We start from the raw sequence: 117,963 nt of genomic DNA, 5'->3' as shown, positions 1-117,963 counted from the left end.
CCATGCTGCCTGCTGGGGCACACCCTCCACTGACCTCTGACCCCAGAGGCCTCGAGTAACTGGACTGTTCAGTCAATCTTCTCTAGGGAAAAAAAAAAGGAATAAGATACAGTGGGAAGCATTTAGTCTAAACCTAAGGAAGAACTTCCTGACCCTAACAATGAATGGAAAGGAGAGTTGTGGCTCTACTCTGATTGCGAGACTTGTGGGTTAAAGGTGGGAGGGGAAAGCAAGAAAAGGGGGCTACGCTCCCCACTCCTTGGCCCTACCAAGTGGGAGAAACGGAGAAGGAAGAAGAGGGTTAGGAGGGAAGTCTACCCCTCTAGACTGTAAGCCCATTGTGAGAAGGGAATGTGTCTGTTTGTTGTTATACTGTACTCTCCCAAGTGGTTAGTACAGTGCTCTGCACACAGTAAACGCTCAACGGATAACGATTGAATGAATGAATGAATGAATGAATGAAGTGGGAGTCCCCAAGCCTACACTCTCATTCATTCATTCATTCATTCAATCGTATTTATTGAGCGCTTACTGTGTGCAAAGCACTGTACTAAGCGCTTGGGAAGTACAAGGTGGCAACATATAGAGACGGTCCCTACCCAACAGCGGGCTCACAGTCTAGAAGGGGGAGACAGACAACAAAACAAAACAAAACGTATTAACAAAGTAAAATAAGTAGAATAAACATGTGCAAGTAAAATAGAGTAATAAACATGTACAAATATATATACAGGTGCTGTGGGGAGGGGAAGGAGGGGGAGAGGAAGGAGGGGGCTCAGACGATGGAGAAGTGGAGAGACAGAGGAAAGGAAGGAGAAATGGAGGGACAGAGGAAAGGACAGAGCTCTCCAGAATGCCCCACTCCCTCCCTCAGTCCCAGGGTCCTGGCCTGATCTCCTGACCCTCCCCCCAAGAAGACTGAGACCTTGTACCATTTAAAAATTGTCACTACCCAAAAATGAGCAAAAATTTGGGAAGCACTCATTTAAAAATGCATCCATTATCTCTCCTTGTCTACATCTCTTTTTCTCTGTATCTCCATCTCTTCCTGCTTTTTCACAAACGGTGTCCACATGGAAAACCTCCTATTGCTTTCTGGAGCTTGTTAGGCTGACTTTGAGGAACTCTGCCCTAAATTTTATTTGTGTTTATTCACTTTGCAGGCAATACCTGAGCCCCCTGTTGGGTAGGGACCGTCTCTATATGTCAATCAATCAATCAATCAATCGTATTTATTGAGTGCTTACTGTGTGCAGAGCACTGTACTAAGCACTTGGGAAGTACAAGTTGGCAACATATAGAGACGGTCCCTACCCAACAGTGGGCTCACAGCTAGAAGGGGGAGACAGAGAACAAAACAAAACATATTAACATATTAACAAACATATTAACATGTCACCAACTTGTACTTCCCAAGCGCTTAGTACAGTGCTCTGCACACAGTGAGCGCTTAATAAATACAATTGAATGAATGAATGAATGAATGAATGAATGATTGAACACACCCAGCCCCGACCATACCAGGAAAGGGGATAGGGCAGCCCCTAGCAGATGCAATAAATGCTAAACTGTAAGCTCATTATGGGCAGGGATTGTGTCTGCTAATTCTGTTGCATTGGGCTGTCCCAAGCCCTTACTACAGTGCTCTTTAATCAATCAATCAATCAATCGTATATTTTGAGCACTTACTGTGTGCAGAGCACTGTACTAAGCGCTTGGGAAGTACAAGTTGGCAACATATATAGCTCTCTTCCTCCCTTCAAGGCCCTACTGAGAGCTCACCTCCTCCAGGAGGCCTTCCCAGACTGAGCCCCTTCCTTCCTCTCCCCCTCGTCCCCCCTCCACCCCCCCATCTTACCTCCTTGCCTTCCCCACAGCACCTGTATATATGTATATATGTTTGTACATATTTATTACTCTATTTATTTATTTATTTTACTTGTACATATCTATTCTATTTTGTAGTATGTTTGGTTTTGTCTCCCCCTTTTAGACTGTGAGCCCACTGTTGGGTAGGGACTGTCCCTATATGTTGCCAACTTGTACTTCCCAAGCGCTTAGTACAGTGGTCTGCACACAGTAAGCGCTCAATAAATACGATTGATGATGATGATGATGATGATAGAGACAGTACCTACCCACATAGTACACTCTCAATAAATACCATTGGTTGACCATTGATTGATTGAGGAGGACACACCTAAGCTAGTCTTGGTGTGACAACAAGCCGAGAATCAATATAAGACACCACCCAGGAGTGGGGGGCCGGGGCTCTTGTCCTATCCCTAGACCTATAGCTCCCCAGGCTCCCTACCTCACTGGCCCCCTAGCTATTTGCTCTTATTTTAAGCCAGCACCAGTCAGACGTCTCTCCTGCCTCCTCAACTGGTCCTCTGGGCACCCTGTGCCAGGGAGGAACTCAGCAGGATATTTGAGGAAGGCGGTTTTGTGTGCCTGGATATTTGTGTTTACTCTTGGCAAGGGCAGCTAATCCAACCAGCTCTGGCCCCGCCACCTGTCTGGGAACCCAACTCCTCTGCCCGCTCTCTGTGGCTGCCACACTGGGGGCCGGAGGCGAGAGGGAGAAGGGGGGGCATTTACCACCAACTGACTTTGTGGTCTGAGCCTCGGTCGTCCCAACTGTAATATGGGGAGAAAAATCCGACACTCTTCCTGGCCTCCCGTCACTGCTGGTGAGACGCATGGGGTAGCAGATGTGGGAGTTTGTTCTTGGGAAGAAAGGTGCCTTGAAAATCCAGGCGGAAATGACAATTGCTGTGGTTACTATATTACTATGCTATGTTACTATTATATTACTATACTACAGTTACTATGTTACTATATTATTACAAGAGCCCTGGAGATGGAGATCATCCTCAAAAATCTCCAGTGGCTACCAATCAACCTACGCATTAGGCAAAAACTCCGCACCCTAGGCTTCAAGGCTGTCCATCACCTCGCCCCCTCCTACCTCACCTCCCTTCTCTCCTTCTCCAGCCCAGCCCGCACCCTCCGCTCCTCTGCCGCTCATCTCCTCACTGTGCCTCGTTCTCACCTGTCCCACCGTCGACCCCCGGCCCACGTCATCCCCCTGGCCTAGAATGCCCTCCCTCCACACATCCGCCAAGCTTGCTCTCTTCCTCCCTTCAAAGCCCTACTGAGAGCTCACCTCCTCCAGGAGGCCTTCCCAGACTGAGCCCCCTCCTTCCTCTCCCTCTCCTCCCCCTCCCATCCCCCCACCTTACCTCCTTCCCCTCCCCACAGCACCTGTATATATTCATATATGTTTGTACGTATCTATTACTCTATTTCATTTGCACATATCTATTCTATTTATTTTACTTTGTTAATATGCTTTGTTTTGTACTCTGTCTCCCCCTTCTAGACTGTGAGCCCACTGTTGGTAGGGACCGTCTCAATATGTTGCCAATTTGTACTTCCCAAGCTCTTAGTACAGTGCTCTGCACACAGTAAGCGCTCAATAAATACGATTGAATGAATGAATGAATGGAGATCTGACAAAATGCCTGTCCACAGCATGTTAAACCAATTTATAGCCGGTGGGGCTATCCCCAAATTCATCCCATCCACGATAGACCCCCAAACTCTTCACAGCACCCACAGCCACAGACGCATTTCACCCCCTTCTTTGCTCCCCGTGGCCCCCAAAAACTGACCACAAAGGACTCCCTCTAACCAAGGGTGAGCATAAAGGGCAGTTGCCTCCAGTTAGCCTGGCTCACTAGCAGCGTGGCTCAGTGGAAAAGAATACGGGCTTTGGAGTCAGAGGTCATGGGTTCAAATCCCGGCTCCGCCAATTGTCAGCTGTGGGACTTTGGGCAAGTCACTTCACTTCTCTGGGCCCCTGTTACCTCATCTGTAAAATAGGGATGAAGACCGTGAGCCCCACGTGTAACCTCCCCAGCACTTAGAACAGTGCTTTGCACATAGTAAGCGCTTAATAAATACCATCATTATTATTATTATTATCTCTCTTTAGGGGTGGGGGGCTGTTTCCCCCTAAAGGAAAGCAGCACGATACACTGGAAAAAGCTCTAGACTGTAATTTCCTCTCTAGGCCATAAGGTCCTTGTGGGCAGGGATCTTGCTGACCACTTCTATTGTATTGTACTCTCTCAAGTGCTTAGTACAGTGCTCTGCCCACAGTAAATACTCAATAAAAGACTTTTAGACTGTGAGCTCACTGTTGGGTAGGGACTGTCTCTATATGTTACCAATTTGTACTTCCCAAGCGCTTAGTACAGTGCTCTGCACATAGTAAGCGCTCAATAAATACGATTGATGATAATAAAAGCAATTCAATTTTTGTGGTATTTAAGTGCTTACTCTGTGTCAGGCACTGTACTAAGTACTGGGGCAGATACTAGAGAATCGGGTTGTACACGGTCTGTATCTGTCATGGGGCTCACAGTCTTAATCTCCATTTTTGTAGATGAGGTAACTGAGGCACAGAGAAGTTAGTTGACTTGCCCAAGGTCACACAGCAGACAAGTGGCAGGGAAGGGATTAGAACCCAGACCTTCTGACTGCCAGGCCTCTTCTCTATCCAGTAGACCTTGCTGATTCATTTACTGATTGAGTCAGTATCTTGGCTTCTAATTCTGGCTCTGCTCTTGGGCAAGTCACTTTAATCTCTCTGGGCCTCAGTTTCCTCACTTCTAAAATGGGGATTAAATATCTGCTCCTTACTCCCACTTAGACTGTAAACTCTGGTTGTGGGACAGGGACTGCGTTTCATCCCAGCTCCGCCTCTTGTCTGCTGTGTGATCTTGGGCAAGTCACTTCACTTATCTGGGCCTCAGTTACCTCATCTGTAAAATGGGGTTTGAGACTGTGAGCCCCATACTGGACAGGGATCGGGTCCAATCCGATTTACTTGTATCTACCCCAGAGGTTAGTAATAATAATAATAGTAATAATGGCATTTATTAAGCGCTTACTATGTGCAAAGCCTGTCCTAATAATAATAATAATAATGATGGTATTTGTTAAGCGCTTACTATGTGCAAAGCACTGTTCTAAGCGCTGGGGGGGAACAAGACGATTAAGTTGTCCCACGTGGGGCTCACAACTTCATCCCCATTTTACAGATGAAGGAACTGAGGCTCTGAGAAGTTAAGTGACTTGCCCAAGGTCACGCAGCAGACATGTGGCAGAGTTGGGATTCGAACCCATGACCTCTGACTCCAAAGCCCGTGTTCTTGCCACTGAGCTACGCTGCTGGGGAGGTTACAAGATGATCAGGTTGTCCCACGGGGGGCTCACAGTCTTAATCCCCATTTTCCAGATGAGGTAACTGAGGCGCAGAGAAGTTAAGTGACTTGCTCAAAGTCACACAGCGGAGCCAGAATTTGAACCCACGACCTCTGACTCCAAAGCCCGTGCTCTTTCTACAGTGCCTGGCACATAGTAAGTGCTCAACAAATACCAAAATTATTATTCTTATTATTTTCTGGTTGGATTGTACAGTATTCGGCGCATAGTAAGGGTTTAATAAATACCGCAATTATTATTATGTTTATCCCTCTCAGGGGCTTTAGGGGTGACTTCTGTGTTCCAGATTGCTCTGCTTTCCCTATTTTTGGCGTCTAAAGGAGTTCCCTGCCCCTTCCATCCTCACCAAGTGGCTGAGTGTAGGTGGGGGAGAGGGGCATTAGGGTTAGCGGGGAGGGTAGGAGAGAGGGGTATTAGGGTCAGGAGGACAGGCAGGTGGGGAGTGTTAGAGTTGGGGGATGCTAGAGTTAGGAGGGGTGGGCAAGGGAGGGAGGGTGTGTTAAAGTTAGGGGGTGGGACAGGTGGAGGGGAGGCATTTCCTAACTGCTGAAGCTGTAGGACCTTGGGTTCTCTGTGGCAGCAGCCCCGTCCCCTGTCTGATAGTGATGATGATGATAATAATAATAATTGTATTTGTTAAGCACTTACTATGTGCCAGGCACTGTACTAAGTAAGCCCTGGGGCGAATACAAGAAAATCGGGTTGGACACAGTCCCTGTCCCACATAGGGCTCGTTACAGTGGTCATTTTACAGATTTTTAAAGATTTAAAGGACCTTGGGTTCTCTGTGGCAGCAGCCCCATCCCCTGTCTGATAGTGATGATGATGATAATAATGATAATTGTATTTGTTAAGCACTTACTATGTGCCAGGCACTGTACTAAGTAAGCGCTGGGGTGAATACAAGCAAATCGGGTTGGACACAGTCCCTGTCCCACATGGGGCTCCTTACAGCGGTCATTTTACAGATTTTTAAAGATTTAAAGGACCTTGGGTTCTCTGTGGCAGCAGCCCCATCCCCTGTCTGATAGTGATGATGATGATAATAATAATTGTATTTGTTAAGCACTTACTATGTGCCAGGCACTGTACTAAGTAAGCGCTGGGGCGAATACAAGCAAATCAGGTTGGACACAGTCCCTGTCCCACATGGGGCTCCTTACAGTGGTCATTTTACAGATTTTTACAGATTTTTAACCTCATCATTTTACAGATGAGGTAATGGAGGCACGGAGAAGCAACAACAACAAGAGCAGTAACAACAACCACCCCCGGGCTGCCCCATTTCAGAGGTACTCTGCAGGTCTTTGCAGTGGGAAAACTGGGTTTGAACGATGGGGATGGGAGTTAGGGGGGCTCTAAAGGAGGGTAGGGATAGGGGCACAGGGCTGCCTGAGTGGTGGTGCTCTGATCCTTTGGGTTTCTTCCTTTAATAATAATAACGACAACAATAATAATAATGGTGTTTGTTAAGCGCTTACTATGTGCCAAGCACTGTCCTAAGCGCTGGGGTAGACACGAATTCATCAGGTTGTCCCATGTGGAGCTCCCACTCCACCACTTGTCAGCTGTGTGACCTTGGGCAAGCCACTTAACTTCTCTGTGCCTCAGTTACCTCATCTGTAAAACGGGGATTAAGACTGTGAGCCCCCCGTGGGGCAACCTGATCACCTTATATCCCCCCCAGCGCTTAGGACAGTGCTTTGCACATAGTAAGCGCTTAACAAATACAGTTATTATTATTATTATTATTATTATTATTCATCCCCATTTTACAGATGAGGGAACGGAGGCACAGAGCAGTGAATCAATCAATCAATCAATCGTATTTATTGAGCGCTTACTGTGTGCAGAGCACTGTACCAAGCGCTTGGGAAGTACAAGTTGGCAACATATAGAGACAGTCCCTACCCAACAGTGGGCTCACAGTCTAAAAGGGGGAGACAGAGAACAAAACCAAACATACTAACAAAATAAAATAAATAGAATAGATATTTGCCCAAGGTCACACAGCAGACAAGGGGCAGAGCTAAGATTAGAACCCACGTCCTCCGACCCCCATGCCCCTGCTCTTGCACAGAGCCACCGCCTCTCCTCCTTCACCCTCCGGACTTCTTGCCTCAGTTTCTCTGACTCGGAGATGGAGGAGGGAGGGAAGTGGGGACTATAAGCCATTGTGGGCAGGGATTCTCTCTCTTTGGTGCTGTATTGTACTTTCCAAGTGCTTAGTAGAAGAGAAGCAGCGTGGCTCAGTGGCAAGAGCCTGGGCTTTGGAGTCAGAGGTCAGGGGTTCAAATCCCGGCCCCGTCAGCTGTGTGACTTTGGGCAAGTCACTTAATTTCTCTGTGCCTCAGTCCCCTCATCTGTAAAATGGGGATGAAGACTATGAGCCCCCCTTGGGACAACCTGTTCGCCTTGTAAGCGCCCCAGCACTTAGAACAGTGCTTTGCACATAGTAAGTGCTTAACAAATACTGTCATTATTATTATAGTACAGTGCTCTGCACACAGTAGTTGCTCAATAAATATGGTTGACTGAATGGGGAGAACTCTGCTCCGCAGTGCAGAATAATAATAATGATAATAATGGTATTTGTTAAGCACTTACTACGTGCTAAGCTCTGGGGTAGATACAAGGTAGTCTAGTTGTCCCACGTGAGGCTCCCAGTCTTCATCCCCATTTTCCAGATGAGGTAACTGAGGCCCAGAGAAGTGAAGTGACTTGCTCCAGGTCACACAGCAGACACGTGGTGGAGTGAAATTAGAACCCAGTACCTTCTGGGTTCTAAGGTTCAGAGAAGCAGCATGGCTCAGTGGAAAGAGCCCGGGCTCTGGAGTCAGAGGTCATGGGTTCGAATCCCGGCTCTGTCACTTGTCAGCTGTGTGACTTTGGGCAAGTCACTTAACTTCTCTGGGCTTCAGTTCCCTCAACTGTAAAATGGGGATAAAGACTATGAGCCCCCCGTGGGACAACCTGATCACCTTGTAACCTCCCCAGCGCTTAGAACAGTGCTTTGCACATAGTAAGTGCTTAATAAATGCTATCATTATTATTATTATTATTCTGACTCTCAGGCCCGGGCTCTGTCCGCTAGGCCTTGACCCTGGAGGGGAGGGGAGGTGGGGACAAGGGCCGTGAAGGGGTCGGAGGTGGCAGGATGTGCGGTATAAGGCGGGATGCATGATAAGCGCTTAGTACAGTGCTCTGCAAACAGTAAGCTCGCAGTAAATACGATTGAAAGAATGAATAAATAATAATAATGATGGTGTTTGTTAAGTGCTTACTATGTGCCAAGCACTGTTCTAAGCACTGGGTTAGATGCAAGGTAATCAGGTTGTCCCACATGGGGCTCACAGAACAGTGCTTTGCACATAGTAAGCACTTAACAAATACCATTGTTATTATTATTATTAATTAAGCAGTGTGGCTCAGCGGAAAGAGCCCGGGCTTGGGAGTCAGAGGTCGCTGGTTCTAATCTCGCCTCCACCGCTTGTCAGTTGTGTGACTTTGGGCAAGTCATTTAATTTCTCTGTGCCTCAGTGACCTCATCTGTAAAATGGGGATCAATCAATCGATCAATCAATCGTATTTATTGAACGCGTACCGTGTGCACAGCACTGTACTAAGCGCTTGGGAAGTACAAGTTGGCAACATATAGAGACAATCTTTACCCAACAGTGGGCTCACAGTCTAAAAGGGGGAGACAGAGAACAAAACCAAACATACTAACAAAATAAAATAAATAGAATAGATAGGTACAAGTAAAATAAATAAATAAATAGAGTAATAAATATGTACAAACATATATACATATATGCAGGTGCTGTGGGGAAGAGAAGGAGGTAAGATGGGGGGGATGGAGAGGGGGACGAGGGGGAGAGGAAGGAAGGGGCTCAGTCTAGGAAGGCCTCCTGGAGGAGGTGAGCTCTCAGTAGGGCCTTGAAGGGAGGAAGAGAGCTAGCTTGGCGGATGGGCAGAGGGAGGGCATTCCAGGCCAGGGGGAGGACGTGGGCCGGGGGTCGATGGCGGGACAGGCGAGAACGAGGTACGGTGAGGAGATTAGTGGCGGAGGAGCGGAGGGTGCGGGCTGGGCTGGAGAAGGAGAGAAGGGAGGTGAGGTAGGAGGGGGCGAGGTGATGGACAGCCTTGAAGTCCAGGGTGAGGAGTTTCTCACAGGGGATGAAGCCTGTGAGCCCCCCGTGGGACAACCTGATCACCTTGTCTCTCCCCCAGCGCTTAGAACAGTGCTTGGCTCATAGTAAGTGCTTAACAAATATTCATTCATTGAATCATATTTATTGAGTGCTCACTGTGTGCAGAGCACTGTACTAAGCGCTTGGGAAGTACAAGTCATCAACATATAGAGACGGTCCCTACCCAACAACGGGCTCACAGTCTAGAAGAGGGGCTCACAGTCTAACAAATACCATTATTATGATTATAATAATAATAATTATTATTCAGTGCTTAGAACAGTGCTTTGCACATAGTAAGTGCTTAATAATAATGATGATAATAATAATCATGGTTGGCTCAATGGAAAGAGCACGGTCTTGGGAGTCAAAGGTCATGGGTTCAAATCCCGCCTCCACCAATTGTCAGCTGTGTGACTTTGGGCAAGTCACTTAACTTCCCTGTGCCTCAGTTCCCTCATCTGTAAAATGGGGATGAAGACTGTGAGCCCCCCGTGGGACAACGTGATCACCTTGTATCCTCCCCAGCACTTAGAACAGTGCTTTGCACGTAGTAAGTGCTTAACAAATGCCATCATTGTTAAGTGTGACCTTGGGCAAATCACTTAACTTCTCTGAGCCTCAGTTACCTCATCTGTAAAATGGGGATTAAGACGGTGAGCCCCACGTGGGACCTCTGGATCACCGTGTATCCCCCCACAGAACTTAGAACAGTGCTTGGCACATAGTAAGCACTTAACAAATGCCAACATTATTATTATTATTATTATTATTTGTTAAGCGCTTACTATGTACCAGGCACTGTACTAAGCACTGGGGTGGATACAATAATAATAATAATAATAATAATAATAATAATAGCATTTGTTAAGCGCTTTCTATGTGCAAAGCACTGTTCTAAGCGCTGGGGGGATACAATTCATTCAATCATATTTATTGAGCACTTACTGTGTGCAGAGCACTGTACTAAGCACTTGGGAAGTACAAGTTGGCAACATATAGTTGATCACCAGTAGTTGATCACATATACAATGTGATCAAATTGTCCCACGTGGGACTCACAGTCTTCATCCCCATTTTTACAGATGAGGTAACCGAGGCTCAGAGAAGTTAAGTGACTTGCCCAAGGTCACACAGCAGGACATGTGGCAGAGGCGGGATTCGAACCCATGACCTCTGACTCCAAATAATAATAATAATAATAATAATAGCATTTATTAAGCGCTTACTATGTGCAAAGCACAGCTCTAAGCGCTGGGGAGGTTACAAGGTGATGAGGTTGTCCCACGGGGGGCTCGCAGTCTTAATCCCCATTTTCCAGATGAGGGAACTGAGGCCCAGAGAAGTGAAGTGACTTGCCCAAAGTCACAGAGCGGACAAGCGGCGGAGCCGGGATTCGACCCCATGACCTCTGACTCCAAAGCCCGGGCTCTTTCCACTGAGCCACGCTGCTACAAGCCAACTGGGCTTCACAAATACTATTGTCATTGCGAATCCCCATTTTGCAGATGAGGTAACTGAGGCACAGAGAAGCGAAGCGACTTGCATCCGCCAAGTTAACTCTCTTCCTCCCTTCAAGGCCCTATTGAGAGCTCACCTCCTCCAGGAGGCCTTCCCAGACTGAGCCCCCTCCTTCCTCTCCCCCTCCTCCCCCTCTCCATCCCTCCCGCCTTACCTCTTTCCCTTCCCCACAGCACCTGTATACATGTATATATGTTTGTGCGGATTTATTACTCTATATTTTGCTTGTCCATATCTATTCTATCGATTTTATTTTGTCAATATGTTTTGTTTTGTTGTCTGTCTCCCCCTTCTAGACTGTGAGCCCACTGTTGGGTAGGGACCGTCTCTATCTGTTGCCAACTTGGACTTCCCAAGCGCTTAGTCCAGTGTTCTGCACAGAGTAAGCGCTCAATAAATACTATTGATTGATTGATTGATTGATTGATTGATTGATTGTCCCAAGTCGGGATAAGGCGGGCCACTTGGTTCCCAGGGGGCGGGGTGGGAGGCGGAGAAAGAGCGGCCTCCCGCCCCGTGCCCTGCCCTGCCCTGCCCTTCTTCCCTTCCCTTCCCGGGCTTGCCCAGTGGCCAGCGGTAGCCCGGGAGAGGTCGGGCCGGGCAGCCGGCGGGAGGAGGCTCCATGGGTTGGGGCGGCGGCGCCCGGTCGCTGTTGGTGCGCCACTTGCAGCCCACCCTGACCTACTGGAGCGTGTTCTTCAGCTTCGGGCTGTGCGTGGCCTTCCTGGGGCCCACCCTCTTCGACCTGCGCTGCCAGACCCACAGCTCCCTGCCTCAGCTCACCTGGGTCTTCTTCGCCCAGCAGTTCTGCCTCCTGCTGGGCAGCACCTTGGGGGGGGTCTTCAAGAGGACGTGAGTCTCCCCTCTGCCCTCCATCCCTCCCTCTGTCCACCTCCTCCCTCCCCGTGGCCCCCTGCCTCTTCTTCCCCCTGTATCCCCCTGCCTCCTCCCTCCCTGTCTCTTCCCTCCTTCCCTCCATCCCCCTGCCTCCTTCTTCTCTGGGGCCCCCTGCCTCTTCTTCGCTCTGTATCCCCTCCCTCCTTCCCTCCACCCCCCTGCCTCCTTCTTCCCTGTGCCCCCCGGCCTCCCCTTCGGTCCCCTGCCTCTTCCTTCCTTCCCTAGGTCTCCCTGCCTCTTCCTCCCGCTGTGTCCCCCTGCCTCTTCCTCCGCCTGTGCCCCCCGCCTCCTCCCTCCCTGTGTCCCCTTCCTCCTCCTCCCCGTGTGCCCCTGCTTCCTCTCTGTATCCCCCTGCCTCCTCCTCCCCCTGTGTCCCCCTGGATGCCTCTGTGTCCCCCTGGCTCTCCCTGTGTCCTTCTGCCTCCCCCCCTGTGTCCCCCTGGCTCCCCCTGTGTCCCCCTGCCTTCCCCTGTGTCCCCCTGCATCCCCCTCTCTGCCTCCCCCTGTGTCCCCCTGCCTCCTCCCTCCCTGTGTCCCCTTCCTCCTCCTCCCCGTGTGCCCCTGCTTCCCCTCTGTATCCCCCTTCCTCCTCCTCCCCCTGTGTCCCCCTGGCTGCCTCTGTGTCCCCCTGCCTCCCCCTGTGTCCTTCTGCCTCCCACCCTGTGTCACCCTGGCTCCCCCTCTTTCTTCCTGGCTCCCCCTGTGTCCCCCTGCCTTCCCCTGTGTCCCCCTGCGTCCCCCTCTCTGCCTCCCTCTGTGTCCCCCTGCCTCCTCCCTCCCTGTGTCCCCTTCCTCCTCCTCCCTGTGTGCCCCTGCTTCCCCTCTGTATCCCCCTGCCTCCTCCTCCCCCCTGTGTCACCCTGGCTGCCTCTGTGTCCCCCTGGCTCCCCCTGTGTCCTTCTGCCTCCCCCCCCCGTGTCCCCCTGCCTCCCCCTGTGTCCCCCTGCCTCCCCCTGTGTCCCCCTGCCTCCCCCTGTGTCCCCCTGCATCCCCCGTGTCCCCCTGCCTCCTCCCTCCCTGTGTCCCCTTCCTCCTCCTCCCCGTGTGCCCCTGCTTCCCCTCTGTATCCCCCTGCCTCCTCCTCCCCCTGTGTCACCCTGGCTGCCTCTGTGTCCCCCTGGCTCCCTCTGTGTTCCCCTGCCTCCCCCTCTGTCCCACCACTTCTCCCTCCATCCCCCTACCCCTCCCCACCCCCTCCATCTCCTAGCCCCCCCACCTCTGTCTCCTTGCCACCCCCCTCTTCTGACCCCACCTGTTCCTCTGTCTCCTTCTCCCCCTTTGCCACCTTGCCCTCTGACCCCCTCGGGCCCCCATCTGCCCCCCTGCATTATCTTCCAGATCCTTCTCCCTTCTGATCACCTTTCCAGGCCCCTCTCCCTTTGCTCTGTCTCTTCTCCCCATTCACCTCCCCTGCCCTGCTGGTGTGGGGTTGGGTGGGGGAGCACAGCTTGCCCCTACAGTCCCGATACCTGACATCTTTGCCCATCAGTTGCCCCTCAGATACTGTAACTGAAGGGGGTGGGACAGCTCACATGGCATATTGGGTAGCGCAAGGGCCTGGGAGTAAGAAGGTTCTAATCCCAGCCCCACCACTTGTCTGCTAGGTGACCTTGGGCGTCACTTTACTTCTCTGTGCCTCAATTACTTCATTCGCACAACAGAGATTGAGACTGTGAGCCCCATGTGGGACAGGGACTGTGTCCAATCTGATTTGCTGGTGTCTGCCCCAGCGCTTAGTATGGTGTCTGGCACATAGTAAGCACTTAAATACAACAGTTATTATTATTGCTCCCTTTCCCTCTCTCCCTGTCCTCTCCCCCCTCAATCCATAATAATAATAATAATGGCATTTATTAAGCGCTTACTGTGTGCAAAGCACTGTTCTAAGCACTGGGGAGGTTACAAGGTGATCAGGTTGTCCCATGGGAGGCTCACAGTCTTAATCCCCATTTTACAGATGAGGTAACTGAGGCAGATGAGGTAACTGAGGCACAGAGAAGTTAAGTGACTTGCCCAAAGTCACACAGCTGACAATTGGTGGAGCCGGGATTAGAACCCATGACCTCTGACTCCAAAACCCGTACTCTTTCCATTGAGCCACGCTGCTCCTCTATACCATCAATCAATCAGTGGTATATATTGAGCACTTACTGTGTGCAGAGCACTGTACTAACATTCAGTGTAACAGAGTTGGGAGACAATTTCCCTGCCCATAATGAGCTTACAGTCTAGAGGGGGAGAGAGATGTTGGGTAGGATAGGGACCGTCTCTATGTGTTGCCAACTTGGACTTTTCAAGCACTTAGTCCAGTGCTCTGCACACAGTAAGCGCTCAATAAATACGATTGAATGAATGAATGAACTTCTCTGTGCTTCAATTCCCCCTCCTCCCCCCTCCATACCCCCGCCTTACCTCCTTCCCTTCCCCACAGCACCTGTATATATGTTTGTACGTATTTATTACTCTTTATTTTACTTGTATGTATTCTATTTATTTATTTTATTTTGTTAATATGTTTTGTTTTGTTGTCTGTCTCCCTCTTCTAGACTGTGAGCCCACTGTTAGGTAGGGACCGTCTCTATATGTTGCCAGCTTGTACTTCCCAAGTGCTTAGTACAGTGCTCTGCACACAGTAAACGCTCAATAAATATGATTGATTGATTGAATGAATGAATGTTAATATAAATAAGTACATTGGGAACACTTTCCCTGCCCATAATGAGCTTGCAGTCTAGAGGGGGAGAGAGACGTTACTATAAATACATCTGTTCCCAAGTGCTGAGGGGTGAATATCAAGTGTTTAAAGGGTACAGTTCCAAGTGCATAGGCGATGCTGCCGTCCCCCTCTCTGCCTCCTGTCCCCTCATCCTCTCCCTCCTCCCTCTCCTCTCTCCTCCTCCTACTGAAACTCCCTCCAGAAACTTCCCTCTCCAAACTGAAGCTTAGGCAACTCCCAAGGTGACTCCTGGTTTATGTATTTTCCCTAACTCACCAAGTGAACATGGGCTCCCATCCCCCCACTTCACCCCTGCCCCCCAACCTCCCAGGGAATATGGTTAAAACTACAGTTCACCCATTTGAAGGAAAGTGGGGGCCAAGGGAGGGTCATCGTCGTCATCATCAATCGTATTTATTGAGCGCTTACTGTGTGCAGAGCACTGTACTAAGCGCTTGGGAAGTACAAGTTGGCAACTTATAGAGACGGTCCCTACCCAACAGTGGGCTCACAGTCTAAAAATTGGGTCCTAAATTGGGCCATGCCCCTTCTCCCACTATCCCTCTCTCCCCACTAGAACCTAGGTGGTGTCATGCCAGGTAAAGGTGAAAGCATCAGCCGCTCTTAGTACAGTGCCGGTTACATAGTGAGCACTTAACAAATACCATTTTTAAAAAAGCGCCTGCATGCTCCCCCTCTCTTCTTTTTCTGTTTCCTTTCCTCTCTCCCCCTTCCCCCAACCAACTCCACACACACTGAGACGCATGGCGTAGTGTGAGCTTGAGAATCAAAAGGTCATGGGTTCTCATCCTGATTCTCTCACTTGTCTGCTGTGTGGCCTTGGGAATATCAGTTCACTTCTCTGTGCCTCAGTTACCTCAACTGTAAAATGGGGATTAAGATTGTGAGCCCTGTGCAGGACAGGGACTGTGTCTAACCCAATTTGCTTGTAAGCACCCCAATGTTTAGTTCAGTGCCTGGCATATAGTGCCTAACAAATACTATTATAATTATTATTATTATTAATAAATCCAAGGTTAGGTCAGGGACTAGATCAGTCAAGCTGATCAGTCAACCTCCCCCAGGGTTGCTGTTCACAGAAGCTGCTGGGAATTTCCTCTCCTACCCAGGTGCCCCTCTTCTGACCTAAGTCTAAACACCCTGGGAAAATCTGGACCACCTAGAATGGCATCTTGACCTATGCTGGTGGGGAAACCACTCTAACTAGGACCCAGGTAATATGGGGACACCAGCTAACCCTGTCCTTACTGGACAGAAAGTACTATTCTTTCAGTGGAACTCTGGATCCTGAGTCTCCCAACTACTTCATAGGTATGTTGACATTTCTTCATCTTAGGGAGGGAGCCACAGGTGAGGTAGCTTATCTGAACCCTCATTTGGGTGGCATGTACCATCTCTGGGATGGCACCTTTCTCTCTGTGACCTCATTTGTCCTTCCAGAGAGGTACGGAGGGGCAGATGGAGCAAGTAAGCCCCAGAGAAATTAGGTGACTTGCTCACAAGCATCCAGAGTTTCAGGGTTAGAGACAGTTACAGGCACGTTGGAGGCAGGTTAAACATGGGTTAGAGACAAGGTAGAGACAGGTTTAGGTTCATTCAGTCATATTTACTGAGCGCTTACTGTGTGCAGAGCACTTAGGGACAGGTTAGGTCAGCTCCATTCATTAGACTACAGTGCTTCCTCCCTTTCCACCTTCCTGTCCACTGCTTCTTTGAAGGAGGGGCTCCCAAGGGGGCCACTGGATCCTCACAGCTTTGTCCTTGGAAAAATGCCCTGGGCCATTTGCTCTCCCATCTCCGGCAAGGAGCTGAAGGGACGTCAGAGGGGTGTAAGAAAACCTTTGCAGTCCGTGTAGTCACATGTGCATGTGTGTATCAGGGCATCTGTGCCCTGCTATTAGAAGATAAGCACTCCCTATCCCCGTCCCCAAAAGAAGCTCTGAAGCCACAGACACGTAATTAACACCACACTTCGGTGAAAATGAAGTGTAGACTGACTTGTAGCCGGAGTTGACTTGTCTCTGGATCGGTGCCCGGCCGAGGTGGCTCGTTTGCCCACGCCTGCTTGAGCACACATACGTGTGTGTTCTTGAAAGCCTCTTCTGTTCTTTCTGAAGTTCCTGACCTGAAGTCATCTGGGTTTCTGCCCCCTGGCATTCTCCTCCATTCTTGGCTCTGGCTGTCCCCCCACCCCCCCACTCCGGATCCTCACAACCTGCCTCAGACCTTGGTCCTGGTAACTACTGGGTCTCCCCTGCCTCCTCAGGGTTCATCCTACCCACCAGGGATACAGGTTAGCCCTGGTGGAAGACACATTCTTTGCTCTGTGAGTTGTAACGGGGAAGGCTAGGAGGTTAGGTCTTTATGCACGTCACCTACCTCCCTCTCCCCACACCAATCTTTGACTCTAAATTTGGGTTCCTTCCAGGTAGAGCGGGGTTAAAGTTCAAATGAGGGCTTCTTGGCTCCTCATGAACCAGGCTGTTAGCCTTTCCCCTCAGCCCCAAAGCAGGTGCCCACTTCTTTTGAGTTCAAGAGGTCACAGCTGATCTCCACTTCCATTTAAGCCCGGCCAGAGATGGGGGCAGGTGAAAGTGCAGTAGAAATGGTTGAGGTGGAGCATAGTGAGTGACTTCCCAGCCGTCAGGTCTGTGACAGAGTGGTTGTGGGCTTGATGCCTGAGAGCCCGTGGCAGTCTGCTTGGTGAAGTTCACTGTCTCAGTCCTTCCGGTCCTGACCTTCCAGGTTCTAGGTTTTCTCAGACCCAGGAAGGTTATTTTGGAAGTAGGTTTGTTTTTGTTTTTTTCATTCCAGGACCTTGTGAGCAAACTTATCACTCCCAGGATCAGGATGTCAGCCCTGAGAGTTCTGTGTTATCTTTGTTCTGTTGTTGCTGGCCGGCAGCTGCCCCATGGTCCAGCAGAGCCTGTAGGATTCTTTCCAGTTTCTGTTTCTTCCTCTCCTTTTGCCCTCTCCGTGACCTTGCTTCTAGCTCTCTGGGTTAGATGACACTTCGCTGCCACCTGTCTCCTCACATCCACCCTCCCACCTAACAGGTAAGATCCCCACCCTATCCCCTGGGCCCAGTTTGTAAAATCCCAACCCACCCGGACCCTCCTTCTTCCTCCTACCTCTGGCAGCCTCCCTACAGCACTGGGTATTTCTCCAGACTCAAAGCATCTGTTCTGAGCCCTGTTTGCTGTTTTTGTTTTGTTTTTATGATATTTGTTAAATGCTTACTATGTGCCAGGCACTGTACTAAGCACTAGGGTAGATATAAGTTAAACATTCATTCGTTCAGTCATATTGAGTGCTTACTGTGTGTAGAGCACTGTACTAAGCTCTTAAAAAGTACAATTCAGCAACAAAGAGAGACAATCCCTGCTCACAGCGTAGAAGCGGGAAGGTTGGACACAATCCCTGTCCCACAAAGGGCTCGTGGTCTTAACCCTCATGCTACATATGAGGTAACTGAGGCACAAAGAAGTTAAGTGACTTGCCCAAGATCACACACAGCAGACAATTGGCAGAGTCAGAATTAGAACTCCGGTCCTTCCGACTCTCATGCCTGTGCTCTGTCCCCTAAGCCACACTGCTGTTCCTTGCCCATAGCTTCTCACCCCCTTAGGGCCCCTCTACCCCCAGTGCACCTGCCTTGGCCCTCAGCTCCCCTGTAAGCTCATTGTGGGCAGGGAACGTGCTATGTTGTACTCTCCCAAGCACTTAGTACAGTGCTCTGCACATAATAAACACTCAATAAATATGATTGATCAAGCTGTTGGGTAGGCTAGCATTCCCTGGGGTTAATTGGGAGTGACGGGGCATGGTCTGCCTGCTGGGAGTCGGACTGGCATCTATTCTTGGCACCCCCCCCCACCCCACCACTCAGGACGGATGGTGATCTTGGCCCCTCCCCAGGCCCAGGCTGACAGGGGCTTGAGGATGCCAACGTAGACCTTCCGGCTTTCCTTGGACCTGACTCAACCACTTGCTCAGGAGATAATAGGCCAGAATGGGAGAAAACCAAGGGCATCTGGGTCATATCGTGGACAGGATGTGGGCCCCCACGTTAGGGCCAGGCCACGGCAGGGGGAGGAGGAAGATGAAGTCTGATCGGGTGGTTCGGCTGGCTGCTTGGGTTAGTCCAACAGCCTGGTGGAGTGCATGAGTCTTCCGGGACCTCCTGCATTCAACCCAACTTGCCCTCTGTTGTCCGTCCCCCCCCCCCCCCGACCCCCGACCCCCCGACCCCCGACCCCCGACCCCATAGGCCACCCTCTTGGTGCAATTGTCCCAGCCCATCTGGAGCCCCATTTACCTTGGATTAGGTAGGAGGGGCTCCCTCTCCCTGTCTCCCCGGGCCTGGAATGCCCTCCCTCTGCCCATCCGCCAAGCTAGCTCTCTTCCTCCCTTCAAGGCCCTACTGAGAGCTCACCTCCTCCAGGAGGCCTTCCCAGACTGAGCCCCTTCCTTCCTCTCCCCCTCGTCCCCCTCTCCATCCCCCCATCTTACCTCCTTCCCTTCCCCACAGCACCTGTATATATGTATATATGTTTGTACATATTTATTACTCTATTTTACTTGTACATATCTATTCTATTTTATTTTGTTAGTATGTTTGGTTTTGTTCTCTGTCTCCCCCTTTTAGACTGTGAGCCCACTGTTGGGTAGGGGCTGTCTCTATATGTTGCCAACTTGTACTTCCCAAGCGCTTAGTACAGTGCTCTGCACACAGTAAGCGCTCAATAAATACAATTGATTGATTGATTGGATCTAAAGCACAGAGAGGTTGGGTGACTTATCAGAAGTCACCCAGCAGATGTACAAAGCAGATAGTTCTTCTCTGCCCCCTCTCCTCAGAGCTGGGATCCCTGGTATGACTCCCCGGGGGCAGACCTGTCATCTTCCCCCTCATCTAGTCCAGCTGACCCGATCTGGAGATTCTGGGCCCCTGCAGCTCCCTGCTTCTCAAGGGTCAAAGTGGGCAACATTTAACGCCACCCTTTCTTTTTTTATGGTATTTCTTAAGGGCTTATTATGAGTCAGACACTGTGCTAAATGTTGCGTAGATTACAAATTAATCAGGTTGAACACAGGCACTGTGCTAAATGCTGGGTAGATTACAAGTTAATCAGGTTGAATACAGCCTCTGTCCCACATGGGGCTCACAGTCTTAATCCCCATTTTACAAATGAGGTAACTGAGGCACAGAGAAGTGAAGTGACTTGCCCAAGGTCACACAGCAGACAAGAGCCAGAGTTGGGACTAGAACTCAGGTCCTATGACTCCTAGGCCTGTGCTCTATCCACTAGTGCACACTGCTTTCCCTGGGTAGACTGGGTGGTGAATGGTAGTCAGGAGAAGACATTTCCAGATCCAGCATGTCTCGATTCCCGGGACCCAGGCTGGCCTCTCGGTCCAGGTTCCCCATATTTCTTCCCCCACCCTTGCCCCCCGAGGCCGAGGGTCTGGCCCTCCACTTCCAGCTGCCCTCTTCCTGGGCTCTTCTTAGCCCCTTCTGAATCTCTGCCTATCTCTCTTCATCTTGCCACCCACCCAAGAGAGGCCGTGGCTCAGGGGAGAAGCGAGAATCCCATCAGTGGAATCCTGCAACTTCTCCCAAGTCAGCACAGGCTCTGGAATTCAGCCAGAATCATCCTCATGGGGGAATGGGAAGGCCCCAGTGCCCCCAACCTTCCGCCTCCACCCCTCCACGCCCCGTGGCCCGGTTGGGAATGGTGCTGCCGGTGGGAGATGAGAAGCGAGCCGGAGGCTGGGAGCGGAGGAGGAGCCCGCTCCCACAGGAGCCTCCTGCTCTGTTACTGATTCCCACACTTGGCTCGGCCGGCTCCCTCACTGTCTGGTCTCCATTTCCTTCCTGCCAAAAGGACTTTGGCACCGAAGGCCTCAGCCTCTGCCAGCTGGAGTCTGCTTGTCTCATCCGGTGGGAATGGGCGGGTGGGTGGGAGAGAACGGACACAGGCAAGCCGACTAGGCTCTGGGGGGCTTGAGGGGGTGGGGAAGGTAGTCCTTAGGGACTCCTCAGGGTCCGGGCTGCCCCCAGCTTTGGGCTGCCTTCTTCCCTACAGGGTCCAGGGGGCTGGGGCAGCTTCTGGAGGAACCAGTCCAGTGTCCTTGTTTCTAATTCACCTAAGAGCGGAGCAGGTTCATGGCTGGCGGACATTGCAAGGAAGACGTTCAAGGAAGACGTTCCGGTCCGTTAGGTGGTAGCCTCTGGGCTGGGCTGCTTAGGACATCTCTCCTCTGTAAACCCAGGAAAGGTTCTCAGCCGCTTGGAGGAATGCGTTGCCATCCTGCCTGGAGGCAGGGGGATGGACACTCCAGCGCTTAGTACCGTGCCTGGCACATAGTAAGCGCTTAACAAATACCACAATTATTATTATTATGAAATGTCCTGTTGGAGTCCTTCCAGGTGGGGCTATTCTAAATGCTGTTGAGGCATCCTATTCCTGAAGTTCTGCAGAGGGAGGCAGTAGACTCCTTGTGGGTAGGGAACATACCTGCCAACTCTGTTTTTTATATTCTCCCAAGTGCTTAGTACAGTGCTTTGAAAATAGTAAGCGCTCAATAAACACCACGGATGATGATGAAGAGAAGACAACCAGTTTAAACATTGTCCATTTCTCCTACATGAGAGGGGAATTGGATACTCCATAGGGTGAAATCAGTCAGTGATATTTGAGTGCTTACTGTGTACAGAGCACTGTACCAAGTGCTTGGGAGAGTACAATACAACTGAGTTTGAAGACGTGTTCCCTGCCTACAGGGAGCTTACAGTCTAGAGATTGGCCCAGGCTTCTGGGCGATAGGTCAGGAGTTCCTGCTCCCAAAGTCCTTTCCTGCCCTTAGTCTGAACTTGCTTTCTCTAGCTCTTTAAGAATGGTCCAGGAAAGCCCAGATGCCCCTCTCCGGGCCCAAGGGTAGTAGATGCACCTTTTTTTCATGGTTAATCATTTACTATTTGCCAGGCACTGTACTAAACACTAGAGTAGATAATAATAATAATAATGATAATAATGATGGTATTTGTTAAGCGCTTACTATGTGCAAAGTACTGTTCTAAGCGCTGGGGAGGTTACAAGATGATCAGGTTGTCCCACGGGGGGCTCACAGTCTTCACCCCCCATTTTACAGATGAGGTAACTGAGGCTCAGAGAAGTGAAGTGACTTGCCCAAAGTCACATAGCTGACAATTGGCAGAGCCGGAATTTGAACCCATGACCTCTGACTCCCAAGCCTGTGCTCTTTCCACTGAGCCCCGCTGCTTCTCAGATCCAAGCTAATCAGGTTGGACACAGTCCATGTCCCACGTGGGGCTCCCAGTCTTCATCCCCGTTTTACAGATGAGGTAACTGAGGCACAGGGAAGTGAAGTGACTTGTCCAAGATCACACAGCAGACAAGTGTCAGAGCCAGGACTAGAACCCAGATCCTTCTGACTCACCTGCACATGCTCCATCCACTAGTTCAGGCTGCTTGGTACAGCTTAACATAAGTTACCTAAGGGGAGTTTTAGGAAATCTAGTGACGCATTTCGACTGAGCGAGCTCTGATTTCCACTCCCACCACTCCAGGGTCCTTGGTTTCCCCTCCACGCACCATTTCCAAACTCCAGGAGCCAACGCCACTGGGTCCGGAAAGCTAAGATATTCTGACCATAGAGGTTTCCTGTGCTGATCCCGGGCAGCGGGCAGCGTGGCCTAATGAATAGGGCTCGGGAGTCAGAAAGACCTGGGTTCTTGTCTGCTGCGTGACCTTGGACAAGTCACTTCACGTCTCTGTGCCTCAGTTAACTCATCTGTAAATTGGGAATTAAGATTGCGAGCCCCGTGTGGGATGTGGGCTGTGTCCAACCTGATTAGTTTGTATCTACCACAGTGCTTAGTACAATGTCTGGCACACAGTAGGTGCTTACCAAATACTATTAAAAAAAAAAAAGTGCCGAACAGCTGCAAATTGGTCTGGTCAATATCAATCAATGGCATTTATTGAGTGCTTACTGTGCGAAGGGCTCAGTGGAAACAGCACAGGCTTGGGAGTCAGAGGTCATGGGTTCAAATCCCGACTCCACCACTTGTCAGCTGTGAGACCTTGGGCAAGCCACTTAACTTCCCTGTGCCTCAGTTACCTCATCTGTAAAATGGGGATTAAGACGGTGAGCCTCACGTGGGACAACCTGATCACCTTGTATCCCCCCCAGTGCTTAGAACAGCACTTTGTGCATAGTAAGCGCTTAACAAATACCGTTATTATTATTATTATTATTACTAAGCACTTGGGGAAAGTGCAATACAATGGAGTTGGTAAATGTTCTCCCTGTACACAAGGATCTTATAATCTACAGGGGGAGATGGACGTTAAAATAGATTATAGATAGGGGAAATCGGATGTAAGAATATTTACAAAGGTATCGTGGGGCTCAGATGAGTATCACAGTGCTGAAGAACCACACAACCAAGTTCATAGTTGACTCAGGGAAGGGTGGATAGGGGAAATATAGTGTTTAGTCTGGGAAGACCTCTTGGAGGAGGTGTGGGTTTTTAATTCTTTTTTTAAGGAGGGTTTTGAAGGTGGGGAAAGTTGAGGATTGTATGATACGAAGGGGTAAGGAGTTGAGGCCAGCGGGAGGACGTGGGTAAGAAGGTTGGTGGTAGGATAGCTGAAATGGAGGTTCAGAAAGTAGGTTGGTGTTAGAGGAGCGGAGTGAGTGGACTGAGTTGGAGTAAGAGACCAGCAAGGTTAGGTTGGAGGGAGAGAACTGATTGAGTGCCTCAAAGTCGATGGCAACAAGTTTGTGTTTGATGCAGAGATGGATGGGCAATGATCGGAGGTTTTTTGAGAAGCAGGGAGAGATGAACTGAATGCTTTTTTTTTTTTTCTGAAAAGTGATCCAGGCAGCAGAATGAAGTATGGACTGGAGTGGGGAGAGACAGGATGCAGGGAGGTCAGCTAGGAGGCTAACGCAGTAGTCAAGGCGGGAAATGAGTGCTTGGATCAGCAGGGTGGCCGTTTGGAGAGGAAAGGGCGGATTCTAGAGATGTTGTCAAGGTAGAACTGACAGGATTTCATGACAGATTGGTCTTCCTACCCAGAATCCATCTTGTCCCAGCCTACTGGGGAATTCCCTCATTCAGATGACAAAATAACAAACTAGAACACCAAACCAGTTTTGTGATTAAAATATTTAATCTGGCAGTGGAGGAAAGACAGGACAGCTGGAGAGCAGAAGCAAAGGGACTTGAATCATACTAAGCTGGTTCTGACTCTAGAGGGAACCTCATCATCATCATCATAATTGTGGTATTTAAGTGCTTACTCTGTGCCAGGCATTGTACTAAGCACTGGGGTGGATAGAAGCAAATCAGGTTGGACACGGTCCCTGTCCCACATGGGGCTCACAGTCTTAATCCCCATTTTACAGATGAGGGAACTGAGGCACGGAGAAGTGAAGTGATTTGCCTCAGGTCACACAGCAGACATGTGTCAGAGCCAGGACTAGAACTCAAGTCCTACTAACTCCTTGGCCCATGCTATATCCACTAGGCCACACTGCTTCTCCCCACTCCCTCCCCTAACTCCCCTTGGGCTTAGAAAGTATTGTCCAGCCCCTCTCCAACTAAAAATCCAAGAAGACTTTTCCATCTCCAGTCACACCAATCCTTCCCAGGAGTCCCAGGACAAGGGAGCAGGGATGATCCGACCCACTTTACAGAGGGGAAAACTGACAGAGTGGTTACGCTACTTGCTCAAATAACAAGGGCAGAATCGGGACCTGAACCCAGGATACCTGTCTTTCATTCATTCATTCATTGGGAAGCAGCGTGGCTCAGTGGAAAAGAGCACGGGCTTTGGAGTCAGAGGTCATGGGTTCAAATCCCAGCTCTGCCAATTGTCAGCTGTGTGACTTTGGGCAAGTCACTTAACTTCTCTGTGCCTCAGTGACCTCATCTGTAAAATGGGGATGAAGACTGTGAGCTCCATGTGGGACAACCTGATCACCTTGTAACCTCCCCGGTGCTTAGAACAGTGCTTTGCACATAGTAAGCGCTTAATAAATGCCACCGTTTTTATTATTATTATTCATTCATTCAATCGTATTTATTGAGCGCTTACTGTGTGCAGAGCACTGTACTAAGCACTTGGGAAGTACAAGTCGGCAACATATAGAGACAGTCCCTACCCAACAACGGGCTCACAGTCTAGAAGGGGGAGACAGACAACAAAACAAAACATGTGGACAGGTGTCAAGTCACCAGAATAAATAAAAATAAAGCTAGATACACATCATTAACAAAATAAATAGAATAGTAAATGTGTACAAGTGCAGCCCAGTGCTCTCCATTAGACTCGCCTACCTCCTTTCAATATCACTTCTCTTCTATGTAGTTGAGCTTTTGAAACAGACATTGAATGAATGGCATTTTAAAAATGGGATTTATTTTAATTAGGTCATGCTCTACTGTTGAATGTAACTGGAACTGATGCTAGGATACAGAATTCCTAATCTGTTCCAAAGTGCCACACTAACACAGAAGCAATGTAGTCCAGTGGAGAGATTAGGAATTGGGAGCTCCTTGTGGGACAGGGACTGTCTCTGACCTGCTTATCTTGTTTCTACCCTTGCACTTAATATAGTGCTTGCACATAGTTTGCATTTAACAAATAACACAGTTATTATTATTATTATCATTGTCATTATTATCTGGGTTCTAATCTTGGCTCTGCCACTCACCTGACCATGAGCAAGTCCCTTAACTTCTGTGCCTCAGTTTCCCCATCTGTAAAATGGGGATTAGAAGGAGAGAAGCAGGGCAGAAGATGAAGTTCACTTTTGCCCAGCGCTCAAAATGTACTTTCTCTGGGCTGTGCTAGAGCTTCTTTGTGTGCTGGAAGAAGTCAGGGTCAATCAATCTTAACAAATACTACAATTATTATTATTTGCTATCATTGCAAGTGACTAAAGACCACCACCATTGACCCAACGTAACAACTTGACTTCCACAGGGCCCTCCTGTCTCTGATCTTGTTTGGCCGCTCAACTTCTCCATGAATCGGGGTACAGGGTCATCCTTCCCCTTTTTATAGACACTGGAGCGCAGAAAGATGAAGCAATTAAATTATAATATAATAATATTTTTTTTTACTAAGCCCTCATTCATGCACCTTACACCCACTCTCCCTGGCTTTGTACTCGTCCCCTCTCCCCTATTTAAGTGCTTACTATGAGCCAGGCACCATACTAAGCTCTGGGGTAGATACAAGCTAAACAGGTTGGACCCAATCCATGTCCCACATGGGGCTCACAGTCTTAATCCCCATTTCACAGATGTGGGAACTGAGGCACAGAGAAATTAAGAGACTTGCCCAAAGTCACACAGTGGACATGTGGCAGAGCCGGGATTAGAGCCCATGTCCTCTGACGCCCGGACCCGTGCTCTATCCACTAAACCACAGTGCTTCTTTAGTGTGGTGGCAGACACTAGCCGTCTAAATGAGGAACTCCCAATGCCTTGGTGATAGCGCTGCAGGGCACAAAGCCTTCCCAGTTGGAAAACTTTCTACTCTTTCCAAGATGGCTTTAGTATATGTGTTGCTCTAAGAGATGAGATCAGAGTCTTAGCATCGCACAGTGTAGCAGTGGGAATGATGCGCTCATCTCATGGAAATCATCTGGCACCAAATTTGGTGTGGTGTCATTCCCTTGAGCTGGAATGTCTACAGCAGGAAAATCTGAAGGTTTTCAGCCAGTCATTGAAAAGTTACTCATGTCTCCCAGAATCAGGATGGTCCCAGCTAAACCATAACCCCCTTTCCTCCACCCCTGACCAAGCTGTCCTAGGCTTCTGCTCACAGCAGATACCCAGGCTTCTGGATCTGGGCTTAGAACCCACAAGCTGGTTGAACGTGTCTGCTCAGTCGCCTTGACAACAAATTCCAGGATCCAAGAGGGGCACAACCTCCCCTTTCTCTTGGCCCTTGCAGTTGTCATAATCACCAAGAAGATGAGGGGGAGCGGAGAGTCGTTCAGAAGGAATATATTTGAGACAAGGTGTCCCTGGTTTCCTCATTTGTGGTCAGCATAATTGCAAGTGACCAAAGACCTCTGACCCAAATGCAACAGCTTGACTTCCACAGGGCCCTCCTGTCTCTGGTCTCATTTGTCCGCTCAATCTCTCCATGAATCAGGGAGGGGACAGGGTCATCTTTCCCCTTTTCCTCACCCTGGGCTTCAAGGCTCTCCATCACCTCGCCCCCTCCTACCTCACCTCCCTTCTCTCCTTCTACTGCCCAGCCCGCAACCTCCGCTCCTCCACCGCTAATCTCCTCACTGTACCTCGTTCTCGCCTGTCCCGCCATCGACCCCCGGCCCACGTCATCCCCCAGGCCTGGAATGCCATCCCTCTGCCCCTCTGCCAAGCTAGCTCTCTTCCTCCCTTCAAGGCCCTGCTGAGAGCTCACCTCCTCCAGGAGGCCTTCCCAGACTGAGCCCCTTCCCTCCTCTCCCCCTCGTCCCCCTCTCCATCCCCCATCTTACCTCCTTCCCTTCCCCACAGCACCTGTATATATGTATATATGGTTGTACATATTTATTACTCTATTTATTTATTTATTTATTTATTTTACTTGTACATTTCTATCCTATTTATTTTATTTTGTTGGTATGTTTGGTTCTGTTCTCTGTCTCCCCCTTTTGGACTGTGAGCCCACTGTTGGGTAGGGACTGTCTCTATGTGTTGCCAATTTGTACTTCCCAAGCACTTAGTACAGTGCTCTGCACATAGTAAGTGCTCAATAAATACGATTGATTGATTGATTGATTGATTTTAAAGACACTGGAGCACAGAAAGATGAAGCAATTTACTCCAGGTTACCCAGCACATCAGGGATGGATCCCAGCTCCCAGGGGGACCCCCACCGGGGGGGCTTGTTTTCTGGGAGGGACCCGGTGGGGTTGGGGTCGATCGGCTAGGTCCCGGGGCCCCTCCTGATGACCGGCCGGTCCTTTCCCCTCGCAGGCTGGCCCAGTCCCTGTGGGCTCTCTTCACCTCATCCCTGGCCATCTCCCTGGTCTTTGCTGTCATCCCCTTTTGCTTCAATGTGGTGGTCCTGGCCATTGTCATGGCGATGGCCGGCCTGGCCATGGGCTGCATTGACACCATCTCCAACATGCAGCTGGTTAAGATCTACCAGAAGGACTCTGCCATCTTCCTCCAGGTGAGCTCTCCATGGACACGCTGTCTGCCTTTCGGTCATCTCCTCTTTGTCCCTCATTTTCCTTCTCCCATTCCATTCTGCGTCACCTTGCACTTGGATTTCCCACTCTTTTTTCAGCCCCACAGCACTTTTGTACTTATCTGTAATTTATTTATGTATATTCAAGTCCATCTCCCCATCTAGACTCTAAGCTCACTGCGGGCAGGGCACGTGTCTACCAACTCTGATTATATTGTACTCTCCCAAACGCTTAGTTCAGTGGTCTGCACACTGTAAGCGCGCAATAAATATGATTGACCTCTGTCCCACCTGCCCTTCTCCATCCTACCTGTTTTCAATCATTCGTATTTATTGAGTTTTCACCATGTGTAGAGCACTGTACTAAGCTTAGGAGATTGTGATAGAACTGGTAGACAGGTTCCCTGCCCCCAAGGAGCTTACAGTCTAGAGGGATATCCAATTTAAAGAGAAGCAGCATGGCTTAATGGAAAGAGCATGAGCCTGGGTTCTTATCCCAGCTCTGCCAATTGCTTGCCGTGTGACTTCGGGCAAGTAACTTATGTTCTCCGTGCCTCGTTTCTCCTCCCTACTTAGACTGTGAGCCCCGTGTGGGATCTAATTAACTTGAATTTACCCCAGCACTTAGAACAGTGTTTGACAAACAGTAAGCACTTAACAAATCCCGGAAAAAACAAAGAAACCCAAGAACACAAACAGACACATGGGCACCCCTTGCTCTGGCCCATAAGTGTTTGAGAGGAGCTGGAATGATGGCAGTCAGAATGGGATGAATCTGGGAAGGATCCTTGGAGGAGGTGGGTTTTAGGATCATTTTGGAGAACAGAAGGGACCTGGTTTTGGAGCATTCTTTGGGCAAGGAAGTGGCTTGTTGGGTGGCCCAGAGGCAGGAGAATCCAGTAATTGACTGGATTGGTTCATTTAAGCAGAGGCGAAGTGCCTGCAACGACCGCAGATGGAGGTCTTTGTGTACCATAGGGATGAAGTGTGGGGTTGGGGAAGGGACTATGTTGACAGACCCCAGTCTTGGGGTGGGCCCCCATTCCCTGAGAGAGGAAATCTGGGCTGGGTAGCTTCAGTGCTCTGGGTGGGTGGGGGGAAGTCAAGAACTTAACTCCTTCCCTTCCCCTACCCACCCCCTCCAGGTTCTCCATTTCTTCGTGGGATTTGGGGCCCTGCTGAGCCCCCTGATCGCCGACCCCTTCCTCTCTGAGTCCAACTGCACCCAGGCTAATGGTACGGCCAACGCCAGCCTCCTCCACCAGCCCCATAATCTGTCCCACCTGGAAATGTCCTCCGAGGGGCTGGTGGTCACCCGCCTGTCCTACGCCTTCTGGATCATGGCCCTGATCAACGTGAGTGTTCAGTCCGGCCCGGCCGGGGGGCTGGGGAGGGCGAGGCGGGAGGAGCGACGTGGGGAGGGGATGGGTCAGTGAAAAGACCGATCAGGAGGAGCAGCATGGCCTAGGAGAAATAATAATAATAATAATAATAATGTTGGTATTTGTTAAGCACTTACTATGTGCAAAGCACTGCTCTAAGCGCTGGGGGGGGAACACAAGGAGATGAGGTTATCCCATGTGGGGCTCACGGTCTTAATCCCCATTTTACAGATGAGGGAACTGAGGCACAGAGAAGTGAAGTGACTTGCCCAAGGTCACACAGCAGACATATGGGGGAGGCGGGATTCAAACCCATGACCTCTGACTCCCAAGCCCGCGCTCTTTCCACTGAGCCACGCTGCTTCTCTAGAAAGAAAAGTCACCTGGATTTAGAGGACCTGGTTTCTAATGGATGAGAAGCAGCGTGGCTCAAGGGAAAGAGCAGGGACTTGGGAGTCAGAGGTCATGGGTTCAAATCCCAGCTCTGCCAGTTGTCATCTGTGTGACTTAACTTCTCTATGCCTCAGTTATCTCATCTGTAAAATGGGGAGTAAGACTGGGAGCCCCGTGTGGGACAACCTGATCACCTTGTATCCTCCTGAGTGCTTAGAACAGTGCTTTGCACATAGTAAGCGCTTAACAAATGCCATTATTATTATTAATCCCAGCTCCGCCACTTGTCTGCTGTGTGATGTTGGACAAGTCACTCACTTCTCTGTGCCTTCAGTTCCCTCATCTGTAAAATGCAGATCCCAAATCCCTGTAAAATGGGGATTCAATATCTGTTCTCCCTCCCCCTTACAGTGAGCTCTGTATGCTCGGGCTGATTATCTTGTCCCCATCCCGGCACTTTGTACGGTGCTTGCCAAATTCCGCTTTGCTTACCAGCAAGACGTTAGGGTTGGGAGAGGAGGAAGCATAGTGTACCCCAATGCTTAGCTCTCTTATGAGCTCCTGCATGGGGGAGAACCCAGGCAGGGTCCCTGGAAGTCACAGAGATGAAGAAAGAGCTCCAGGCTGAGACCCAGGAAGAAAGCTCAGCGCTTAGAACAGTGCTTGGCACATAGTAAGCGCTCAACAAAAACCATTATTATAATAAAGACTAAAGGATTGGGGGTTATTCGGTCTGGAGGAGAAGCAGCATGCTGTAGTAGAGCATGGGAGTCATCAGGTCATGGGTTCTAATCCTGGCAACGCCACTTATCTGCTGTGTGACTTTGGGCAAGTCCATTAACTTCTCTGAGCCTGTTACTTCATCTGTAAAATGGGGATTGAGACTGTGAGCCCCACGTGGCACAGGGACTATGTCCAACCCGATTTGCTTGTACCCACTCCAGTGCTTAGTACAGTTCTGATGGTATTTAAGCGCTTACTATATGCCAAGCACTATTATTATTAAGGAGAGAAGGCTGGGAAAAGCAGAAAAAGGCTTACATCTCAGGAGAGTTGTGGTTTAAGCACAAGGAAGAACTCAGTGACCATCAGTGCTCTTAGCATGGTGGCCGAGATAAAGGTGTGGACTCAAATTCTCCGGGAGAGGCCGGGAGGAGGACGAAGTGACCTCTGGGGACGAGCCCCGTGACTCCAAAAGCAGGAAAGCTGGGTTGCTGTTTCTGTCATCTGAGGGTAGGTCGGGGCTGCGTTACCACATGTCTGCTGTGTGACCTTGGGCAAGTCACTTAACTTCTCGGAGCTTCAGTTCCCTCATCTGTAAAACGGGGAGTAACACTGTGAGCCCCACGTGGGACAACCTGATCACCTTGTATCCCCCCCCCCCCCAGTGCTTAGAACAGTACTTTGCACATAGTAAGCGCTTAACAAATGCCATCATTATTATTATTATTATTGCCCCTCAAATTCCCTCCCCTGTGCCACTATCCTGACGTCCTGAAGGTGGAGAGAAGCTGGTGCTCCCTGCCAGTTGGACCAGATCCAAATTTGAGGAATATCAGCTACAAGGGGCAAGTTCAGAGGGCTCCCCCAGATCACCAGACCAAGGGGTGCCACTATTTTTAGGACAGGGCTGACCACCATATTTGACCTGCTCCACTCTTTCCAGGGCTGGAAATAATAATAATAACAATTTGGGTATTTAAGCGCTTACTATGTGCAAAGCACTGTTCTAAGTGCTGGGGAGGATACACGATGATCAGGTTGTCCCATGTGGGGCTCACAATTTTCACCATTTTACAGATGAGGTAACTGAGGCGCAGAGAAGTTAAGTGACTTGCCCAAAGTCACACAGCTGACAAGAGGCGGAGCCAGGATTTGAACCCATGACTTCTGACTCCCAAGCCCGTGCTCTTTCCACTGAGCCACACTGCTTCTCTAGGGAACCATAAGATGGGCTTTCTCTTGCTCCCTGCTCCGGAGCCCAGGGGGGATGAGCAGAGGGTCCCCCTCGTCTCCCCTCTGCCCAGCAGATAGCCTGGCAGGGACTCTGGAGCCAGGGTGGGTGCCAATCTCCTGGCATCACCCCTCTGCCACAGCCCGGGCAGCAGTGGCCCTGGCTCATGGGGCCTTTGCCATCGCTGCTGCTGCAACAACAGAATCAATCAATCAGTGGTATTTATTGAGCGCTTACTGTGGACAGAGTACTGTACCAAGCGCTTGGGTGAGTACAGTATAAGAGTTGGTAGACATGTTCTCTGCCCACATTGAGCTTTCAGTTTAGAGGGGGAGCCAGACATTAAAATAAATAAATTGCGGATATAAAATAAAAAAATAATAATAATGGTATTTATTAAGCACTTACTATGTGTAAAGCACTGTTCTAAGCGCTGGGAAGCGTTTCAAATTGAAGTCTGCAGGGCTAGTCCTGTATATACGTATATATGTTTGTACATATTTATTACTCTATTTATCTATTTATTTTACTTGTACAGATCTATTCTATTTATTTTATTTTGTTAGTATGTTTGGTTTTGTTCTCTGTCTCCCCCTTTTAGACTGTGAGCCCACTATTGGGTAGGGACTGTCTCTATATGTTGCCAACTTGTACTTCCCAAGCGCTTAGTACAGTGCTCTGCACACAGTAAGTGCTCAATAAATACGATTGATGATGATGGGAAGGTTACAAGGCGATCAGGTTGTCCCTCGGGGGGCTCACAGTCTTAATCCCCATTTAACAGATGAGGTGACTGAGGCCCAGAGAAGTTGCCCAAAGACACACAGCTGACAATTGGTGGAGCAGAGATTTGAACCCATGACCTACGACTCCAAAGCCCGGGCTCTTCCCGCTGAGCCACGCTGCCTCTCTAGGATATGTACCTAAGGGCTGTAGGGCTGAGGGAGGGGTGAATTAGAGGGACAAATCCAAGGGTGAGGGTGAATCAGGAGGAAGTGGGAGAAGAGGAAATGAGGGCTTATCCAGGGAAGGCCTCTTGGAGGAGAGGTGCCTTCAATATGGCTTTGAAAGTGGGGAGAGTAATTACCTGTCAGGTATGAAGAGGGAGGGTGTGGCACAGCAATAGAAGGCTCCTTCCCTCACCCTTTCCTTCCTCTCTGTCCCACTCCCTCTGTCACCTCCTCCCTCCAACCTCCTCTCTTCATCATCAATCGTATTTATTGAGCGCTTACTGTGTGCAGAGCACTGTACTAAGCGCTTGGGAAGTACAAGTTGGCAACATATAGAGACAGGCCCTACCCAACAGTGGGCTCATCCCCCCATTCCATTTTCACAGTTCCTCTGGGAAGAAACCTCTCTTGCAGTAGTGGTAGAAAGCCCTACTGAGCTTTCTACTGTGTAGAAAGCTTCAAAGTCCTACTGAGAGCTCACCTCCTCCAGGAGGCCTTCCCAGACTGAGCCCCCTCCTTCCTCTCCCCCTCCCCATCCCTCCCGCCCTACCTCCTTCCCCTCCCCACAGCACCTGTATATATGTTTGTACAGATTTATTACCCTATTTATTTTACTTGTACATATTTACTATTCTATTTATTTTATTCTATTAATATATTTTGTTTTGTTGTCCGTCTCCCCCTTCTAGACTGTGAGCCCGTTGTTGAGTAGGGACTGTCTCTATATGTTGCCAACTTGTACTTCCCGAGCGCTTAGTACAGTGCTCTGCACACCGTAAGTGCTCAATAAATACGATTGAATGAATGAATGAAAGTATGAATCAAGCACTTACTGTGTGCAGAAGGCTATTCCAAGTGCTGAGAGATAATATACAGGTGGGAATTAAACATCGTCCCTGTCATTCATTCATTCAGTTGTATTTATTGAGCACTTACTATGTGCACAGCACTGTACTAAGCGCTTGGGAAGTACAAGTTGGCAACATATAGAGACGGTCCCTACCCAACAGTGGGCTCACAGGCTAGAAGGGGGAGACAGAGAACAAAACAAAACATATTAACAGAATAAAATAAGTAGAATAAATATGTACAAGTAAAATAAATAGAGTAATAAATACGTACAAACATATACATATATACAGGTGCTGTGGGGAAGGGAAGGAGGTGAGGCGGGGGGGATAGAGAGGGGGAGGAGGGGGAGAGGAAGGCGGGGGCTCAGTCTGGGAAGGCTGTCTTCCCTGTCCCTCAGGAAAGCTAATAAGGTAAGAGTATGAGTGAGCTGTGTGACCTTGGGCAAGCCACTTAACTTCTCTGTGCCTGTTACCTCATCTATAAAATGGGGATTAAGACTGTGAGCCCCACATGGGACAACCTAATCACCTTGTATCCCCCCCAGGGCTTTAGAACAGTGTTTCACACATAGTAAGCACTTAGCAAATACCATCATTATTATTATTATGAGTGGGGAGAGGGGGCTGGAGACAGATACGTCAGGAATAATGAACCATGAAAACCCAACAGATGAATGCACAAAATAAACACAAAATGAGTGGGGTGCCGTGGCTAGAAGAGCAGAATTTCCAGCTCCTCGCGGCTCAGAGTTCAGGACACCTCCCCCAGCCACCTGTCTTCCCAGGGTTTTGTGGACGTCTCATGCTGCGGGTGCATATGGGAGCAGCTTTTCTCTCCGGCCCTACGGACACGGAGCACGCTAGGAACAGGGACCTTGGGTGCAAGAGGGAAGGCGGCAGTTGCCACAGATCCGAGAGCATGTGGGAGCAATTTTAACTCCCAGCCCGGTGGGCACGGAGCATCTCGAGAAGCAGTGTGGCCTGATGGATAAAGATAATAATAATAATGGCATTTATTAAGCGCTTACTATGTGCAAAGCACTGTTCTAAGCGCTGGGGAGGTTACAAGGTGATCAGGTTGTCCCACGTGGGGCTCATAGCCTTAATCCCCATTTTACAGATGAGGTAACTGAGGCCCAGAGAAGTGAAGTGACTTGCCCGAAGTCACACAGCAGACATGTGGCGGAGCCGGGATTCGAACCCACGACCTCTGACTCCAAAGCCCCGGCTCTTTCCACTGAGCCACGCTGCTTCTCAAGATGGGCCTGGGAGTCAGGACTTGGGTTCTAATCCCGACTCCTTCACTTGTCTGCTGTGACCTGGCGCGTCAATTCACTTCTCTGTGCCTCAGTTACCTCATCTGTGAAATGGGGATTGAGACTGGGAGCCCCGTGTGGAACAGGGACTGTGTCCAACCTGATTATCCCATATCTACCCCAGCACTTATTACAGTGCCTGGCACATAGTAAGTGCTTAACAAATACCACAATTATTATTATTATTTTGGGGGCAGGGAATCTTGATGTTGGAGAAAGGATGCTTCCAAAGTCTTGTTCCAGTCCTGCCAGTTCTGGTAGAAAGTGCTGGGGCAACCCCAGTGCAATCAGATCAGACACAATCCCTGTTCCTCAGGGGGCTCAGTCTTAAATCACTGTAGACACCACCAACATCCTTCCTGTGTCTTGAACCAACAATCTTGGCATTATCCCTGACGCATCTCTCTTTTTCAGCCCTCAGATCAATCAATCAATCAATCAATTGTATTTATTGAGCACTTACTGTGTGCAGAGCACTGTACTAAGTGCTTGGGAAGTACAAATTGGCAACATATAGAGACAGTCCCTACCCAACAGTGGGCTCACAGTCTAAAAGGGGGAGACAGAGAACAAAACCAAACATACTAACAAAATAAAATAAATAGAATAGATATATACAAGTAAAATAAATAAATAGAGTAATAAATATGTACAAACATATACATATATACAGGTGCTGTGGGGAAGGGAAGGAGGTAAAATGGGGGGGATGGAGAGGGGGACGAGGGGGAGAGGAAGGAAAGGGCTCAGTCTGGGAAGGCCTCCTGGAGGAGGTGAGCTCTCAGTAGGGCCTTGAAGGGAGGAAGAGAGCTAGCTTGGCGGATGGGCAGAGGGAGGGCATTCCAGGCCCGGGGGATGACGTGGGCCGGGGGTCGACGGCGGGACAGGCGAGAATGAGGTACGGTGAGGAGATTAGCGGCAGAGGAGCGGAGGGTGTGGGCTGGGCTGGAGAAGGAGAGAAGGGAGGTGAGGTAGGAGAGGGAGAGGTGATAGACAGCCTTGAAGCCCAGGGTGAGGAGTTTCTGCCTGATGCGCAGATTGATTGGTAGCCATTGGAGATTTTTGAGGAGGGGAGTAACATGCCCAGAGCGTTTCTGGACAAAGACAATCCGGGCAGCAGCATGAAGTATGGATTGAAGTGGGGAGAGACACAAGGATGGGAGGTCAGAGAGAAGGCTGATGCAGTAGTCCAGACGGGATAGGATGAGAGCTTGAACGAGCAGGGTAGCGGTATGGATGGAGAGGAAAGGGTGAATCTTGACAATGTTGCGGAGTTGAGACCGGCAGGTTTTGGTGACGGCTTGGATGTGAGGGGTGAATGAGAGAGCGGAGTCGAGGATGACACCAAGTTTGCGGGCTTGTGAGACGGGAAGGATGGTAGTGCCGTCAACGGAGATGGGAAAGTCAGGGAGAGGGCAGGGTTTGGGAGGGAAGACAAGGAGTTCAGTCTTGGATAGTCAATCACTAAACTCTGTCAATTCTACCTCCAAAATTCTCTCCTTCTTCTCCATCCAAACTGCTACCACATCGGTTTAAGTACTTGTCATGTCCCATCTTCACTACTACCTTAGTCTTCTCGGTGACCTCCCTGCTTCCAGCCTCTCCCCTCTCCAGTCCACACTTCCCTGCCGTTCTGATCACCTTCCTAAAGAACTGTTCTGCACACTTCTCCCCTCTCCTCAAGTGCCTCCAAATGGCTGCCCATCCATCTCCGCCTCAAGCAGAAACACCTTACCATTGGCCTCAATCAGCTGTTATCAGATCTCCCCCTTATCTAACCTCACCATTCTCCCAGCCCTCACGATTTGCTCCTCTAATACCATCCTACTCCCTGTCCCTCATTCTCACCTCACCCGCCCGTGACATTGCTCAACATACTCCCTCTTCCTACACATCCCGCAGAGCGGCACTCTCCCCATCTTCAAATAATAATAATAATAATAATAATGGCATTTATTAAGCGCTTACTATGTGCAAAGCACTGTTCTAAGCGCTGGGGAGGTTACAAGGTGATCAGGTTGTCCCACGTGGGGCTCACAGTCTTAGTCCCCATTTTACAGATGAGGTAACTGAGGCACAGAGAAGTTAAGTGACTTGCCCAAAGTCACACAGCTGACAATTGGCGGAGCCGGGGTTTGAACCCATGACCTCTGACTCCAAAGCCCGGGCTCTTTTCCACTGAGCCACGCTGCTTCTCTGTAGACAAAGGCCTACTGAAATCCTCCAGGAAGCCTTCCAAGATTTAACCTTCATTCCCCCATCTATTTTCCCATTCTACTGTCTCCCTCCCATGCACTTGGTCCCACCCATCCACCCCCACCCCTACAGAGCTTCCGTACAAATCCTTAGACTCGGTTCTTTCCCTCATCTGTAGTTTATTGCCTGTTTCCCCCATTAAACTGTAAGCTCCTTGATGGCAGGGATCATGCCTACCAATGCCCCAGAGCACTTATGTACATATCTTAGAGAAGCAGCATGGCTCAGTGGAAACAGCACGGGCTTTGGAGACAGAGATCATGGGTTCAAATTCCAACTCCGCCAATTGTCAGCTGTGTGACTTTGGGCAAGTCACTTCATTTCTCTGTGCTTCAGTTACCTCATCTGTAAAATGGGGATTAAGACTGTGAGCCCCCCGTGGGACAACCTGATCACCTTGTAACCTCCCCAGGGCTTAGAACAGTGCTTTGCACATAGTAAGCGCTTAATAAATGCCATTATTATTATTATCTTTAATTTTATTCATTGGTACTGATGTCTGTCTCCCCCACTCTAGACTGTGAGCTCACTGTGGGCAGGGAATGTCACTGTTTACTGTTGCATTGCACTTTCTCAAGCACTTAGTATAGTGCTCTGCACACAGGAAGCACCCAATAAATACGATTGAATGAATGAATGAGTGACATAGTCCCTGAATGAATTGTATTGTATTCTCTCAAAGTGCTTTGTGTCAGCCAATCAGTTGTATTTATCAAGTGCTTACTGTGTGCTGTATGCTAAGTACTTAGTACTAAGTGCTTGGGAGAGTACAGTATAACAGACTTGGTAGACACATTTCCTGCCCATAAGTGTCCAGCACATAGTACTGTGCCTGGCACCTAGTGGCACACAGGTGGCACACAAGCACAAGTGCTCTGCACACAGTAAGCGCTCAATAAATATGATTGAAGTGTTTTAGACTGTGAGCCCACTGTTGGGTAGGGACTGTCTCTATATGTTGCCAATTTGTACTTCCCAAGCGCTTAGTACAGTGCTGTGCACATAGCGCTCAATAAATACGATTGATGATGATGATGATGAAGTGCTTAGCAATACCATAATTATTAATTATTATTAATGAGCTGACAGTCTAGAGCTTAGTGCTGTGCCCTGCATAAAGTAAGCACTCCATAAATACCATTGTTGCTTAACGGGCATTTAATTCCCATTTTCCCTATGAGAAAATTGAGACAGAGAGAAGCTAAGTGACTTGCCTAAGGTCACACAGCAAGCAAGTGGCAGAACCGGGATTAAAACCCAGGACCTTCTGACTAGTAGACAATCCACTAGTCTATGCTGCTTCTCCCAGGTCCATTCTCTATCCACTAGTCCATGCTGCTTCTCAGCTTCGTCAGAAAGCTTTGTCTGATGTCCAAGAATCAGATAGCTTCCCACCTTCTGTTTCCAAAAGCCTAAACACCCACTGAAGACCAGGGAGGAGGAGGGTTTGGGCGGAGGGGATTTGTTAAATTCTTACTATGTGCCAAGCGCTAGGGTGGATAAAGTAAAAGCGGATGAGACCCAGTCCCTGTCCCACATTAGATGCTCAATCTAAGAGGGAGAAAAGTTGTTGAATCCTCATTTGACAGATGAAGCAACTGAGACACAGAGACATGGTGAATTGCCTGAGGTTGTAGAGCTGGCATGTGGCAGGGCTGGATTTAGAACCCAGGTCCTCTGACTCCCAAGACTACTCTTTCCGCTAGACCAGTCAGTCAATCGTAGTTATTAAGCGCTTACTGTGTGCAGAGCATTGTACTCAGCACTTGGGAGAGTACAGTGCAAGTGCTTAGTACGGTGCTCTGCACACAGTAAGCGCTCAATAAATACGATTGATGATTGATGATACAATCTAACAGAGTTGGTAGACACGTTCCCAGCCCTCAATGAGCTCCTAGGCCTGCGGGGATCCAGATCGTATATCCATTTACACAGGACACACGCTGTGGCACATGAAATAAAATTTCAGTTACTGAGTGGGACGGTAAGAGTGAGAATAATAATAATAATAATGACATTTAAGTGCTTACTTTGTGCAAAGCATTGTTCTAAGCGCTGGGGAGGATACAAGGTGATCAGGTTTGTCCCACGTGGGGCTCACAGTCTTAATCCCCGTTTTACAGATGAGGTAATTGAGGCACAGAGAAGTGAAGTGACTTGCCCAAAGTCACCCAGCTAAGTGGCGGAGCCGGGATTAGAACCCATGACCTCTGACTCCTAAGCCCATGCTCTTTCCACTGAACCACACTGCTTCCCTAGTGCTTCCCTAGTGGAAAGAGCAGAGGACCTGGATTCTTATTCAGGCTTTGCCACTTGTCTGTTGTGTGACCTTGGACAAGTCACTTAACTTCCCTGTGCCTCAGTTCCCTCAGAGGATTAAGACTATGAGCCTTATATGAGACAGGGGCAATGCCCAATGTGATTATCTTGTATCTACCCCAGTGCTTAATAAGCAGTGTGGCCTAGTGGATAGAGCACGGGTCTGGAAGTTGGAAGGATCTGGGTTCTAATCCTGCCTTCACCACTTGTCTGCTGTGTGACCTCGGGCACATCACGTAACTTCTCTGTGCCTGTTACCTCATCTGTAAAATGGGGATACGACTGTGAGCCCAATGTGGGACAGGGACTGAGTCCAACCTGATCGGCTTGTATCTACCTCCGCACTTAGAACGGTATTGATACATAGTAAGAGTTTAACAAATACCATCATCATCATTATTATTATTATAGTAAGTGCATAAAAAGAGAATGCAGATAATAGTGATTTTAAATAAGGATCTTTCCTTAGGGTTGGGACATGGGTATGTGATAAAGTTCTCCTCTTCCTCATAGAGCTGCGAACCTTCCTTTCCTTGGACCTGGTTGTTGGGGGAGTTGTTTCTAAGGCCTGGTGGGGTCTCTCTGGGAGGCTGGAGGTCAGGAGCTCTTTTGGGCTAAGCCACCCAGGCCCAAGGAAATGCTACCCATTCTTCCAACCTCTGTAGTTGCCCTTTTCAGATGAATCAGGCCACGGTGTTTATTGAGTACTTACTGTGGGCAGAACACTGTACTAAGCACCTAGAAGAGTTCGATAGTTTGGATGAAAATGCAGGCCTAGAGATTAAGTGTCAGCGGAAATTTGGTCTGAAGTAACATCATCCTATCCCGACTGGATTACTGCATCAGCCTCCTCTCTGATCTCCCATCCTCTTGTCTCTCCCCACTTCAGTCTATACTTCACTCTGCTGCCCAGATCATCATTGTGCAGAAATGCTCTGGGCAGGTTACTTGCCTCCTCAAAAATCTCCAGTGGCTGCCTGTCAGCCTACGCATCAAGCAAAAACTCCTCACTCTCGGCTTCAAGGCTGTCCATCCCCTCGCCCCCTCCTACCTCACCTCCCTTCTCTCCTTCTCCAGCCCAGCCCGCACCCTCCGTTCCTCTGCCACTAACCTCCTCATTGTACCTCGTTCTCGCCTGTCTTGCCGTCGACCCCCAGCCTACGTCCTTCCCCTGGCCTGGAATGCCCTCCCCCAACACATCTGCCAAGCTAGCTCTCTTCCTCCCTTCAAATCTCTACTGAGAGCTCACCTCCTCCAGAAGGCCTTCCCAGACTGAGCCCCCCTTTTCCTCTCCTCCTCCCCATCCCCCCTGCCCTACCTCCTTCCCCTCCCCACAGCACTTGTATATATATTTGTACAGATTGATTACTCTATTTTACTTGTACATATTTACTATTCTATTTATTTTGTTAATGGTGTGCATATAGCTTTAATTCTATTTGTTCTGACGATTTTGACACCTGTCTACATGTTTTGTTCTATTGTCTGACTCCCCCTTCTAGACTGTGAGCCCGTTGTTGGGTATGGACCGTCTCTATATGTTGCTGACCTGTATTTCCCAAGTGCTTAGTACAGTGCTCTGCAAACAGTAAGCGCTCAATAAATACGATTGAATGAATGAATGAACATGGAGCATCATGGTAATAAAGGTTAGGTTACTACTAAGCAGAGTGAAGTATAGACTGAAGTGGGGAGAGACAAGAGGATGGGAGATCAGAGAGGAGGCTGATACAGTAATCAAGTAGGTAATAAGGTTAGCGCTTACTTTGTGGCAAGCACCGTTTTAAGTGCTAAGAAAGATACAATGCAATGTGGACAGAGAATGTCACTGTTTATTATCATATTGTACTTTCCCAAGCGCTTCATACAGGGCTCTGCATACAGTAAGTGCTCAAAAAGTACAAATGAATGAATGAATGACACAGCCGCTGTCCCACATGGGGCTCGCAGTCAAAGGGGGTGGGAGAACGGGGATTGAATTCCCATTTCACACATGACGCCAAGAGAAGTGAAATAACTTGCCCAAGTTCAGCCGATATCCCAGCTTTGCCACTGGCCTTAGAACCCAGATCCTCCAACTCCCAGGCCCAGGCTTCTTCCCTGAGGCCATGCTGCTTCTCTTGGGCTGAAGAACGGCTACGGGTTGAGGTTCAATTCAATTCGATCATATTTATTGAGCGCTTACTATGTGCAGAGCGCTTGGGAAGTACAATTCAGTGACAAAGGGAGACAGTCCCTGCCCAGAGCAGCATCACAGTCTAGAAGAGGTTGGCTGCGAGGCCGGGGCCGGGAGCTCTCAGGACAGGCTCCCCTGGGGCGCCGCGGCCCTGCCTGACCAGGAGGCTGGGGAGATGACCCTCCCCTCCCCTCCACGAGTGGCAGGGATCCTCCGGGTGAGAGCCAGGGAGGTGTCCACCACTGGCCACGTTTGCACAGCTGTGGGCCCAGCCTGTCACCCCATGTGCTGCTGCAGGCCCAGGGCCCCCTTCCCCATCCTGGCCCATCCTCGGCCCACTAGCTGGCCCGCTTTAGTAGCCCGACCTTCAGCCCCGCCAGCCACTTGGCCCGCTTCCGTGAGCCTGTCCGGGGGGCCGGCGGGGACCAAGGGACCGGGTGCTCTCCCATTGTTATCGGAACAATGGGGTTCTCACCGGAGCAGCCAGGGATGGGGGAGAAGGGAAGAGGAGGGGAACGGAAGAGGACTAAAGGCTGCCGGACCAGAGCTTACACTGTCTTTCCAAGCGGGCCAAGGCAGGGAGGTTATGCTCACTGGAGGATTTCCGGGCTTTCTCCACCAGAACTGGTGGCAAAATAAACAGTCCGTCCGTGGCCGTCCCTCCCACCGTGGCCTCAGTTCCCTCACCTGCAAAATGGGGATTTGGACTGTGAGCCCCGTGTGGGACAGGGATTGGGTCCAATCTGATTAGCTTATATCTACCCTAGTACTGTGTACAATGCCTGGCACATTCATTCATTCATTCAATCATATTTATTGAGCGCTTACTGTGTGCAGAGCACTGTACTAAGCACTTGGGAAGTACAAGTTGGCAACATATAGAGACGGTCCCTACCCAACAGCGGGCTCACAGTCTAGAAGGGGGAGACAGACAACAAAACAAAACATATTAACAAAATAAAATAAATAGAATACAAGTAAAATAGAGTAATAAATATGTACAAACATATATGCATATATACAGGTGCTGTGGGGAGGGGAAGGAGGTAAGGTGGGGGGATGGGGAGGGGGAGGAGACATTGTAAGTATTAACAAATGTCATTAAAAAATAAAGTCTGATCTAACTTCCACCTGGATCCCTGGGTCCTCTTAGTGGTCTCTGGTCTCTCCAAGGCTAAAGAGAGTTATTCATGAACAAGAGTAAATGATCTTATTAATAATAATAACTGTGGTATTTGTTAAGCACTTACTATATGCCAAGCACTGTTCTAAGTGCTGGGGTAGATGCAAGATAATCAGGTTGGACACAGTCCCTGTCCCACATGGGGCTCACAGTCCTAATCCCCATTTCACAGATGAGGGAACTAAGGCCCAGAGAAGTTTAGTGACTTGCCCAAGGTCACACAGCAGACATGTGGTGGAGTTGGGATTAGAGCCCCAGTCCTTCTGACTCTAATATCACCCTGCCACTTTAATGCTAACATTTCTATCTGTACCATTTCACAGAGTTCAATAAATAATAAATTATTAATTATTAATTTATTAATGAATAAATAAATTAATATGATTGAATGAATGAAGGGCATTAACACTCCTTTCTGGAAACCATCCAATAGCATTTAGAACCATGGAATCCCCAAACTGGATGGGGTTCCTGGAGGTCATCAGGTCCAACCCCCTGCCTGCGGGAAGGTGAATGCTTAGACCATCCCGATTCACCCTGTTATAAAACTCTCCCAGAGTGGGGACTCCTCAAACCTCGCTCCGTCTCCTGTTTCAGTACCTTCCTCCACCTCATTCTTGACAAGGAGTTGGCCTTGTTCATTCATTCAATTGTATTTATGGAGCTCTTACTGTGTGCAGAGCACTGTACTAAGCGCTTGGGAAGTACAAGTTGGCAACATATAGAGATGGTCCCTACCCAACAAGGGGCTCACAGTCTAGAAGGGGGAGATGGACAACAAAGCAAGTAGACAGGTGTCAAAACCATCAGAATAAATAGAATTATAGTTATATGCACATCATTAACAAAATAAATAGAATAGTAAATATGTACAAGTAAAATAGAGTGATAAGTCTGTAAAAACATATATACAGGTGCTGTGGGGAGGGGAAGGAGGTAGGGCGGAGGGATGGGGAGGAGGAGAGGAAAAGGGCTCGGTCTGGGAAGGCCTCTTGGAGGAGGTGAGCTCTCAGTAGGGCTTTGAAGGGAGGAAGAGAGCTAGCTTGGAGGATGTGCGGAGGGAGGGCATTCCAGGCCAGGGGGAGGATGTGGGCCGGGAGTCGATGGCGGGACAGGCGAGAACGAGGTGCAGTGAGGAGGTTAGCGGCAGGGGAGCGGAGGGTGCGGGCTGGGCTGGAGAAGGAGAGAAGGGAGGTGAGGTAGGAGCAGGTGAGGTGATGGCAAGATTTGAAGCCAAGAGTGAGGAGTTTTTGCTTGATGTGTAGGTTGACAGGCAGCCACTGGAGATTTTTGAGGAGGGGAGTGACATGCCCAGAGCGTTTCTGCACAAAGATGATCTGGGCAGCAGCGTGAAGTATAGCCTGAAGTGGGGAGAGACAGGAGGATGGGAGATCAGAGAGGAGGCTGATGCAGTAATCCATATCTCTTGCGTCAAGAAGCCGGGTGGCCTAATGGAAAGAGCATGGGCCTGAGAGTCAGATGACATGGGTTCTAATCCCGACTCTGCCGCCGTGTGACCTTGGGCAAGGTGCCTTTCATCCCGCTCTCTCTGCCCTCGGTGGTTAACTTGGGCTGGGGGTGAAAGTTTTAAAGGCAGGCAGGGATCGAGTGTACAGCACTATTGTACACTCAATCAATACCTTCAATTGCATGCATTTATTGAGCACTTACTATGTGCAGAACACTGTCCTAAATGCTTGGGAGAGCACAATAGAGCAGAATTGCAGAAACGTCCCCTGCCTACAACGAGCTTGTGGTCTGGAGGGGGAGACAGACATTGAGTGCCTGTAAGCACCCAATAAATACCACTGATTGATCCCTGTTCTGAGCGTGCATCCCTTCTTTCCCCGCCAGTTGCCCGTGCCCTTTGCAGTCCTGCTCCTGCTGTACAAGGAGAGGTTGGTTCCCTGCTGTTGGTGGAGAAGCCCCCGGCTCCTGGCCGCGGACGAGCTGGCTCTGGAGACGCAGCCAGCCGAGAAGGACAGCGGATCTTCCCTGCCTCCCAAAGCCCCTCTGGACCAAGGTGAGGTGTCGGGGATGGATATGGAGGGGGCACCTGCCGGCTGCTGGGCTGACCCTAACTGAGGCCGTTGTCCTGCAGCATGGATCAGTGGAAATCAATCAATCAATCGTATTTATTGAGCACTTACTGTGAGCAGAGCACTGTACTAAGCGCTTGGGAAGTACAAGTTGGCAACATATAGAGACGGTCCCTACCCAACAGTGGGCTCACAGTCTAGAAGGGGGAGAGAGACAACAAAACAAAACATATGGACGGGTGTCAAGTCATCAGAAGAAATAGAAATAAAGCTAGATGCACATCATGAACAAAATAAATAGAATAGTAAATATGTACAAGTAAAATCAATAGAGTAATAGAGTAAGACAACGGGCTTGGGAGTCAGAGGTCATGGGTTCTAATCCCTGCTCGGCCATTTGTCAGCTGTGTGACTTTGGGCAAGTCATTTCACTTCTCTGTGCCTCAGTTCCCTCATCTGTAAAATGGAGATTAAGACTGTGAGCCCCACGTGGGACAACCTGATCACCATGTATCCCCCCCAGTGCTTAGAACAGTGCTTGGCACATAGTTGGCGCTTAACAAATCCCATCGTTATTATTGTTCCCATTTAAACAGTCCTCTGATCCCACGCTGCCCGGTGTGGGTAACAATAATAATAATAATAATGGCATTTATTGAGCGCTTACTACGTGCAAAGCACTGTCCTAAGCGCTGAGGAGTGATCAGGTTGTCCTTTACAGATGGGGTAACCGAGGCCCAGAGAAGTGAAGTGACTTGCCCCAAGTCACACAGCTAAGTGAGAAGCCAGGATTTGAGCCCATGACGTCTGACTCCAAAGTCCAGGCTCTTTCCACTGAGCCACACTGCTTCTCTAAGCAAGTATAAGTGAGGCTGGTAGCAGGAGTGAAATGGGATTGCAGGTCAGAGAGGAGTTTTACCGCCTGGGCTGGGGATTGGGGAGCAGGGGCTGGGGGTCACTGGCTCTGAGCTCCTTGCCCCTCTCTTGGAAGGGATGGAGAAACCTTACTAGAAGTCAGGGTGCCTTCTCCTGACCATTAGATCGTGAGCTCATAGCTTAACCGTATCTTAACACCGGGAAGCGGCGTGGCCTAGTTTCAGTCTCTCAGTCTGTCTCTCCCCCTTAGTCTCTGTCTCCCACAGTCTCTGTCAGCCTCTCAGTCTCTGTCTTTCATATTCTGCCTCAGTTTCTCTCATAGTCTTTCAGTCTCTGTCTCTCCCTCTGCCTCTCAGTTTTACAGTCTCTCAGTCTCTGTCTCTCAGTTTCTCCATCTCTTTCTCATTTCTCTCTGTCTTAGTTTCTTTCAAGTCTCTCAGCATCTCACTCTCAATCTGTCTCTCAGTGTCTCTGTCTCTGTCTCTCACAGTTTCTCTCTGTCTCTGTCAGTTTTTCTCATAGTGTCTCTCACAGTCTCTCTGTTCCCTCTCAGTCTCTGTCTCTCACAGACTCACAGTCTCTCAGTCTCAGTCTTATCTCTTATCCTCTCAGTCTCTCTGTCTCACAGTGTCTCTCTGTCTTTCCTTTATCCCCTCACGCCTCTCTGTCTTAGTCTCTCATTTCTCTCTGTCTCTCTGTCATTCACTCTTAGTCTCTCATAGTCTCTCATCACCATCTCTCTCTGTCCCTCAGTCTCTCACTGTCTCACAGTTTCTCTCAATCTCTGTGTCTCTCTTATCCTCTCACAGTGTCTGTGTCTCTCAGTCTCTCCTTTATCTTCTTGCAGTCTCTCTGTCAGTCTCTCATCTCTCTCACAGTCTTTTTCATCCTCTCACAGTCCCTCAGTCTCTCATAGTCTCTCATCACCATCTCTCTCCCAGTCCCTCAGAGCCCGTTGTTGGTTAGGGACCGTCTCTGTTGCTGACTTGTACTTCCCAAGCGCTTAGTACAGTGCTCTGCACACAGTAAGCGCTCAATAAATACGATTGAATGAATGAATGAAAGAGCACAGGCCTGATACTCAGAGGACCTGGGTTGTAACTAACTGTGGTATTTGTTAAGCGCTTACTATGTGCCAGACACTGTACTAAGCGACCTAGTGGAAAGAGCACAGGCCTGATACTCAGAGGACCTGGGTTGTAACTAACTGTGGTATTTGTTAAATGGTTACTATGTGCCAGACACTGTACTAAGCTCTGGGGTAAGTACAAGCAAATAATTATAATAATAATGGTATTTGTTAAGCACTTAACTCTGTGCCAGGCACTGTACTAAGCGCTGGCAAGCAAATTGGGTTGGACACAGTCCCTGTCCCAGGTGGGGCTCATTCATTCAATCGTATTTATTGAGCGCTTACTGCGTGCAGAGCACTGTACTAAGCGCTTGGGAAGTACAAGTTGGCAACATATAGAGACGGTCCCTACCCAACAGTGGGCTCACAGAGTCTCAATCCCCATTTTACAGCTATGAGGTAACTGAGGCACAGAGAAGTGAAGTGATTTGCCCAAAGTCACACGACTTTCAAGTGGCGGAGCCAGGATTAGAACCCACGACCTCTGACTCCCAAGCCCGGGCTCTTGCCACTGAGCCACGCTGCTTCTCTAATCGGGTTGGACACAATCCCAGTCCCACATGGGGTTCACGGTCTTAATCCCCATTACACAGATGAAGTTACTGAGGCACCGAGAAGTGAAATGACTCACCCAAGGTCACACAGCAGACAAGTGGCAGAGCTGGGATTAGAACCCAGGCCCTCCTGACTCCCGGGCCAGTGCTCCCTCCGCTAGGCCACACCACTTCTCTAATCCCTTCTTCACCGCTTCCCTGCTGTGTGACCTTGGACAAGCCACTCACCTTCTCTGTGCCTCAGCTTTCTCATCTGCAAAATGGGGATTGAATACCTGACCTCCCTCATCATCATCACCATCATCAATCGTATTTATTGAGCGCTTACTGTGTGCAGAGCACTGTACTAAGCGCTTGGGAAGTACAAATTGGCAACAAATAGAGACGGTCCCTACCCAACGGTGGGCTCACAGTCTAAAAGACTCCCTCCCACTTAGACTGTGAGCCCCGTGTGGCTCTTGTGTCTACCCTAGTGCTTAGTACAGTGCTTGGCACGTATTAAGCACTTAAATATCATGATGATGATGACGATGATGATGATTAATAACCTCTCTGCACTTCCACTCTGCAGGGAGGAGAGATTGACTTGTGTCCCCCTCCTCCACTCTGCAGGGAGACGAAAATGGGGATCCAGATCTAGGGCTGGGGGATGCTCAGGGTGGGTTTAGTCCGTTCAGCAAGGGAGAGATGCCCAGCCTCCCTCCTGCCGAGGGGAGAGTCGGGGAGCCACCTGGAAGTAGGGAGTCCCACCCCGGCGTACTCTGTCCCGCTCCTCCAGGGCACGACGACCTGTTCAGCTGTTGCCAAAGCCAAAACTTCAAAGGGGCCCCGTATTCCTACTTCGCCATCCACATCGCCGGAGCCTTGGTCCTGTTCATGACGGACGGGATCACGGTGAGTAGGCTGAGGGCGGCAAGGGGCTCCGGGGAATTGGAAGGTCCCTTTCCCTTGAACCCGAACGGTTACAGACACGTGGCTTTGGGTCTGCTTCGGCTTCTTGCCCCACAACACTTTGGACCGTGAGGGGGGTCTGGTCGGCCCCTCTCGGTGTATGGTGAAAGGAAAGGTCTTGGCCTTCTCCGCCCAATCAATCAATTGTATTTATTGAGCGCTTACTGTGTGCAGAGCACTGTACTAAGCGCTTGGGAAGTACAAGCTGGCAACATATAGAGACAGTCCCTACCCAGGAGTGGGCTAACAGTCTAGAAGGGGGAGACAGAGAACAAAACCAAACATACTAACAAAATAAAATAAATAGAATAGATAGGTACAAGTAAAATAGAGTAATAAATATGTACTAACATATATACATATATACAGGTGCTGTGGGGAAGGGAAGGAGGTAAGATGGGGGGAATGGAGAAGGGGATGAGGGGGAGAGGAAGGAAGGGGCTCAGTCTGGGAGCTCTAGTAGAGGGAGCCCTGGCACCGGCCTATGGAAGCAGCGTGGCCTAGTGGATAGAGCACGGACCTGGGAGTAAGAAGGACCCGGGTTCTAATCCCAACTCCGTCGCTTGTGTGCTGTGTGACCTTGGGCAAGTCACTTCACTTCTCTGGGCACCAGTTACCTCATCTGTAGAGATTAAGACTGTGAGCCCCATGCGGAGTAGGGACTGTGTCCAACCTGATTAGCTTGTATCTACCCCAGTGCTTAGAACAGTGCTTGACCTATAGTAAGCACTTAACAAATACTATTATTATTATTATTATTATTTTATTATTATTATTATTTACTCTGCCCCTGCAGGGCTCTGAGGTCCTGCCCCATTTCCCTCTCAACAATGGTCCCCAGAACCTTAAACTCCCCCTGTAGACTTGTAAACTCCTTGTGGGCAGGAAATGTATCAACTAACCTATCTATTCCCTCAAGTGTTTAGTATAGTGCTCGGCAATCAATCATATTTGTTGAGCGCTTACTGTGTGCAGAGCACTGTACTAAGCGCTTGGGAAGTACAAGTTGGCAACATATAGAGACGGTCCCTACCCAACAGTGGGCTCACAGTCTAAAAGGGGGAGACAGAGAACAAAACCAAACATACTAACAAAATAAAATAAATAGAATAGATAGGTACAAGTAAAATAAATAAATAGAGTAATAAATATGTACAAACATATATACAGGTGCTGTGGGGAAGGGAAGGAGGTAAGATGCGGGGGATGGAGAAGGGGACGAGGGGGAGAGGAAGGAAGGGGCTCAGTCTGGGAAGGCCTCGGCACACAGTAAGTGCTCAATAAATAGGATTGATTGGTTGAGGATTCCTCATCTGACAGTGGAGGTGCAAAGTGAAAGGAAGGGACATGTCCCCCTCTTCTTCCCTTCCTCCCTGCCCGCCTTCAGCCAGCGTATCCTGGCGTGTGTCCACAGGGCGAGTACTCTGGGTTTGTGTACAGCTATGCCGTGGAAGAGCCACTCTCTGTGGGACACAAGGTGGCTGGTTACCTCCCCAGCCTCTTCTGGGGCTTCATCACCCTAGGACGTCTCCTCTCCATCCCCATCTCCTACAGGCTGAAGCCAGCGACCATGGTCCTCATCAACGTGGTGAGTAGCCCCTCCTCCCCCAACATTTCCGGCACCCAGGGGATCAGGGATGAGTTCAGGTATTTCACTGGGCATGGAATGCATCCATGATGTGATCCCAGCTCTGCCACTTGTCTGCTGGGTGACCTTGGGCAAGACACTTCACGTCTCTGGTCCTCAGTTACCTCATTCATTCATTCAATCGTATTTATTGAGCGCTTACTGTGTGCAGAGCACTGGACTAAGCACTTGGGAAGTACAAGTTGGCAACATATAGAGACGGTCCCTACCCAACAGCGGGCTCCCAGTCTAGAAGGGGGAGACAGACAACAAAACGAGACATATTAACAAAATAAAATAAATAGAATAAATGTGTACAAGTAAAATAAATAAGTAAATAGAATAATAAATATGTACAAACATATATACATGTATACAGGTGCTGTGGGGAGGGGAAGGAGGTAAGGCAGGGGGGATGGGTTGGGGGAGAGGAAGGAGGGGGCTCAGTCTGGGAATTTTTCTCCAAAACCGTTCAGTCGCTGTCTCCCCACTCCTCCAGAACCTCCAGTCATTCATTCATTCATTCAATCGTATTTATTGAGCGCTTACTGTGTGCAGAGCACTGTACTAAGCGCTTGGGAAGTACAAGTTGGCAACAGATAGAGACGGCCCCTACCCAACAGTGGGCTCACGGTTGTTGACGCTCATCTGTAAAATAGGGATTGAGACTATGAGCCCCATGTGGGACAGGGACTGTGTCCAACCCGATTTGTTTGTATCCACCCCAGCTCTTAGTACAGTGCTTGGCACGTAGTAAGCGCTTAACAAATACCATTTTTATTATTATAATTATTACAACCAAAAAGACTGGGGTGGGAGAGAACTGAAGAAAAAGGGGTAGGTCAAAGGCAGCAGCAAACCTTCCTGAGGAGGCGGGGAGCAGGTAGCCCGTTGTGTGGCTTCAGTTCATGCTGACTTTCAGTGGCAGCACTTTGGTCGCTACCCCTGCCCTGCTGGTAATGGCTCCTCCATGTTTCATGTTGGATCTCAAATTGAAGAAAGGAAAAGGCAACCAGGTGGACCTTGCAACCCATTCGCCTCCCTGCTCAGGACCTTAAACGATGGGCTACAAATCCCTGGATTCTAGTTTTCTTTGATTCCTAGCCTTACTGCATGACCTTTCTCTGTGCTTAGCTTTGTTACCCTGTAAGGATGCCAGTTTTGGCTCGAGGGTTTTCTTAGACACTGAAAGACCTACGTGAATAACAGTAGAGACCTCACTCTGAGGTTCTTGGGTTACTGTTTATGCTTTAAGTGGAACTTGCCTGCCTCTCTTTAAGATGATCTTGGATTATTTAGGCTTTGAAGAAATGGCTTAAACTCACAAAGGACTGCCCAGAAAGATCGTCTGGGAAAACCATTCAACATGGAGATTAAAACTTGGACTTTCTAAGGAAACATTACCGTGATTTTTCAAGCCCAAATGATTAGATTATCTCTTCTAAGTACTTTGGACATCAAAATTTCACCAGAGGGACCGTCTCTATATGTTGCCAATTTGTACTTCCCAAGCGCTTAGTACAGTGCTCTGCACATAGTAAGCGCTCAATAAATACGATTGATGATGATGATTTCTTCCTTTTCGGCCACATCCTCCAGGAGGCCTTCCCAGACTGAGCCCCCTCCTTCCTCTCCCCCTCCTCTCCCTTCCCATCCCCCCGCCTTACACCCTTCCCCTCCCCACACCACCTATATATATGTGTATATATATACATGTACATATTTGTTACTCGACTTATTTATTTTACTTGTACATATTCTATTTATTTTATTTGGTTTATATGTTTTGTTGTCTGTCTCCCCCTTCTAGACTGTGAGCCCGCTGTTGGGTAGGGACCGTCTCTAGATGTTGCCAACTTGTACTTCCCAAGCGCTTAGTCCAGTGCTCTGCACACAGTAAGCGCTCAATAAATAGGATTGAATGAATGAATGAATGAATCGCCAACGCCAACGTGGTAGCGCCCCCTGCTGGATCCGAGAGGGCCAGAAGCACGGCCCCTTGTGAGCCTTTGATTGAGAAAGAAGGCCTAATTCCCTCTCCCACCCTAGCTAGCCGTGAGTTGACTGGGAGGAAAGAGACTGGGCTTTTTGGTCATCACAGATCGAATCACAGGAAGGGGCTCAAACAGGCCACTTGGGGTTCAGCTCATACATATGATGTAGGTCTGGAATGGAATAACTTTAGTTATGAGCAGGGTTGATCATATTGATGTTTGTGCATCACACAGACTCTAAGGTGGCATGACTTCAGAGAAGTCCGGATCTGGGCTCTTCAGGCTTATTGTTTTCTTTTCTGCCTCCCCTCCCCTCTGCTCTCCTCCCCTTTCCTCTCCTCTCCTGTCTCCTGTCCTGTCCTCTGCTCTCATCTCCTGTCCTGTCATCTCCTGTCCTCTCCTCTCCCCTGCCCTCCTCTCCCCTTCTCTCTCCTCTCTCCTCTCCTCTCTTCTGCTCTCCTCTCTTATCCTCTCCTGTCTCTGCTGCTCTCCTGTCCTGTCCCCTCCTCTCTCCTCTCCCCTCTCCTCTCCTTTCCTCTCCTCTCCTTCTCCTCTCCTTCTCCTCTCCTCTTCCTCTCCTCTTCCTCTCCTTCTCCTCTCCTTCTCCTCTCCTTCTCCTCTCCTTCTCCTCTCCTTCTCCTCTCCTCCTCCTCTCCTCCTCCTCTCCCTCTCTCCTCCCTCTCCTCCCCTCCCCTCCCCTCACCTCTCCTCTCCTTCCCTCCCCTTCCCTCCCCTCTCATCTCCCCCTCCTCCCCTCCTCTCTTCTCCCCTCTCATCTCCCCCTCCTCCCCTCCTCTCTCCTCTTCTCTCTCCTCTCCTCTCTCCTCTTTTCCTTTTTTTCATGCTTATTATATGCAAGGTACTCTATTAAATGCTGGGGTAGATTCGAGATAATCAGGTTGGACACTGCCCCCATCCCACATGGGGCTCCCAGTCTTAATCCCCATTTTACAGATGAGTGAACTGAGGCACAGAAGTGAAGTGACTTGACCCAGGTCATATGGCAGTCAAATGGGGGAGCCAGGATTGGAACCCAGGTCCTCCGACTCCCAGGCCGTTGCTACTTCCACTAGGCCGCGAGGTTTTTAAGTCTTGCTGCTTAGCGACTCTCCGCACCAGCTCCTCAAGGTCACCTCCGGCCTGGGCTGACGCCCACCATGTCTCTGCTGTTTCAGGTCGGCGTTGTGGGGACTTTCTTGCTGCTACTCATTTTCTCCTCCAGTATCATCTTCCTGTTTGTGGGGACGGCCTTCCTGGGGCTTTTTCTCAGCAGCACCTTCCCCAGCATGCTGGCCTACACAGAAGATATCCTTCAGTATAAAGGTCAGTTTAGGGGAGCCAAGGAAAGCCAGGGTGGGAAGGGCTGGGAAGGGGGTCTCCAAATCTCTCTTCAATCACTTGGGTCAATCAAATGGTATCTATTCAGTGCTCAACTGTGCGCAGAGCATCAAGCTAAGCACTTGGGAGAGCTTTTAGACTGTGAGCCCACTGTTGGGTAGGGACTGTCTCTATATGTTGCCAACTTGTACTTCCCAAGCACTTAGTACAGTGCTCTGCACACAGTAAGTGCTCAATAAATACGACTGATTGATTAATTGGGAGAGTACACTACAGAAGAGTTGGTAGAAGCGCTCCCTGCCCTCAAGGAGTTTACAGCCTTGGTGAGCGGCTCAATCAATCAGTTGTATTTATTCATTCATTCATTCAATCGTATTTCTTGAGTGCTTACTGTGTGCAGAGCACTGTATTAAGCGCTTGGGAAGTACAAGTTGGCAACATCTAGAGATGGTCCCTTCCCAACAAGGGGCTCACAGTCTAGAAGCGGGGAGACAGACAACAAAACAAAACATGTGGACAGGTTTCAAGTCATCAGAATAAATAGAAATAAAGCTAGATGCCCATCATTAACAAAATAAACCGAATAGTAAATATGTACAAGTAAAATAGAGTAAAAAAAAAAATAATAATAATGGCATTTATTAAGCACTTACTATGTGCAAAGCACTGTTCTAAGCACTGGGGGATACAAGGTAATCAGGTTGTCCCACGGAGGGCTCACAGTCAATCCCCATTTGACAGATGAGGGAACTGAGGCACAGAGAAGTGAAGTGACCTGCCCAAAGTCACACAGCTGACAGTTGGCAGAGCCGGGATTTGAACCCATGACCACTGACTCCAAAGCCCGGGCTCTTTTCTACTGAGCCACGCTGCTTCTTCAAAAAATCTGTACAAACATATGTATAGGTGCTGTGGAGAGGAGAAGGAGGTAGGGTGGGGGGGATGGGGAGGAGAAGAGGGAAAAGGGGGCTCAGTCTGGGAAGGCCTCCTTATTGAGTACTCACTGTGTGCAGAGCACTGTACAAAGTGCTTGGGAGAGCACAATATAGCAGAGTTGATAGACACAGTCCCTGCCCACAATGAGCTTACAGTCTAGAGGGGTAGACAGTAATGAGAAGCAGCGTGGCTCAGTGGAAAAAGCACGGGCTCTGGAGTCAGAGGTCATGGGTTTGAATCCCGGCTCTGCCAATTGTCAGCTGTGTGACTTTGGGCAAGTCACTTAACTTCTCTATGCCTCAGTTACCTCATCTGTAAAATGGGGATTAAGACTGTGAGCCCCCCGTGGGACAACCTGATCACCTTGTAACCTCCCCAGCACTGACAACAGTGCTTTGCACATAGTAAGCGCTTAATAAATGCCATTATTATTATTAATTAATATGAATAAATAATTCAATCATTTATTGAGCACTTACGGGGGGCAGAACCCTGTACTAAGTGCTTGGGAGAGTACAATATAGCAATAAATAAACCCATTCCCTGCCCACAACGAGTTTACAGTCTTGAGGGACTGTAAATTAAGGAGCTGTACGTAAGTGCTGTTGGGGCTGAGGGAGGGATTAATAAAGGGAGCAAATCAGGGTGACACAGAGGGGAGGGGGAGAAGAGGAAAGGAGGGCCACTTGAGGGTGGGGAATCACATAACTAGGGGGTCTCACAGGGTTGAGAGAGGGAAGGAACTGAGAAAAACAGTGAGCGGAGAAGATGAAAGGCCAGACTGCAGGCCCCCAACTCCCCACGCTTCTGGGGGCCAGGGAGAGAGGTTCATTGACACTCCAATCTCTCCAGTTCTCGTACATAGCGGGCTTTGCACCACTTAACCCCACACTTCATGCTGCTGCCCGGATTATCTTTGTCCAGAAACGCTCTGGGCATATTACTCCCCTCCTCAAAAACCTCCAATGGCTACCAATCAATCTGCGCATCAGGCAGAAACTCCTCACCCTGGGCTTCAAGGCAGTCCATCACCTTGCCCCCTCCTACATCACCTCCCTTCTCTCCTTCTCCAGCCCAGCCCGCACCCTCCGCTCCTCTGCCACTAATCTCCTCACCGTTAGGCCTCGTTCTCGCCTGTCCTGCCATCGACCCCCAGCCCACGTCCTCCCCCGGGCCTGGAACGCCCTCCCTCTGCCCATCCGCCAAGCTAGCTCTCTTCCTCCCTTCAAGACCCTGCTGAGAGCTCACCTCCTCCAGGAGGCCTTCCCAGAGTGAGCTCCTTCCTTCCTCTCCCCCTCGTCCCCCTCTCCATCCCCCCCATCTTACCTCCTTCCCTTCCCCACAGCACCTGTATATATGTATATATCGTTGTACATATTTATTACTCTATTTATTTTACTTGTACATATCTATCCTATTTATTTTATTTTGTTAGTATGTTTGGTTTTGTTCTCTGTCTCCCCCTTTTAGACTGTGAACCCACTGTTGGGTAGGGACTGTCTCTATATGTTGCCAATTTGTACTTCCCAAGCGCTTAGTACAGTGCTCTGCACATAGTAAGCGCTCAATAAATACGATTGATGATGATGATGATTAAGGACAACTCACGCTGTCCACACAAAGCCACCATGAGCCCACAAGTGGTTTCTTCCGCTACTTTGCTGACCTGCATGTTCGGAAGAACGTTCCCCATAATTCCCTGAGAGTCAGAAGGTCGTGGGTTCTCCTCCCAGCTCCGCCACTTGTCTGCTCCGTGACCTTGGCCAAGTCACTTCACTTCTCTGGGCCTCAGTTACCTCACCTGTAAAATGGGGATGGAGACTGGGAGCCCCCTGTGGGGCAGGGACTGTGTCCAACCCGATTAGAGAAGCAGCGTGGCTCCATGGAAAGAGCATGGGCTTTGGAGTCAGAGGTCATGGGTTCGAATCCCAGCTCCGCCAATTGTCAGCTGTGTGACTTTAGACTGTGAGCCCACTGTTGGGTAGGGACTGTCTCTATATGTTGCCAATTTGTACTTCCCAAGCGCTTAGTACAGTGCTCTGCACGCAGTAAGTGCTCAATAAATGTGATTGACTGATTTGGGCAAATCACAACTTCTCTGGGCCTCAGTTACCTCATCTGTAAAATGGGGATTAAGACTGTGAGCCCCCCCATGGGACAACCTGATCACCTTGTAACCTCCCCAGTGCTTAGTACAGTGCTTTGCACATAGTAAGCACTTAATAAATACCATTATTATTATTATTATTTGCTTGTATCCACCCCAGCGCTTCAAACAGCACCTGGCACATGATAAGCACTTAACAAATACCACAATTATCATTATTATTATTCCCGACCTGAGTCCTAGTCAGGATGTGTAGTGAATATATACCCTGTGGTGAAACTGTGCATCAACCCAAAATCTATCTGAATGACCGGTTTTAATGTATTTCGTCAACCCACCTTTCCATCAAAGCTACTAACAAGGCACGATGAGGGACTCATTCTTATTTTTCCTGCCTCGGCTCCAAAGGACCTGTTGTCGAGCAGTAAATGAGCCAGAAGGTGGGAAGGCAAAGCAGAATAAGAAACTGAAGAAGAAATGGAGAAAAAACATGGAGGCGGAAAGCTCTTTTTAAAATGTCCAAGACCCATTGGGTCTCTCTAGAATCAATCACCGGCATCTATTGAGCACTTACTGTGTAAAAAACACTGTACTGAGTGCTCGAGAGAGTACAGTACAACAGAGTTTTGTTTTTGTTTTTTATGGTATTTGTTAGGCACCATATACAAGGCGCTGTACTAAGAGCTGGGGTAGATTCATTCATTCATTCATTCAGATTTGTTGAGCGCTTACTGTGTGCAGAGCACTGTACTAAGCGCTTGGGAAGTACAAGTTGGCAACATATAGAGACGGTCCCTACCCAACAGTGGGCTCACAGTCTAGAAGATACAAGCTAATCAAGTTGAATACAGTCCATGGCCCACGTGGGGCTCACAGTCTTAATCCCCATTTTATAGATGAGGTAAGTGAGACACAGAGAAGTTCACTCATTCATTCAATCATATTTTTTGAGCGCTTACTGTGTGCAGAGCACTGTACTAAGCGCTTGGGAAGTACAAGTTGGCAGCATATAGAGACGGTCCCTACCCAACAGCGGGCTCACAGTCCTAGAAGATACAAACTAATCAAGTTGAATACAGTCCATGGCCCACGTGGGGCTCATAGTCTTAATCCCCATTTTATAGATGAGGTAAGTGAGGCACAGAGAAGTTCATTCATTCATTCAATCATATTTATTGAGCACTTACTGTGTGCAGAGCACTGTACTAAGCGCTTGGGAAGTACGAGTTGGCAACATATAGAGACGGTCCCTACCCAACAGTGGGCTCACAGTCTAGAAGATACAAGCTAATCAAGTTGAATACAGTCCATGGCCCACGTGGGGCTCACAGGCTTAATCCCCATTTTATAGATGAGGTAAGTGAGGCACAGAGAAGTTCACTCATTCATTCAATCGTATTTATTGAGCGCTTACTGTGTGCAGAGCACTGTACTAAGCGCTTAGGAAGTACAAGTTACTTGCCTAAGGTCACAGAGCAGAGCAGTGGAAAGCAGGCCCCACTGCTTTCCACTGTTGGTAGACACATTTCCTTCCCACAACGAGCTTACAGTCTAGTCACTAGACTTCTAGTCTAGAAGCCGAAAAGGGAACAACTCTCCCACCTTACACTTCAGAGCGTTGAGGTGGTATTTATTGGGCTCCTATTCATTGCAATGAATTGCATTAAGCATTGGGGAACTGTAAGAATAGCGCAAGATGTGATTCCTGCCCACGAGGGACTTACCCTCTTCAGGGGAGATGGGTGTAGAAATAGCCACAGACAACTGTGGAATCATTATTTTTTAAATTGAATGTTCCACCAATTACACTCATATGCCTGGGTGCTGAGGCCTTCCCTCTTTTCCCTGGCTCACCTTCTGCCTTCTCAGAAGGCAGAAGCAGCGTCAGTGGAAAGAGCACGGGCTTTGGAGTCAGAGGTCATGGGTTCAAATCCCGACTCCGCCACTTGTCAGCTGTGTGACTTTGGGCAAGTCACTTATCTTCTCTGGGCCTCAGTTCCCTCATCTGTAAAATGGGGATGAAGATTGTGAGCCCCATGTGGGACAACCTGATCACCTCGTATCCTCCCCAGCACTTAGAACAGTGCTTTGCACATAGTAAGCGCTTAACTAATACCATCATTATTATTATTATTCTGCATCATCTATGCACTTTAATCTGTGATTTTTGGACACTTGATATTTGCCCCAAACCCTACCTCCCAGCACTGATGTACATATCTTTAAATTATATATTATAAATTACTTATGTATTCATATTGATTTTTAGACTGTGAGCCCACTGATGGGTAGGGACTGTCTCTATATGTTGCCAATTTGTACTTCCCAAGCGCTTAGTACAGTGCTCTGCACACAGTAAGTGCTCAATAAATATGATTGATGATGATGATCTCCCCCTCTAGACTTAGCTCCTCATGGGCAGGGAATGTGCCTGCTAATTCTATTGTATTGTACTCTCCCAAGTGCTTAGTACAGTGCTCTGCGCATAGTAAGCACTCAATAAATACGATTGATTGATTGATACTATCACTTCTACAACTATTTACCCACTGTGTGACCTTGGTCAAGTCACCTCTGTGCTGCCGTTTCTTGATCTGTAAAATGGGAGATTCAATATCAGTTGTCCCTCCTACTTAGACTGTGAGCCCCATGTAGGACCGAGACTGTGTCTGATCTACTAGTATTAAATGCACTCGAGCTTAATACAGTGCTTGGCATCTAGTAAACATTAACAATTAATATTATTATTATTTAAATTATATAATATAAATCGCTCATTTATTTATACTAATCTCTCTCTCTCCCTCTTAAATCTGAATATCTAACAGACAGTTGCTCTCCTCACCCTCAAGACCTTATTAAAGGTGCATCTCCTCTCAGAGGCCTTCCTTAACTAAGCCCTCATTTCATCTTTTTCCACTCCTTTCTACGTCACCCTGATTTGCTCCCTTTATTCACCCCTCCCTCAGCCCCATAATGCTTATGTACGTATCCATCATTTATTTCCTTATATCAATGTTCATTCAGTTGTATTTACTGAGCATTTACCGTGTGCAGAGCACTGTATTTAGTGCTTGGGAGAGTCCATAAATGTCTCTCTGCTCCTCCAGACTGTGAGCTCCTTTAGGGCAGGGAACGTGTCTATACTTTCAGGGATCATTTCTGTAGGATGTGACTAGAGAAGTGAGATCGAAAGTGAGATCCCCATCCCCCCACCCCACCTCCTTCCCCTCCCCACAGCACTCGTATATATTTGTACAGATTTATTACTCTATTTTGCTGGTACATATTTACTATTCTATTTATTTTGTTAATGATGTGCATTATAGCTATAATTCTATTTGTTCTATTTTGACACCTGTCTACATGTTTTGCTTTGTTGTCTGTCTCCCCCTTCTAGACTGTGAGCCCGTTGTTGGGTAGGGACCGTCTCTATACGTTGCCAACTTGTACTTCCCAAGCGCCTAGCACAGTGCTCTGCACACAGTAAGTGCTCAATTAATATGATTGACTGAATGAACTCCGTTGTATGTACAGTCCCAAGTGCTTAGTAGAATATTGTTCTGCATCCAGTAAGTGCTCAATACATTTGACTGATTGAGGGTGGACGGAAGTAAAAACCCAGCTTCCATGGGGGAACTTTGCCCACTTGCTGTAAAACCAAAGCTTTTTTTAAATTTTTTCCTCATGCCAGGCTGTGCTACAACTGTGTTGGTGACAGGAGCAGGCATTGGTGAAATGGTACTGCAGATGCTAGTAGGTTCGGTAAGTGGGAAAGCCTATTGAGTGCATATGAGAATTCTGGCTTAAGTACAAGAAATTCCTACTGACTCTCTTCTGAAGCTCAGCAGAGCTTGCCCGAATTTCCCAAAGGGGCCCCTACCCACCTCGAGCTTGGCAAACCCCACCCGCTCCCCATCCTGCTCCGGGCAGAGGCTGCCTGGTGACCTGGGGATGGGAAGTGGGAGCTGGAGCAGGGAGGGGAGGCATGGGAAAGGCGAGAACAAACAAGAGGATGGTCAGGGAGAGGGGCCAGCTGACATGTGGGAATGCCATTCTGTTTGCCGAGTTACTTCCAGCTGTGGTCTCTCGTTTCCAGCCTGCAGGGCTGTTCTGCAAAGAGGGCAGCCAGCCTGGGAAAAAAATCCCCTACTCGAGGGTCTGTCTAGTTGTCCTAAAGTCTGCTCTGTTTTCAGTTCATGAGACAGAGGATGATGATAAGGCTCAGGTCAGTGGCCCCTTTTCCTCCCATGAAGCCTCTTATCCCTGCAGGCCAGAGGCAGAGAGCAGAGCCTATCCACCTGATGCAGTTCAGCTCTAAGCGCTGGGGTAGATACAAGGTTATCAGGTTGGGGGCTCACAGTCTTAATCCCCATTTTACAGATGAGGGAACTGAGGCACGGAGAAGTGATTTGCCCAATGTCACACAGCAGACAAATGGAGGAGCTGGGATTAGAGCCCAGATTCTTTTGACTCCCAAACCTGAGCTCTAGCCGCTACTCTATGCTGCTTCAAGCCTGGTCGGTGATTCGGGAACTATTCATTCGTTCATTCAATCGTATTTATTGAGCGCTTACTGTGTGCTAAGTACTGTACTAAGCACTTGGGAAGTACAAGTTGGCAACATATAAAGACGGTCCCTACCCAACAGCGGGCTCACAGTCGAGAAGGGGGAGACAGACAACAAACCAAACTAGGAGTCTTAGAGTCCTAAAAGGGGGCTAAGACCGTAAGAGGTCATCTTAGCATTGCCCCCTTCTCCTCTCCGAAGTTGCTTAATTACAAAACAAGTGGGTAATCAATCAGTGGTATTTACTGAGCGCTTATGTGTGCAGAGCACTGTACTAGGCATTTGGGGAAGTACAAAAGAGTAGAGTTTTGTACTTTTTTTTGTACTTCCCCCTTTTAGACTGTGAGCCCACTGTTGGGTAGGGACTGTCTCTATGTGTTGCCAATTTGTACTTCCCAAGCGCTTAATACAGTGCTCTGCACATAGTAAGCGCTCAATAAATACGATTGATTGATTGATTGATAGAGTTGTTAAGACACAGTCCCAACCACAAGGAGCTTACGGTCTACTGGGGTCCCTGCCGTCTCTCCCGAGGGAGTTAGGAGCTCGAATTTCATGTAAAATGCATGTGGGGCCTTGGAAAGAAGCTTTATAGAACAAGGTTGTGCGTGTATGAAATAGGCCCTGGGGACGGTGATGAGCCTGCGTCTGTCTGTCTGTGTTTTCTCCCCTTTGGCAGATTATCCAGGTACAGGGCAGCTACAGTTTCCTGGTCTGTGGGGTGATCTTTGGCTGTTTGGCTTTTACCTTCTACATTTTGCTCCTGTTTTTCCACAGGATGCACCCTAGGCCCTCATCAGGTAAGGGAAGCATTCTTTTCTGTGGGTGGAGGAAAGCGGGGAAGCGGTGTCCAGCTTAACACGCCAGCTCCCTCCCTCTGTTCCAAGCAAAATGCAAGGAAATATTTGTTTTTCGGCCGCTTCCCTTTCCCTCTTCCTGCTTTGCCTTGCGATTGTCAGTGCTGGGAGTGGAGGGGTGAAGAAAGCTGTGTGTCTGATTCAGAGTTTCTCAGCCGCGAGAGACAGGCTTCACAGAGCTGGCTGGCTGCCTGTCCGCACCCCCCCCGCCCCGCTCCAGGATTTACTAGCTCAGAGAACACCCCTGAACCCCTCAGGGCTGCTGCCTCTTGTCTTCTGGAGTTGGCCCAAGACCCTGTTTGGCAGGATCTGGGCTATTCAGAGCCCCTGCCTCTTCCAAACTCCACTCTCTAGTCGAAGTTGCGCAGAAAGGCTCCTCTGGGGCAGAGGTCTCACAGTTGCAGTCACAGTCTCTGAACCCCTAGGAAAAGTCTCACAAGCCACTTCAGAAAGACTCTGGCTTCAGGGGAAAAGCAGGGAGGCCTAGTGAGGGTCGGGACACCTGGGTTCTAACCCCAGCTCCCCCACTTGTCTTCTGTGAGACTTTGGGCAAGTTACTACACTTCTCTGGGCCTCCACTTCTTCGTCTGTCAAACAAGGATTCAATACCTGTTCTCCTTCCCGCTAAGACTTGTGAGCCCCAGGACTTGGCACAGAGTAATAACCGTGGGGTTTGTTAAGGACTTACTGTGTGCCAAGCATTGTGTTGAGTGTTGGGGTATAAGACTGTCAGGACAGATGCAGTCCTTGTTCCATATGGGGCTCAACAGGAAAGCAGCATGGCCTCATGGAAAGAGCATGGGCCTGGGAGCTGGAGGACTTGGGTTCTAATCCCAGCTCTGCCAGTTGCGTGCTGTCTGACCTTTGGCCAGTCACTTAACTTTCTTGTGCCTCAGTTACCCCATCTGTAAAATGGGGATTAAATCCTCCTCCTTCCAACAGTGAGCCCCAGGGATTGTTTGCAGCTCATTGTGGGCACAGATTGTCTCTCTTTATTGCTATCAAGCGCTTTGTACAGTACTCTGTGCACAGCAAATGCTCAATAAATACAAGAGAATGAAAAATGATGGCATTTATTAAGCACTTACTATGTGCAAAACACTGTTCTAAGCGCTCTTGTATGTACCCCAGAGCTTAGTAATAATATAATAATAATGATAATATTTGTTAAGCGCTTATTATATGCCAAGCACTGTTCTAGCGCTGGGGTATATACAAGGTAATCAGGTTGTCCCACTTGGGGCTCAGTCTTCATCCCCATTTTACATGAGGTAACTGAGGCACAAAGAAGTTAAGTGACTTGCCCAAGGTCACACAGCTGACAAGTGGCAGACTGGGGATTGGAACCCATGACCTCTGACTCCCAAACCCGTGCTCTTTCCACTAAGCCACGCTGCTTCTGTACAATGCTTGGCATATAATAGAGAAGCAGCATGGCTCAATGCAAAGAGCACGGGCTTTGGAGTCAGAGGTCATGGGTTCAAATCTCAGCTCCGCCAATTGTCAGCTGTGTGACTTTGGGCGAGTCACTTAACTTCTCTGTGCCTGTTATCTGTAAAATGGGGATGAAGACTGTGAGCCCCCCATGGGACAACCTGATCACCTTGTAACCTCCCCAGCACTTAGAACAGTGCTTTGCACATAGTAAATGCTTTATAAATGCCATTATTATTATGATTATTATATAATGAGCACTTAACAAGTGCCATAAAATAAAAAAAAAGTGGTGTAACAACCTGACACTGACCCAAGTTAGTCTCTTCCCCTTTAATTCTCCTTGCTCCAAGAATCAATGTGCAATCAATGTGGGCAGAGCACTGTCCTAAGCACTTGGGAGAGTACAGTACAATAGCTAGGCACGATTCCTGCCCAGAAGGGGCTTTCAGGCTAGAGGACAGTGCACCTCTATCACCATCCAGATTCCCAGATGAAGTACAGGAGGACGAGAATCCCTTTTTCCCCGTAAGGGTAAGGGTTCTGGGCCCAGGTTCTCAGGTTGGAGCAGGACTTCTTCCCCTCACTGCAGTAAAGGACAGGTTTCAGCTGTGCTACTTGGGAGACTTTGGGGGGGCAGAGGGAATGGGACTGGGAGGATGAGTTGTGCCTTTCCAGTTCAGCGTGGTCAGTGTCTAAAACCTACTCCTGCCCTCAACCTTTCCTCTCCCAGCCTCAAAGAGCAGCCCAGCCCACAGGCACCTTTTTTTTTTTTTTCTTATTTAAGTACTTACTATATACCAGGTGCTCTACTAAGCACGGGGTAGATACAAGACAATAAGATCAGGCACGATCCCTGTCTCACGTGAAACTCAGTCTCAAATCCCCATGTTAAGGCTGAGGTAACTGAGGCCCAGAGAAGTGAAGCGAGGTCACAGAGCAGACAAGTGGTGGAGCCAGAATTAGAACCCAGGTCCTCAGACTCCCAAGCCTGTGCTGTTTCCACTGGGTCTTGCTGCTGTTTTATCAACCTTCTGCGGGCCAGTGCCCCCAGAAAGGAGTCCAAGGTGGCTGCCTGGTGAATCCCTGCCCCTGGCAGCAGCGAGCTGGACAGAGCGCAGTGGCCACCCACTGTCTGTATGGCTTTTAGGTAGGTTGCCAGGCTGATGCTGGGTCAAATAGTGGCACCCCTTATTGGGCTGCTTGGTGGTGGCCACCCCTTTTGCCCAAGGCCAGGGCAGCACCTTTAAACACCTTTCGCCCACACCCCTCCATTGGCTTGAGACCCACAAGTGGTTCCAAAAAGAGGAAGACATGGCTTCCAACCCACGGGCTGTAGTCCCCTACTCCAGTGTCTATCATTATGGTGTACTCTCCCAAGTGCTTAGTACAGAGCTCCACACAGAGTAATCACTCGATAATTAAGATTGGCTGACTGAGCAAGGAAATGAACAGGTCAGCCAACAGGAAGAGGAGGAGAAACAAAAGGCCTAACTCCTTCTCCAACTGGATTTCAGCCCCGGCATAATGGAGGCTGCGCTATTTTCCTTTCACAGTAACCGGCCCAGACAAGGCAGCTGAGGTGAACAGCTCGGACTTCTCGTATCAGAGGTAAATCGCTGGCTGAATCTTTGCAGCTGGAAAAGAAGAGCCCCAACTCTCTCAGGGCAAAGCACCATCCACTCAAGAATGTTGGGGAAGATCGGGGCATGAAGCACCGTGAAATTCAGCCCTGGATTTTTGGACGGTGTGAAGGCCTGGTGTTGGAGGCGGAAGGGCTCAGATCATCTCCAATGCCTCTTTGACCTTAGACTGACTCCTCTTTCTATCCAAATCCCTTGTACTTCCAGGGTTTGATTTGAGCTCATTACTTGCTGCCTCCTGAACAGTTCATATGTGGTATGTCTCCCTTGGCAGTCACTTGGGTAATGACCTGAAACAATGGAACAGCAAAGTTTTTAGTTAAACAAAAGACACTCATTGGTAGTTGTCGGTTGGTATAGAAAAGTGATTTTTAAAAATTAACATGGATGTAGCGCTTACTTACTGCTGCACTCGACAGCTGTTAGTGTGTTTAGACTTGTTAACAATTTGGGGCATGGAAAGAATCCAGTGGTCTCCTGTGCTGCTGAAGGGAAACCAACCAGTTTGTAGAAACTGTGGGGTTCATTTAGGTCTCAAAATATGAGAAGGTAAATTCAGTGTGAACTTGAATCCCAGTGTTTCCAAGATGTACAATCCATGATTTATTAACCTGAAGTGAAGAAAGAGAAGTTGGATGTTTATTTTTCTCTAGTGTGAAGGGCTGTAGCTGGGAGATAGAGGTGAAAAATAAACCCTCAATCTATACTGTGTGCCCGCTACAGAGAAGAGCTTCACCCTTATCACAGAACATCAAAATCAGGGCAAGGTCTTTAGCTAAGGAAAAGATAAGGCTGTTAAATCAGTGCAATACAAAAAAGTGGTGCCTGTAGAGAGCTAGAGGTACTGTATATAGCATTTCCAACAAGTACTATTAACAAGGAATGTAGCCATGCTGGATCAAAAAATGAGAGTAGGATAAGTGCTCGATGTATTTTTGTAAAGGAATGATTTTTACAATAGCTTCTGAACTGTATATTGGTTTAGCTGCAATTTCTGTATGTATGTGTGAGTGCATATGTTTAAATCAATCAAGCGGTGGTATTTATTGAGCACTTACTGTGGGCAGAGCCCTGTACTAAGTGCTTGGTAGGGTGCAATACAACGGAGTTGGTTGTCACGTTCCCGGCCCACAAGGAATTACAGTCTAGAGAAAATGTTCAGATTAAAGTGATTCTGGTTCTCAGGGCGTTGTTTGCTGGCCTGTTTCACTTGCTCTTCAGAAACCTTTCTTCCACACTCGAGGCGGTAGCAGTTTGGCCAGTTTCTGCCTAAGAACTCATAAGCAGCTTAATGGGAGGTGTTCAAATGTAATAAATACTCTTAGGAGACACATTCATTATGAGCCACAGACTTGGCTTTTTGAAATCTAGTGCCTGGGGTATCGCTGTTAGTCATACTCTCATCTGAGAAGTCTAAGGACATTCAGTTTTAAAAATAATTTAGCTACCAAAACCATAGTAGCATCCCGTTTAGTCTCATTGACAGTATGTTTGCCTTTCATTAGTAAACACAAATCAGCTGAAGTTTTTTATTTTCCTTATTTAGCCAGTTACAATTTCCACACTGCATTCAGAGTGGGGCACTATGAGCCTCAGGGTAAATTTTCCTGTCTTGATTGATTGTGGGGTTGGGGGAGGACTATCAAGCTAAATTTTTAAAATCAGGTTAGCCAAGTTTACCTATCATGAGCTATGGTTGTTTGGAAAGTTTCACTGCTCTTAGCGGCATGTGTCATTCTTGAGGGCAGAGAAAACCTTAATCCTTTCAAGCTGCAAAAACGATCTTTGAATTTTCATGTTACCACAAGACAGGACTCTCCCATAATAATATGGCTTCAATGGGTGAGAGTTCAATTAGGCAGAAAAATTCCACTCAGAATCATCATAGATGGAGAACAACAAAGTCTTTTGGAGCCCACCCCTCAAAAATCAGTGAGTTATGACAATTTGGAAGAAAACTTTTCTTGTCAAACTCTGAAGAGTAAATGGGGAGAAGAGAGCCAGGTGACAATAATAATAGTGGCATTTAAGTGCTTACCGATTTGCTGAGAACTGTACTAAATGCTGGGATGGATACAAGATCATTCATTCATTCAATCAATCATATTTATTGAGTGTTTACTGTGTGCAGAGCACTGTACTAAGTGTTTGGGAAGTACAAGTTGGCAACATATAGAGATGGTCCCTACCCAACAGTGGGCACACAGTCTAGAAGGGGGAGATAATCACATCCCACGCGGGGTTTACATTCAAGTAGAAGGAGCCCAGGTATTGAATCCTCATTTTGCAGATGAGGAAACAAGCACAGAGAAGTTAAGTTACTTGCCCAAAGTCACAAAGCAGGTAAGTGTGTATAAAGCTATAATTCTATTTATTCTGATGGTACTGACACCTGTCTACTCATTTTGTTGTCTGTCTCCCCATTCTAGACTGTGAGTCCATTGTTGGGTAGGGACCGTCTCTATATGTTGCCAATTTGTACTTCCCAAGTGCTTAGTACCGTGGTCTGCACACAGTAAGCGCTCAATAAATACGATTGAGTGAATGAAGTGGCAGAGCGGAGATTAGAACTCAGGTCCTCTGACTCCCAGGCTGTGCTGCAGCAGAGCTAGATAGGGTGGCTCTGGATCATCACCTTGATTGAAGGGCCCTCCCCACCCTCCCCTGAACTCTGGGCACGGTGTCTCACAACTTCATTCAACTGTACTTATTGAGCTCTTACTTTGTGCAAAGCACTGTACTAAGCGGTTGGAAGAATACAATAAAAAAACAGACACATTCCCTGCCCATGATGAGCTTAAAGTCCACAACGTAAGGACATGCTCTGAACCAACCCTGTCCCCTCAAATGCCAGTTTTACTGTAACACTGAAATCCCACCAACTCCTAGAACTCAGATCTTATACTTCCCCCAAGTTGGTATATGGCATTAAGGAATCCTCTGTTGCTTTCTCTTTTCAGAAGTGAAACCTCTTTAATCTTCAAGTATTTACGAAACAAACTGTGCACAATCAGCACTCCATTGCCATTGTCCTTCAGATCACTCTGCTCCCTACCAGAGATATATGTTCCAGGAGACTTAAATGGGGAAAAACCTGGGAGTAATCAATGAGGATTGCTAAACTCTTTGTAAATACATCAATTTTCAGTCACACATCTCACACACACATACTCCGAGGTGAATTTCACCATTAGTGGCTTCTTCAAGTGTGAAAACACACACACACATATCAAACAACTTGCTGTCACCTTCCTTTTCCCCATGTAAGGTTGCAGCACACCAACATGTGTTCTTCACGTTCTTTCTCCTCTTGCTATTTTCACTGAGGATAACTGCAACTTACTTTTTGGATGTGATCTATTAATTCTTATTTTTCCAGAAGTAGCTCAGTTCTGGAGCAGCTTAACTTCACACACCACTCGCACCGGGTGTCTGGTTTCCTGTTTCAAAGAATCTGTTGGAGAAGCCATTGAGTCGAGTGGAAAAATCGCAGATAAGTTCACTTGTAGGGACTAGAACAAAGCATTTGGCTGGCACAAAAACTTCCTACTGAAGCTCTAAATGGGAGAATATTTACAAGAAGAGACATTTCATAAGTTCTACAACTTAACTTTTCTGCCTTCATTCCTGAGTTGATCAATTTCCCTTTTGTCCCCTGATGTGTTATCATAACCCCAAGGTTGGACCCTGATTTTTATTATGGGGCAATTCATCAACATTCTGCATTTGCCATACTGCTTGAGTTCAAAACCTACAAACCACACCACATGGAAAAGATGCTAAGCTGCTTCATGTTTTACCTTGCCTGCGATGAGCTCATCTGATGAACAAGAGCGGGAAAGGGCAGTGAATAATCCATGCAAGACATTTTTGTTAAAAATATTTATTAAAAAAATACAATTGTTTTGCTTGTTTGGTTGCACATATATCCATTAACAGATATGCATGACTTTTGACATGAATAAGTTTGCTACAATGCCTTTTAAAGCCAGCTGCATTATACAAAGCAGATTTCCTCTGTCAGTTCTTACACAAAAATATTTTTCTGAAACCGATCCCCATAAAAAAAGATACAATGCCATATATACGATTTATTTTTTGCAGAAAACTTTAAGCAATAGAAAAAAGTCACCTGATTACTCAGGAGCAGCCGCTCATTGGGATTAGCTGGATTCAATCAATGGTATTTATTGAGCGCTTACTGTGTATAGAGCACTGTACTAAGCACTTGGGAAAGTACCCCAGGCACTGGCTACTTTTTCTTCTTTGAAAGCCGTATCCTTTAAAGTCTTCAAAATGCTACTACATCCGATTTCCAGAATTGCTATCACTGCCGATAAAACACATTCAGGACTATTTACTGCTCAATCATTCTCATCAATCCATCCTGCCACTCCTTTACGTCCCACATCAGACTGTATTTTTCAGCCAGAATTTGTCTCTTTCTCTAGCTGCAGAAGCACTGAATGTTATTTAGTCAATTTTCAGTTGTCCCTAAATTTGAATGCTTCGTTGAAAAGGCTATCTCAATACTCTGAAGGTCTCCCTAATGTAAATTACAGTGGGGTTAATTAAGACCAGGATTAATAACACTTCAAGAGTTATTTTCCACTTTGGCTATTTATGCACCTATGTTACAAATGAGCATTATTTTTATGCAATGTTTATACATACTAGATTTGATTCTGTACTGGTTTCAATGCAATAAAATGGGCAGGGGCAGTGGGGGGGGTGTTGGAGTGAAGAACACTCCCTGACAACTTCTAAATTACCGCCTACCCCAAACAAAAGCATATGCCCGAAAAAAATAAATTTTCAAACATTTGAGCTGACATGTATACTAATAATACTTCCAAGGCAGAAGTGCACTTTTTCTGAATCTGCCCCATGGATCTTGTGAATGTGAACCAAGAGTGCAAGTCTTTTGATTGGCAACAGCTCATTTTATGGGTTTTTTTGTGTCTTTTTACACCATTATCCCAACTTTTGACTGTTGACATATTCGCATGTGCTGCTAATGCCATAGAGATTCAACCAACAGGAACCTACAAACTGTAGCCCTACATTTTTTCCCCAATAACTGTTCACTGTCCCAACTGGTTCTCACCCAAGCAGTTTCCGCAGTCACAAAAGTGCTCTTTACTTGGATCCAACATGGATCACAGAGAATTATTAGTCAATTCCTTGCATTGCAAATTCTAGTCTATATTTATAGTCAACTCTCGATTATCCATGGTCATTGAGCGAGGCATTGCATTTTAAGGGAGCGCCCCAGATAACCTGAAGACCGCCTTTTAGTCAAAAGTTCAGCTTCCTCCCTCCCCGACCTGTTAGTTATTAAAACAAAGAGCATGACTGCCTGAGTTTATTTTCCCTTTCCCGGAAGGAGTAAATTGCCAGAAGGCAGTCAGCCAAAAGAAGAATAAGCAATCAATGGTATTTGAGCACTGTGTGCAAAGCACTGTACTAAGCGCTTAAAAGCAACAAATCCAGATAATACTCAAACTGGATAAGTCAGTCCCTGAATAACTGAGAGTTAACTGTATTCATTTCTGTTCTACTTCTACATACTGTACATGCACCTTAGCTAGATACACTCACGCACGTGTGTGCACATGCATACGCTCAAACATACATACATATACACACACACAGAGGAAGAGTTTATAAAATATCTGATAAATGTAAGCAATGAATGTAATCAACATAAGGCCAACTGGTTAACACTGCACCATGAAACAAACAAAAAAAGGTGAAATGTCCTGGAGGGGGGTTCAGTTCACCCCCATATGCTGATGAACACCCAGCTATGTCAGCCACAAAGAGAAAAAAAACTAGAAACCTGATATTTCACAAAGCTTTTATGCAATCGATCAATAGCCAAAACCCAAAAATATTACCCATTTCATAAAGCGCAACTTTTAAAGCTGGTATATTATAAAAAATATTTTAGCCAAAATATAGCACCCTCAAGAAGCCTCCTAGTTAGCCAATCTTGCTAATTGGTTTATGCCCTTCCCCTTCCAAAAGAAGTACAAGCTCCAGAAATCCTATTATAATAATAATGATGATGACACTCTCCCCTCTCCAATCCTCAAAAGCTTTTGGGTGTGAGAAACAGAAAAACATTAAGTGCTTCCAGTTACAAAAATAGTGCTCACAAATGGTGTTCAATAAAGTGATGAATGCCATGTGGCAAACTCCCTAACCAACAGGTCTGGCTCCAGATGTGGTTTTGGGCCACCCCTGGGGCAGTGGGGGGGAGGGAAGGATGGGCACTTACTTAGCCCAACCCTAAGCCACCCCAGGGCAATTCTACGCTTGATCTGGGGCTTTAGGTCAGCTATACGGAAATTGGGCTTTAAATCCGCTAAATGGAAATCGGGGTGGTCTGGTTCAGTCAATCCGGGGCAGGCCCTCCCCCTAAGATGGACCTGAGCCCTCGGGGGAACTCAGAAGCCAAAGGTCACTGAGGTATTTCCCATTGCAAACTGACCTGACAGAACTCTAGCTAACAGAGCTAAATTAGGCCACAATGCCAGGATATCTCCCAGCTCCTTTAATTCCCAGGCACAGTTTTGCATTTAAGGGCATTGTTTCTGGTATAAATACTTGCATGGAACCTAAATGAATTGGGCACAGCCTAGGATGAAATGATAATCAGATTTTGGAAAGAAACCCGGTTCCCCAATCTCACAATGCTAGCAAGTGAGGTCTCAGATGGGTTTTTGTTAAGATTCTTCTATAAAATCAAAAACAGAATTGAGTTTTGAAAAGTTGGCAAGCAATGAGTCCGTTATCAGAGCCAATTTATTTAGTGCTTACGGACATATCAATCAATGGTATTTACTGAGTGCTTACTATGTGCAGAGCACTTTTCTAAATGCTTGGGAGAGTACAAAACAAGAGTTGGCAGACATGTTCCCTGCCCACAATGAGCTTACAGTCTAGTGGACATAAATACTACATAGAAAATTGAAATGTGCAAGGCATTAAATTTTAAAAAGTGGCAGCTGCAAAATGCAGCTTTTTTTTTTCCCTTTTAGTACAAAATATATAGGCTCACAGCCATCCCAGCCTTGGGGATGGATAAAACACATCCCTCTAAAAAATAGATTTTGTGTGTATAGACATATACACACACACATCTATAAATAAATATGCATTTTCAGCCACTACTCCAGAGTGACACAGAAGGAATTGTTCCAGTTTCTCAATTAAATATTAAAAAATAAATTTAAAGTTCTACTACTGCTTGATGTGTATTTATCCAGGAGTTCGGAGCAGAGTCAAACCACGTTTATGGATATGATCACCTTCCATGAATTTTCTTGTGAAAGACTTCCTCAAAAATTGATATAATGATCAAATGAAATTTCCAGTCTTTTGGAGAAAGCCTAAAATTAGGCCGAAGTTCTCTTTTTCACACACACCACTCTAGATTATCATCTTTCACAGTGGTCAGTGTGAATCGCAGCACCATAGCAATAGCTAAGTTTCCTGGCAGTTTCCTCCCCCTTAAAATATTTTCAGAAAAATGGCTATGGAAAAAAATTAGAAAAAAAGACAGCTTCCAGGCACACTCCTATTCTCCATTCACAACTCACCTAACAGAAGTGCTCAACTGGCATATCAAAGCATGATTTACTAATCACAAACTCCATCTAAAGCACCAAATCAAGTTCAAATTGCCCTCTCTCCTCTCTTAGGTCTCCGTTACCTATAAGAATTATTGATTTGAAGATTCAAACAATTTAAAATGTTGGTTCTCCTGCTGGTATAGGAGGCACAAGAGGACACTTTCTCTTTAGGCAATGCCAGCAGAGTTTTAAAATCACCACCCAAACTGCCTGCTTGCTTGACAGAAAAATAAAGCAGATGATTTGAAGACAGACAAACCTAAGAAGCCAAAGATGTCTCAAACATCAAGAAAACCCTTTTTACAACTAGAACCAGATATTAAAACTAGAATGAAGGATAAGAATTAGGGCAGACATCCACAGGGGAAAAGTGAACCTCCCTTCCCAGTTAGTTTTAAATTCACTTTCAGAAACACGGTATTCTGTCAAATTCCCCTTCCAAGAACTATAATATTAGTAGTCTTCCCACCTCTTTGCAGGCCTCAAAATTACCTCAGGATCCTAGGTTTCTAACCAGAGGCTCAGATACACTATGCTTTCTTTTACTTGCAGTCTTTGCTAAACTACAGAAGAATAAATTCCTTAGCACTTCCGTCAGCACAGCTCTACTACAGTTTAATACCTAATTTGTTGTAAATACAACACACCTATTACAGGTACCCCAAAGTAATGAAGAGTCTAGATCCCTTTTAAGGTCCTGAAATAGATTTCTTTGTGTCGAATCATATACTAAGCAACCCTCCTATGCAACCCTGAAATAATCATGTAATTATTCATCAAAAAATCCAACCTGAAATTATTCTGTGAATTTTGTAGTGGTTACATCAAGATTGAGAAAAGAGACTTTTTAAATATTCAGTACACTAAATAGGTAGCAAGTAGATACTGTTACATGGCAGTTGCGCTGAAGGGAGGGAAGGGGCTGGCCAAGAGACAGTCAAACGTGTAAACTTGCCTGCAGCAATAGAAAAAGTTGGATAAATGATTGGGTAATTTGTAATCCCTTGTTACTTGACAACCTTCTTAAGAGAGGTAAATATGAAGTTCTCAGAAAAGTCCAGGACAGGCTCTCACGTACAAATCCCAAATTTGTAACAGATATGCTTGCGTGAGTGGGAAACTTAAAACTGGAGGGATTCCCCCAAGTACCACAATGAAAACCAGATGTCATTTTAGAAATTTGAATCAGATGTGATGTCTAAAGAAAAAAGTGTTGAAGTCCCTCTGTGTGTGGTTACGTTGACTGTATGCATAGTTACGCTTGCACACAGGACTAAACTTTAGTGCCCAATTTATTCAAGGTTATTCAGATCTGGGAATCAAATGAAGACTCTAATCTGAGAAGAAGCATGCTGATGGGTTACCTAGCCACTCCTGTCTCTTGTGCATCTTTTCCAACCAGGTGTGTGCAAAAAAATAAAGTGGTAGCATCAGTAGCCGTGAGAAAACTAGCACTCAATTTCTTTTTCTCCTTCTCTCTAAGCCTTCTACCCAAGTAACCTAGTCTGGGTGCGATTAGAAATCATGTTTGGCAATTAGATTCAACAGTCAGCCCTGCATTCCTGCTCTCTGAAGCAACTGCATGTAGGCCTCCAAGGGGTTTTTTCCAGTTAGACCAAAGTTAATAATTTAGCACCCCTTATATAGGTTACTGAGGCTCCTGAGCTTATACTCCTGTCAGACCATGTAGAGAAATCTGTATTCCATCTCCTACTAACTTCCCAGGGCTGTGTAGAAGTCTCCTGTCATTAATTGCTCTCATGAGTTTTGTAACTGCTGAAGTGCTAAATCAAGAGCCCTCTCGAGTTAGAATTCTCTTCCTAGAAAAGCGAAAGGCAGAGGATGACTACTAGTCTTTCCCAAACCACGGCCAACCAAGGGAGAAGAATAGCCTAGTGAAAAGAGCAAGGCCCTGCAAGTTGGAAGATCCAGGTTCTAGTCCTGGCTCTGTCATCTGCATGCCGGAAGATCTTGGGCAAGTCTCTTCTCTGGACCTCGGTTTCCTCAGCTGTAAAATTGGGATAAAATACGTATTTCCCCTCCTGCTCTGTGAGCTCTGTGTGGGAACTGGGACTATGTCTGAGTCAACTGCCTTGTGTTAACCCCAACACTCAGCCTGGTGATCAGCAAACAGTAAGTGCTTTATAAATACAAAAAAAAAAAAGCAAGTTTTAAAATAGTAAATGCCAGACTGGGAGTCAGAAAGCTGGGTTCCAGCTCTAATAGTGACAGGGTAGTCAGTTTCTAACACCCAACAGGGTAACTTCAAGAGATGACGGCCCCTAAAACACCCTCCAAAGAGAGAAGACAAACAGAAAGGCCCAGAGGCATACAAAGCGCTAAGTACAGTGCTCTGCACACAGTAAGCGCTCAATAAATACAACTGAATGAATACAAATCCCACAAGCCTACACCAACTGCTGCATTCTAGCAGTCCAAGTTCACTCCAGCAGTTCCCTCAGCTCATCGAGCCACCTCCCTCCCGGGATTAGCCTGGGGTTCTTCTTTCTTGACCTCTGCTCACCCTTCTTCTGTGGTCAAGCCACAATGTAGATTCAGGGTGGTTCCCACCCAATCCCAAAAGATTAGCACTCCAAAACCTGCAAAGAACCTCTCTCATGGTACTGTTTGGGGCCCCAACATCCCTCAAACAAGCCAGCCAGCATTACAGTTCACAGCTAGGGACTTTAAAGGATACAATATTTTTCTCTCACTGCAGTGTTACTGTGATTCTTTCAACACCCTTCCAGAGAGTGGCTGAAGTGAGGTGGGAGAAGTTGAAATGAGAATCCACTGAAAAGTAATCATCTAAATTAAAAAAACACCACACAACTCCTAGGAGTACATTGCTAAGACCCTCTGAAAAGTACTTGGTAAAGCAGACTGGTGGAATCTCTTCTTCTGCAGAACTTGAAAAGTAAAACAGATGTTTACCAGGTTGGTTTAAATACAGCCCTGCCTGAAGTCTGAGAGACAGAGGAGATGACTCATTGAGCCCAAAGACCCTGCTAGAGGGACTATATTCATTCACTCAATCATATTTATTGAATGCTTACTGTGTGCTGAGTACTGTACTAAGCGCTTGAGAAGTACAAATCGGCAACATATAGACGGTTCCTACCCAACAAAGCCCTTATTTGAAGGAAAAAGTTACAGAGATGTATTACAGAATTTCCTTTTCAATGATCTGGTGGCCCCTTTACAATGGATGGGAAAGATGATGAGCGAGAATGTAGGGGAGAAAGGCAAAGAAAATTTGTCTAACAGAAAATCTAGAACCCAGCTTAACTGGCTTCCCTTAACAGGCTTCAGTTGCCCAATAGCATTCATTCTGACAAAAGGTCTATTACGAGATAGCAGATCCAACTCACACTGCATCTAAAAGAGTCACTCATTGAAACCTAACCTTCAATGGGATGTTCAAAAAGATATGCTGTGGTGGCACTTGCCAGGAAGGAGGTAAAGAATAGAATTACCAATGTCAGACCTGAGCATGCCTATTTCCCTCTGGGAAGAAACACCAAATCTGCTCTCTGTTGAACACTGTAGATGGGAAAAATTCAAAATGTCAGGCTTCACCCCCGAGTGATGACAAAGTGGGCTGAGAAAGGTTTCCCCATTCTCTACTGGGGGGAGGGCAGGGGCCTCCCACCTTCACAAAATACACCACAGCAGAACTGGGACTAAGAAAACCTTAACATTGAAGCCAGTGTAATATGAGACCCATTTACAATAGGGACTTTATCCAACCTGATTACCTTGTTCCTATTCCAGTGCTTAAAATAGTGCTTGGCACATAGTAAGCACTTAACACAATTATTATTATTCTTTGAATCTGTCCCACCCCGTACAAAATAAGCAAAGCCCAGGTGGTGGGACTTGTTATCTGGGACAAAGACTTGCTCGCAGAGGATGGGAGCACGATCTTGGATGCCTAGGTGACAATAGCTGGGGGCGGGCTGAGTCCCCAGGATAGTGGCATGGGGAAAATCTGAACTGTGGGAGTTAGAGTTGGATAATGCTACTGGACTGACTGAAAACCGAATGCAAATCACAGAGGAGCCCTGTCTTTTTATGCTCACTCAATTAAGAACTGAAGAGTCCTAGTGACGAAAGCGCCCAAATCAGGGCAAAACTTATGAGGAGGTTTATGAACACCAGTCAGGTAAGGCAACTCCTCTTTGAGGTTGCAAGAGCAGAGAACCAGACAAGACTGGACCAAATTTTCTTGATTCCTTACTGGAGCAGTCGAGCTCTCGTGTTCAATCTGTGCGTTATTGAGTGGAAAGTGCTCTGCACACGGTAAGTGCCCAATAAATACCACTGACTGATTGAAAGCACTGAGTTAAGCTCCTGGAAGAGCACAACAGAAGCAAGACACACACACACGTTCCCTGCCCTCAAGAAGCAAGTTTGGTCTGGGACTCCGTAAGGTGCAGGGCCGAAGATGGGATCTTTCAAAACAGACTGCTCTCCTTACTGTATTCATTCCTTGAAAAGAAAATCCAGCCTATGTGGCTTGCTAACTAAAAGTTAAAATCTTAGGTAAGACTTCACTGAATGCACAAAATCCTAGAAACAATATAAAACTTTCACAAAGTGCCTCGGGGAAATTTCATTTTAGAACAGGCATGGGGACTGCCAAGCCAATGCACCCATTCTTGATCACCACCTACAGATATCTTTCAGTGTTACTACTGCACACTTGTCGAGAGCCCCAGAAGGCTACTCTGTTGTCCTCTACAAATGAACTAGCAGAGTGCCTCTGATGCTACGGAATATGAAGGTCGCTTCCTGGATATAACCTTTCCCTCCACCTCACTGTGCTTAAGAAAAGAGACATCAGAAAGAAACTGGCCATCCTGAAGCATCCAATCCTGAGGGTGACACCACACAAACTACAAAAACACTGGTTTGGTGGGCTTCCGCAACCACCATCTATAACACAGCTTGATCGCCAGCTACCTCCTCCTCACTAAGCTAAGCCTTGGACGTGAGCTTTCCTATACAACTATATTTTAAAAAATTTTTATTAAAGTGAATTTTGTGCTGCTGAAAGGTGCTGGATCGAAAGGGTCTGAAGGCCTTAAATTCTTTGTTCAACACAAGTAAACTTTTTTTTCCACTCCACTCACTCGACACGACTCCACGCTAGGGATCATTTCTAGGATTGAGAAAGTGGTTTATACTCTGCGGAATATTTGATCCCGGCTTCCAGGACAAGAAGGCTAACACGGGAGCCCAACAGTAACAGTGATCTCAGCCCAATTTTTGTGGACCTACCGCCCAACTGGCCAAGAGAGCCCTAGCCTTATCCGTCCCAGGCAGGCAGGGAATTGGTCATTCATTATTACACGACTGATGTTTGGCCGATTCTGGGACCTGGAAACGAAAGCCTGCACTTCCCATTACCAATATCTCGGCAGTTGGATCTCTAAGCACTGATATCCATCAGTGGCATCTATTGAGTGCTTACCATGTGCTAGGCACTTTACTAAGCTGCAGATGAACTCCCCACCTCCGAGATATTCCCATTCCCACAGGCTGGACAAGCACAGTTCTACTCACTGCTCACTGCTGATTCTGGATGGTTCACTTTTCATTTGACTTGTCTACTTATAACCTCAAGTATAGCGCAGCCTGAAAGGAAAAAAGCATGAAAAACAAACAAACACAAAGAAAGGATGACTTAGAGGTAATAGAAAGTAAGGGACCTCCATTTGGGCTATGTTTTTGGACTGAGAAAAAGCAATCAGTGTTCTCTCAGACTGCTCAATTCTGTATCTCACCAGGCCTGTCCAGCGTTCTCAACAATTCAGCACCATCCTCACAAAAGCCTATTGACCACCCACGCGTGACTTTGTAGTCAGTGAGTGTACAACCACACCACCCAGAAAGCAGCCAACGTTTCCGTGCCAGATGTGGATTCCCACCTTCTTAGTGGATCGTCCAAGGACTGGGTTTCAAACCAACGCTTGTCATCTTGAGTTAAAGAGGCCCCTTAGGCTACAGCAGCTGGAGAAGGCAACCACCATCCCATACTTTCTTGACAGGTTCAGACAAGTTCACCCTGTAACCTAAATGGGCAGACTGAACCATCTTGCAGAAATGGAAACCCGATGCCTCTGCTGAGCTGTCTATTCTGTGCTCCATCCCAACACCGCCTTCAATCTTTCCTACAGAAAACATTTAAATTTCACCCTCTATGAAAGAGAAATGATATTAAGCTTTCTGCTGTACATGACCAGGTGAAAATCATGGGGTATTCTGGAACAAGAAGGGATACCAACAGTCTTAAATAAGGGGTGGTCAATTTCATGACCACCTTGAAGGAATCATCGATTTTGATCGTGAATCTTCTTTCCGCTGGTGAGTTCTGGCAGCAAAAACGAAACGATCTCTTGCTTTCACTGGCTTCAGTCAAAGCAGACTCAGTCACTGTATTCCCCCAAAAGCTCGTTACCCAAACTGCTAAGGGAAATCTTCTCATAAGAGGGAAAGGGGGAGAGGAGAGGTGGAGCCTTGACTCCAGTTAAGGCATTTCCATTCCCACTTGAGTCCTACCAAAGGAAATCCCAAAAAGGTTTGTTGTTGCTTTTTTTAAAAAAACCAGGGAATGGGCAAAAATCACAACTGTCCCTCCCTTATCAGCTCTGTGGAATTACAAAATGCTCCTTTTAAATGTGGATTCATTGAATGTCTCTTCCTTCTTTGTTCCCCAGTTTTCCCTGTCCACAAGGTCATGTGCTATGTTTTCTGAAGGTCTGGGGAAAAGGGGCCAGGTGTGGACGGTCCATCCAGGCTGGAGAGGGTAAATGGCCCATGACTGTTCAACACTGAAGGAAACTGAGAGAGAAAATAGACATACATTATAATCTTATTACTCAACCCCAACTTTCACTCTCTGTCCCTACTAAACTCCCTGGGGCAGAACAAAATAGCTTCTACAGCAGCTGATGGGACCCAGTCTTCTGCCAAGAGCAGGCACTGTTTATCATCTAGGAAAGCCATCTGACAAAAGAAACCTTCTTTTCTAAAAGCCACCTGAACATTATTGCTCCCCATTCTGCAATACTGAAATGAAAAGTCTAAGCACACAAATTATCTCTCATGTTACTCCATGGCTTAAGGGGCAAGGGTTTGCCTAATGCCCCGCTACCAGTGGGAAACTCCTTGTGGCAGGCTGTAAGGCAGAAAAGATTGTGAAACCTCTCCTATACCGATATTTTTAAATGTCTAGAGACTCCTTAAAATTAGCAAATCATTAGTCTGTCACCTACTTTCCCACTGGAAGGTCTATTATCTGAATTAAATTGATGGAGACCAGTTCAGATCATCTAAAAGTCACATAACCAAATACAATTTGTTTTGGCTAACTCTAATCCACAGGTACCTAATTTTTTTTTAATTGAACCAGCCTTCCTTCGAATAACCCAACATTCAGATAACTGGCTATTTGCCCTGCTGCCTCAAGAGGACTCTAAAACAGTGCTTTGCACATAGTGAGCGCTTAATAAATGCCATTATTATTATTATTATTTAAGATCCCTGACACCCCAATTACCTCCCAAGTACAGTCAAACCCTGATTCTCCCTCTTAATGGGGAACGTGGAAAGTGTAACAGTGATATCAAGAGACTCTTTTACTCACTAGTTTCAACCCCTACTTTAACAGAATTTGAAGGATTTGAATTTTACCATGGCTTCTTTAACTGACATTCCCCGTGGGTTCAATCTATACTTCACTCTGCTGCCCAGATTACCCTTCTACAGAAATGCTCTGTCACCCCCCTCCTCAAAAATCTCGTGGTTGCCTATCGATCTTCATATCAAGCAAAAACACCTCACTGTTGCATCAAAGCTCTCCATCACCTTGCCCCCTCCTACCTCACCTCCCTTCTCGCCTTCTACAGCACAGCCTCCTCTGGTGCTAACCTTCTCACTGTGCCTCGTTCTCGCCTGTCCCGCCGTCGACCCCTGGCCCACGTCCTACCTCTGGACTGGAATGCCCTCCCTCCTCAAATCTGCCAAACTAGCACACTTCCCCACTTCAAAGCTCTACTGAAAGTTCAACTCCTCCAAGAGGCCTTCCCAGACTAAGTCCCCCTTTTCCTCTACTCCTCCTCTCCTCCCCATTTCCCTGACTCCCTCCCTCTGCTCTACCCTCCTCCCCGCCCCACAGCACTTGTATATATATGTACGTATTTAATATTCTACTTATTTTATTAATGATGTGTATATATCTATAATTCTATTTATTTATATTGATGTTATTGATGCCTGTTTATTGATGTCTGTCTCTCCCCTTCTAGACTGTGAGCCCACTGTTGGGTAGGGATTATCTCTATCTGTCGCTGAATTGTACTCCCCAAGCACTTAGTACGGTGCTCTGCACACAATAAATGCTCAATAAATATGATTGAATGAATCAAAGTAGTGAAAATGCTTACTTAAAAAACTCATGTATTTGGGGCTCTCAAATTTTCAAACATTCAAAAGCATATAATTGTGAATGTAAAAATGCACACCCACACATTACACATCTACTCACTGTATTTTATCTCAATGTTTAAAGTGATTGAAGATATCTGAAGAGGGGCCCAATTTAGAGCAGTATGGGAGAGAGAGAGAGCGAGAGCGAGAGAGAGAGAGAGAGAGAGAGAGAGAGAGAGAGAGAGAGAGGGGGTGGACTTTCTCTGAGGTTCATAACAAACCTCAAAAAATAGCTGGGACATACATATGCAGTCATTACAAGTTATAACACTATGGCTAAATTAAGTGCATTTATTAAGCGCTTAGTACAGTGCTCTGCACACAGTAAGCGCTCAATAAATACGACTGATTGATTGATGAGTGTTTACTGTGTGCAGAGCACTGTACTAAGCACTTAGGAGAGTACAACCTAAAAGAGTTGGCAGACATGTACCCTGCCCAAAACAAATTTACAGTCTAGAGCAGCATGTCCCTACTTTCTTACCCAGATAACCCACGTCCCTGATCAAAAAGCTAACTGTTAAATATAAAAATAATGAAGCACAGAAGGTAGTTTACCTGGAAAAGAGTGCTAGCACCTTGCAGTCTGGCTGGACTCAAGGGAGCGACAGGACTGAGAGTGCTCCAAAAGTGAATACTGGAGAGCAAGGGGCTAGGCGTCAGCAAGATAGGAGTCTGGAACACACAAAAGCAAATCACTTAGATCAGAGAATGTGTCATTTCTATCTTGGTAACCAATGAACCTGAAGCCAAATTAATGTCCTTTCCCCACCCCAAAGCTCTATAGTACTATCCAACTTTGAAAAGTCCAGATGATTTTAAAAGCAGTAGAAAGGTAATAAGATGATGGTGATGATAACTGGTATTGAGTCCTTCATCTTTGCTAAGGGCTTTTCTAAGAAAAAGTTTTCCTAATTCATTAAGATTCCATTTTTCAAGGTAAAGGTGCTCTAAGTAAGAGTCCTAAAGCATGCCTCTTTCTTAGTGATGTGAGAAAGCTGCAGCTGACCTGTGAAATGAAAGGACTAATCCACCTAGAAAAATGTTCTGTGGGATGAGTAAGTTAATGAATAGCTACAAGTAATTGTGCAAACCTGTTACCCAACATCAGGTAGAACTTAAGGTCCTTCTGTACTTGTTTTTGTTTTCTAACACAGATTGCTATTCAATGACAATAATTCATTTCCCAGTTTATATTAAGAAAGTAAAGTTTTATTTAGAAGAACAAAACAGCTGACCCAACTGAATAATACCAATATTCTACCTTCAGTCCAGCCCCAAAATCGTGCAGGAGAGGCTGCCTATGCTAAATGAGGCGGGGGCAGGGAGGTGGGGAGGGAAGGACGGGGTTGGGAGTACCTGCAGACTATTCAGAAGCCCTCCCAATCCTCTCTCCGGTCGATGCCCCAAAACTCAACGTAATCCGAGCGTGGGAACAGACTGGAAAAACGAGCGAGTGAACTACGCGGAGCTCTCGCTTTGAAAAAAAAGCAGATATGAAACCCAAACAAACAACAACGGAACTGGAAGCGGGAGGGCACAATTACCTGTGAAAAAAGTGCAGGCGTAAGAGAAGCCGTAGGGAGAGATGGGCTCAGGATCCCCAATGGACTTGGGTCACTGCCTGTGATCACGAGAGTGGGTGTAAGTTCCAGCCCTTTGGGTTTCTTGGACCGGGTTGAGTTATTTGTGCTGTCCTTGTCTAGTAGAGTCGCTTCCTGCTCTTTGAGCTCCACAGATAAATTCTGGGGGAGCTCTATAGGCTGTGAGCCCACAGAGTCTATGTCTGTATCGATATCCAGGTCTGGGTTGGAACTCAAGGGAGGGGAAGGGGATCTGGACGTCTCCCCTAAAGGAGGGGAGAGAGAGGACTCGGGGGACGCTGTGGGGAAAGCGGTGGCCGCGTCGAGTCCCGACACCGGGACTTCAGGGGGAGGCAGTCTGGGAGGGACGAGAGTCTCTAAGACTTGGAGGGGGTCTTCTGAAGCCATGGAAATGCTTGGGACGGTTGAAATGGCGGAGGTAAGGGGCGCTGCTGGAGGCTTTTTGGACGGCGTCGTTACGAACTTGATGACTGAGGGCGGTGGCTCCTGGGGGGTTTTCTTCTCTGCCATTTTCTCGGCTGGATTCTCAATCTTTATCGATTTGAAGAGCTTTACGTTGGAGGAATTCAAAGAGTTGAGGGTAAATGAGGAGTACAGGCCAGAATGAATGTAATCGTTGCGGCTGGAGGTCTTGGCACAGGGTTGGAGTGGCTTCTCTCTCCCCCCGTTCTCCAAATCCTTCAGATTGCTGCTGACTTCCGTGAAACCTGCGATTTCACAGTCTCCCTCTATCCGGCCCACGGCCATGGGGTCCATGTTCAAAATCTCTGGGTAGGAGACAAACTTGTACACAAACTTCTGACCATTCACTTTTTTGATGATGTTCTGTTGGGACATAAAATGAGAGAACCCTCTCTCATCAGGTGAGCTTTTAGTCCTCTCTATAAAGCTGACAATCTCGTTCTTTGACACATGGATTTCCCGATACATGTATGAGGAGAGAAAAGACATGAGCTTCTGGAAAGCCCTTAATCAATCAATCAATGGTATTTAAGGAGCACTTACTACATGCAGAGGACTGTTACTCAGCACTTGGGAGACAACAATATAATAGAGTTAGAAGCCACGTTCCCTGCCCTTAGGAAAATGCTAAAAAGGAACTCAATCAGCTCTCTCCCTCCTACTAATCCACTTTTCTCCCACTGTACCCCAGCTCACATTCTTCCTTTACTTCAAACCATCTTACTCACTGCCTTGTTCTTAAACCTCACACCACTAACCGGTTGCACGGGCCCTCTCCCGCTTGCCACTCCGTCCTGACAAACCACAGCTCTCCCCATCTTCAAAACCCTTCCGAAACCTCATCTCCCCCAGGAGGCCTTCCCTGATTACCTTCTAAAACTCTAGTGCGCTCTCCTAAGTGCTGAGTACAAAGCTCTGTACACAGGAGGCACTCAAGTTTTATCGACTGAACTGATTAAAAAGTTTGAACATTTAACATTTCAACACTCCCATCTGTCTTATATCTAGCAGAAGGCTGAGAGAAGCTATGAATTTCAATAATTTCCAAAGATGCAAAATGTATTAAGGGAACGCTGACAATGAGAAAACGAAGAGCAAAGTCATCCTAGGATTAGAACATGATCTCTGCTAAGATTTCCTCTTCACTCACGAACCTCAGGCTATTTTCTTTCCTAAGACACCTAGATATAAATAGTTGCGGGATAATTCACCTATCCTGAGGTTTGTAAAACTGAGCATTTGCTTAAGTTTAGTTCTTTTGAACTATCTGCTTTTACCTTGGTGTCAAGTGAAAAAATTAAAATCCTAATTTTTACAAATAAGGCAATGGTTATTCACATATTAAATGGTTATTTACATATTGATCCCCTGATCCAAGTAAATTCAGCTTGCTAAAATGAAAAGCAACCATATGACACTTTTAAAAACAATTAAGTTATAAGAGAAAAATGTCATACTGTTCTGGACAGTAGGATCAAAAATACATTTTGTTTTGTGAGTCCTAAACTACCTTTATCCTACTTCAATTATTCAGTCACTTTGTCCTTAACTACAGTTAGTAATATTGAAAAATCAGTAGGTTTGAGAGAGAAGTAAAAGTACATTATCAGGTGCACAGGGTGAGCCCATTGTTGGGTAGGGATTGTCTCTGTTGCCGAATTGTACTTTCCAAGCGCTTAGTACAGTACTCTGCACACAGTAAGCGTTCAATGAATTCAACTGAATGAATGAATGAAATACCATTGGTATCAGTGGAGTGGAATATTTAGACACAAATAACAAGTCACTTGGTTTACGATAAACCCATGGAAAGGTTTATTATCACCTATTCCTTCCCATGGAGGGTACAAAAGACACAATGCTTATTGATCTGGAGCTGGGTTGAAGTGAGAACAGAAAAAGGAGGTTGAAAGATGGAATACCTTCACATAGTAGTATCTGAGAGCTCGGCTGAGTTTGTCGTAATTCATGCTTGGCTTGTTTTTGCGAATTCCCCAGAGCCGGGCCACCTCCTCTGCTTGCAATAGCTTGAATTCCCCGTCATTAGAAGTCCAGCAGATCACGTGTTTGTTCTGAGGCTCCTGGAGGAGCTGAAGGAGGAACTGCCACAGAGTGATGGCACTGTCCATAGCAGTGAGCTGGAAGAGGAATACAGATACAACATACAATAACTGGTGAACAAAGGATTTGGCCTTCATCTCAGGCAACGTCACAAGGGAGACTACACTATTTCCAAAAGCTGTAAATGAAATATCTTTTATTTATTTATTTGTTTGTTAATAGTAATGTCCGTCTCCCCTTCTAGACTGTGAGCTCATTGTGGGCAGAAAAAAATGTATGTCTGTTGTTGTACTGTACTCTCCCCCACGTGCTTCGTACAGTGCTTTGCACCCAGTAGGCGCTCAATACATGCGACTGAATGAACGAATGCATCAGAATCATTATTACGTACTGCCGCAGCCTTTTCAGACCTCAAATCTTCCTTCAAGAACTGGCTGCATTCCTCCAGAATATCTTATTTTTTTCACAGAGGGCTACATTTGCCATGATTTAAATGGATCGGGTAGCTTTGGAAAACAATATGAATTTGTTAGGGTGCCACAGATCTCACAGGTGACAAAACTCACTCATAGACAAATGAGTGACACTGGGAATTCAGCCAGTATTTTCCATCATCTCATTTTGAAAGCTTACATGTTATCCTACACTTTCCTGCCTTTACATACTAAAGCAGGAGGCCTCTCTTGATCAGTTCAACAATGACAGAAGTAAAACACAGCCAATACTACAGGTTGAACGACATCTCATCTTTATGTGGTGGAGTACCATGGAAATTCTCCCACGGTGTTATTCACACTATAAAACTTCAAAACATCACACCTGCTGGGAGGATTTCATCATGTACAGCAGAAACCTGGACCTTCCAGACCCTAAAGGACGGGACTCACAAAAGCAGACAACCACATGAATCACACTCTAGAAGTGGGGACCCGAAGGCAGAACGGCAGACATGGACTGGTGAGAAGTGGGAAGTCCGTTCTTCAACTCCTCCTGCTCAGTCTGTCACTCCAGCCAGGTAAATAGATTCTTGTTTAAGAATCAGCACACTCAGAGGGCTGGTCAAGAGACCTGAATCTTGTGGACTAGTTGAGTGTCTTTATTCTTTTAGGCATGATTTTGTTGTAAAATGAGAATAATTTTGGTTTCTTGCTTCCTTCTAAGAAGTTCAAAGTGTTTGGAGAATACCACTTAATGATTCAAAAACTTACTTATATTAATGAAGCAAGGATATTAACAAGGTATCAGAAACTCTTAAATTATTAAACAGCATGGCCTAATGGAAAGAGCAAGGGGTTGGGAATCAGAAATTTGAAAAATGGGGGTTTAATACTTGTTCTCCCTCCTACTAAGACTGTGAGCTCCTTGGGAGACCTGATGATCTTATATCTACCCCAGCACTTGGTAGAGTGCTTGGCACACAGTAAGCATTTCATAAATAAAACTCTTCTTTTTCTGTATGAGGAGCTTCAGACCAATCAGGATCTGGTCTGGTTTTCCACCCCCACAATCCTTCCCCTCAAGAAACAGTAGGACGACTAGGGGAAAAGCCCAACAAGGTAAACCAGAGAGAAATCCGCCAGCCTGTTACCAGTTTACCCAGGAAGGCCCCTCCTGGTTTATCTGGGTGGCTATAGGAAAAGCTGGTGGGCAATCTTTCAGTTTTACCTGAGCCAGTTCTCTCCCCTATTATTTGGTAAGGTCCTTAAGATATGGAAGAAGGCTGGGCCAAGAAATATTATGCCAGTTGTACAAGTGGGTTAATTCCCACATGGAGAGAGTGGGAAACAACTTGCCAAGTCAAATACTACATAAATGGAAGAGCCGGGACTAGAATTCAGTTAGGTATGCCATCCATTAACCGTCTTCCTAAATGGAGGAGGAGACCATCGCCGGATGAAGATCCTTTCATGTCCTAGAAATTCAAAAAAGGTTGAATCCTAATAATCTGTAAATACAACATGCCTTATAAATACAAGTTAATTATGGTCTGTATAAATGGACTCTGTATCTCTCCAGTAGAGTCATTCAGGCCTTGTCCTTTAGTGTATTGGGTAACATTCCAGAACAGACCTCTGAACACCTGGCAAATAGATTTCAAAAGCTCAGGCCATATAAAATGTCCTTTCTTCTATGTCAGAATGCAAGATTTACTGAACTAATTTCAAAACTCTTTTTGGACAATCTTCTGGTGATGAACCATGCCTCTGCAAGGCAAAGTTGCCTTCAGGCTTGCACGAGGCTTCCAGTTTAAGTGCTTGTCAAAGCTTGTTAAAACAACCTAACATTCTTAGCAGCAAATATTAGTTTAGACCAAAGGACTTCATGCCTTTCCATCACCTGCACAATAATGGGCCAGAAAATTAAAAAAACAAACCGACTCGATCATTGGATAATTCAGAATTGCAAATAAATGCTAAAAATTCCAAAGCATGTTGCATGTTATAAGGGGAGAAAAAAAAATCGTAGTCAAGCCTCAGGAGTGCTTTTTTTTTTTTTAAATCAAACGTAAGGTTAACAGAGTCATTCCTTCTCTCCACATAGCATTTGTGTGTCAAAGGTTGTTGAACTCCCACTGACAGGGCAGTCCTTGAAAAGCTAGTTATCCTCAAGCCTATCAAAAACACTGCAGATGCTGAGCACTGCAGTTAGTTTTACATGGATCAAGGCAAAGACTGAATTTGGGGAAGAGAAGTCCAAAGTAGACCAGGGAGGGTATTGGCGGCTGGGGAAAAACATGATTCCTGATTTGGAGAAAAGAGAAGTCTTACAATGGGGGTCAATTTTGATTTCAGGTTCATTCTAGTGTTGAAAATTCAGCTGGCCATCCATGTTATCTGAATTCTTCTTCACTTTGTTCAGAAATTCCCAACTCAGTGAGTGTGGATTACTGTGATATTTTATAACACATAAGAAAACGTGTTCTCAAACTATTCCTTTAGACTGTAAACTCGTTAAGGGGAGGGAATGTGTTTGCTAACTCTGTTGTACTGTAAGCTCCCAAGCGCTTAGTACAGTACTCTACACAGAGCAGGCACTCAAAAAATACTTTTGGTTATTCCACTCAAAGGAGAAAACCCCCAGGAGAGTCACTAGAACTTGGATGGTGAGAATCTAGGAAACTTCATTTGGCTGCAAGGACAGATTTCCTCGAGAGAGGGGAAAGTGGAAGAGAAGAAAGGAGGAGTAAAAACAAAGGGGGAGCAAGGATGGGGAAAAGGGGGGGGCAAAATGTGGAGGGGGAGGAAAGAGGATGATGAGGAAGAAAGCAGGGGAAGGTTAAGGAATTGTGTCAGCTGGTAGATCCCCATGACACTGTAAACTTTTAAGGGCAGGGACCCTTTAGTTTTGTTGCATGTTTCAGGTGCCTCCTAAAATACAACGTGCCCAAATAGGTGTTCAGAAGATGCTATTTCTTTCCTTATGTTGGTCAGGCTTGGGGACCGGGGGGCGATAGGGCAGGGAGCGGAGTCAGGAGCTAGGTTTTAAGAGGTATGGAGATTCATTTTACATTTTATGAAATGCCTATCTTCCTGAAAATTTTGCTTTAAAAAGGTACGTCTATTTCTCGAGACAAACACGAAAGGAAACAAATATTGATTTATCCCAATTTGAAGCAGTCTGAATTGAAAAAAAGTTGGACTCTAAAACATCATGTTTTGTAACAGACTAGTTTGCCCCTTCAAGATGGTGGTGAGAATAATTCCTGAACAAATGCTTAAATAGGGTACTGTTCATGTTGTTGATACTCACTTTATTATGGAAAGGAAATCCTTTTTAAATGAAACCTTCTCCACACTAAATATGTTTATAATACACAATATCATTGCTATGGCAACACACAGTACCACTACTCTCCAGAAACAGTAGCTAAATCCCTAAAAATAAACAAGCCTCCAAAATCGTGAATGTGTAGCTGAATCAGAGCAATCTCAGCTCATTAGACGAGCCCCCAACTGTGCTGAATTAACAGCAAAATATGCTGGAATTGAAAGCGAGGGCAGACTTCACCGGATTCAACAAATCACACCGCACAAGTTTTAATTTAAAATAAAAATGCCAAGGCGGGATCTGGACAGAATCCAGCAGGCGTTTTGGTCTCTATAAACGGACTCTGTTTATATCCAGTATCTCTCCAGTACAGTCACACATTCATTCATTCACTCAATCGCATTTATTGAGCGTTTACTGTGTGCAGAGCACTGTACTAAGTTCTTGGAAAGTACAATTCGGCAACTATTCAGGCCTCGTCCTTTAGGGCATTGGATGGATGGAGGTGCCGGGATCCCACTACTCCAAAAAACAGGAAAGAAAAATGACAGGGACAGGTTTCTAATAACTGCAGAGACAGATGATGGTGGGTGGGTCATTTCAGGGGCAAAAAAAAAAACCCCACTGTCTGTATCGCTCTGGACTAACTTCAAATGGCAATAATAATAATGGTATTTGTTAAGCGCTTACTATGTTCCAAGCACGGTTCTAAGCACTGAGGTAGATACAAAGCAATCAGAGCCCCATGTGGGGCTCAGTCTTCATCCCCATTTTCCAGATAAGGGAACTGAAGCACAGAGAAGAGAAGTAACTTGCCCAAAGTCACACAGCTAATAAGTGACGGAGCCAGGATTAGAACCCACAACCTCTGACCCCCAAGGCCCGGCTCTTGCCTCTGAGCCATGCTGCCTTTCAAGCAAGAGATGGTGGTTCATCTTTTGGTGAGACAACAAACTGCCCTTAGAGAAGCAGCGTGGCTCAGTGGAAAGAGCCCGGCCTTGGGAGGCAGAGGTCGTGGCTTCTAACCCCGGCTCTGCCACTTGCCAGCTGTGCGACTTTGGGCAAGTCACTTCTCTTCTCTGTGCCTCAGGGACCTCATCTGTAAAATGGGAATGAAGACTGTGAGCCCCACATGGGACAACCTGATCACCTTGTATCACCTCAAGCGCTCAGAACACTGCTTGGCACATAGTAAGCGCTTAACAAATATTATTATTATTATTATTATTAAAAAGAGATCCTTGGAAGTGGAAGGGGGTGAAGGTCTTCTTGCAGGGGAGGCTGTCTCCCCAGCCCTGCCACCGCTGGACATGGCCAAGTTCAATGGTGTGTTTTGTTTTTTAGAGAAGGAAACTTGACACCGGATGAAGGGCGAGCTGGGGAGGGGCGCTTACTACGGCATGACCCGGCCAACATCAAAGTCTCCGCAACCTCACATAGCATTTCTGAGAGCCGGAGAGACACACTTTCATTTTCCCCACTTCCTGGCCCCTCGATCAGAGAAATGCCCCATCCAACGCGCGGCCCTGATGCCCACCTCCCCCATGGCGAACCCTCAAACAGGCCCATTCTGTCCCCTTGGGGACGGATGGGGGGGAGGTGTGGGAACCCAAAATCACGCATCTGGAGGCGGTGAGGATGGGCAAAAAAAATAAATAAATATAAAAATGAAAATGATGGTATTTGTTAAGGCGTTTCCTATGTGCCAAGCACTGTTTTAAGTGCTGGGATAGATACATCATCCCCCGGGCCTGGAATGCCCTCCCTCTGCCCCTCCGCCAAGCTAGCTCTCTTCCTCCCTTCAAGGCCCTGCTGAGAGCTCACCTCCTCCAGGAGGCCTTCCCAGACTGAGCCCCTTCTTTCCTCTCCCCCTCGTCCCCCTCTCAATCCCCCCGTCTTACCTCCTTCCCTTCCCCACAGCACCTGTATATATGTATATATGGTTGTACATATTTATTACTCTATTTATTTATTTATTTATTTATTTTACTTGTACATTTCTATCCTGCTTATTTTATTTTGTTGGTATGTTTGGTTCTGTTCTCTGTCTCCCCCTTTTAGACTGTGAGCCCACTGTTGGGTAGGGACTGTCTCTATGTGATGCCAATTTGTACAGTGCTCTGCACATAGTAAGCGCTCAATAAATACGATTGATTGATTGATTGATACAAGGTAATCAGGGTGTCCCACGTAGGGTTCACAGGCTGCATCCCCATTTTACTGATGCGGCAACTGAGGCCCAGAGAATAAAATAATAAAATAATAATAATAATAACAATAATAATAATAATGGCATTTGTTAAGCGCTTACTATGTGCAAAAGCACTGTTCTAAGCACTGGGGTAGATACAAGGTAAGCAGGTTGTCCGAGGGGCTCACAGGCTTCATCCCCATTTTACAGATGAGGGAACTAAGGCTCAGAAAAGTGAAGTGACTTGCCCAAAGTCACACAGCTGACACAAGTGACAAGCTGACAAGAGCAGCAGCGTGGCTCAGTGGAAAGAGCCTGGGTTTGGGAGTCAGAGGTTTTGGGTTCTAATCCTGCCTCTGTCACGTGTCAGCTGTGTGACTTTGGGCAAATCACTTTGCTTCTCTGGGCCGCGGTTACCTCTTCTATAAAATGGGGATGAAGCCTGTGAGCCCCACGTGGGACAACCTGATCACCTTTATCCCCCCCAGGGCTCAGAACGGTGCTTCGCACATAGTAAGCGCTTAACAAATGCCATCATTATTATTATTCTCTGGGCCACAGTCGCCTCATCTGTAAAATGGGGATTAAGACTGTGAGCCCCACGTGGGACAACATGATCACCTTGCATGTACCCCAGCACTTAGAACAGTGCTTGGCACATAGTAAGCGCTTAACAAATAACACCATCATTATTATTATTACTAAGTGGCGGAGCCAAGATTAGAACCCGCGACCTCTGACTCCCAAGGCAGGGCTCTTTCCACTGAGCCACGCTGCTCCAGCGCTTAGAACCATGCTTTGCACATAGTAAGCGCTTAATAAATGCCATTAAAAAAAAAAGTGACTTGCCCAAAGTCACCCAGTGGGGATGCAGCGGAGGCGGGATTAGAACCCACGCCCTATGCCACCCAAGCCCGGGCTCTTTCCACTGAGCCACCCTGTTTTTTCCAGATGAGGTCACTGAGGCCCAGAGAAGTGAAGTGACTCGCCCCAAGTCACCCAGCGGGGAAGTGGTGGGGGTGGGATGAGAGCCCACGACCTCTGACCCCCAAGGCCGGGCTCTTGCCACCATTCATTTCATTCACTCAATCGTATTTATTGATCGCTGTGCGCGGAGCACTGTACTAAGTGCTTGGGAAGAACAAATCGGCAACAAATAGAGACAATCCCTACCCAACGGGCTGTGTGCAGAGTAAGAGCTTCATTCAGTCATTCGTTCAATCGTATTTATTGAGCGGTTACTGTGTGCAGAGCACTGTACTAAGCACTTCAGTCATTCATTGATTCAGTCGTATTTATTGGGCGCTGTGTGCAGAGCACTGTACTAAGCACTTTGGAAGTACAAATCGGCAAGATAGAGACAATCCCTACCCAACAATGGGCTGTGTGCAGAGCACTGCAATAAGCGCTTCATTCAGTCATTCATTCAATCATATTTATTGAGCAGTTACTGTGTGCAGAGCACCGGACTAGGAGCTTCATTCATTCATTCAATCATATTTCTTGAGCGCTTACTGTGTACAGAGCACTGTGTTAAGCGCTTGGGAAGTACAAATTGGCAACAGAGACGGTCCCTACCCAACAACAGGCTCACAGTCTAGAAATTGAGCACTTACTGTATGCACAGCACTGTACTAAGCGCTTGGGAAGTACAAGTCAGCAACATATAGAGACGGTCTCTACCCAACAACGGGCTCACAGTCTAAAAGGGGGAGACAGACAACAAAACAAAACATGTAGACAGGGGTCATCAGAATAAATAGAAATAAAGGTAGATGCACATCGTGAACAAAATAAATAGAATGGTAAATATGTACAAGTAAAATAAATGGAGTAGTAAATCTGTACAAATATATACAAGTGCTGTGGGGAGGGGAAGGAGGTAGGGCAGTTGGGGGGGTGATGGGGAAGAGGAGAGGAAAAAGCAGCGTGGCTCAGTGGAAAGAGCCTGGGCTTGGGAGTCAGAAGTCATGAGTTCAAATTTGGCTCCGCCACTTGTCAGCTGTGTGACTTTGGGCATGTCACTTCAATTCTCTGGCCCTCAGTTCCCTCATCTGTAAAATGGGGATGAAGACTGGGAGCCCCCTGTGGCACAACCTGATCATCTTGTAACCTCCCCAGTGCTTAAAACAGTGCCTTGCACATAATAAGCACTTAATAAATGCCATTTAAATAAATAAAAAATAAAAACGGGCTCACAGTCTAGAAAGGGGAGACAGACAACAAAACAAAACATGGAGACAGTGTCAAAGTCGTCAGAACAAATAGAAATAAAGCTAGAAGCACATCATTAACAAAATAAATAGAATGGTAAATATGTATTCATTCATTCAATCGTATTTATTGAGTGCTTACTGTGTGCAGAGCACTGTACTAAGTGCTTGGGAAGTACAAGTTGGTAACATACAGAGACGGTCCCTACCCAATAGCAGGCTTGCAGTCTAGAAGGAGGAGACAGACAACAAAACACCACATATTAACAAAATAAAATAAATAGAATAGTAAATATGTACAAGTAAAATAGAATAATAAATCTGTACAAACGTGTACACAGGTGCTGTGGGGAGGGGAAGGAGGTACAAGATAGAGTAATAAATCTGTACAAACATATATACAGGTGCTGTGGGGAGGGGAAAGAGGTACAAGTAAGATAGAGTAATAAATTGGTACAAACATATATACAGGTGCTATGGGGAGGGGAAGGGGGTACAAGTAAGGTAAGAGTAATAAATCTGTACAAACGTATATACAGGTGCTGTGGGGAGGGGAAGGGGGTACAAGTAAGATAGAGTAATAAATCTGTACAAACGTATATACAGGTGCTGTGGGGAGGGGAATGAGGTACAAGATAGAGTAATAAATCAGTACAAACATATATACAGGTGCTGTGGAGAGGGGAAGGAGATAAATCCCGGCTCCGCCACTTGTCAGCTGTGTGACTTTGGGCAAGTCACTTCACTTCTCTGTGCCTCAGTTACCTCATATGGAAAATGGAGATGAAAACTGTGAGCCCCATATGGGACAAACTGATCACCTTGTAACATCCCCAGCGCTTAAAACAGTGCTTTGCACATAGTAAGAGCTTAATAAATGCCATCATCATCACGGAGGTACAATATACAGGTGCTGTGGGGAGGGGAAGGGGGTGCAAGTAAGACAGAGTAATAAATCTGTACAAACATATGTACGGGTGCTGTGGGGAGAGGAAGGAGGTACAAGTAAGATGGAGTAATAAATTTGTACAAACATATACACAGGTGCTGTGGGGAGGGGAGGGGAAGGAGATACAAGTAAAATAGAGTAATAAATTTGTACAAACATATATAAAGGTGTTGTGGGGAGGGGAAGGGGGCACAAGTAAGATAGAGTAATAAATCTGTACAAACATATATAAAGGTGCTGTGGGGAGGGGAAGAAGGTACAAGATAGAGTAATAAATCTGTACAAACATATATACAGGTGCTGTGGGGAGGGGAAGGGGGTACAAGTAAGATAAAGTAATAAATCTATACAAACTTATATACAGGTGCTGTGGGGAGGGGAAGGAGGCATTAGTAAGATAGAGTAATAAATCTGTACAAACATATATACAGGTGCTGTGGGGAGGAGAAGGAGGTACAAGTAAGATAGAGTAATAAATCTGTACAAACACATAGAGGTGCTGTGGGGAGGGGAAGAAGGTACAAGGTAGAGTAATAAATCTGTACAAACGTCTATACAGGTGCTGTGGGGAGGAGAAGGAGGTACAAGTAAGATAGAGTAATAAATCGGTACAAACATATATACAGGTGCTGTGGGGAGGGGAAGGTGGTACAAGATAGAGTAATAAATCTGTACAAACATATACACAGGCGCTGTGGGGAGGGGACGGAGGTACAAGTAAGAGAGTAATAAATCTGTACAGACATATATATACAGGTGCTGTGGGGAGGGGGAGGAGGAGACTGTGCCCCTCTAATGAATGAACGGACTGTCTCTCTATGTTGCCAACTTGTACTTCCCAAGCGCTTAGCCCAGTGCTCTGCGCACAGTGAGCGCTCAATAAATACGACTGAATGAATGAATGAGTCCAGTGCTCTGCACACGGTAAGCGCTCAATAAGTACGACTGAATGAATGACTGAGTAGAAAAAGGGGGCTCAGTGTGGGCCGCCGTCGGGCCGGGCGAGGAGGAGGCCTCGCTGTCCGGGGTTGGCAGGGGGCCGGGCCACGGCACGGCGGGAGGGAGACGACGGGGCCGCTCACCGAGCCCGCGGTTCCCGCTGCTGCTGCTCGTCCTCGTCGTCGTCGTCGTCGTCGTCGTGGTCGTCGTCGTCCTCCTCCTCAGGCGGGGCGGCCAAGACGAGGCCGCCGCCGCCGCCATCGCTTCCCCTCAGCGGCCCCCATCGCTCGCCGCCGCCACCGCCTCCTCCTCCCCCGCGGGCGGCCTGACGGGCGCGCGCATGCGCGCTGCGGGGGGTTCCCGCCCCTCAGCCCGGGCCCCGCCCTCCCTCCCGGCCGCTGACGTCACTTCCGGGGGGCAGGGCGGGGCGACGCCTCAGCTCGCGCCCACCGCCCCTCAGCCGCTCTTTTCAGTCAGTCAGTCGTTGAAGTGCTCTGCTCACGGGAAGCGCTCAATAAATGCGACTGAATGAACGAATGAATGAAGAGTAATAATAATGACGAAGATGTTATTTGTTCTATTCAGTCAGTCAGTCGTTCAGGTGCTCTGCACACGGGAAGCGCTCAATAAATACGATTGAATGAATGAATGAAGAATGATAATAATAATGAAGATGGTATTGGTTCTATTCAGTCAGTCAGTCGTTCAGGTGCTCTGCACACAGGAAGCGCTCAATAAATACGATTGAATGAATGAATGAAGAATGATAATAATAATAAAGATGGTATTTGTTCTAGTCAGTCGTTCAGGTGCTCTGCACACAGGAAGGGCTCAATAAATACGATTGGACGAATTAATTAATAATAATAATAATGATGAAGATGGCATTTGTTCCAGTCAGTCAGTCGTTCAAGTGCTCTGCACACAGGAAGCGCTCAGTAAATGCGATTGAATGAATGAATGAATAATAATAATAATGATGAAGGTGGTATTTGTTCTATTCAGTCAGTCGTTCAGGTGCTCTGCACACAGGAAGCGCTCAATAAATACGATTGAATGAATGAATGAAGAATAATAATAATGATGAAGATGGTATTGGTTCTATTCAGTCAGTCGTTCAAGTGCTCTGCACACAGGAAGCGCTCAATAAATATGATTGGACGAATGAATTAATAATAATAATAATAATGAAGATGGTATTTGTTCTATTCAGTCAGTCAGTCAGTCGTTCAGGTGCTCTGCACACAGGAAGCGCTCAATAAATACGATTAAATGAATGAATGAATAATCATCATAATGATGAAGATGGTATTTGTTCTATTCAGTCAGCCGTTCAAGTGCTCTGCACACAGGAAGCGCTCAATAAATACGACTCGAATGAATGAAGAATAATAATAATGATGAAGATGGTATTTGTTCTATTCAGTCAGTCAGTCAGTCGTTCAGGTGCTCTGCACACAGGAAGCGCTCAATAAATACGACTCGAATGAATGAAGAATAATAATAATGATGAAGATGGTATTTGTTCCTATTCAGTCAGTCAGTCAGTCGTTCAGGTGCTCTGCACACAGGAAGCACTCAATAAATACGACGGAATGAATGAATGAAGAATAATAATAATGATGAAGATGGTATTTGTTCTATTCGGTCAGTCAGTCAGTCGTTCAAGTGCTCTGCACACAGGAAGCGCTCAATAAATACGATTGGACGAATGAGTGAAGAATGATAATAATGATGAAGATGGTATTGGTTCTATTCAGTCAGTCAGTCACAGGAAGCGCTCAATAAATACGATTGAATGAAGGAATGAAGAAGAAGAATAATGATGAAGGTGGTATTGGTTCTAGTCAGTCATTCAGTCAGTCGTTCAAGTGCTCTGCACACAGGAAGGGCTCAATAAATACGATTGGACGAATGAATTAATAATAATAATAATAATGAAGATGGTATTTGTTCTAGTCAGTCAGTCGTTCAAGTGCTCTGCACACGGGAAGCGCTCAGTAAATGCGATTGAATGAATGAATGAATAATAATAATAATGATGAAGGTGGTATTTGTTCTATTCAGTCAGTCAGTCAGTCGTTCAGGTGCTCTGCACACAGGAAGCGCTCAATAAATACGACTGAATGAATGAATGAAGAATAATAATCATAATGATGAAGATGGTATTTGTTCTATTCAGTCAGTCCGTCGTTCAGGTGCTCTGCTCACAGGAAGCGCTCAATAAATACGACTGACTGACTGACTGAATGAATGAAGAAGAATGATGAAGATGGTATTGGTTCTATTCAGTCAGTCAGTCAGTCGTTCAGGTGCTCTGCACACAGGAAGCGCTCAATAAATACGACTGAACGAATGAATGAAGAAGAAGAATAATGATGAAGATGGTATTGGTTCTAGTCAGTCAGTCATTCAGTCAGTCGTTCAAGTGCTCTGCACACAGGAAGCGCTCAATAAATACGATTGGGCGAATGAATTAATAATAATAATGATGAAGATGGTATTTGTTCTAGTCAGTCGGTCGTTCAAGTGCTCTGCACACAGGAAGCGCTCAATAAATACGATTGGACGAATGAATTAATAATAATAATAATTATGAAGATGGTATTTGTTCTAGTCAGTCGGTCGTTCAAGTGCTCTGCACACAGGAAGCGCTCAATAAATACGACTGAATGAATGAATGAAGAAGAATAATCATAATGATGAAGATGGTATTTGTTCTATTCAGTCAGTCAGTCGTTCAGGTGCTCTGCACACAGGAAGCGCTCAATAAATACGACTGACTGAATGAATGAATGAATGAATGAAGAAGAATAATGATGAAGATGGTATTGGTTCTATTCAGTCAGTCAGTCGTTCAGGTGCTCTGCACACAGGAAGCGCTCAATAAATACGATTGAATGAATGAATGAAGAAGAAGAAGAATGATGAAGATGGTATTGGTTCTAGTCAGTCATTCAGTCGGTCGTTCAAGTGCTCTGCACACAGGAAGCGCTCAATCAATATGATTGAATGAATGAATAAATGAATAATCATAATGGTGAAGACGGTATTTGTTCTAGTCAGTCAGTCGTTCAAGTGCTCTGCACACAAGAAGCACTCAATCAATACGATTGGACGAATGAATTAATAATGATAATAATGATGAAGATGGTATTTGTTCTATTCAGTCCGTCAGTCAGTCGTTCAGGTGCTCTGCACACAGGAAGCGCTCAATAAATACGATTGAATGAATAATAATAATAATGAAGATGGTATTTGTTCAGTCAGCCAGTCAGTTGTTCAAGTGCTCTGCACACAGGAAGCGCTCAATAAATACGACTGAATGAATGAATGAAGAAGAATAATAATCATAATGATGAAGATGGTATTTGTTCTATTCAGTCAGTCTGTCGTTCAGGTGCTCTGCACACAGGGAGCGCTCAATAAATACGATTGAATGAATGAAGAATAAAAATAATGATGAAAATGGTATTGGTTCTATTCAGTCAGTCGTTCAGGTGCTCTGCACACAGGAAGCGCTCAATAAATACGACTGAATGAATGAATGAAGAATAATAATAATGATGAAGATGGTATTGGTTCTAGTCAGTCAGTCAGTCAGTCAGTCGTTCAGGTGCTCTGCACACAGGAAGCGCTCAGTAAATACGATTGAATGAATGAATGAATAATAATAATGATGAAGCTGGTATTTGTTCTATTCAGTCAGTCAGTCATTCAGGTGTTCTGTGCACAGGAAGTGCTCAATAAATACGATTGAATGAATGAATGAATGAAGAATAATAATGATGAAGATGGTATTTGTTCTATTCAGTCCGTCAGTCAGTCGTTCAGGTGCTCTGCACACAGGAAGCGCTCAATAAATACGATTGAATGAATGAATGAATGAAGAATAATAATAATGATAGAGATGGTATTTGTTCTATTCAGTCAGTCAGTCAGTCAGTCAGGTGCTCTGCACACAGGAAGCGCTCAGTAAATACGATTGAATGAATGAATGAATAATAATAATAATGATGAAGATGGTATTTGTTCTAGTCAGTCAGTCAGTCGTTCAAGTGCTCTGCACACAGGAAGCGCTCAATAAATACAATGAATGAATGGATGAATGAAGAAGAATAATGATGAAGATGGTATTTGTTCTATTCAGTCAGTCAGTCGTTCTAGTGCTCTGCACACAGGAAGCGCTCAATAAAAACGACAATGAATGAATGAAGAATAATAATGATGAAGATGGTATTTGTTCTATTCAGTCAGTCAGTAGTTCAGGTGCTCTGCACACAGGAAGCGCTCAATAAATACGATTGAATGAATGAATGAAGAAGAAGAATAATGACGAAGATGGTATTGGTTCTATTCAGTCAGTCAGTCAGTCGTTCAGGTGCTCTGCACACAGGAAGCGCTCAATAAATACGATTGGACGAATTAATTAATAATAATAATAATAATGAAGATGGTATTTGTTCTATTCAGTCAGTCGTTCAGATGCTCTGCACACAGGAAGCGCTCAATAAATGCGATTGAATGAATGAATAAGAATGATAATAATGAAGATGGTATTTGTTCTATTCAATCAGTCAGTCAGTCGTTCAGGTGCTCTGCACACAGGAAGCGCTCAATAAATACGATTGAATGAATGAATGAAGAATGATAATAATAATGAAGATGGTATTTGTTCTATTCAGTCCGTCAGTCAGTCATTCAGGTGCTCTGCACACAGGAAGCGCTCAATAAATACAACTGAATGAATGAATGAATGAAGAAGAATAATAAGGATGAAGATGATATTTGTTCTATTCAGTCAGTCGTTCAAGTGCTCTGCACACAGGAAGCGCTCAATAAATAGGATTGAATGAATAATAATAATAATGAAGATGGTATTTGTTCTATTCAGTCAGTCAGTCAGTCGTTCAGGTGTTCTGCACACAGGAAGCGCTCAATAAATACGATTGGACGAATGAATGAATAATAATAATAATAATAATGAAGATGGTATTTGTTCTATTCAGTCAGTCAGTCAGTCGTTCAGATGCTCTGCACACAGGAAACGCTCAATAAATATGATTGAATGAAGGAATGAATAATAATAATAATAATAATAATGAAGATGGTATTTGTTCTATTCAGTCAGTCAGGTGCTCTGCACACAGGAAGTGCTCAATAAATACGATTGAATGAATGAATGAATAATAATAATGAAGATGGTATTTGTTCTATTCAGTCAGTCTAGTCAGCCGCTCCTTTCAGTCAGTCAGTGAGTCGTTCAAGTGCTCTGCACACAAGAAGAGCTCAATAAATATGACTGACTGAATGAATAAAGAATAATAATAATGATGAAGATGGTATTGGTTCTATTCAGTCAGTCGTTTAAGTGTTCTGCGCACAGGAAGCGCTCAATAAATATGATTGAATGAATGAATGAATAATAATAATGATGAAGATGGCATTTGTTCTAGTCAGTCAGTCAGTCATTCAGGTGCTCTGCACACAGGAAGCACTCAATAAATACGATTGAATGAATGAATGAATAATAATAATGAAGTTGGTATTTGTTCTATTCAGTCTAGTGCCAAGAACTGTCTGAAGCACTGATACAGGGTAATCAGATTGTCCCACGTGAGGCTCACAATTTTAATCCCCATTTTACAGATGAGGTAACTGAGGCACAGAGAAGTGAAGTGATTTGCCCAAGGCCACACAGCAGACAAGTGGCGGAGCAGGGATTGGAACCCATTTCCTCTGACTCCCAAGCCCGGGCTCTCAGTGTGGACACAGTCCCTGTCCCACATGGGACTCAGTCATAATCCCCATTTCACAGATGAGGGGACAGAGAAGTAAAGTGACTTGACCAAGGTCACACAGCAGACATGCGGCAGAGTGAAGATTCGAATTAGATGAGCAGAAGCGGCCCTTTGGAAAGGCAAAGACATCTTCACAAACGTTTTTCCAGCGGCAGGCTACTAAATATTCACAGAGAAATAGTTTGCATCAGTTAGTATTCCCCCAGTAAAAGTAGTGGGAGGTAATGTTTGCAAAACATGCGACCATGTTGACAGCACTGGAACAAATGCTTATTCCAATTGCAACAATTGAAACAAGCACTTCCCTTCTGGAAACACTTGATAATAATAATAATGATGGCATTTGTTAAATGCTTACTATGTGCAAAGCACTGTTCTAAGCGCTGGGGAGGATACAAGGTGACCAGGTTGTCCCACGTGGGGCTCACAGTCTTAATCCCCATTATACAGATGAGGTAACCGAGGCACAGAGAAGTTAAGTGACTTGCCCAAAGTCACACAGCTGACAATTGCCAGAGCCAGGATTTGAACCCATGCCCTCTGACTCCCGAGCCCAGGCTCTCTCCGCTGAGCCATGCTGCTTGATAGTGAAATTTGTCTACTGAAGAAAACATCCCTGCTTGCTTGGGCTGCTAAAACTCTCTTAAATAAAATGTATATTTGTGGGAACGTTTATTTAGAAATCAATGACCAAGTTTAGGGACCGTCTTTATATGTTGCCAACTTGTACTTCCCAAGCACTTAGTACAGTGTTCTGCACACAGCAAGCGCTCAATAAATCCGATTGAATGAAATGAAGTTTAGTCTCCCCCTCGTCCCCCTCTCCATCCCCCCATCTTACCTCCTTCCCTTCCCCACAGCACCTGTATATATGTATATATGTTTGTACATATTTATTACTCTATTTATTTATTTATTTATCTTACTGGTACATATCTATTCTGTTTATTTTATTTTGTTAGTATGTTTGGTTTTGTTCTCTGTCTCCCCCTTCTAGACTGTGAGCCCACTGTTGGGTAGGGACTGTCTCTATATGTTGCCAACTTGTACTTCCCGAGCACTTAGTACAGTGCTCTGCACACAGTAAGCGCTCAAAAAATACGATTGATTGATAGTCTAGTAGACTAAATTTGACGGTGGCCAATCTATGATATTGAGCACTTATTGAGTGCAGAGCACTGTACTAAGCACTCACCTGCCTACACAAAACTGCTAACTGGTACTTAAATGAGCCTATCATCCATTTTTTTGAGTCTGTTTCGAAGAAATCTGCATGGCAATTCCTCTCACAAAACTGTTCAGGCCATGTTTCCCCTCTCCTCAAGAACCTCCAGTGGTTGCCCATCCACTTCGGCATAATAATAATAATAATGATGGCATTTATTAAGCGCTTACTACGTGCAAAGCACTGTTCTAAGCGCTGGGGAGGTTACAAGGTGATCAGGTTGTCCCATGTGGGGCTCACAGTCTTAAGCCCCATTTTACAGATGAGGGAACTGAGGCCCAGAGAAGTTAAGTGCCTTGCCCAAAGTCACACAGCTGACAATTGGCTGAGCCGGGATTTGAACCCATGACCTCTGACTCCAAAGCCCGGGCTCTTTCCACTGAGCCACGCTGCTTCTCTACGAACACTCCTCACCATTGGCTTTGAAGCCCTCAATCGCCTTATAATAATAATGATGGCATTTGTTAAGCGCTTACTATGTGCAAAGCACTGTTCTAAGCGCTGGGAGGGATAAAATGTGATCGAGTTGTCCCATGTGGGGCTCACAGTCTTAATCCCCATTTTTACAGATGAGGTAACTGAGGCTCAGAGAAGTTAAGTGACTTACCCAAGGTCACACAGCGACAATTGGCGGAGCTGGGATTCGAACCCATGACCGCTGACTCCAAAGCCCGGGCTCTTTCCACTGAGCCATGCTGCTTCTCACCTGGCTACTCTCCAACTACAACCCAGCCTGCACACCCTGTCCTCTAACGCAAACCTTCTCAATGTCCCTCCATCTTGTCTATCTCACCACTGACCTGATGCCCATGACCTGCCTCTGGCCTGGAATGCCCTCCCTCTTCACATCTGACAGATAATTTCTGTGGCTCAGTGGAAAGAGCCCGGGCTTGGGAGTCAGAGGTCATGGGTTCTAATCCCAGCTCTACCAATTGGCAGCTGTGTGACCTTGGGCAAGTCACTTAACTTCTCTAAGCCTCAGTTACCTCATCTGGAAAATGAGGTTTAAGACTGTGAGCCCCACGTGGGACAACCTGATCACCTTATTTCCCCCCCAGCGCTTAGAACAGTGCTTCACTCATAGTAAGCGCTTAACAAATGCCATTATTATTATTATTATTATTTCCCTCCCCCACTTCAAAGCCTTATTGAAGGCCCATCTCCTCCAAGAGGCCTTCCCTCACTAAGCCTTCCTTGGAGGCCTTCCCTCACTATGCTCTCCTTTCCTCTTCTCCCACTCAATCAATCAATCAATCAATCGTATTTATTGAGCACTTACTGTGTGCAGAGCACTGTACTAAGCGCTTGGGAAGTACAAGTTGGCAACATATAGAGACGGTCCCTACCCAACAGTGGGCTCACAGTCTAGAAGGGGGTCCCACTCCCTTCTGCATCCCCCTTCCCCCTTAATAATAATAATTATTATTATTATAATTATATATATATATAATACACATAATATAATAATATTCCCCCTTAATAATAATTAACTCATTATTAATTCATCCCCTTCCCAGCTCCACAGCACTTATGTACATATATGTAATTTATTTATTACTCTATTTATTTTACTTGTACATATTTACTAATCTATTTATTTTATTTTGTTAATATGTTTTGTTTCGTTGTCCGTCTCCCCCTTCTAGACTGTGAGCCCGTTGTTGGGTAGGGACCATCTCTATATGTTGCCGACTTGTACTTCCCAAGCACTTAGTACAGTGCTCTGCACACAGTAAGCACTCAATAAATACGATTGAATGAATTTATAATAATAATAATAATAATGATGATGGCATTTGTTAAGCACTTACTATGTGCAAAGCACTGTTCTAAGCGCTGGGGAGGACACAAGGTGATCAGGTTGTCCCACGTGGGGCTCACAGGCTTAATCCCCGTTTTACAGATGAAGGAACTGAGGCACAGAGAAGCTAAGTGACTTGTCCAAGGTCACACGGCTGATAATTGGTGGAGCTGGGATTTGAACCCATGACCTCTGACTCCCAAGCCTGTGCTCTTTCCACTGAGCCACACTGCTTCTCCTAAATTATATTAATTATATTAATATCTGTCTCCCCGTATAATAATAATAATAATAATAGCATTTATTAAGGGCTTACTATGTGCAAAGCATTGTTCTAAGCGAGACTATAAGCTCATTATAGGCAGGGAATGTGACTGTTTAATGCTCTCCCAAGTACTCTCTCAAGCACTTAGTACTGTGTTCTGCACAGAGTAAGCACTCAATAAATACGATTGACTGACTGACCGCTGTGACAGAAAGAGACTCTTGAAGTATATTTAAATAATCAGTCACAGGAAAGCAATCTACTTCCAAATTACTAAAAAAAATATGTGTTAATGTAGCAGCAGAAAACTAGTGAAAAAGAAGAGATGTGTATTTCAAATCGGTGGGCTGATGAACCAATGAATGTGTTTGACAGTCCCACTGAGAATTATAGAAATGTACCAATCCCCCACTTCAACTCCTCACCCAACAGCGTGAGAAGCAGTGTGGTTTAGTGGATAGATCATGGGCCTGGGTCATGATCTGGGTTCTAATCCTGACTTCGCCACTTGTCTGCTGTGTGACCTTGGGCAAGTCACTTCACTTCTATGTGCCTTAGTTACCTCCTTTGCAAAGCAGGGATTAAGACTGGGAGCCCCATGTGGGACATGGACTGTGTCCAACCTGATTACCCCATGTGGGACATGGATTGTGTCCAACCCGAGTAGCTCGTATCTACCCCAGTGCTTAATACAAGGCCTGATGCATAGTAAGCATTTCACAAATACCATAAAAAAATGGTAAACTCAGCAGATGGTTCTGCTTTGGTTGAATCAGGGTGGAAATGAAATAGCTTTATCAAAAGTGTTATTTTTTTTCCTTTCATTTTCATCTGTTTCTATCAGAAGATGGGATTCCCCAATCTTTTTATGCTCAGTTTGGCTCTCTTTTCAACATCTATTCCTAAGATTTCCCCTTTTTCGGTCCCTCCCTTCTCCACCCTGGGATTTTTAAAAAAGAAAAAAAGCATTTTAACCTTTGCGGTCGCTTCACGGCCCTGCTCTCAGTTCCTTCCCGGCATAAACATCTGACCACTGCTCTACTTTTCTCTCTCAGGATAAACGTTCCGATTTTCCCCTCCTATAGAACTCAACGATTCAGTCATACCTTCTGCCATCCCATCCTAAGGAACTGATGCGAACAAACTGCCAGGAATTCTTGGGACCCTGAAGGAAATCCTAAAGCATCAGGATTTATTTTTTTCTTTGTGACCAGGGTCCCAAGTCTCTCAGCATAAGGAATGAGGAAAGAAATAGGCTTTTATCTCTGAATGTGTTAACAGCTCCCTGGAAAAAGGAATTGGATTCAGAGGCAGCACAGAGTGATGACACCTGCATGCCATAATCAACAGGTCCCACTCCCTCCATCAGTCAATCAATCAATGGCATTTTTTGAGCACTCACTCTGTACAGAGCACTGTACTAAGCAGTCAATTAGTCAATTATATTTGTTGAGTGTTTACTGTGTGCAGGGCACTGTACAAGGCACTTGAGAGAGTTCAGTCAAACAATATCACAGACACATTCCCTGCCCACGGTGAGTGCTTGGGAGAATACAATGCAACAGAATTTGCAGGTACGTCCCCTGCCCATAAAGAGCTTACAGTCTAGAAGGGGAGAAGGGGTTGAAGGTTACCCACTGACAATGCCAAGTTTGATTGCCACTTGCTCCATCCTCATTCAAACACGGAAGTTGGTAGTGCTCATTCATTTTTTATTCTTTGCAGCATTCATATTTTCTCCATTAAAGAGTGTTTGGGTCAAGTCTAATTGTTCTTGCACATCAGCAAATTTCAGTGACCCACCTCCAGCGGAAGACGAAGCCGTCACGCCAGAGAGGTTGGGCGACACTGAGAAAGGGAAGGAGGAGACCTTGTCCTGGCTCAGTTCCCGACACAGATTCTGTGTGACCTTGAGCGAGTCAATTTCCCTAGATATGAAAAGGAGGGACTAATTCCTGCCCTCTCTACCCCCAAAGAAGCATTGTGACCCAGAGGATAGACCACAGGCCCGGGAGTCAGAAGGACGTGGCTTCTAGTCCCGGCTCCGCCACTTGTCTGCTGAATGACTTTGGGAAAGTCGTTTCACTTCTCTGAACCTCAGTTACCTCATCTGCAAAATGAGAATTAAGACTGTGAGCCCTATTTGGGACATGGACTGTGTCCAACCTGATTAGCTCAGCAATTAGGGCAGTGCCTGGCATGTAATAAGCGCTTAACAAATACCATAAAAAAATGAGGACACAAGATAGTAGAGAGGAATGTACTTTGTGATTTCTGAAAGAAAAGGAAGAAATCTGTGGATCTCAAAGCTATTTCACCAGATGCAACCTGGCCTAGGGGAAAGAGCAAGGGCTTGGGAGTCAGAGGACCAGCGTTCAAATCCCCACTCAGCCACTTGTCTGCTGGGTGACCTTGAGCCTGTCACTTAACTTCTCTGGGCCTCAGTTCCCTCATCTATAGAATGGAAATTAAGCCTGTGAGCCCCATGTGGGACATAGACTATGACCCATCTGATTATCTTGTATCTACCCTTACATTTACTACAGTGCCTGGCACATAATAAACGCAGGCCATAGACTATAAAAAAAGTCATCTGACAATTTGCCTAATCCATGGGCCTGAGAACCCCAGGTGGAAGAACAGACAGCGACTGCCAACCCTGATTGTGAAGTGGCGGTACAAGAGATATTGATTTTGGCAGCTAACCTGAGCCTTCACCTGCCAATAAAATCTCTGTTATTAAACGAGGGCTAAAATGAGGGCCAAGTGTGCGTGCCAACTGGAAATTCATGTGACTCCTTCACTGAAAGCACAGGCAGTTCATAAACAGGTGGGGAGACAGGAGTGACCTTGAAGCAGGCCCCTCTCCTAGGCACTGAAGAGCGGGGACCCCTCTTTTTATTAGATTCCTGGCAACCCCTTGACCTCCTCCCGTGCAGTCAATCAGTCAATAATATGGATTGAACACCTGCTCTGTGCCACGTTTGGGACAGTACAATCGAGTTGGTAGAAATGCTCCCCGCACTCGAGGAGCTTCCAATCCAGCCGGGGAGACAGGCACGGAAATAAATTACAGTTTGGGAAAGCAACGAAGTATAAAGATAGATACATAAGTGCTACTGTGGGGCATGCCCAAGTGCTTTGAGGGTGAATACCCTAGGGATGTGGAAGTGCTGAAGTGACCAAGAAGGGGTGGGGAAATGAGAGTTAATCAGGGAAGGACTCTTGGAGGAGAAATAATTTAAGCAGGGCTTTGAAGATGGGGAGAACTGGAGTTGGCCGGATGTAAAGAAGGAGGGACCGTGAGAGCAAGAGGTCAACCGCATGAGAGATAATATTATTCAATTGCATTTTCTGAGTGCTTACTATGTGCAGAGCACTGTACTAAGCACTTGGGAGAGTACCTTAGGACAATAAACGTATTACTCCATTTATTTTACTTGTACATGTTATTTATCTATTTATTTTATTTTTTTAATATGTTTTGTTCTGTCATCTGTCTCCCCCTTCTAGACTGTGAGCCCACTGTTGGCTAGGGACCGTCTCTAAATGTTGCCAACTTGTACTTCCCAAGCGCTTAGTACAGTGCTCTGCACACAGTAAGCGCTCAATAAATACGATTGAATGAATGAATGAATAAACAGACACATTCCCTGCCCACAGGGACATAGCACCTCCTTTTCCTTCCTCTAACTCTGTTGTACTGTCCTAAGCACTTAATACAGTGCTCTGCACGCTGTAAGCGCCCAATAAATATCATTGATTGATTGATCGATTGATTTCACCAGCGGAGCGCCTAAAGAACTGTCCCCCAGTATACTTCGCGGCTCAGGAGGGCAGCCCCAGCTTCCCGGCTTCAGCGTCTGGTGGGAGAAGCAGGCTGGGCCCTTTGTGGGATGTGAATGGCTCTCAAAGCAGATGAACCAATTGTAAGATCCCAGCCGGGAAGACCCCAGTGAGACTCCTCGTCCCGCACGGTGGAATTCCCAAGCGACAGGGAGTCTGAACATTCCAGATGGCAAGGAAGTCGCAAGTCCCCACCCTCGCCAGGCCCTATCATTTCATTGAGCAGGGAGACATGACAGGGCAGGAGTTATTGCAGTTACATGCCTGGGCCCCAGCCGCTATGTGATACGTGAAAGGCCTGCCACATACACACCCCCTCAGAATAGCTTCTTGCCATTTTCACCTTAAATGCATCATCCCGTGCCCCTCATCGTCCCTAGCAGAGTTTTATTTTGATTTTTGAAAAGCAAATACTTTTCCGCGCTAGGCCACTCACCTCTCACTCCCTCATTCAGTCTGTCTCAAATGTCCCTGGGTATGCAGGGCCCTAAACTGCGAAATCTGAAGAATGTCGGAGGGTAGCTGATTCAGGAGACTCATGGTCAATTGGAGGAGGAAACCAATAGGAGAGACGCACGAACCCTTCTAGACTGTGAGCCCGTTGTTGGGTAGGAACCGTTTCTATATTTTGCCAACTTGTACTTCCCAAGCGCTTAGTACAGTGCTCTGCACACAGTAAGCGCTCAGTAAATACGATTGAATGAATGAACCTGGAAAGAAGCAGTGTGATGTATTGGATGAACCTGGAAAGAAGCAGGGTGATTTATTGGAAAGAGCACAAGCCCGGGAGTCAGAGGATTTTTTTTTTTAATGATATTTGTTAAGCATTGCTATTTGGCAGGCATGTTACTAAGCTCTAGACACAGTCTATGTCCCACATGGGGCTTACAGTCTTAATCTCCATTTTAAGATAGGTAACTGAGGCACAGAGAAGTTAAGTGACGCCAAAGGCCATACAAGAGAAGCAGCGTGGCCTAGTAGAAAGAGCATGGACTTAGGAGACAGAAGAATCTGGTTGAGAAGTAGCATGGCTTAGTGGCAAGAGCCACTTGGGAGTTGGGAGTCAGAGGATGTGGGTTCTAATCCCGACTCTGCTACTTGTCTGCTGTGTGACCTTGGGCAAGACACTTAACTTCTCTGTGCCTCAGTTACCTCACCTGTAGAATGGGGATTAAGACTGTGAGCCCCACATGGGACAACCTGATGGCTTTGTATCTACCCCAGCACTTAGAACAGTGCTAGGCATATAGTAAGCGCTTAACAAATACCATTATTATTATTATTATAATCCCCGCTCTGCCACTTGCCTACTGTATAACCTCAGGCCTTAGTTTCCTCATCTGCAAAATGGGGATTCAATACCTTTTCCCTCTCCTATGTAGACTGTGAGCCCCACATGGGCCCCGATTATTTTACGTCTACTCCAGTGTTTAGTACAGCTCTTTAGACTGTGAGCCCACTGTTGGGTAGGGACTGTCTCCATATGTTGCCAACTTGTACTTCCCAAGCGCTTAGTACAGTGCTCTGCACACAGTAAGCGTTCAATAAATACGACTGATTGATTGATTGATTGACATAGTACAAATACAATTATTATTCTTAGTATCACTAACAATAATATTAGTATCAACAAATAGACCCTTCCTCTCTCCCCTTACTACTGCTTCAATTCACTCTGAGTTCCTGGGTGCCAACAGTGGGCATCCTATCAGGTAAGACTCAAAGCTCGCTGCGGGCAGGGACTGTGTCTGTTAATATTGTTATACTGCACTCTCCCAAGCACTTAGTACAGTGCTCTGCACACAGTAAGCATTCAATAATTGCAATTGATTGACTGACTGACTTAACCACCATTGAGTTAATGTCCCTGTGGGAAGCAGGGCTGAGGGGCAGAGGGGGCAGACGGAGGGAATAGACTGTGAGCCCACTGCTGGGTAGGAACTGTCTCTATATGTTGCCAACTTGTACTTCCCAAGCGCTTAGTACAGTGCTCTGCACACAGTAAGCGCTCAATAAATACGATTGATGAATAGGGAGTGGGGAAACCAGGGACCACTGTCTCTCCCCGTCCCACCTAGAGCCATGGTTGTAGACAGCAGGCAGGCTCTTGGAAGGCCTCTCATGGATCCTCTTACACTTACCCACTTACATCTTACCCTCTTGCCTGCTCTTTCCAGAGACAGAATGAGAATTGTACTTTCCAAGCACTTAGTACAGTGTTCTGCACACAGTAAACGCTCAATAAATACGATTGAATGAACGCATAAATGAGGTCCACTGGGCATGGGGAGTGCTCATTGTCCAGGCAAACCCCATCCCTCAGTCCTCTCAGCCTGTCACCCCCTGGGGCCTTCTTCAGAGCATTAAACAATAGGAGCCCAGATTGCAAAAAATCAAATTTTGTATTTATAGATAAAGCTTTCCTTAATGCTCCAAGGTGACACCGCTTCACATCCGGCAGACTTCCATTCTCCCCATCGTTAAAGACCTGCTAAAAACTGGATGAATTTCTCATCTCCCTACCTTACTTTCCTCCCAACTGCATGTTTTTACCTGTTGCTGAATTGTACTTTCCAAGCACTTAGTACAGTGCTCTGCACACAGTAAGTGCTCAATAAATACGATAGAATGAATGAATAAATCACTCATTCAACTGGGTCCTTACTCCCTAAGCACTCAAGTCCAATGTTGGGTAGGGACTGTCTCTATATGTTGCCAATTTGTACTTCCCAAGCGCTTAGTACAGTGCTCTGCACATAGTAAGCACTCAATAAATATGATTGATTGATTGATTGATTCCCTGACCCTTTCACCCCCCAGCACTCACAGACATATCTTTTTACTCCACTGCTTCCCCTACAGTTAATTTATTTTAGTATCTCTCTCCCCAGATAGATTTTAAACTCACTGAGGGCAGGGAACCATGCTTATTTTCTCTACTGTAGACTCCCAAAGCCTTAGTACAGTGCTATACGCAGAGAATCAATACACGATCGCTTGGCTGATTTATTCATGTGAGGTACAGCTAAAAAGGCCATAGTAGGAATGGCAGTCTAAGGTTGTCCTTCTGTGGGATTGCATTTGCTATTTGCAGTGCTCCACACCATCTTTGATTAAACTTCTCGGATTCAGAATCGCTCCGCAGCCTCTGTTTGAAAAGCCGCTCTAATCCTGGGGGCCGCAAGCCAGGCAGGTTTGAAATATTCTCACATTTTCATACCACAAAGATAAGGTCCAAAAGCCACCGGATAAACAGGCCCCTTTTCTGGCTCCTTTCCCATTAGAGGTAAGCAGTGTTGCTCTAAACAGGATGTACCATACGGCCAAGGACCTGAAAAACAGAGTTACCAAGAAGCCAATCCTACTCCTTCCTACTTAGGTTGGGAGCACCAATCAATCAATCAATCAATCGTATTTATTGAGCGCTTACTGTGTGCAGAGCACTGTACTAAGCACTTGGGAAGTACAAGTTGGCAACATATACAGTCCCTACCCAACAGTGGGCTCACAGTCTAAAAGGGGGAGACAGAGAACAGAACCAAACATACTAACAAAATAAAATAAATAGAATAGATATGTACAAGTAAAATAAATAAATAGAGTAATAAATATGTACAAATTTGCACCAGATGACACCTAATTGTTTTGTAACTACTCCAGCGCTTAATACAGTACTTTCACAGTTTGTTGTTGTTGTTGTTGTTGTTGTTTTTATGGTATTTGTTAAACACCTCCTATGTTTCAGGCACTGTACTAAGTGCTGGGGTAGATACAAGCTAATCAGGTTGGGCACAGTCCCTGTCCCACATAGGGTTCAAATTTTATTCTCAATCTACAGAAGAGATAACTGAGGCACAGAGAATCAATCAATCAATCAATCGCATTTATTGAGCGCTTACTGTGTGCAGAGCACTGTACTAAGCACTTGGGGAGTACAAGTTGGCAACATATAGAGACAGTCCCTACCCAACAGTGGGCTCACAGTCTAAGAGGGGGAGACAGAGAACAGAACCAAACATACTAACAAAATAAAATAAATAGACTAGATATGTACAAGTAAAATAAATAAATAAATAGAGTAAGAAATATGTACAAATTTGCACCAGATGACACCTAATTGTTTTGTAACTACTCCAGCGCTTAATACAGTACTTTCACAGTTTGTTGTTGTTGTTGTTTTTATAGTATTTGTTAAGCACTTCCTATGTATCAGGCACTGTACTAAGTGCTGGGGTAGATACAAGCTAATCAGGTTGGGCACAGTCCCTGTCCCACATAGGGTTCAAATTTTATTCTCAATCTACAGAAGAGATAACTGAGGCACAGAGAATCAATCAATCAATCAATCAATCGTATTTATTGAGCGCTTACTGTGTGCAGAGCACTGTACTAAGCGGTTGGGAAGTACAAGATGGCAACATATAGAGACAGTCCCTACCCAACAGTGGGCTCACAGTCTAAAAGGGGGAGACAGAGAACAGAACCAAACATACTAACAAAATAAAATAAATAGACTAGATATGTACAAGTAAAATAAATAAATAAATAGAGTAATAAATATGTACAAATTTGCACCAGATGACACCTAATTGTTTTGTAACTACTCCAGCGCTTAATACAGTACTTTCACAGTTTGTTGTTGTTGTTGTTGTTGTTTTTATGGTATTTCAATCAATCAATCAATCAATCGTATTTATTGAGCGCTTACTATGTGCAGAGCACTGTACTAAGCGCTTGGGAAGTACAAGATGGCAACATATAGAGACAGTCCCTACCCAACAGTGGGCTCACAGTCTAAAAGGGGGAGACAGAGAACAAAACCAAACATACTAACAAAATAAATAGAATAGATATGTACAAGTAAAATAAATAAATAGAGTAATAAATATGTACAGAAGTTAAGTGACTTGCCCAAGGTCACACGAAGTGGGGGAGTTGGGATTGGAATCCAGGTTCTTTGACACCCAGGCCTGTGTTCTTTCCATTAGGCCATGCTGTTTCTCAAGCAGTAAGTTCTTAACAAATACCACAATTATTATTATGATTATATACCGACTGGAGTAAGTCTTTAATAATTTCAACATCAAAAGGCTATGTTACTGAATTTGGTTTTTTTCCAGTAACAGCTATGAATTGCACTGAGCCCTCCACTCTCTCTTGCCCAATTTTCCTTGAGCATATCTTTAAATTATATATTATAAATTAGTTATTTATTCATATTAATATCTGTCTCCCCCTTTAGACTGCAAGCTCATTATGGGTAGAGAAATGTCTGCTAATCCTGTTGTATTGTACTCTCTCAAGCTCTTAGTACGGTGCTCTGCACAGAGTAAGCGCTCAAGAAATACCATTGATTGATTATTATTTTAATAATGATAATAATGACATTTATTAAGCACTTATTAGGTGCAAAGCACTGTTCTAAGTGCTGGGGAGGTTACAAGGTGATCAGGTTGTTCCCCAGAGGGCTCACATTCTTCATCCCCATTTTATAGATGAGGTCACTGAGGCACAGAGACATTAAGTGACTTGCCCAAAGTCACACAGCTGACAAGTGATGGAGTCGGAATTCGAACCCATGACCTCTGACTCCGCAGCCCATGCTCTTTCCATTGAGCCATTTATTATGGTATTTTTTAAGCACTTACTATGTGACAAGCACTGTTCTAAGCGCTGGGGTAGATACAGGGTAATCGGGTTGTCCCACATGGGGCTCACACTTCTAATCCCCATTTTACAGATGAGGTAATTGAGGCACAGAGAAGTGAAGTGACTTGCCCGAGGTCACACAGCAGACCAGTGGCAGAGCCAGGATTGGAACCCATGTCCTCCGACTCCCAAGCCCGGGCTCTTTCCACTAAGCCACACTGCTTCTCTGATTGATTAGGATTGTGGGGAAAAATACTTAGGTAACTTCTTCAACAAGAAATCAACTCCATAAATGATTATTGACTGAGACTCCCAGGAGGCAAATCAGACTGTTGGGATTTTCACTGCTAACCTTGTCTGTATTTATGGCATAAACGGGAGCACCTTAAAATCAGTCAGTCAGTCAATCGTATTTATCGAGCGCTTACTGTGTGCAGAGCACTGTACTAAGTGCTTGGGAGAGTACGACAATAAACAGACACATTCCCTGCCCACAGTGAGTTTACGCACTAAACAGGCGTGTCGGGTTGGTTTAGACCATCAATCAGTTATGGACACTAGTGGCAAAGCCCAGACAAATAGAAAATGGAATCACACACACTAAGAGATGACACTTGAAGACCCGCTAAGCTCATTTATCAGCAATTGAATCCATTCCTAATTCTTGTATCTCATTCTTTTACCTATTGTATCTGCCCTGCCTAGTGATAAGACCACAGGCTTGGGAGTCAGGGGACCTGGTTTTCAAATCCGGCTCTGCCGCTTACCTGCTGTGTGACCTTGGGCGAATCACTTAGCATCTCTGGGCCACGGTTTCCTCAACTGTTAAATGGGGATTCAATCCCGTTCTCCCTCCGTCTTAGGCTGTAAATCTCATGGGGGACAGGGGACTGATTACCCCGTAACTATCCCAGCGCTTCGCCTCTCAGGGTCGCACCTGCAGAGTTTCCAGTCCTCTACCAGTCTCGGCCATGGGAGGAAGAGTCAAGCAGAGGGCTGCCCATTCCATTTCTAGCTTGGGCAGTGGCTAGCGAGTGGAAGGCAATCGGCTACAAGTCAAAACTCACCCACACTGGGCAACAGCAGCACGGGAGAAGGTCGAGGGCGGAGACTCAACCTTACCGCGCGGGAGGAGGCAATGGTAAACCACTTCTGCATTTTTACCAAGAAAATTTGATGGATACACTACCAGAATGATCGCAGATGGAAAGCGAGGCGTTCTGGAAGAGATGTGTCCGTGGGGTCACTATGGATAGGAAATGACTTGACGGCATAAACAAAAATCCTAGCGCTTAGAGCAGTACCTGACACATAGTAAACACTTAAGAAATACATAAAAAGGGCAAAGATCATATCTTATATTTCTATGTTCCCAGTCAATCGTAGTCCCAGTCCCCGTCATCCCCCGGGCCTGGAATGCCCTCCCTCTGCCCATCCGCCAAGCTAGCTCTCTTCCTCCCTTCAAGGCCCTGCTGAGAGCTCACCTCCTCCAGGAGGCCTTCCCACACTGAGCCCCTTCCTTCCTCTCCCCCTCGTCCCTCTCTCCATCCCCCCCCATCTTACCTCATTCCCTTCCCCACAGCACCTGTATATATGTATGTTTGTACATATTTATTACTCTATTTATTTATTTATTTTATTTGTACATATCTATTCTATTTATTTTATTTTGTTAGTATGTTTGGTTTGTTCTCTGTCTCCCCCTTTTAGACTGTGAGCCCACTGTTGGGTAGGGACTGTCTCTATATGTTGCCAATTTGTACTTCCCAAGCGCTTAGTACAGTGCTCTGCACATAGTAAGCGCTCAGTAAATATGATTGATGATGATGATGATGATTTATTCATCATCAGTAGTATTTATTTATTTTTTATGGTATTTGTTAAGCGATTACTATGTGTCAATCCATCAATCAATCAATTGTATTTATTGAGTGCTTACTGTGTGCAGAGCACTGTACTAAGTGCTTGGGAAGTACAAGTTGGCAACATATAGAGACAGTCCCTACCCAACAGCGGGCTCACAGTGTCAGGCACTGTACTAAATGCTGGGGTAGATGCAAGGTAATCAGGTTGGACTCAGTCCCTGTTCCACATGGGGCTCACAGTCTTAATCCCCATTTTACAGATGAGGTAACTGAATCACTGAGAATAATGATAATAATGCTGGTATTTGTTAAGCGCTTACAATGTGCCAAGCACTCTTCTAAGCACTGGGGTAGATACAAGGTAATTAGGCTGTCCCACATGGGGCTCACAGTCTTAATCCCCATTTTACAGATGAGGTAACTGAGGCAGAGAGAAGTTAAGTGACTTGCCCAAAGTCGCACAGCTGACAAGTGGCAGAGCCGGGATTAGAAACTCGTGCTCTACCAACGAGGCTACTCTGCTTCCCATAGCATAGAGAAGCAGCTTGGCTCAGTGGAAAGTGCCCGGGCTTTGGAGTCAGAGGTCATGGGTTCAAATCTTAGCTCCACCAGTTTCCAGCTGTGTGACTTTGGGCAAGTCACTTCACTTCTCGGGACCCCAGTTACCTCATCTGTAAAATGGGGATGAAGACTGTGAACCCCCCCGTGGGACAACCTGATTGCCTTGTAACCTCCCTAGCGCTTAGAACAGTGCTTTGCACATAGTAAGCACTTAATAAATGCCATTATTATTATTATTATAGCCTGGTGGGTTAGCGAGGGCTTACTGAGAGCAGAGCGCTAAATTAAGCGCTTGGGAGGGCACAATATAATGGAGTTGGAAGATATGTTCCCTGCCCACAAGGATCTTACAGTCTAGAGGCAGGGTCTTACAGTCTAGCTTTTACAGTTTGCAAGCTGCAGTCTTCAGTTTAGTTCCCAAGCACTGCCCAGAACAGCTAGGGATAAAAAAATCCTCATTTTCCTTCCATTCTCTTGGGAAGGAGGCAGAATTTTAAGATTGGTATTTGGTGTCAATTCGCTGACTTTCAGAGGGCCTGGAGAGCCTTGTCTGCTCCCTAGCAGATTTGGAGTTCAATCCCTCAAAATAATTTATTGAGCACCTGCTGTGTGCAGAGCACTTTGCTACTGAGCCTTTGGGATAGCACAACAGAATTGGTAGACGTGATCTCTACCCTCGAGGAGCGCTCAATCCACGGGAGAGATAGACATTAAAATTAAAAATAGGAGGAAGTGATAGGATATAAAGATGTGTTTAAAGTGCAACGGTGATGTATGTGTACGCAATTGCTTAGGTGACAAAGGGCTGAAGAGGCAGTAGAGGGAATAGGAGGTGAGGAGATTAGAAATTAATCAGGAAAGTCTTCTTTTTCTTTTTAGACTGTGAGCCCACTGCTGGGTAGGGACTGTCTCTATATGTTACCAACTTGTACTTCCCAAGCGCTTAGTACAGTGCTCTGAACACAGTAAGCGCTCAATAAATACGATTGATGATGATAAGGGTATTAAGGCCTTACTATGGGCCAAGGCCTGTGCTAAGCACTTGGGTAGATACTGGATAATCAAATAGTAATAATAATGGCATTTATTAAGTGCTTACTATGTGCAAAGCACTGTTCTAAGCACTGGGGAGGTTATAAGGTGATCAGGTTGTCCCTCGGGGGGCTCACAGTCTTTATCCTCATTTTACAGATGAGGTCACTGAAGCATCGAGAAGTGAAATGACTGGCCCAAAGTCACACAGCTGACAACTGGCAGAGCCGGGATTTGAACCCATGACCTCCGACTCCAAATCCCATGCTCTTTCCACTGAGCCACGCTGCAAATCAGGCACAGTCTCTGTCCCACATGGAGCACATAGTCTAAGATAGAAGGGAAACGGGTATTTTACCCCGTTTAAAGTAAAAGAAAATGAGGCACAGAGAAATTGTGCTATGTGGTGGAACTAGGCCTGGATCTCAGGTTTCTTGGCTTCTGGTTCCAGGCTCTTTCCACTAGGCCATATTGCCTCCCAGCAGGAGATGATGTCATTTCAGAAGGGTTTTGAAGATGGGGAGAGCAGTGATGTCTCAGATGTGAAGGAGGAGAGCAAGAGGTCAAAGGCAGGAGATACTAGAAAGAGGTACAGTGAGAAAGGTAGCTTGCTGGGGTAGAGTAGGTTCTATCAATGAGTCGATAGTAATAATAATAATAAATGTGGTATTTGTTAAGCACTTACTATATGCCAAGCAGTGTATTAACTGCCATGGTGATCAGATCCCGGCTCCGCCAACTGTCAGCTGTGTGACTTTGGGCAAGTCACTTAACTTCTCTGTGCCTCAGTTACCTCATCTGTAAAATGGGGATTAAGACTGTGAGCCCCCTGTGGGACAACTTGATCACTTTGTAACCTCCCTA

General features: G+C 46.3%; 2 protein-coding genes, 1 non-coding gene and 1 pseudogene across 4 annotated transcripts; 3 read left to right on the top strand and 1 right to left on the bottom strand.

The window, feature by feature from the left end:
- The first annotated feature begins 11,631 nt into the window (after positions 1-11,631).
- On the top strand, positions 11,632-67,926 carry MFSD4A (major facilitator superfamily domain containing 4A). Of its 2 annotated transcripts, XM_038749817.1 has the most exons (12): positions 11,801-11,861; positions 17,636-17,699; positions 27,680-27,878; positions 29,042-29,251; positions 44,531-44,699; positions 48,056-48,171; positions 49,643-49,816; positions 53,025-53,172; positions 59,925-59,995; positions 61,480-61,600; positions 64,648-64,702; positions 67,695-67,926. In XM_038749817.1, the coding sequence occupies exons 3-12, from the start codon at positions 27,783-27,785 to the stop codon at positions 67,843-67,845; spliced, it is 1,311 nt and encodes a 436-aa protein (XP_038605745.1). In that variant the 5' UTR covers positions 11,801-11,861; positions 17,636-17,699; positions 27,680-27,782; the 3' UTR covers positions 67,846-67,926. The 2 variants fall into 2 exon arrangements, with proteins under 2 accessions (XP_038605743.1, XP_038605745.1); XM_038749815.1 differs by lacking the exons at positions 17,636-17,699; positions 67,695-67,926 and having other exon boundaries at positions 11,632-11,861; positions 64,648-65,921.
- On the top strand, positions 59,368-59,442 carry LOC119931136 (annotated as a pseudogene).
- A 6,447-nt stretch (positions 67,927-74,373) lies between the features above and the next one.
- On the bottom strand, positions 74,374-95,298 carry ELK4 (ETS transcription factor ELK4). The gene is made up of 5 exons (XM_038748989.1): positions 95,198-95,298; positions 84,856-85,071; positions 82,415-83,296; positions 81,426-81,542; positions 74,374-79,220 (listed from the first exon to the last, which is right to left on the bottom strand). The coding sequence occupies exons 2-5, from the start codon at positions 85,060-85,062 to the stop codon at positions 79,122-79,124; spliced, it is 1,305 nt and encodes a 434-aa protein (XP_038604917.1). The 5' UTR covers positions 85,063-85,071; positions 95,198-95,298; the 3' UTR covers positions 74,374-79,121.
- Positions 95,299-114,560: 19,262 nt separating this feature from the next.
- LOC119931140 lies at positions 114,561-114,698 on the top strand. The gene has a single exon (XR_005451998.1). It is a non-coding gene; the product is annotated as a small nucleolar RNA SNORA7 (small nucleolar RNA).
- The last annotated feature ends 3,265 nt before the right edge of the window (positions 114,699-117,963 follow it).

The sequence above is a fragment of the Tachyglossus aculeatus genome, chromosome 7, assembly GCF_015852505.1.
Source record: "Tachyglossus aculeatus isolate mTacAcu1 chromosome 7, mTacAcu1.pri, whole genome shotgun sequence".
In the NCBI taxonomy this organism is placed as follows: Eukaryota; Metazoa; Chordata; class Mammalia; order Monotremata; family Tachyglossidae; genus Tachyglossus; species Tachyglossus aculeatus.
The sequence above is the reverse complement of the archived record's forward strand: the minus strand, read 5'-3'. Positions and strand labels throughout refer to the sequence as shown.

Coding starts and splice junctions, on each gene's coding strand:
- MFSD4A (XM_038749815.1), top strand. CDS start 11,632: ATGGGTTGGGGCGGCGGCGCCCGGTCGCTGTTGGTGCGCCACTTGCAG. Junction 11,862..27,679: donor GGGGGGGTCTTCAAGAGGAC/GTGAGTCTCCCC, acceptor TTCCCCTCGCAG/GCTGGCCCAGTCCCTGTGGG. Junction 59,996..61,479: donor TGCAGATGCTAGTAGGTTCG/GTAAGTGGGAAA, acceptor CCCCTTTGGCAG/ATTATCCAGGTACAGGGCAG.
- ELK4 (XM_038748989.1), bottom strand. CDS start 85,062: ATGGACAGTGCCATCACTCTGTGGCAGTTCCTCCTTCAGCTCCTCCAG. Junction 83,297..84,855: donor TCAGATACTACTATGTGAAG/GTATTCCATCTT, acceptor ATGTCCCAACAG/AACATCATCAAAAAAGTGAA. Junction 79,221..81,425: donor GTGCTAGCACTCTTTTCCAG/GTAAACTACCTT, acceptor TTTCTCTCTCAG/TTTCCTTCAGTGTTGAACAG.